Source organism: Oryctolagus cuniculus, chromosome 8 (assembly GCF_051225735.1).
Source record: "Oryctolagus cuniculus isolate XC-2025 breed Fujian yellow rabbit chromosome 8, ASM5122573v1, whole genome shotgun sequence".
Lineage (NCBI taxonomy): Eukaryota > Metazoa > Chordata > Mammalia > Lagomorpha > Leporidae > Oryctolagus > Oryctolagus cuniculus.
In genome coordinates, this window is record NC_142874.1 from 95,278,452 (window position 1) to 95,382,481 (window position 104,030).

General features: G+C 39.6%; 2 protein-coding genes across 14 annotated transcripts; one reads left to right on the top strand and one right to left on the bottom strand.

Moving 5' to 3' along the window:
• Positions 1–7,495: 7,495 nt before the first annotated feature.
• MTTP (microsomal triglyceride transfer protein) lies at positions 7,496–81,571 on the bottom strand. Of its 8 annotated transcripts, none has more exons than XM_089303025.1 (19): positions 81,437–81,571; positions 73,034–73,220; positions 63,175–63,362; positions 61,455–61,598; positions 54,654–54,761; positions 53,928–54,044; positions 53,137–53,276; positions 50,937–51,087; positions 49,698–49,855; positions 45,286–45,454; positions 44,007–44,114; positions 25,960–26,172; positions 23,174–23,385; positions 20,617–20,714; positions 20,390–20,511; positions 17,456–17,683; positions 12,936–13,060; positions 10,337–10,507; positions 7,496–8,805 (listed from the first exon to the last, which is right to left on the bottom strand). In XM_089303025.1, the coding sequence occupies exons 2-19, from the start codon at positions 73,080–73,082 to the stop codon at positions 8,634–8,636; spliced, it is 2,673 nt and encodes an 890-aa protein (XP_089159151.1). In that variant the 5' UTR covers positions 73,083–73,220; positions 81,437–81,571; the 3' UTR covers positions 7,496–8,633. The 8 variants fall into 8 exon arrangements, with proteins under 8 accessions (XP_089159151.1, XP_051676108.3, XP_089159149.1 ...); XM_051820148.3 differs by having other exon boundaries at positions 73,034–73,224; positions 81,437–81,568; XM_089303023.1 differs by lacking the exon at positions 81,437–81,571 and adding an exon at positions 81,258–81,363 and having other exon boundaries at positions 73,034–73,224.
• On the top strand, positions 81,440–101,177 carry TRMT10A (tRNA methyltransferase 10A). 6 transcript variants are annotated; one of them, XM_089303029.1, is made up of 10 exons: positions 81,457–81,594; positions 84,053–84,133; positions 86,907–87,097; positions 89,048–89,210; positions 90,510–90,581; positions 92,846–92,920; positions 95,086–95,235; positions 96,708–96,813; positions 99,140–99,384; positions 100,604–101,177. In XM_089303029.1, the coding sequence occupies exons 3-10, from the start codon at positions 86,916–86,918 to the stop codon at positions 100,700–100,702; spliced, it is 1,092 nt and encodes a 363-aa protein (XP_089159155.1). In that variant the 5' UTR covers positions 81,457–81,594; positions 84,053–84,133; positions 86,907–86,915; the 3' UTR covers positions 100,703–101,177. The 6 variants fall into 6 exon arrangements, with proteins under 6 accessions (XP_051676112.3, XP_051676115.3, XP_089159157.1 ...); XM_051820152.3 differs by lacking the exon at positions 84,053–84,133 and having other exon boundaries at positions 81,440–81,594; XM_089303030.1 differs by lacking the exons at positions 81,457–81,594; positions 84,053–84,133 and adding an exon at positions 82,393–82,525.
• The last annotated feature ends 2,853 nt before the right edge of the window (positions 101,178–104,030 follow it).

Here is a 104,030-nt window from a genome sequence, read left to right on the forward strand (position 1 = left end):
AGACACAGCTGTGCTGTTCCGCTCAAATCTTGAGGGAGGATAATGACGGAGCTGGAGTCTCGTCTTCTGGTGTTTTCTTCTCTTTCAAAAATGCTATCCATTGTACTCACGTAGTGCAGTCCTGTGACTGCTTCCTTCAAGAATGTTCCACTGGAATTTCTTATTTTGTGGCAGAATTTCAGATTCATTCGATGCTTCCTCATTAAAATACTTATTCTTTCTTAGTAATTATCTTATTCACAGAGGACAATGGCAAAGGAAAAGATAGTGAAATCTGAAGTTCATTTGAATGTGTAGAGAAATGGATAAAAGCCATGCTTCTTATAAAATGGAAGTATAATTTTAACATTGTGAAAGTATTAATTCCATGATAAACAAATAAGCCAACAAACTAGTGGCCTCTCCCAAACCCATGATGGTTATGGATGATAGTCCAGAAAATACTACTCTGTAGAGAATACAATGTTGCCTTACTTAGGAGTTCTGCGCAACAGCATATTAGAAGTAATATTAATGGATACACATCAAGTGCTTGTTATGTGTCACTTTCCCATTATCAGACTTCATCCTCACAATGACCTATGAGATGCTGCCCATCTTACAGATGCGGAAGTTAAGAGATTTGAGTATGTGTGTAATGGTGGTAGGAGGAAGAAGTCAAATTTCAGATGTATCACAGGAGTAATTCACCCCAAATTCTCCTCACTCTCCTGCCTTGCACCTGCCTGGATGCTGCATATGAAAGATTTTCATGCCTCCCCAAGCCCTGAGCATCAGAGAAGAAATGGCCACTGTGTAATCCAATGACTTGCTAGATGGAGGTAGAAATAAATTGGTAACAAACTTTTTCCAAAGCTAATCATTGGTAAAAAAAAATATTGTGTACCATATCTCTAATATTAAAAAAAATTATCAAACCCTACTGTGTGCTGGGCACTAAGATTTATCTTTATGATCTCTACAAATCGTTACAACAACACAGTGAAATAGGGATTCTCATATCTTTTTGAGAAGTGACAGCTTGAGTCACGTGTCCAGATCATTTAGCCAGTATGTAGGGAACTGGAATTCTAAGCCTCTCTGCTTACTCACCTTCTCTCCACTGCCTCTTAGAGGACAACTACATTAATAAGCAATGCTGATGCTTCAGCTAATCAGAATATCAGCCTCTTAACGTTGGGGTAGGCACTGTGAGTTGGATGTCCTCTCTGTGTGGGAAGGCATTTGGGCTATGATTTAAAATTCCCAGTATGACTTTATGGGTTTTCAAGTATTTTCCTTAGTGAAATAGAGCTGGAGGTATTACCAAAGGATTTGCGCCTTTCTTTCATGCTCTGTGGTTGTTAGCATCTGTTACTGCTGTCACCACCACCTCCATTTTTACCTGCACTATCATCCTTGCTACGTCCACCCTCACTACTGCTATCAAACATTGTCCTGGAGGTTCTCTATCCAGGACATTCATATTGGAAAGGAAGAAGTGGACCTGTTTCTACTCACAGTTGACATGATCTTTGATCTTCAGAAAATTCTAAGGAATATACCAAAAGCTACTGGGACTGATAAATGGGTTCGGAAGGGTTGCAGTACACATATACGATTAATATGCAAAATAAATCACACTTCTTTTTAAAAGATTTATTTAAAAGGCAGAAGAATGGCAGAGAAAGAGAGGGGAGAGAGAGAGAGTGAGAGTGAGAGAGGAGAGTCTTCCATTTGGTGGTTCCCTCCACAAATGTCTGCAAGGCCTAAGCCGGGGGCTGTGAACTCAATCTAGGTCCTTCATGTGGGTGGCAGGGACCCAAGTACTTAAGCCATCACCTGCTGCCTCCCAGAGCGTGCGTCAGCAGGAAGTTACAATGGAAGTAAAGGCAGGACTCAGTGCCAACTACTCTGAAATGGAATGCAGGTGTCTTAAGTGGTGGCTTAACCCACTATGCAACAATTCCCATCCCACATTATATGTCTATACACTTGCAATGAACAATTGAAAAACCACAATTCCATTCACTCTAGTATGAACAATAATAAGCCGGCGCCGTGGCTCAATAGGCTAATCCTCCACCTTGCGGCGCCGGCACACCGGGTTCTAGTCCCGGTTGGGGCGCCGGATTCTGTCCCGGTTGCCCCTCTTCCAGGCCAGCTCTCTGCTATGGCCAGGGAGTGCAGTGGAGGATGGCCCCGGTGCTTGGGCCCTGCACCCCATGGGAGACCAGGAAAAGCACCTGGATCCTGGCTCCTGCCATCGGATCAGCGCGGTGCGCCGGCTGCAGCGGCGGCCATTGGAGGGTGAACCAACGGCAAAGGAAGACCTTTCTCTCTCTGTCTCTCTCTCTCACTGTCCACTCTGCCTGTCAAAAAAAAAGTATGAACAATAATAAAATATTTGCAATACATTTAGCAAAAGAAGTGCAAAATTTATAGTACTCTGAAAATTGCAAAACATTGAAATAAAAAAAAGATTAAAGTAAATGGAAAGATGCTTCCTGTTCATGGATCAGGAGACAATATAATTAAGATGGGAATACTCTCCAAACTGATGTACAGGTTCTATACAAACCCTATCAGGAGCTCAACTGGCTTCTTAAGAAATTGACAAGGTGATCCTAAAATTCATTCAGAAACTCAACGAGCTTAAAATAGCCAAAACATCTTGAAAAACAACACAATACGTTGAGTCACACTTCCCCATTACAAGCAACAGTAATCAACACAGTATGGTACTGGCATAAACATGCATAGTTTAATGAGATAAAACTGACAATAAAAAAATGAATCTTCATACTTACGGTCAATTGAATTTCAATAAGAATGCCAAGACAGTTCCATGGAGAAAGAATAATCTTTCCAAGAATCACTGCTGGAACAAGTGGATATATATGGACAGAGGAATGATTTTGCCCCCTATCCACTATATACTATCTATAAAAATGAACTCAAAATGGATCAGATATCTGAATTTAAGAGCTAAAACTATATGAAGGTATTTCAAAAAGTTTATGGGGAAATGAGATTAAAAGATAAGACTATTTAGGTGCAAAAATTTTTGAGAGCATGTGCAGTTTTTCATAGCATTTTCTCTAAAACTTGAAGACCCTCTCATAAAACTCTTAGAAGAAAACATGGGGGTAAATCTTTGTGACCTTGGATTTGGCAATGATCTCTATAGTATGATACGAAAGGCACAAACAAAATGAAGGAAAATACATTGGATTTCATCAAAATTACAAACTCATGTGTTTTAAAGAATACGGTCAAGAAAGTGAAAAGGGGGCCAACTTTGTGGCATAATGGGTAAAGATGCCACCTGTCACACCAATATCCTACAAGGCCCTAGTTTGAGTCCTGGTTGCTCCACTTCTGATTCAGCTTCTTGCTATGGCCTGGGAAAGGCAGCAGAAGATGGCTCAAGTGTTTGTACCCATGCCACATACAAGGGAGATCCGGATGAAGCTCCTGGCTCTGGGCTTTGGCCTGGTTCAGCCCTGGCCATTGTAGCTATCTGGGGAGTGAGCCAGTAGATGGAATCTCTCTCTCTTTCTCTCCCTCTATGTCTGTAACTCTGATTTCCAAATGAATAAATAAATATTTTCAAAAAATAAAGTGAAAAGAACAACCCACAAAATGAGATAAAATATTTGCAAATCATGCATATCATAAAGGAATTATACTAAAATATATTGAGAATGTTTACAACTAAGTAATAACAATATAACTCAATTTTAAAAGGGCAAAGGATGTGAATAAAATTTTTTTTTCAAAAAACCTATACAAATGGCTAATAAGAACAATGAAAGATGCTTGACTCTCGTAGTCCTTAGGGAGGTGTAAATGAAAACTACTGTGAAAAACCACTTCATATTCACTGGGATGGCTATAGTTAAAAGAAAGATAATAACAAGTATTGGTGAGAATGTGGAGATACCAGAACCCACATAAGATGCTGGTAAGAATGCAAAATTGTTGTTCCTTTTGAAACAAGCTGTCAGTATGACTCAATAATTCCACTGTTAGTACATATTCAAGAGGGATGAAGACATATATCAGCTCAAAAATTGGAAGAGTTTAAGGCAGTTTTTTTAAACAGTGCTTTTAAATGTTTTTAAGTTTTAAGTGTTTTCAAGTGTTTAAGGCAGAATTATTCATAAAGACAAAGGGTGGAGACAACCCACAGATCCATTAACTAATCAATGGATAAACAAATGGCAACTAATATTACCATAAAAAATAACGAAATACTTTATATTGAGTTAATGAAAATATTATTGTAGTGCATTTCACCTCTTTCTGTTTAATTTTTTATTTATTTTTTAAAGTTTTTTTTTTAATTTTATTTATTTGAAAGATGAAATTAACAGAGAGAGGTAGGGACAGAAAGAGAGGTCTTCCATCTGCTGGTTTACTCCCCAGATGGCCGCAATGGCCAGAGCTGTGCCATCCGAAGCCAGGTGCCAGGAGCCAGGAGCCTCCTCTGGGTCTCCCACGTGGGTGCAGGTGCCCAAGGACTTGGGCCATCTTCTACTGCTTTCCCAGGCCATAGCAGAGAGCTGGATTGGAAGAGGAACAGCTGGGACTAGAACTGGCGCCCACATGGGGTGCCTGCGCTTTAGACCAGGGCTTTAACCTGCTGCGCCACAGCGCCAGCCCTGACTGTTTACTTTTTTTTTTTAAAAGATGTATTTGTTTATTTGAAAGGCAGAGTTACACAGAGGCAGAAAGAGAGAGAAGGAGAGAGAGACTGAGACAGAAGAGGTCAGTCTTTCATCTGCTAGTTCACTCCCTAAATGGCTGCAACAGCCAGAGCTGGGCCGATCTGAAGCCATGAGCCAGAAACTTCTTCCTGGTCTCCCACGAGAGTGCAGGGGCCAAAGGACTTGGGCCATCTTCTACTGCTTTCTCAGGCCATAGCAGAGAGTTGAATCGGAAGTGGAGCAGCTGGGACTCGAACTGGCACCCATATGGGATGCTGGCTTTGCAGGCAGTGGCTTTACCACTATGCCACAGTGCTGGCCCTTCTGTTTACTTTTTTACTATAGGTAGTAGACATCTAAAATCATTTACTTGGCTCACACACTTTCTCTTGGACAATGCTGGTTTATTATATAAAAATCATAATATTACCTGTTAAATATCCTTGCTGTGAGGATTAAACAAGTTAAAATTTGTATCACGCTCTAAAAAACCTGGTGCATAATAAGCACTAAAAAAAAAGTGAGCTTTCATACTTACATGGAAGTGATCAAGTTCAGAGAAGCAGGGAGCGGCTTGTCACTGGGCAGTACTGCAACAGGAGTGGGGAGGCACAGTGACACCTCCCAGAAGAAAAGAAACCAGGCTATCACCTACAGCTCCAGGCAGGAGTTGATGCCTCACATAAGAGAACTGAGTGGGTCCCAGAGACGTCTTTAGCCTGTCTGGGCCCTGGGATTGCTACCAGCGAAGTGGTCAGATTTGGAGGATTGCGGGTGAGGTTTAAAGTGGGTTTTGGGCGCAGTATCTTATTTCCAGATGTGGAATATCACTCCGTCCCTCCCAATGAGGGAGCTTCTGCCTCATTTATCTAGAAAGGTGTTACTGGGAGGGCACTTGGTGCAGCAGTTCAGATGGTATTTAGGACACTGACACTGCACATTGGAGGGCCTGGCTGGGAGTCCTGACTCCACTTCTGATAGTAGCTTCTTGTGAATGTACAACCCAGGAGGCAGCAGGTGATGGTTTATATTTGGGTCCTTGCCACCCACGTGGGAGACCTGGGCTGAAGTCCAGGCTCCTGGCTTCCTCCAAATGCAGTTGTGGCATTTGGGGAATAAGCCAACAGACGGGGGGTTTCTATCTGGCTGGCTGCTTATCTCCCTGCCTTTAAAATAAATAAAAAGTAAATAAGTAAAATTTTACAAATAAAATAAAAAGGAGTGACTGTCTTGGCTCCCGGTTTCTCATTTCTTTGCAGCATGCTAGCAATGCTGTCCATTCTCCAATAGGCAGCAGAAATTTGACTCAGCCAGCTAGGTAAGCATGTGGGAAGTGGTGAAGTACTAATGTTTGGGGCACTCCAGTTGTCACTTCTAAGGAAATTCTCATGCTGCGTTGTACAGGGGCAGCTGTGACTGGTTAAACACCCCAGAGCTGAGTTCCTCAGCTCACCATGTCTTCCGCTCATGCCTTAGACCTCCTTGCACATTGGTGTCTTTACAGAGCGCTTCCTCTAAGGCAGCTGCTGCCACCCACCATGCTCCACCCGCCCCTCAGCGTCTGATCCTTTCTCCTCTTTCAGTAGCACAGCACTCAGGAGCTATCAAAGTGTGGTGTTAGCTTGTTCTCAAAATCAAAGGTCTGTAAGAGGGCCTGGTTGCTGCTATTTTCAGTGGCCCATTTCCCGAGGGCTCTGGCCTCCCAGGTCTGCTCTGTGTTCCTACCGATGTTTTATTGTGTTATGTTTGTGCTCAGAAAGTGGCAGTGCTATGGTTTGAATGTGTCCTAGAAATGGAAATCCCCAAATTCATGTTAATCGTATTTGGAGGTGGGGCCTTAGGGAGGTCATTAGGATTCAGTGAGGTCATGAGGGTGCAGGCTTCAAGGTGGTATTAGCTTTTTTTTTTTAAGATTTATTTATTTATTTGAAAGGCAGAGTTACAGAGAGGCAGAGAGAGAGACAGAGAGAGAGAGAGAGAAGTCTTCCATTTGCTGGTTCACTCCCTTAAATGGCCACAATGGCTGAAGCTGGGCCAATCCAAAGCCTGGAGCCTGGAGCTTCTTCCAGGTCTCCCACTTAGGCCATCTTCCACTGCTTTTGCAGGTACATTAACAGGGAGCTGGATAGGAAGTGGAGCAGCCAAGACTAGAACTGGCACCCACATGGGATGCAGGCACTGCAGGCAGTGGCTTTACCTGCTAGGCCACAGCGCTGGCCCTATATGCTGACTTTTTTTTAAAAAAAGATTTTATTTATTTGAAAGATAGAGTTACATAGAGAGAAGTCTTCCATCTGCTGGTTCACTCTCCAGATGGCCACAATGACCAGAGCTGAGCCGATCCAAAGCCAGGAACCAGGAGCTTCTTCCGGGTCTCCTATGTGGTTGCAGGGGCCCAAGGACTTGGGCCATCTTCTACTGCTTTCCCAGGCCATAGCAGAGAGCTGGATCAGAAGTGGAGCAGCTAGGACTAGAACCGGCACCCATATGGGATGCCGGCACTTCAGGTCAGGGCTTTAACCCACTGCGCCACAGCACCCCCCCCCCCATATGCTGACTTTTCAGAAGAGGAAGACTCAATCTGCAATCTAGCAATCTGCCATGTTATAAAACAGCCAGGAGGCCCTCACTACATGCAGCGCCATGTTCTTGGACATTCACCTCCAGAACCACGAGCTAAATAAACTTGTCTTCTTTAAAATCACCAAGACTGTGGTCTTCACTGTAGCAACATAAGATAGACTAATATAGTAAGGAGCAGAGGAATGTGATGTTTGAAGTAATGAAAGACAAAAGGAATCCAGTAAGATTTCCACATTTTAATTTCATCACACTTCATTTTTCAATTTACAAACTATAGTTGAACTAGCAAAACCTTCGTTTCATGTCTGTGTTTAATGGTCAAATGGGCACCTGTTATTTGGGATTTATCACAATAAATGAACCTGTTTTATTAATAAATATCTGAAAATGTTCATTGTGGCTCTTATAATTCATGCAAATAGAGGCATTCTTCTCTTGAATTCACATTTTAGAAACCCAAACCCACCAATTTGTGGAAGCAATATTCTCTCACTCATTGTGGATATTGTGGATTGTGGACAAACAGACCAAACTTTCCAGCATAAAACAGCAGAGACAAAGCGCTGGATGAAAGAAGACACCCTTCCTTGATAAAGGACAGCGCACCACATTACAATCTCAACAAGACATAGTATAAGAGGTATCAAATGGAGTTTCTGAAATCAGTGTTTCTTATTCCCAAGTGCTAAGTCCAATGTTGTTGCAGGATGGAGGTAGAGGGCAAGTTCACTGTGGTCAGCGGCAGGGCGAGGGGTGGGGTGTCTTCTACCTTAACGCTAACAGTAAACTAAGAGTAACAGGAGACACAGATAGTAATTCCTGAACTCCCTACCAAACGTCTTGTGGAAGTCTTGTCCCTTCTCTCTCCTCTACCCTTGAAAAGAAGGAGGGGGAGAGGAAGGAAAAAACAATGGCTTCTTTTTTTCCCTGATTAGGCAACACATTTGGTAGAAAGGAAGCCATGCTTAAGGTTTTGTCAAGGGTTTCATATACATTTGATTGAGAATTACAGAACAAAATTGAGTTCTCCTGAGTGTCTGGGATTTAATTTCTGTTTTTAACAAATGCCAGTTTCCTCTTAGAACAGAACCAGTCCCACTGTGCCAAGTGGGATTTGAGAGAGGTACCAGAAAGCTAAGAACATTGCTCAAAGTGTCCCATGATGATGGACAGTGACACTGTGGGCGGTACGCTGAATGGACTGGGATTGGATCAATCGAAGCATCTGATAGCTTTCTACAAAACTCTTAAATACAGGTAAACATGTAAACACTGTGCTCTCAGAGAGCAAGGACGCAAGCATGTCACGTCGTATCTCTTCTGGGGAAACAGATTCAAGTGAAACGTCACTGGGCAGCTTCAAAACCATCCACCGGAAGTGGTCTCCGGCTGAGGAGCAAATACCGCCTTGCACATGTCCGAGTTCTCCTGGTGGAGCGGGAATTCGCATCCGGCCAGCACACTCTCTTTTCTTTTCCGGGAGACGTAACCTCTGCCAGTGGCCAGCCTTTCATACTTTGTCTCAAATCGCCTGCGTGACAACAGCAAGGATAACACAATTACACACATGAAAGTCACCGCCACACCTGTCCCAGCCAAGTTACTGCGCAGGCACTCACAGCCTCTGTTCCAGGGCAATCTGAGAAAGGACGTGAGGGCCAGAGACCACACGGCTGCTTCCTTCCCACCAGTGAGGTGATTTTCTCTCCCGTTTCTTTTTATACCACCTCTGTACTTCCACTGTTGGGATGTGGGAGCCCTGCCATACTGAATTCCTTTCAGTTCTTTGGAGATGCTGTTAAGCTTTGCAGGCCTCGCTTTGTCTCCCACCCCTCATTCCAGAAGCCCCACCCTGGGAGCACTCCCCTTTTGAATAAGTAGCAAGCCCAGCCAGCTTAGGCTGAGAATGCTGACAAGGAAACGTTCCCACAGCTCTGGTCCCAGCGAAATGTGGAATGGAACCAGTCAGCCATGTGGCTAGGTTGATGGCCACTTCGTTTTGACCACTGGGAAGTTGATTTTATTTCTTAATGCATTTATGGAAGTTTGTTCCAGACATAAACAAATCTAGATCAGTGATACTGACTACTGTAATTATATCCCACAACCTGTTATTCTGTTAAAATATAGCCTACTCATATGAGGGAACTTCAAAAATATGCATTATATTTTAATTCCAATTTTACATGAACTTTTTTAAGTATTCTTGTATTTGTATTGATATCACCGATGTATTTTATATGGATCATGAAATGTCAGTGGAGTAAAAAAAAAAGTTCTTAATTCTGGCTTATTTATCAAAAGAGATGATGAAGGTGTGGCTTGCTATTTTAAGTATATAAATTACCTTTATGGTTAGACAGCACTTGCCAAGGCGACATTAACTATTACTAAAAAGTATTTGCTACCTAAATCCAAAACATTCTAGTTGCCTAGTTGTTAAAAAGAACAATTACAAGATTCAAAGGACACATAGCAAATGAGAGCTGGGCTCTAGATGGAAGAGATGTTGGGAAGTTACATGCAGAATTACACATTTGGTTTCTAAGACACTAAGCATTCTGCTAAAGCATTGTTTCAAAAATTCAAGTTTGAGCCAAACCTTACTGTTATATAGAATGCCTGGGCACTGTGAATTCATTTGGCCCCTTAAACAATGGTAAACGGATTCCTGGGTGTTTAGACTCTTCTGTCCAGGAGGCAACCGTGAAGAGACCAGATAATTAATGTGCACCTGGTATTTTAGCTCAAACTATCTGGAAATTCCTACATTAATCAAATCCCTTTGTTTCCTTGATCAGTTCTTATTGGATTAGAATATGATACTATCTCCAGAAGCAAACGAACTAGTCATTAGATTTTCTTGGTATCCTTTGGGTAAATTCCTAAGAATTCATTTTTCTTAATGTCATCAATTATTTTTACTACTTTTAGGAAAAATCATCATTTACAAGGTTTCTTCTGTTTCATTTTAGTTCTGAAATTGAATGACCAAAACTGAATACAAGTTCCCAGGGAAGTGAGGATGACTCCGGAACACTCCATAAACCCCTACATCTTACCTGAAGGGAGCTTCATACTTGTCCATCTGCATGCAAACCAAGAATGGGTACTGAGAAAACTGCACTGTGGAGATGAACTCCAGGCCTGCCTCTGTTTCTGTGCTCATCTCCAGGCCAGCTTTCACAAATGAGGAGTCCACTGTGATGTCCCCAGTTATTACTACAGCCACCCTAAAGATTTGAGGTTAAAACAAAAACAAAAAACACCTGTAAACATCACACTCAACTGAGTCAGACTAACAAATATAACTTCATAATGTCTGAGCTCCTGATTCTGACAACAGCAAGGAAACATTTCAGGACCTCAGACACGACTCAAATGTACATAGAATTCTGCTGGACTGGTTAGTCCCAGCGACTGGGAGTGAAGTCAGCCAGTCCCCTGAACCCGCCAGACATGCAAATCTGTTTGCATCAGCTACTACACTGCTTGGTATGAGCACATCAAGGACTAAAATGAAATACAACCTGGAACCCAGTCCTCTCCTCAGTCAGAAATATCTGACTTCTGTTAAAAGGAAGTCTAAATTCACCAAAAAGACATCTGGTGATTATAAAAATTTTTTTGTTAACTATCTCTCTGTTGGCTTCAATGTAGATATTTCAATTACTTTCCTCAAAGGGTCTCTAGAGGCATAAGTATGTGGTTGTCAGATATTTAAAAAATATATTGTGCTCCAAAGAGCCATTCTTGCAGTGGCCAGATGTGGGCTCTCCAGAGAAGGAGATAGACAAGAGTGGCCAGGGGATGTGGCTTGGATGGTAATGAAGAGGATCAATGACCCCAGGATTGCTCTAACTTAATAATAAACTTGATATTTAACTGTGGAAAATCACTGCCACAATCAATCAGAGCCATGTAACCAAACTTTTTAAAGGGGGTACCAATTCTTCTGGGCAAATTAAAGCCCCTGCTGTGCTGCTGACAGTGTGAAAGTAGGTCAGAGGTTGTTTCAGGTGCAGAATCCCTTCCAGTACATTCTGATGTCTTGTACTCAGCAAAGGCTTAAGGAAAGCAAAACAGACAAGCAAATATAGATGTATACACACACATATAAATGAATGAATGAATGAGCATGTGAAAATGGGAAGATAAACTGGCAATAATGGTGATACTGGTAGGGATCTGGTGTCCTTTTCTAAAAATTAGATTTTTATTATTGTTGCTACTGCTGTTGGTTTTTCTCTGCAAATAATTCAATTGACTTTAATTTGAAGAAATTTCAGTTTATAAAACACTTCAGAAAGAGGGAAAAGATGACTGATACAAAGGGAAACCCTAAACTGTATTTCTAGGTTCTCTGACGGCCAGTGTTGTTTCTCATTCTTGATTCCTTTGGGTAACAATGTGTGGTGTTACTCTTCACAGTACATAGGTCAACTCTGGTTGCTCTCAGTTGCTACAGTCAGAGTTCAAATTACATTCAAAAATTTAATTTTATTTCTCTTATCTCACTCCTGCCCCACCACATTTTTAAATATCCAAAATGGTAAAAAATAAATTGCATTTCTGGCTCTTGAATTCTATAGAAAACAGAATGTTAACTACAACATTGATTCGTGGACATTGCTTTATGCTTGAAACACAACATTTTGATCGGGTCTCATAGGTAGATTAGAAAAACTAAAGGATTTGGGAAAAAAGAAAGTAGATGAAAACACAAGTGTTCTCATAGTTAATATTTAGATTTTGCACAAAAGGGACCATCTTGTAATTTTTATCCCTGAAGACAGCAAAAGAGGAGAAGTTTTAAACCCCAACAAGAGTGATATACTGAAAAGTTTGCATCAAAGTAAAATTCTTAGCAGCACTGTCAACTAAGTACAGCAGATTAAAGGATAAACCCCTCCTCCACAGGACACAGGGGGGTCTTTCTTTCTTTTACATTTTTAAGCTTTTATTCAGTTAGCAAAATGCATAGGAGAGTGAGGGCTTTATCTAAAAGACAGGGGTAAATCTGGATTCATACTGAGGACCAGGAACCAGCCACGTGGAGGAGCATGTAGGCCAGGAAGCATGGGGTGGGTGGCCTGAAGGTCACGTGCCCTGGAGGTGCAGGGCCGCAGCCAGCCCCATACTGGCAGAAGGCCAAGGAAAGGAGGGCGGTCTTTCTTTAAAGATTTGTTTTATTTACTTGAAAGACGGAGTTACAGAGAAGGAGGGGGGGTGGGGGGGAGAGAGGAACTGAGCTGATCCGAAACCAGGAGCTTCTTCCAGGTCTCCCACATGGGTACAGGGGCCCAAGGATTTGGGCCATCTTCCAATGCTTTCCCAGGTGCATTAGCAGGGAGCAGCAGGGATTCAAACTGGTGCCCATATGGGATGCCAGCGCAGCAGGCTTGGGTTTTAAATTGTTATGCCACAGCACCAGCCCCTATAGGGGTCTTTCAAAGCAGGAAGGTTCTTGACTGAATCTTAATGAACCTTAATACCGACCTGCTCAGAAGCAACTATGGAAAGGATGACTTCCCACAGCCACTCCCAACTCTATTATTTAGTGATGACAAGTAGCATTGATTTTGAAAAGTCAGAAGGTTAAACAATTCCCAAAACATATCTGCAATTCTTTGCGTAGAGCATTACACATACTGTGCTTACCGGTTTTTCACTCGAGTTTTAGACTCACGATACCACAGACTAAACTCCATTGCACCTGAAATATCGATAGCTAGACCACCCTGAACCTCTATATTGGCCTTTAGTCCGGATTGCAACTGAAGCTCCTAGAAGCAAAAAACAAACAAACAAACAAACAAATATATATATATATATATATATGAATAAGTACAATGTACTTAAACCCCTTTCCTAAGTAACATTCTACCCCAGCCTGGATGCCATTTGAGTCCTGTGTACATTGGAGTCTTTCTCTAAGCTTGGAAGCATGTTATTCTAATCTTGATCGCTAGAAGTAGTCTCTGCTGATTTGCTAATTTAATTAGTCACTTAAAAATACTAGAGAAGTGAAGTAGCAATTGAGAAGGGTGTTTTCTTTCAATCAGCGCCTCCTGTTGGGAGGGGCCCTGGTACTCAGAATGTGGTCCTGTAGGGAGCAGCTCCTGCATCACTGGGAACCTCGTTAAAATGCACTCTCAGGTCCCCTTTACCCACCAAATTAGCAACTGAGAGCAGGGCCTTTGTGTGATTCTGCTGCACCTAACTTTGAGAGCCACTGGACAAGGGAAAATGAAAGCAACTTCTTGAGAAATTCAGCTGTGGGTTTTTGGGGGTGGGAAAGGCACTGGACCAGGTGATCTCTTGAGGTGCGATAGCACTTCTCTAGTAATATGTTGTGTTAAATATAGACAGCTGCACCCTACTGGCAAATAAAAGGCAGGATTAAAAAAAAAAACAACAACAACAGCAGCAACTCAGGGTGCAGCATACAAGTTTCAGGAATTGCCTGAATCCAGCTAGGAAAGGAAAAGTGAGGCAACTAGCAGAGCCTAACACCCTGCTGTTTGACGTTTGAAATGACATTGAACTAACGGTCAACTCCAATATGAACTCAACAATATTTTCCGAGGGACAGTGATCATTTACAAACACGGGCCAGCCTGAGCAATTCTGTGGTTGTCTGAAATTCATTGTTTTGTGCTGTTGGCCTGCGTTCCACTTTAATCCTCCCATTTTGCATGTGCATTAGCTGGGATGGTATTGGCTGAAAAAATTTTCAGGTGGATTAGAATCAGATTGCCTGGGGACAGTGCTGGATGGAAGCGATAATAATTCTGGGGGAAAAGGCTCACTATCCTTACTTTTGATATTCTTCCAAAGATCTGGAATTCCTGGCAGCTGGCAGCATAACCACTTCTTTGTGTAACTGCCCTACTCAGACCAGAGAAACCATGGATGTGCTCAGCATAAATGCTATGATTATACTTTGTTGCAATGATTGTATTGATCTTTCTGAATGCTTTCTACTTTCCAAAAATGTGACAGGAAATCTCAAAGGACTTGGTTTATGACCAGGTGTGCTCAAAAGGTAGAATAGTGGCATGAAGCTACTGTTAGTCTGAAGGGCACTCTTGGCTGGAAACATGAGATTCTCTTTGCTGTGCTCAGGACATACTAGGAGATAGACCTTCAGATATTTAGAGTTTCATTTGGTCCACAGCAAAATACAGTTGCTATAGGATGCAGGGATTGTTTCATACATCATAACTAATGTGAAGGAGCACAACTTATCCTGAGAAAACGGTAATAGTCACACCTATGCCTATGAATTACAAAACCAAGATATCAGCGCCACCCCCATGTGCACTATAATTGTATTGCGACTGTTCCCAAACTTACTAACGTACTGTTTTCTGCCCTATCTCAGAAGTATTTGCTTCTTTGTATCTTTTCCTCTCTTCCAAACTTAAAGTCGTAATCTTCTTAAGGCCACCCAGCCCAGCAGAGTCCTGTGACGTGGGCTGTGGCTTTCTCATGGACCATATATTAGGTGCATGTGAAAACATGGCAAGGACCAGGGAAAAGAACATTTCATGGCTATTAGAGAGTGTGCCATTTGTGGTCAGAGAACATTTCCATTGCAAAGTGGATTTTGAGGACTCCCTTGGGTTTGTGGGAAGATTCCATTTTGTCCATCCAAAGGGGCCATGGAAGGAATCTTATGCGCGAAGAGGAATTTTCTTGGATATCCAGACAGACCACTGATCCCCTTCAGAAGGGTAAATCACTGGTTCTCCTATGAGAGGGTCTAAACCACAGAGTGTGGTAGTTCTATTTTTTTTCAGAATTTTAAAGTAGGTGGAACTAACAGTTTTTGAGCACTTACTATGTGCCAAAGTTCTACATTTGGCAATTTATTTAAGCTTCATACCACTTTTCCATGGTAGGCATTATATCTGACGACTGAAGGAAAAAAAAATCAGGCTGAGGAGTTACATGTGGAGTCAGAATAAAGACTAAGACTATCTCTAAGGTGGAGACTTTTCTATTACTATACGTGGCTATCACCAACTCAATTTTTTCTCCTGGTGTGCAAGGAATAATGTTCTCAGAAATATTGCACAATGGATAGAGCATAGGCTACATCCATCCTTGTTTGACCCAGAGGACATGTTTATTCAAATTCTTACCTGTGAATCAGAACTTTGCATTTGTAGCTAATATGACCTCTATGGTCTCAAAGGTGTTTTTTAATAGTATGTACATGTCATTTTGAAAATTCATCCCATTGCTTCCATTTAGGAGAATATATTCTTTACTGTCTAAAGAGAATCCCTTATTCAACTGACTTTATCAGACAGCCTTCTCTGAAGAGTAATCCAATTAGTAAAAGACAGAGAGAGAAAGAGAATAAGCACAGAGTAATTCCATCTGTCCTGGTGGCTGTGACACACTACTCACTGCCAACATTTCCTTCAATGTCAGCACTTGACCTAGAGTGGTATGTGCCTGTGAAGCTAGGATGGCATTACTGTTGTGCTCTGCAGAGCCAGGGGGCCTCACATGGGTTATCTGTATAATAATCTCAGATCTGCCAAACACTCCAACTTGACACATGTAGACACTGGGTTATCTTTAATAGCTAGGGGACAATATTTCTCATTGAATATGGCTTGTCTTAGGTGCACTAGCTTAATGTATAGAAAAACCATCAAAATAATCCAGATCAAGTGTTGGTAAATTATGGCCTGAAGGAAAGTCTGGCCCACTAGCTGTTTTTGTAAGTAATATTTCATTGGAACACAACTATACTCTTTTATTAGTATTTTGGTGGTGGTTGTTTTCACTGTATAAGAATAGAGTTGAGTGGCTGCAACAGGGAATATACAGCCCTAAAGTCTAAGAAATTTACTTTCTTCCCTTCATGGAACAAACTTGCCAACCCAGATATAGATTACTAGTTATGCTTGCATCAAGTTTTATAGCACAATCCAAAACATCAGGCATTGTTAATGGGTAGCTGGGCACTTAGAGGTGGTGTTGAGTTGTTAACCCCACGAACAGAGTGTGGACTACTTCAGCACTCTGTGGCTGCCTGTAGACATTTCCTTCACGAAAAATATGTTGGAGTTGTGCAGTGTAAATTTCTCAATAATTTAAGAACTGTTTTTCATGTGCGACTGGAGGATTAAGGGACATGAGATGCTGCTGGCTGTCCTTGTCATTCATATTCACATAAACACAGTTCTGATCACAATGTGCCTACACTTATTAAAAACCATAGTGCCAGCTTCCCTAGTAGCTACATGTTACAGTTTGGGTCAACATCATTCTAGAAAGGGCTTCTGAAAGCATTCTTAAAAAAAAAAAAGTCAAATTCTGTGACCCCCCCCACCCCCAACCTTCTTCTTTCCAGCAATGAAGATGCAGTGCTGGAAGTAGAGCAGCTATTTTGTAATTGTGAGGCGACACGAGTTTAAAAGTCACAAGAAAGGATGGCTGAACCAAAGAGTGGATTCTGATGATGTCTTAGGGTTTCTGTATCAAGAATGAACTACCCACTCCCAAATATTTATTATGTGATAAAAACCAAACTATTTTTGTAGAACCATTCTAAATTGCTTTTTATTCTCACTAGACACAATTATCCTGATACAAGGAATAATAAAGAATTAGCATTCTTCAATTCCAACGAACAGTATCTTGGAGCAGTTTTAATAAAATCTGATATCTAAAGTCTAACCCAGCTCTTAAAAGCTATGATTCTATAACTAGAACCTAATAAACCAGAATCCTCAAATAAAGGAGAAAAGAACAACAAAGTTTGTTAAAATGTTTGGATCATCTGTTCCAAATGCCTCACTTCATTAATAGGAAACCACGGTTTAAAGTTAATAAGTAACTGCCCAAGAGCCATGCCATCTCTGCTCTGATGTATCCTAGGCTGTCTCTATAATTTCCTGTTTCTGTTACCATTGGTATTTTCTATTTGATTCAAAGCAAATAGCTTAATCAGCTAATAAATGCAAAAAAAATTCTTGCTACTTATATACAGCAAAGGAGAAAAGGAGAACAGGCAAAATATCAAGAGGGTCAAATGCTTGGAATGTGAGCTTCAGGAATGGGCAGAACTTCTTACATCCTTTGAGTACAGAGCATAAGTAAGAGGTGCCTGGCACATGTGAGGCACTCAATAAATACTTGAAGACAGAACGAATTACCTGTGAATGATCTATTAGCAGAATCAGCCCCTTCACCACACTGACAGGGTCACCAGATGCTGACAACACTTTGGACATCAAATCACTGTATCCGTTGAAAAAAGTGACAGGTCTGAGCTGAATATCAAAGAGGATGGCTGACATGCCGGCATAGGAGTCAAGGTTTTCCTCCCCCTCATCAGGAGTGGCTGCAATTAAGGCCTCCAGCCCCTGGGCTTCAATGACCACCTGGAAGAAAAATCAACACACTGTTTAGGACACAAGCCCCCTGCTTGCTCTTTCTAAATGATAATGAGGCTTCTGAGCAAGAGCTTTGCAAGGGGTCAAAACCACAAAGATTTGCAGCTGCAGGGCAAAAGCAAAAACACCACCACCACCACCAATAATAATGATAAACGTCTATAACTCAGTAAAGGTGAGTTGGGTTTCTCCATTTAATCTTCACAACCACTCTTTTTGAGCTCATATAATATTACCTTTTTTTTTTTTGGACAGGCAGAGTTAGTGAGAGAGAGAGAGAGAGAGAGAGAGAGAGAGAGAGAGAGAGAAAGGTCTTCCTTTTTCCATTGGTTCACCCTCCAAATGGCCGCTACGGCTAGTGTGCTGTGGCCAGTGCGCTGCGGCCAGTGCACTGCGCCGATCCGAAGCCAGGAGCCAGGTGCCTCCTCTTGGTCTCCCATGCGGGCACAGGGCCCAAGCACCTGGGCCATCCTCCACTGCCTTCCCGGGCCACAGCAGAGAGCTGGACTGGAAGAGGAGCAACCGGGATAGAACCGGTGCCCCAACCAGGACTAGAACCTGGGGTGCAGCGCTGCAGGCAGAGGATTAGCCTAGTGAGCTGCGGTGCGGGCCAATATTACCCATTTTGTAGATGATGCGAAAAAAAGGCTCAAGATCGCAGAACTAGTAAATGACAGAGGCAGGATATAAACTCCTTCTGGCTGTCTACAAAAAGATAATGCACTTTCCATTTTGTGATATCACGCAGGGGTGGGGAGCATCCAGCTTGTGGGCTAAGGCCCCTGAAATCATTTGGTCTGGCTCTGCCAAGGCAACTGCATGCAGTACCTGAAATTCAATACATCAACAGCAGGCTGAATTTTTACTTGATCATTTTGTATGGCTTGTGAATGATGTTACAAATATCCAAATGACCCTTGACAGAAAAAGGGTTTCTTAGTCTTTTCAGGACTGTCCTATGTAATAGACCAGTGGTCTTGGAGAACCTCTATAAAAGAAGGTAGAGAGGTGTTGACCCCATCATCCAAAACCGGCTGCCATGCAAGGGCATGGAACTCTCCAAGCCATGACTCATGCCTCCCCATGTCAACCACCACGATGGAGATCACGCCCTGATCAGTACCATACAGAGGAATCCTACATATTTTCTGTACTCCTCACCCAGCTGCTGGGTGTCTGGCATTTCAGATGGCATATCAGAAAAACAGATGGTGATTCCTCATCACAGCAGGGCACAATATTTTGAGGACATTACTGTCAATGGGTGTGGTCATGTAATAACTGATAAGAACTCAAGGTTTTACAGCACCGGATCATTTTTAAAGTTTAAGTGACTTTATTTAGAAGGTTATAATTTGATATGAATAAAAAACTAAAAAATAAAAAAGTACATTTCATGATTAGGAGCCTTTATTGATCATCACCTAATTTTGGATAAAAGTAAAGGGATGGAAATCAGCCAATAGTCAAATGTATTCCTTATTCTTTTGTTTCCTAGAAATAATGAAAAAATGTAGACTGATTCTTTTTTTTTTTTTTTTTTTTTTTTTTGACAGGCAGAGTGGATAGTGAGAAAGAGAGACAGAGAGAAAGGTCTTCCTTTTTGCCATTGGTTCACTCTCCAATGGCCGCCGCGGCTGGCGCTCTGCGGCCAGCTCACCGCGCTGATCCGATGGCAGGAGCCAGGTGCTTCTCCTGGTCTCCCATGGGGTGCAGGGTCCAAGCACTTGGGCCATCCTCCACTGCCTTCCCGGGCCACAGCAGAGAGCTGGCCTGGAAGAGGGGCAACCGGGAAAGAATCCAGCGCCCCGACCGGGACTAGAACTTGGTGTGCCGGCGCCGCTAGGTGGAGGATTAGCCTAGTGAGCCACGGCGCTGGCCATACACTGACTCTTAAGAGAATTCTGTTCTTTTATGCAGGTTTTTATTTGGAGGAATCAATCACATTGTAACAACATTCAGAATAAGGAAATCTTCTAGAGTTAAACATATGGAAGGAGCAAGGTCTAGGGAATACCCTTGTGAATAAAAATAAAATACTATGAAAAAATTTTACATGAGAAATATGGATGGAAGTTGTGGCATAGCGGGTTAAGTCATTGCTTGAGACACCCACATCCCATTTCTGAGTGCCACTTTCTAGTCCTGGTTCCTCTGCCTCCAAATCAGCTTCTTGCTAATGTGCCTGGGAAGGCAGCAGTAGATAGCCATATTTCTTGGGAAACTATCACCCATGTGGGAGCTCACTGGATGGATTCCAGGCTCCTGGCTTCAGCCTGGCTCAGCCCTGGCTGTTGCAGGAATTTGGAGAATGAACCAGCAGATGGAAGATCTCCCTCTCACTCTGCCCATATCTTTGCCTTTCAGTTGGATGAAAATGAATAATTTTTTAACTTTATATGAGAATTAATGGTGCAATTTCAATGGTGTGAATATATGTTTCTTTGAAAAGTCAAATGGATGTTTGGCAAGTTCCATGAATAAAGTTTCTTAGGCCTCTAATTCATGTTAAAAACCTTCTCTGAGACAAACCATGGGGCGCCTTTCAGATGATGGAATTGTAGGCAAATGTGACAGCAGAGCCATCATTAGCTCACACATTCTAAAGGTTTACCACCCGCATATATATTTTATTTTACCTCCAGCTTATGTCTTATGTACTTTATTGAGCAAAATCCCTGGAAAATGAGTTACCTGGCTACCATGAAGATCAGCCTTCCCAATGTACTGAAAAATGTTCAGGTTACTTCTCCTTAGGATGCCAGAACCGGAGTACAGAATGTCAAGGCTGTAAGTAGATGCTGAGTGGGGACCACCTAATGACAAACAAAAACACAAAACCCCCTGTGATTTAACAACAATTCCAGCAAAGGCCAGTTGGTGAGGGGCATGGAGGAAGGGGCCCTCTGTGTGTTACATACGTTCTATGTAGCCAGTATAGGCAGACGAAGAGCCACTCTCGGAGAAGCGGTCATAATTGTGCGCGACCATTTCCTTCAGAACACGGCGGACCATTTTGCTGCAAGACATAGGAAGGAAAAGCTGCACATTCATTGTAGTGGCTGTTTCCCAAGTTGCGTCTGGACAAAACCCAAATCCCCAGTGGAAAAAAGAAGGGGCCAAATGTTCCTCATGCCACTGCAAGCCTGGGGGAGGCGCCAGCTGGAGCGAGAGCATCAGGATTAGGGCTTTCCCCTTCATTCCTCAGATATCTGAAATTCAGTTTGGTATCAAAGTGACAGCAAGGAGAGGCTGCCCAGCTATGAGATGGCTTCAGCAGAGTGGTGGCCATGCCTCAGGAGTGGAAAACACATGGCTTTGGAAGCTACACACTACTGGTGCTGAATAGTAAGTACATTCAAGGAAAGTGGTACCAAACTGGGAAGTGGCACAATATTTCTGCAAACATTTTTTTTTTTTTTACATCCTCCAATGTTGTCACTGGCTAATGATATAGATGAGTAAATTTTCAGAATTTCTCCTACATCTATGTAATTTTCAATTACAGAAGCAGCTCTGTAAAATCTAATACAGGAGGGCACAATGGTTTAGGCCACTGCCTGCAACCCTGGCATCTCATATTGGAGCACTGGTTCAAATCTCAGCCGCTCTGCTTCTGATCTAGCTCCCTGCTAATGCACTTGGGAAGCAGCAGACGATGGCCCAATTGTTAGGATCCCTTCCACCCATGTAGGAGACTCAGATGGAGTTCCTGGCTCCAGGGTTTAGCCTGGCTTAGCCCTAGTTGTTATGACTATTTGGGGAATGAACTAGTAGATAGAAGATTGATCGCTCTCTCTCTTTCTCTGAAATAATAAATATTTTTTTAAAATGCTGTTAAAAACATATAGAAAATATTGTTTCCTTTAAATCCTAATCTTTACCCCATGTCCTGTATCTTCTCTATGTGATTAATACTGAGATCTTTCCACTTCTGATTATATAAAACTAATAATATCATTAATAAGAAAATTATAACATTACAGCAAAACATAAAAATAATCAGCTCAATAAATCTAGACCTGGATCTGAGATAGAAATTTTTTGAGAGGAAAGAGTAATAACTTTATGGGTTCACTCCTCTCTAATATCACAAAATTGTACAATTTTAGTCTAGAGAAGAGAAGATGGAGATGGTCACAATGGCTGTCCCCAAGTATTGAGTCATGAACACATGACTAGAAATGTTCTGCTTTGTTCCACAGAGAAAATCTGGCCCAGTAGGAAGACTGGAGTCTGTACAGAGATGCAGTGGTGAGAGTCTCTGAGCAATGGCACAAATTCCATCAGAGCTGGTGAGCTTCCTGCCACCAGAGATGGATAAACAGTCTGAGTGTCACCCGCCAGGAGACTATGCTCCTACACTGGAGAGAGACACCACACAAGGAAGCCTTCCCTCTCCAACAAAAGTTTTTATTTCAGAGAACTTGCCCCACAATGTTCCCAGTTACTTCCTCACATTTCCTAGGTTGCTGTCTACTTATCCCATTGTCTTCTCTTTCCTGTCCTCTGAATTGCTAGGTTCTTAAGACAACGAGAGCAAATATGCTCAGGACATCCTCCACAGAATCTCATAAACAATAAAACAGAAGTTACATTTGCTCAACAAGAGTTAGGTATACGGTGTAGGCAAACCTGCCTTCTTCCCACCCTCACCTTTTCCCCTCTTTCATGTCTGTTCCACACACTCCTGTTTCTTGTTCCTTCAGTTGTCTTAGCCACTGTTTCTCTTTCTTTCAATATTTTGCTGCTCTCTTTCTCATTTTCTTTTTCTTTATTTTTCATCCACCCCTCTCCGTTTTCCTTTTCTATGGGGGAATGCTCAAATTTGCTTTCCCCTGGGGGTAATAACTCAGGGAAAATACATTTTCCTTCTGGCTTTGTCATCTCCAGTCCCAGTGAGGAGCAACTTTGGGGGAGCCACTTTGAAGACTGACATCAGTTAATCTGGGAGGAGAGACTGGAGAACTGGAAAGAAGTTAGTCTAGCAAGAGTAACTGAGAGAAATGGAGTCTGCTGGTCACACTCTTCAGGCTTGGAATAATGCTAAAATGTGAGCCTTGCCTATGGTTTTAAACTTAAATGGCAAATTCATTTGATCTGTGATAAATGAGGCTTCAAGGATCTCTGCCATTTGGAAAGTGAAGATGAAAGACCATTTGGTGAGAACTTACATCATTTTCTTGTGTTATTTATAAAAAGAGCCCTGTTGAAAACCCAGTCAGATTTTAAAACATTACTAAGGTTTGGCAACATATTTATCAAACTGAATAAGAATACCCCAAATAACAATCATAGCTAGAGTTCCAAACCATAGTGACAAAGTGAAGCTGTTTGTCTGTTTTACGCTTGGCTTGCTTTGGTTTCATGCAATACAAGCCAGCACAATAACCACACCATTATTATCAACCACATGTGCTCCGCATCAATATACAAAGAAGCTCGGGTAAGCAGAGAGACATGCGCAATATATCATACCTTGCAGGCATTTCAAAATGCAGGATGTCTTGAATAACAGCAAGCATGTATTTATTCATTTCCTTGGGAAGCTCCCCAATGGAAAGCAGGATGTTTTTTACTTCCATGTAGGAGGGATTGTTCTTTAAAATGACAGCAGCTGCCGTGGTGCGCACAGTCTTTTCATGGACTTTACGGTTCTGGTGGTAGATCCTGTTCAAGGTCTTCTTCACCTGTTCATCACATGTCCAGACTTAGTGCACATCTAGCTCTTTAAAACTGATACTGAAGCAGCAACAGTGAACATTCATGAAAATTCACATTTCCCAGATTCCTTTCCAATTAGGATGGGGCCCTGTGACTAGGTCTGGCTTGTAGACTATGAACAGAACCAGTGCAGACCACTTGCAGGTTGAGGCAGTTAAGAGCCAGTGTGCTTTCTCCATCTCTTTCTTCCATGATTGTCAGGTGAACGATAATGGGTCCACATATCTTTTACACACAAGAGACACAGCATGAGAGATGGGCACTTGGAATAGCAATTAAGACACCACTTGGGATGCCCATATCTCATCTCAGAGTGCTTGGGCTCAAATTCCACCTCCACTTCCTAGTCAGCTGACTGCTAATGTGTACTCTAGGAGACAGCAGGTGATGGTTCAAGCACTTGGGTCCCTGCTAACCATGCGGGAGATACAGATTGAGTTTCTTGGCTTCAGCCAGGCCCAGCCCCAACTGTTGTGGGCATTTGGGGAGAGAACCAGTGGAGAGATGATCTCTCTCTGTCTTGGTCTCTGCCTTTCAAATAAGTCAAAACAAATAAATAAAAAATTTAAAATATAACATAGCATGGGAAATAAACTTTTGATAAACTTCTGGGATTTTTTTTTTTTTTGACAGGCAGAGTGGACAGTGAGAGAGAGAGACAGAGAGAAAGGTCTTCCATTGCCATTGGTTCACCCTCCAATGGCCGCTGCGGCCGACGCACCGCGCTGATCCGATGGCAGGAGCCAGGTACTTATCCTGGTCTCCCATGGGGTGCAGGGCCCAAGCACTTGGGCCATCCTCCACTGCACTCCCTGGCCACAGCAGAGAGCTGGCCTGGAAGAGGGGCAACCGGGACAGAATCTGGTGCCCCGACCGGGACTAGAACCCGGTGTGCCAGCACCGCAAGGCGGAGGATTAGCCTAGTGAGCCGTGGCGCTGGCAACTTCTGGGATTTTAAGGTTCATTTGTTGTTGCAGCATAACCTTGTGATATCTAATATAAGAGCTTAAGAATACTAGATTCCAAAAAAAAAGAATACTAGCATAATGTGGTAATAGGATCTGAGGAGAGATGGTAATATGAACCAATATTTCTTTACAATGAAGCAACTTGGAGTCTTCCCCTATGTTTTATTTAATAGAATTTAAATTTTAAAAACATTTTATTTATTTGAGATGCAGAGAGACAGAACGAGAGAGAGAGAGAGATAGGCAGAGAGTTCCCATCTGCTGGCTTATTCTCCAAATGCCCACAACAACTTGGACTGGTCCAGACTGAAGCTGAGAGTTAGGAACTCAACCCAGGATACCCACATGGGCGGCAAGGACCTAAATATAGCAACAGAAAATAGACTAAGACAATAGTAGTACATCTGTTAGATTTGACAGCCCTGCTTAACACATTATTATCATCATAAACTCATAAGTAACAATATTTCCCCCTAAACAAGGTATTACAAAGAAACATGCTAAAATAATTGTGTTCTGTGGCAATACATAATTTTATTGGTTATTAATTTTGCCTAACAATATGCAATATGTGGGGTTTTATCCCAGGCATTTATAAGTACTTCTTATAATTCTATTCCCCTCTGCCTTTTTCTATCTCCCTGAAATCTTGGCCTTGCTTTTAGGTATGCAGGAGTTAAATAACTCACCAAGAATAAACAACCGGGAAGGACAGAGCCAGTATTTATATATAGGTCTGTCTGTCTCAAAAGCCCTGTACTGCAATGATCTTGCTTTGTAGCTGACCAACTTTGACACTAAACCAGTATGAAGGTGTTTAGTGACAATACCATTCACAGTGTTAAACTCGATTCAAAGACAGTTTATCTGGATGTTCATAAACATTCTCCTAACAAACACTTCCTGTAAGTGGTTTCCAGAAAATGTAGTTAAACAAGTTCATACTCAAATCAAGATATTTTGGCACTGAAAATTTAACAGCAAAGATACTTCTGGGTGCCATTGTTATGGTACAGTGGGTTAAGTTGCCACTTGCAATGCCAGCATCCCATATTGGAGTGCCAGTTAGAGTCCTGGCTGCTCCGTTTCTGAACCAGCTCCCTGTTATTGGACCTGGGAAGACAATGGAGGATGGTTCAAATGCTTGTGTCTCTGCCACCCACATGGGAGACCCAGATGGAGTTCTAGGCTCCTGGCTTTGGCCTGGCCCAGCCCTGGCTGTAGCAGCCATCTGGAAAGTGAACTAGCAGATGGAAGATCTCCCTCTGTCTCTCCCTTTCTGTCTCTTTGTTGCTCCGCCTTTCAAGTAAATAAATATATAAAGATATTTTAAGAAGATACTTCTGAAAATAATTTGCTTCTTATAATAAGAGATATGCTGCAGAATATAGGATAGTATCTATTCAAAATGTGAAGCTGCTTTCAAAGAGCAATTTAAGATTTATTGCTAACCAGGGGAGAGACTGAAAAAAGAAAAAAAACCCAGAGTGACTTGAGAGAAATCTGCATTTGACTTATGTTTAGACATGCTTCTCCCTTCTGCTACTGTTGCGGCATTCATGGAGACTTTACCTCATCAGTTATGAAAGGGACATCATATCTCTGCAGGGTGGTGGTCGCCAGGTGGCTGAGGGGCCCTTCCCCTGCCTCTGCATACTTGAGCAGGAGTGGGATGCCTTCGGGAAGCAGGGCATTCTTCAGGGCCAGCAGGTACATCATGGTGTCCTCCTTCTTCTCTGCTTTTTCCAGTCCTCCCAGGATTAACTTCTTGGCTTCAACTACTGCCTAAAAAATAACAAGTCTTAGACATATGCATAGCTATACATAAAACAAAACCTGGGCAAGAAAGCAGTCTAAAGGTTTAGAAAGTTTCACATTGGTAGCCTGAGTCATACAAGCAAACTAATAAACTTGAAAAAATGTTATATTTCTTTACTGAAATAAATACATATATTAACATATTATATGGGAAACTTTCTTTAGGCATCTACCTTGCAGTCATGATTTAGCTCCTTCTGGCTTCTTTTGGTTTCCTAATATTAAGAAAAAATTTTAAAAGGTATCCATTTTTTTCTTTTTTCTTTTTGTATTTTTATCACATTTTTAAACTTTTATTTAATAAATATAAATTTCGAAAGTACAACTTTTGGATTATAGCGGCTTTTTCCCCCCATAACCTCCCTCCCACGCACAACCATCCCATCTCCCACTTCCTTTCCCATCCCATTCACATCAAGATTCATTTTTAATTATCTTTATATACAGAAGATCAATTTAGTATATACTAAGTAAAGATTTCAACAGTTTGCACCCACACAGAAACACAAAGTGTAAAGTACTCTTTGAGTACTAGTTATATCATTAATTCACATAGTACAACACATTAAGGACAGAGATCCTACATGGGGAGTAAGTGCACAGTGACTCCTGTTGTTGATTTAACAATTGACACTCTTATTTATGGTGTCAGTAATCACCCGGGGCTCTTGTCATGAGTTGCCAAGGCTATGGAAGCCTCTTGAGTTTGCTATCTCTGATCTTATTTAGACAAGGTCATAGTCAAAGTGGAAGTTCTCTCCTCCCTTCAGAGAAAGGTACCTCCTTTTTTGATGGCCCATTCTTTCCACTGGGATCTCACTCATGGAAATCTTTCATTTAGGTCTTTTTTTTTTTTTTTGCCAGAGTGTCTTGGCTTTGCATGTCTGAAATACTCTTCCGGGCTTTTTAGCAGGATCCGAATGCCTTAAGGGCTGATTCTGAGGCCTGAGTGCTGTTTAGGACATCTGCCATTCTATGAGTCTGCTGTGTATCCCGCTTCCCATGTTGGATCGTTCTTTCCTTTATAATTATATCAGTTAGTATTAGCAGACACTAGTCTTGTTTATGTGATCCCTTTGACTCTTAATCCTATCATTATGATCAATGATCAATCATGAACTGAAACTGATCACTTTGACTAGTGAGATGGCATTGGTACATGCCACCTTGATGGGATTGAATTGGAATCCCCTGGCATGTTTCTAACTCTGCCGTTAGGAGTAAGTCTGATTGAGCATGTGCCGAACTGTACATCTCCTCCCTCTCTTATTCCTACTCTTATATTTAACAGAGTTCACTTTTCAGTTAAATTTAAACACCTAGGAATAATTGTGTGTTAATTACAGAGTTCAACCAATAGTATTAAGTAGAACAAAAAAATACTAAAAGGAATAAAGTAGTAAGTTGTTCCTCAACAGCCAGGACAAGGGCTGATCAAGTCATTGTTTCTCATAGTGTCCATTTCACTTCAACAGGTTTCCTTTTAGGTGCTCAGTTAGTTGTCACCAATCAGGGAGAACATATGATATTTGTCTCTTTGGGACTGGCTTAATTCAATCAGCATGATGTTTTCCAGATTCCTCCATTTTGTTGCAAATGACCAGATTTCTTTTTTTTACTGCTGTATAGTATTCTATAGAGTACATATCCCATAATTTCTTTATCCAGTCTACTGCTGATGGGCATTTAGGTTGATTCCATGTCTTAGCTATTGTGAGATCAAGAAACTCCACAACATCAAAACAAACAACCCACTTAAGAGATGGGCCAAGGACCTCAATAGACATTTTTCAAAAGAGGAAATCCAAATGGCCAAGAGACACACGAAAAAATGTTCAGTGTCACTAGCAATCAGGGAAATGCAAATCAAAACCACAATGAGGTTTCACCTCACCTCGGTTAGAATGGTTCACATAAAGAAATCTACCAACAACAGACGCTGGCGAGGATGTGGGGAAAAAGGGACACTAACCCACTGTTGGTGGGAATGCAAACTAGTAAAGCCACTCTGGAAGTCAGTTTGAAGATTCCTCAGAAACCTGACTATAACCCTACCATACAACCCAGCCATCCCATTCCTTGAAATTTACCCAAAGGAAATTAAATTGGCAAATAAAAGAGCTGTCTGCACCTCAATGTTTATTGCAGCTCAATTCACAATAGCTAAGACATTTTTTCTTTAGTTAATAATGTCAAAGGGACTGTGCTACCACAGTTGAAGTCTGAGAACCCTCAGTTCTTTACAGATTGACAAAATGGTGGTTGCAAAAGGAACTACAGGATTAGGAAATAAAAACTGATGATATTGTTTATCTAAGAAGGTAAGTGAAAGTGGTTACAAGGATTAAAGAAGGAAATGAGACAGTTTTGAGAATACTTTAAAATATAGCTTTAACTTTTGTGTCAAACTAATGTCAAATACTGGAAAATATAATTAAATCATCAGGATGAGAAATTTTAAATTTAAATCCAAACATAAGCAAATAAACCTAAATGTATGTCAAGTTGATCATATAACTCTACAGAGGACTGGGCCAAATGTTTGTGTTGCTGTTAAGACTCCACTTAGAATGCCTGCATTTCTTATGAGAGTAGTTGGGTTTGAGGCCTGGTTTCACTCTGGACTTGCTAATGTATATCTTGAGAGGCAACAGGTGATGGATCAAATAGTTGGATCTCTGCTACCAATGAGGGAGACCCAGACTGAATTGCCAGCGCCTGGCTTTGGCCTGGCCCAGTCCCAGTCATTGTAGGCATTTGGGGAGTGAACCATTGAATGCAAGATCTCTCATTCCCCCTTTCAAATAACTAAAATAAATAAATAACACATATCTAAACAGAACAGAACAAAAAGAGTTAATCAAAGCAACTTTTGAGCATAAAACTCCAATGTATATCTTCAATGACAAATATGCTAAGGACAAAAAGAACTGTAATGAAGTCCTGAATTTTGCTTAGTCAGTTTGTTTTTGTAGTGATATTCTTGAAAATCAGAGTTCTCTCTGTGAGAGAAGGAAGATACAATTATAGAATGAGGAAAGGAGAGAAATAACTAGTGTTGGATAAGAATTAGAGCAGTATGAACTCACAATTATATATATATTTATGTATATGTATAGTGTGTATATTGTAGTAGCTTAGAAAAAATGGCACTCAGTTAATAGAAACTAAAAGTATTTAAGAGTAAAATGCCAGATGTCTACAACTCAGTTTCAAATGTTTCAACCATAGTAAAATAAGACAATGAGATGGCAATAACTTAGATTAACTTGGTTAATAACTAGATTAACTTGGTTAATCTAGATGAAGAATATATAAATGTTCATGGAATTATACTATTCTTTTTCTTTTATTAGACAGGTAGAGTTACAGACAGTGAGAGAGAGACAGAGAGAAAGGTCTTCCTTCCGTTGGTTCACTCCCCAAATGGCCGCTACGGCCGGCGCTGCTCCAATCCGAAGCCAGGAGCCAGGTGCTTCCTCCTGGTCTCCCACGCAGATCACTTGAGCGCCAATCACTTGAGCCATCCTCCACTGCCCTCCTGGGCCACACCAGAGAGCTAGACTGGAAGAGGAGCAACTGAGACTAGAACCCGGCACCCATATGGGATGCCGGCACAACAGGCGGAGGATTAGCCATATGAGCCACAGCGCCGGCCCCTGGAATTGTACTATTCTTACAACTTTACGTTGGTTTGAATTTTTTGCAAATACAAATTCAGGAAAAAATATATTAGGATACAGGGAAGTTACAAAGCAAACAAAAAATAAATAGGAAAAGAAATATGGGGTTTAGTACTTGGGAAACAAAAACGGAATGGGACTGTGAACTTGTGTAGCTGCCAATCAGATGGTGAGGAGGCAGTATTGCCTGCTAGTAAACTTTGAAAAACTGTAGCACCAGATAGCATGGTGTCTAGTATTTGTACAGTATAAGTCCTGTGTGCCCATTATGTGCCTCAAATTTGGATTCATGATACGTGATTTTCTTTGAACTTGTATATCTTTGATTTCAGCAAATGGTAGGCATGTGTTACACAGCAGAAAATGGAAAGAAAAATTTCAGTATTCACTGTAGTGTTATGGATGGAACAGGACTCTGCTTCCCAAACTGAAGGAGACATTTAAATCCAAAAGGCTTAGGTTAATGGTTGGTGGGCTAAGAGTGGAGACAATATGATTATGGCATCTCAGAGGAGGGTTTAGTATTTGGGCCATCATTTGCTGCCCATTAGAAGGAAGCTGAGTCAAAAGAGAAGTAGCCAAGAATAGAACCAGCACTGCAATATGGTATTTCAACATTGAAGGTGGCAGCTTAACCTACTGTGACATGGTGTTGGCCTCATCCACATTGTTTTTAATAGCCAAAACTTGATAAGTAAAATTTTCTATTGGTATCTTTCTGAGGTAGAACAAAATTTATTACTGGGTGCTGGCTATATAATAAATGTGGACAGAGGTATTGTGCAGCTCAGTGACTAAGTCTCCACTTGGGATGTCTACATCCCATATCAGAGGGAATGGTTCAAATCCCAGTTACTCTGCTTTCAACCCAGATTCCTGCTTATGTACACCCTGGGAGGTAGCAAGTGGTGATTCAAGTCTTGGGTCCCTGCCACCCATGTGAGAGACCCAGAAAGACTTCCAGGTTCCTGGTTTCAGCCTGTCCAAGCTCTGGCTATTATGGCGATTTGGGGAATGAACCAGTGGATGTAAGATCTCTCTCTCTCTCTCTCTCTCTTTCTCTCTTTCTCTCTCTCTCTTTCTCTCTTTCTCTCTTTCTCTCTCTCTCTTTCTCTCTGCCTTTCAAATAAAATGAGAAAGAAAGAAAAGAAGAAAGAGAAAGAAAGAAAGAGAAAGAAAGAAAGAAAGAAAGAAAGAAAGAAAGAAATTAAGAAATTAAGAAAGAATTAATCTATCCACTATCCCCAATGGGAAAAAATGTTGACAGAAAAAAGACTGTTTTTGTATATTAAGCATCTTTAATCTATTTGCATTATAGAAAGATAGGCTTTTTGACATTAATACATTTGGATATTTCACATTTAGTTAATCTTACAAAGTGAGTTTTTGCTTCTTTCAATGAAAAAGATGTGAAAAACATATAAACCACTCAGAAAAATAGACAAGCTTTGAGAAAATGAAATTTAAAATAAAATACAAAGTTTAAAGTTAACAGAAATAACTAAAGTCCCACCATCAAAATTTAAAACTTCAAAGTGCACTTATTATAGACAAAATGCTGCTCTAAGGGGAACCACGGCTTCTAATATTTTTCTGAAAGCAAGAAACATACCATACACACCATTCAAAGCTGATACAAAGAGATAAAGGAGATTATTCTACTGTGATAAAAGGATCAATTCATCAAGATGATGTCACAATTATAAATATAATGCACTCAACATTGGAGCACTTAGGAGGATAAAGCAAACTTTAAGTGCTCTGAAGGGACATGCAGACCAGAATACAGGAATAGTGGGAGATTTCAGGGCTGGTGTTGTGGTGCAGCAGACTAAGTAGCTGCTTGGGACACCTGCATCCCATTTTCAGACTTGGCTCTTTCATTTCTGATCAACTTCCTGCTAATACATCCAGGGAGACAGAGGATGATGGCTCAAATATTCTAGCCCCTGCCAGCCATGTGGTAGTCTCAAATGGGTTCAGGCTTCCTGACTTCAGGCTGGCCCAGCCCTGACTGTTGTGGGCACTTGAATGAAATAATGGATAGAAACACACTCTCTCACACATCTCTGCCTTTCGAGCAAAAACATTAAAAACAATAGTGAGATAGTTTAATACATCATTTTCAACAATAGACAGACCATCTAAACAGAAAAGCAATAGGGAAACAACGGACTTGAACTATACTTTAGACCAAATGGATCACACAGACATAAATAGAATATTCTATCCAATAGTAACAGAACACATATTCTTCTCAAGTGTACATGGAACATTCTTCAAGATAGATTGTATATTATGCCATAAAACAAGTCTTAACAAATTTAAGAAGATCAAAATCATATCCAGTATCTTTTTTAACCATAATGGTATGATATTAGAAATCAATAAAAGGAGGAATTAATGAAAATTAACAAATATGTGGAAATTAAACAACTATTAGATCAAAGAAGACACCACAAGGAAGCTTAAAATAGCTCCAGAGATAGAGCAACATGGCAAGTGAGTAAGATGCTTCAATGGTCATTTCCTCACAGAGACATCAATTTGAATAGCTATTCGTGAACCAAGTCACATTCCTAGTCATTATGGAAGCCAGGTGAGAGACCTAAGTTCCTGGTTTTAGTATAATAATAAGAAAATTGCACTGAAGAAAGTAGGAAGGGATGAGTGACACATATCACCCCTCCCACAGTTCTATGCAGTACAGTGTAGAAAGAATCACCTCACCTCCTTCTTAGGAGATGGAGAGGGAATTAAGTACAGATACAGACTTGAAATCCAATGTCATACCAGCAACAGTAAGAACCAATACTGGTGAGGACTCCATGACTCCTGCCTCCAGGACCATACTTGTAGACTGAGTCTTTAGGCCCCTTAGGCAACCAAATGCCCACCTCTACTACCTTTTACTCAACCTCTGGCAGAAAACAGATCAAAACTCCAGCTGCTATAGAGTAGAAAATGAAATGAAGCTTTGGACCTTGCCTTGAAGCTGAGAGCTGGATCCACTGCTGTAAGATGTAGCAGCTAATAAAGCCCACAGACCTTAATTCCATGCCAGTCATAGCAGACAGCGCCTATAGAGTTGTCATAGTATTAGGAGGAGATCGGCATCCTTGTTGGATGGACTTGTTTCTAAGTGTATCACCACAACATATGGAGCTGGTGTGCACCCCTGAGGTTGAAAAGGGACAGTGACTATGAGATGTGTGACCTCACTTAGTGCCAGCCTGGATAACCAGATGCCTACCTTTATCATCCCTCCCTCAACCTTTGGAAGACAGAAAGAAAACACAGGATTGTATCTTAGAACTCAATGACAGTCAGGTGAAACCTAACAATGGATGGATCTTAATGGTCCCCATCTTTAGACCAATGCCAGTGCACAGAGACTCTAGACCTGCACTGGTATAAAGTAGAGTCCTGTGGCCCAAAGTAACTGGACATATACCCCAACCAGCACCACCAGCAGATGGTGGCTGGGGGGTTCAGGGTATGAGTCCACCTTAGGATCAAACATCACATAGAAGTATGGGCTTTGGCACTAACCCTATGCTGTGGCAGTCCTGGTGGACCATGTGCGCCAGATGTAATCTAGAATTGCAACATTGGTTTGCCACAGGACTAGGCATCTTGGCATATCTTGTCACACACAAAAAATCCTTGTAAGGGTGGACTATTCCTTTAAAAAATTTTTTATTTATTTATTTATTTGAAAGGTAGAGTTATAGAAAGGCAAAGAGAGAGAGAGAGAGAGAGGAGAGGGAGAGAGAGAGAGGTCTTCCATCTGTTGGTTCACTCCCCAGATGGCCACAATGGCTGGAGCTATGCTGATCCAAACCACTTTCCCAGTTCATCTTGAGCAACTCACCAAACGCAGATCTGCAATCAGTAAGAGCTTGGGGTGTCCTCTAGGACTAAAATAGTGATGACCCACCCACAAGGACCTTGCAGCAAAACTCAATTAAGGATGCCATCTAGTGCTGAAATAGCAGAATTATCCATAGGCTCAAAGAAATCAAACACTGCTTAGAATTTTGGAAGGATAAACATAAATGAAACCAGTATATGAAGACCAGAAAAGAAAACTAGTCTCTCAATGTACAGATGACATCATATGTCAACCATCCTCAAAGCTTTCACAGAAAAATAATTCAATTAATGAACAAAACAAGGTGCTAGAAAACAGTTATAAATTCATATCTTCAAATGTTCAGATGAAAAATTCAAAATAGCTGTTTCAGGAAAGTCAATGAATTTTAAGAGAACACAGAGAAAAAATTTAATGCACTAACAAAAAGATGTACAGAGAGATAGATGTGATTTTTAAAAATAAAGCAGTAATCTTCCAACTGAAAAGTACACATGGAGAAAGAAAAAACACAATGGAAGGCATCCATAACAGAATAGATGGAGTAGAAGAATCAATGAGCTGGAAGATAAACTATTTCAAAACATACAGTGGGAAGAGATAAAAGTAAAAAGAACCAAGAGGAATGAAGAAAGCTTACAGAAATTCTGGGACAGCATGAAAAGAGCAAATATCCAAGTTATCAAGATTCAAGAGAGATTTGAGAAGGCAAAAAAGCTAGAAAGGATATGTAAGCAAACAATAACATAAAACTTCATAAATACAGAAAAAGATTTGATTATCTTGGTACATGTTGAAGGTCACTAGTTGGATTCAGTCAACTTAGTCTACACAAGACATACTATAATCAAGCTCTGCAACGTCAAAGAGAGGACTCTCAAAGCTCCAAGAGAAGGGAAACAAATAGCACATAAAGGGGTCCTAATTTCCCTGACTGAATTCTCAGCAGAAATCTTACAAACCAGGGGGAAGTAGGATCAGACTTTCATAATACTGGAGGAAAAAACTACCAAAAATATTGTACCCCACAAAATTATCTTAGATATGAAGGAGAGATAAAGATATTCCCAGATAAACAAAAGCAGACAGAATTTATAACTATCAAACATTTCTTTCAAGGAATGCTAAAGAGAATTCTTCAAACTGAAACAATGAGACAACAATGAGCAAGAACAAAATATCAGAAGGTAGAAAGCTCATTGGGAAGGGTACATACACAGACAAATTCAGAATGTTCTAGTATATAAATATTCTGTGTAAACTGTTCACATTATTAGTATGAATAGTAAAAGCAATTCTGAAAAGTAATAATTACGTTTACAGATAGCCAATACAGAAAGACTTAACAAGGAACATTAAAAACTCAAAATGTGGGAAAGAAAGGAGTGCATATGTAGATTACTTTATTAAATTTTAATGTCTTTCTTCATTTCACTACTATCCTCATAATTAACATCAAGCTGTTATAATTTCAAAGTAGCTTGTGATAACCAAAAGATGTTTTTGGTAAGCCTCCCAAAAGAAAAATATCTATAATAGGTTTACCAAAAATATAAGCAAGAATCCAAACACATTATTATTTATTCATAAAGGAAGATTGTTAAGGGAGGGAGGAAGGAACTACAACAAAATTAGAAAACAAGTGTTAAAATGGAAGCAGCAAAACTTTACCTATCAATAATTACCTAAAATGTAAAAAGATTAAATTTTCGAATTAAGAGACAGAGTGACTGAATGGATTTAAAAACAAGACCCAGGCCAGCGCCGCGGCTCAATAAGCTAATCCTCCACCTTGCGGCGCCGGCACACGGGATTCTAGTCCCGGTCGGGGCGCCGGATTCTGTTCTGGTTGTCCCTCTTCCAGGCCAGCTCTCTGCTGTGGCCCGGGAGTGCAGTGGAGGATGGCCCAAGTCTTTGGACCCTGCACCCACATGGGAGACCAGGGGAAGCACCTGGCTCCTGGCTTCAGATCACCGCGATGTGCTGGTCACAGCGCGCTGGCTGCGGTGGCCATTGGAGGGTGAACCAACGGCAAAGGAAGACCATTCTCTCTGTCTCTCTCTCTCTCACTATCCACTCTACCTGTCAAAAAACAAAAACAAAAAACAAACAAAAAACAAACAAACAAAAACAAGACCCAACATATGCTGCTTATAAGAAACTCTCTTCATCTCTAAGGACATGCATAGACTGAGAGTGAAAGGATTGAATAAGATATTTCATGTAATAAAACCCAAAAGAAAGCAACAGTATCCATGCTCATATAAAATAAAGTATATTTTAAATCAAAAGCCATAAAAAGAGATAAGATCATTATGCGATGATAAAGATTTCAATCCAGCAAGAAAAAAATAAGTTATAAATACATATGCACCCAACATTGGAGCATGCAACTGTACAAAGCAATATTAATAAACCTAATGGAAGAGATAGACTTCAATGCAAAATACAGTAGTGTAACTTAACACCCTACCTTCAGAAATGGAAAGATCATCTCAACAGAAAATCAATAAAGAAACAACAGAATTTAACTGCACCCCAGATCAATTGGACTTAACAAAAATTTACAGAATATTCCATCCACCTAGTACAGAAAACATTATTTTCAACAGGACATGGAACATTCTTCAGGGTAGCCAATAAGGTAAGTCATAAAATAAACCTCAGTAGGTTTAACAAAATTGAAATCATATTGAATATCTTTCACGGCTACAATACAATCAAAATAGAAATCAATAACAAGGAAACCTCTAAGGAAGAAATTAAGAGAGAAATTTACAATATTCTTGAAACAAATGAAAATGGAAATATCACATACCAAACCCATGGCAGACAGCAAAAGAAGTAAAAATGAGGGAAATTTACAGCAATCAATACCTACAGCCAATAAAGAAGAAAGGTCTCAAATAAAACAACACAATGAACTAGAAAACCGAGAAAAAAGTCAAAAACAAACTTAGTAGAAGGAAATAAATAATAAAACTCAGAAATAGACTTTAAAACTACCCCTAAAAATCAATGAAACAAAGAATTGTTTCTTTGGAAATATAAACAAAATTGACACTTAGCCAGACTAAGAGAAAAGGAAAAAAGACTTAAATAAATGAAATCAGAGTTGAAAAAAAAAGACATTACAAATATCACCCCTGAAATACAAAAGATAGAAATTATTATATACAATTACATGGCAACAAATTTGACCTTGAAGAAAGAGACAAATCCTTGGATACACACAACTTTCCTAGGTTGAATCATGAAGAAATACAATATTGAAACAGAATAAGAAGTAGTAAGTCTAAATTAGTAACAAAACTTTCTCATCAAAGTAAAGCTTGGGATTCTATGCTGTCACTGCTGAATTCTTTTTTTTTTTTAATTTGACAGGTAGAGTTATAGACAGTGAGAGAGAGAGAGAGACAGAGAGAAAGGTCTTCCTTCCGTTGGTTCACCCCCCAAATGGCCACAACGGCCGGAACTGCGCTAATCCGAAGCCAGGAGCCAGGTGCTTCCTCCCGGTCTCCCACATGAGTGCAGACACCCAAGCACTTGGGCCATCCTCCACTGCCCTCCTGGGCCACAGCAGAGAGCTGGACTGGAAGAGGAGCAACTGGGACTAGAACCTGGCGCCAATATGGGATGCCAGTGCTGCAGGCAGAGGATTAACCAAGTGAGCCACGGCGCCGGCCCCATTGCTGAATTCCATAAATCATTTTTTTTAAAAAAGATTTATTTATTTACTTGAAAATTAGAGTTACAGAGAAGGAGCGACACAGAGATCTTCCATCTACTGGTTCACTCCCCAGATGGCCACAATGGTCAGGGCTGAGACAGGCTGAAGCCAGGAGCCAGGAGCCAGGAGCTTCATCCTGATCTTCCACATGGATGGAAGAGGCCCAAGCACTTGGGCAATGTTCTTCTGCTTTTCCCAGGCCATTAGTAGGGAGTTGGATGGGAAGTGGAGCAGCCATGACATGAACCAGTGCCCATAGGGGCGTCTGCATTGTAGGTGGTGGCTTTACCCACTACGCCACAATGGAAGTCCCCCTACAAATCATTTAAAGAAGAATTAACAAAAATCCTTTTAAAATTATTCCCAAAAAATGGAAGAGAAAGGAATCATTCAAAACTCATTCTATAAGGCCAACATTACCTTGATGCCAAATCCAGATAAGAGACAACACAACAGAAAAGAAAGCTATGTGCCAATACCCTGGATAGCTCTAAATGTAAAAATCCCCAACAAAATTCTAGAAAACCGAATCCAATAGAAATATTGCTCATTAAAAATATTTCTCACCATAATCAAGTGGAATTTATCCCAGGAATGCAAGGATGGTTCAATATGTACAAATCCATAAATGTGACATACCACATCAAAGGAATAAAGTACCAAAATAGTATGATCTTTTCAACATTTTGATAACATCTAACATCACTTAATGATAAGAACTGAAATTAAGTATAGAAAGAATTTACATCAACATAACAGAGCCCAAATATAGCAAGTCAACAGCTAACATCATACTGAATGGTAAAAGATGAAGACTTTCTCTCAAAGAATTGAACAAGGAAAGGATGCCTACTTTACTACGTTTCTCAAAACACAGTATTACAAGTCTTAAAGCAATTTAGGAAGGAGAAAGAAATAAAGTACACCAAGATTGGAATTGAAGAAGTAAAACATTCATTGTTTACAGATGACATGATCTTACATAGAAAATCTCAAATATCCCACCAAAAAAAAAACAAAAAACCCACATTAGAACTAATAAATAAATTCAGCAAAATTGCAGGATACAAAGTCAACCTACAAAAATTGGTAGTGTTTAACAATACACCAATAGCAAATTATCTGTATAAGAAATCAAGAAGGCAATCTCATTTTCAATACCTACAAAAAATAAAATATCTAGAAATAAATTTATTGAAGAGGTAACAGATCTCTAAAACAAAAACTATAAAACATTAATGAAAGAAACCAAGGAGGGGGGTCGGTGCTGTGGCACAGCAGGTTGAAGCCTCAGTCTGCAGCGGCAACATCCCATATGGGCTCTGGTTTAAATCCAATCCAACTCCCTACTAATGTGGCTGGGAAAGCAGTGGAAGATAGCCTAAATGCTTGGGCCCCTGCACCTGCTTGGGAGACCCAGAAAGAAGCTCCTGGCTCCTGGATTTGGATCAGCTCATCTCTGGCCATTGCAGCCATTTGGGGAGTGAACCAGCAGATGGAAGACCTTTGAGGTGGTATGTCACATTTATTGATTTGTGTATATTGAATCATCCTTGCATTCCTGGGATAAATGGTGCTGGGAAAACTTGATATTCATAAGCAGAAGAATGAAGCTCAATTCTCTATCTCTCATAATGCACACAAACCAAATAAAAACTTACTGAAGACCCAAATGTTAGATTTGAAACTTGAAACCACTAGAAGAAAACATAAGAGGGATGCTTCAGGATATTGGAATAGGCAAGGATTTTTCTGGTATTATATTCCAGAAACACAGGAAACAAACGGAAAAATAGACTAATGAAATTGCATCAAACCAATGAGCTTGTTGAAAGCAAAGAAACAAGCAATATAATGAAGAGAAAAACTAAAGAATGGGAGAGAATACTTGTAGACTATATATCTCACAAGGCGTTAATATCCAGGGTATTTAAGGAATCCAATGGCAAACAAACAAATAATCCAATTTAAAAAAATGGGAGGTTGATCTAAACAGACCTTTCTCAAAAGAAGACACATAAATGGCCATCAGGTATATGAACATATGCTCAGTATCACTAATCATCAGGAAAACGCAATCAAAACCACAATGGTGTATCACTTCACTGCAGTTAGATTGACTGTAACACAAAAGACAAAAAGTAACAAGTGCTGATGAGGCTGTGGAAAAATGGGAACTCTTGCACATTGTTGGAGCTGATAATATAAATGTGTAAATCCATTGTAGAAAAAATGAATTCCCTCAAAAAACTAAACATAGAGCTATCATATGATCCAAGAATTCCATTACTGCGTATATATCCAAAAGAAATTCAATCAATATGTCAAAGAAATATCTAATTGCCGCACTATTCAGAACAGCTTCAAAATGGAGAAAACTTAAGTGCCCATCTATTAATGAGTGGATAAAGAAAGCATGGTACATGTTCCCAATGGAATACTATTTAGTCATTAAAAGGATGAAATCTTGGAACTAATGTTGTGATGCAGTGGCTTAAGCTGCCACTTACAACACTGGCATCCCATATCAGAGTGCAAGTTCAAGTCCCAGCTACTCCATTTCCAATACAGATTACTGCTAATGTCTGGAAATAAAGCAGAAGATGGCCCAAATACTTGTGCCCCTGCCACCAACCTGGGCCACTAGGATGGAGTTCCTGGCTCCTGGCTTTGACCTGGCCCAGACCTGGCTTGTGTGACCATTTGGGCTGTGAACCAGTGCATGGGTGATCTCTCTTTTTCTGTCTTGCCCCAATCCTCCACTCTCACTCTGCCTTTCAAATAAGTAAATAATCTTAAAAAAAAAAATAAACAGAAAAAAGGATGAAATCTTGTCATTTGTAACAATGTGGATGGAACTGCAGGTCATTATGTTAACTGAAATCAGACACAGAAAGAAAAGTACTGTCTGACCTTTTTTTTTTCTTATGGTGAATCTAAAAAAGTTGATCTCATATAAGTTGACAGTGGCATGGGAATTGGCAGGGACTGTGAAGAGTAGAGGGGAAGCAAGAATGGAAAAGGTTATTTTACAGATTCTAAGTTGTGGCTAGATAAGAATAAGAAGTTCTAGTGTTCTGTTGCACACTAAAGTACTATAAATAATGATAATATATGTATATTTCTTCTCAAAACACTGTAAGAAAGGACTTTTAACGTTTCCACCATAAAAAATGTTTGAGGGGATGGCTCTGTTCACCCTGATTGGATATTATGCAATGTTTAGATATATCCAAACATCACATAGTGCCCCATAAGTATGTACAATTTTTAATATGTCAGTCAAAATGTTTAAAAATTATTAAAAGATGATATTGAAACAAATGAAAATGGAAACAATATATCATAACTTATGTGATGCAGAAAAAGCAGTTCTAAGAAGACAGTTCAATGCATTAAATGTCCATGTCAAAAAAAGAAGGGGGTAGGTGCTTTGTTGTAGCAGTTAAGATGCCACTTGGGATGCCTGTATCACATATCAGAGTGCCCCGGTTCAAGCTCCAACTCTGCTTCCAGAGCTTCCTGCTAGTGTGCATTCTGGGCAGCAGCAGAGATGGTTGAAATATGGGGCCCTGCCACCCATATGAGAGACCTGGATTGCATACTGGGTTTCTGGCTTCAGCATTGCCCAGCCCCAGTTGTTGCAGGCATTTGGAATGTGAACCAGGGGATGAAAGATCTCTCTCTCTCTCTTTTAAAAAATTAAATTAAAATAAGTAAAAGAATTTTAAACAGAAAAAAATCTCAAATAAATAAATAACATTACATATTAAGGAACTAGTAAAAGCAGATCAAACTAAGTCCAAAGTTAATAGAAGGAAGTAAATAATAAAGATCATAGCAGAAATAAACAAAATAGATGATTCACCATCTTAACAGCATGGAGGACAAAACCCATATGATCATATCCATAGATGCTGAAAAAGCATTTGACAAAATTCTACATCCTTTGTGATAGTCTTAACAAATCAGACATAGAAGGAATGTTCCTCAACACAAAATTCCATATATAATAAATCCACAGTTAACATCATACTCAACAGTTAAAGGTTGAAAGTTTCACTATAAAATTGGGAAAAATATAAGGATGCCCACTTTCACCACTTATGCTCAACATGATACTAGAAGTCCTATACAGAGAATGAGGTACAAAAAAGGCAACCAAATAGAAAATGAGGGGCCAGCGCTGTGGCATAGTGCCAGCATCCCATAAGGGAGCTGGTTCTAGTCCCGGCTGCTCCACTTCCTATCCAGCTCTCTGTTATGGCCTGCGAAAGAAATACTAGATGGCCCAAGCCCTTGGGCCCCTGCATCTGCATGGGGGACCCAGAAGAAGCTCCTGGCTCCTGACTTCAGATCGATACAGCTCTGGCCATTGCGGCCATCAGGGGAGTGAACCAGCAGCTGGAGGACCTCTCTCTCTCTCTGCCTCTGCGTTAATTACATAAATCTTAAAAAAATAAATAAATAAAAGGAACAAGTAAAATTGTCTCTCTGCTTTCTGACAACTTGATCTTATATACAGAATACCCTAAAGACACAATCAAACAATTGTTAGAGCTGATAAACACATTCAGCACAGTTGTAGAATACAAAATCAATTAATAAAAATCAGCAGAATTCCTTACCATCAAATTAATAAGCTTTTATCTTTAAACACCAAAATAAATTTACCTTTTTAATTCAATTTTTCATGACATTTTGGAAGTGCTTCTGTACTACAAAGCCATAGTAATCAAAGCAATAAAATAGATACATTGACCAATAGAATAGGATACAGAGCCCAGAAATAGACCTGTGCACTTACGATCATTTAATTTTGCACGAAGGTGCCTAGGCCACAATGGGGGAAAGGCAGACTCTTCAATAAGTTGTGATGGGAAAACTGGATATCCACAAGAAGAAGGATAAAAATGAACCTTTATCCATCCTTATGGAAGAACCAATTCAAAGTGTATTAAATATTAAATATCAGACCTGAAACTAAAACTACCAGAAGAAAACAAAGGGGAAAGCTCTATGCCATTGGTATGGGCAGACATTTCTTGGATAGGACTCCAAAAACATAGGCAATGAAAACAAAGGATAGACAATGGAGTTGCATGAAACTAAAATCTTCTTCATGGCAAAGGAAATAATTGAGTGAAGAGACAACCCACAACCTGAGAGAGAATATTTGCCAATCAGACATAGGATAAGGGGCCAATGTCTAAGATATAAACAACTCAAATAACAAAAACAAAAAAATCCAAAATAATCCAATTTAAAAATGGGCAAAGGACCTGAACAGACATTTCTAAAAGAAAACACACAAATTCAACAAATATTTGAAAAAAACTCTACATCTTTAATCATTAGAGAAATGCAAATAACACTTGTTAGTCTACTCAAAAAGATAAAAGATAACAATGATGGGTGAGGATGTGGAAGAAAGAGGACTCTGGTGCACTGTTGTTGGCATTATAAATTAGTATAGCCATTTCAGAAAGAAATATGGAGGCTCCTCAGAAAAGTAAAAACAGAACTGACATACAGTCCAGCAATCCCACTTCTGGATAAGCTTGTATACCGAAAAGAAATGAAATCACATTGTCAAACAGATATCTGCACTCCCATGTAACTGCAAAACTATTCACAAGAGCCAAGCCAAGATTTTTAAAATGTGACATATATACACAGTGGAATACTATTTAATCTTTGAAAAGAAGGATATTTTGTTACTTGTGATAACATGGACAAACCTAGAATATGTTATGCTAAGTAAAATAAGTCAGGCATAGAATGATAAATACTGCACAATCTCACATAGAGAATCTTAAAAAGTTGAACTCAAGAAGTATAGCAGTTGTAGCAGAACAGCAGTTACCATAGGTTTGGATAGAGCTGGGGGTGGGAGGGGACACAGGGAAAGGGGAGGCAGTCAATGGGTACAAATTTCAGTTAACAGAAATAGGTTCTGATGATCTATTATATAATATGGTGACTTTAGTTAGTAATAATGTATTGTATGTTTAAAAATATCTAAAAGAGCAGATCATAAAGTGTCACCACAAGAATCACTAAGTATTTGAGGTGGTAGATATGTTAATTAGCTTGATTTGCTCATTGCACAGTATATACATATATCAAAACTTCACAGTGTACCTTATAAATATATGTAATTATTATTTGAAATGAAAAATAATACAAAAAAGATGAATATGTCATAGGCACTCAATAAATTGGTAGGGAGTTTAAAAGACTATTCACTCTTTATCAAGTATGTATTGAACATTATCTATTTTAAGCAGTTGGTGTTCAACAAAACAAGATCCATTTCTGCATGGAGTTTATACTCTAGTGGGAGACAGAAAGAAATCATGAACAACCAATTTGTGAGTTATGTTAGTAATAATTGCTATGCAAATAGGAAAGTAGAGTGAGGGGATTAGGCAAGCCAATAGAGGGCAGCAGGGTCAGTATTAAACAGGATGATCTGCAACAGTGGAGTACATGAGACTGGATTTGCACTTACTTGGAGTTTGCAGCCTTCGTTCTGACACAGCTTCCTGACGAGGGCTCCAATGATGATCATAACAGTTTCTCTGATGTCATTGCTCCCAAAGGAACCTTTGAACGTCCTCTATTACGCAAACAGGAATAAAACAGATTACAATGACATTAAAAAAATTTCCAAGGGACACTTTTAGTTAAGGAGTAAGTATACCATACCTGAGGAAAATGTTTTTATGTTATTAGATTGTAAACTCGGAATTTTGCTTTTGAGACACTTGCAAATTCACAATCCAGCTTTTAATGAAGTTAATAGAATGACACCTTCCCAGGCAGTCTCAGCCTGATTCCTTAAACTCCCTAATGGTTTAACAGATTAAATTCATTGAGCCAGTGAGCCAAAATAAAGTTCATAAATTTTCATTTATGGGTGAAAAAATGACTTTATTGCTTTTATCAAATTCTCAAACAGGCCCATTTTCTCCTAGATCATAAGTGGGTAAGTACACTTTTAAAAAAAATCTTGAACCCAAGAGAAGTCCAGTTTTTGTTTCCAATCTAAATGCTTTAATATTGGAAGAATTTTATCTCTTTAATATATGTGTAATAAAAACACAAAGATTTGGCCAGCGCTGTGGCTCAGTAGGCTAATCCTCCACCTGCAGTGCCAGCACCCTGGGTTCTAGTCCCAGTCGGGGTGCCGGATTCTGTCCCGGTTGCCCCTCTTCCAGGCCAGCTCTCTGCTGTGGCCCAGGAAGGCAGTGGAGGATGGCCCAAGTGCTTGGGCCCTGCACCTGCATGGGAGACCAGGAGGAAGCACCTGGCTCCTGGCTTTGGATCAGCGCAGCACGCCGGCCGTTTGGGGGGTGAACCAACGGAAGGAAGACCTTTCTCTCATTGTCTAACTCTGCCTGTCAAAAAATAAAAAATAAAAAAAAACACAAAGATTTTTAAATTCAAGATAAATCTTTTAAAATTAATTATTGAAGCATAATCCACACTTCTATTTGAAATTTTGTCCTGAATCACATGATATGTCCAGTGAATACCATCTAAAAATTTTCATATAGTTTACGCTATTTAATTGCATCAACTAAGAATTGCAGACAATAAGTGAAATAATTTACAGTACAATTAATGACTAATGGATAGAAATTAGTACAATAGGGTTTTAACATAAATATTCAGAAGGTTCTTGTTTGTTGCTTTCATGCTGATGTAAGTAGGTTTTAACAACTGCTTACAATCTGAAGAATTTTGTTAGCTGAGAGCATCTATTTTTCATTTGTTCTTGGACTTACAATGAGGGTTCTCAGGAGTTCTTCATTGGGATGGGAGGCAAATCCACAGGCATAAAGAAACCTCTCCTGGAGGATAATGCTGCTATCACTTTTGAAATCCAGAAAGTCCAAAATGGCGTCCAGTGAGTCTGGGGTCTGGGCAGAGGTCACAGCATCCACCAGCTGAGGTCTGTAAAGAAGGTATAGTTATGGGGCCGGCACTGTGGCACAGTGGGTTAAAGCCCTGGCATACATGCTGGTATCCCATACGGGTGCTGCTTCAAGTCTGGATGCTCCACTTTCAATCCAGCTCCCTGCTAATGTGCTTGGGAAAGCAGTGGAGGATGGCCCAAGTGCTTGTGCCCCTGTACACATGTGGGAGGCCCAGAAAAAGCTCCTGGCTCCTGGTTTTGGATCAGCTCAGCTCTAACCATTGTGGCCATTTAGGGAGTGAACCAGCGGATAGAAGACTTCACTCTGTCTCTACCTCTCTCTGTAACTCTTTCAAATAAATAAAATATATCTAAAAAAAAAAAAAAAAGGAAGGCACAGTCATGGGTATCAACATCTAAGATGCTCAAGGAATTATAAAAATCTGACATCCATATATTCTCCATTGGTCTCAGTTTCCTAAGAAGTGATCTTTTTATGTGAACAAACAAAATAAATAAGATTTTTCTAAAGAACCCCCAATTATATCTACATCTCTGTCACATTCAAACAAGGTATGTCAGAATATATAACTAACTTCACAGTATTAACCTGAGCCAAATATAACTTGGATATTTGTCAATAAAGCCATATAAATAAAATTATAAATAAAGTAAAAATTCTTTTTTTGTATGAGTAATACATAAGAGCTTTGATCCCGGCCGGCGCCACGGCTCAATAGGCTAGTCCTCTGCCTGCGGCGCCGGCACACCAGGTTCTAGTCCCAGTCGGGGCACTGGATTCTGTCCCGGTTGTCCCTCTTCCAGGCTAGCTCTCTGCTGTGGCCCAGGAGTGCAGTGGAGGATGGCCCAGGTCCTTGGGCCCTGCACCCCATGGGAGACCAGGAAAAGCACCTGGCTCCTGGCTTCGGATCAGTGCAACGGGCTGGCTGCAGCGTGCAGGCCGCAGCGGCCATTGGAGGGTGAACCAATGGCAAAGGAAGACCTTTCTCTCTGTCTCTCTCTCTTACTGTCCACTCTGCCTGGTGGTAGCTTAACCTGCTGTGCCATAGCCTGGGCCTCTGTACTATATGCTTTTAAGAAATTATATGTTGTACAATATCATTCTGATCCTAATGAAATCCTAGTGAATGAAGCACAGACAGAGAGCCATAATACTTATTATCTTTTGTACAACACATGGAAATCTTAGGTATACAATCTCCCTAATTTCTTCTTCTGTAAATGGAGCTAAAATATTATTTATCTCAGGATTATTGGAAGTATTAGATTACAAAACCTATATAAAACACTTAAAAGAGTGCTTGACATATAGTGATTAATAAATATAACCCTTAATAATACTATTACCTGATTTAATCCATTGAACATTTTTGTCTATTTATTTATTTTTAAATTTATATGACAGGTAGAGTTTACAGACAGTGAGAGAGACACAGAGAGAAAGGTCTTGCTTCCGTTGGTTCACTTTCCAAATGGCCACAACAGCCACAGCTAAACCGATCCGAACAGGAGCCAGGAGTTTCTTCCTGATCTCCCATGTGGGTGCAGAGGTCCAAGGACTTGAGCCATCTTCTACTGCTATCCCAAGCCATAGCAGAGAGCTGGACTGGAAGAGGAGCAACTGGGACTGGAACCCAGTGCCCATATGGGATGCCGATGCCGTAGGCGGAGGATTAACCTAGTGTACCACAGCGCCAGCACCATTTTTGTTAGTTTAAGATTAATATTTTCCCTTACATACAAAGAAATAGACTCAGAAATAATGAATCATTTGTTCAGGATCACATAGTGAGTAAATGGTGCAGCTGGGATTAGAATTAGGTGTTTCTGACTCTGGTGTCTATGGTCTTTTAATTACACTGCTGTTTCCCAATGTTTTCCATGAAATACCTGTCCAATGAAATGCTTTAAGAAAAGGGACTTTCTGCTAATACACCCAGGAAGGAAGTCAAGGAAGGCCCAAATGCTTGGGCCCTTGCCACTCATGCAGGAGACCTGGAGTTCTAGGCTCCTGGCATAGACCTGGCTCAGCCTTGGCTGTTGTGGTCATTTGGGCACTGAACCAGCAGATGAAAGGTATCTCTCTCTCTCTCTCTCTCTTTCTCTCTCTCTCTTTCTTTCTTCTTTACAAATAAATAAGTAAATCTTTTTTGTAAAAAAAAATGACAAGGTATTTTCAAGGTCATGTAAATTAAGAAAATATTTGAAAAATTTTTAAAGACTATTATCAGATTAAGGACACTAAAAATTCCTGCAACAAAGAAAATATTTGAATTGGTTTGATCCAGTATTTTCCAACCTCAGTTGCTCACAGCATCTTTTCCTCTTGGTGTACCTGTTAATATCCTGTGAATTACAGGATACACAATACAGACACTTTGGGAAATGCTATGTTCCACTACCATGCCTTTCATTACCCTACAATAAACAAAAGGAATTGGTAGCCCTATTGTAAATATGTTCAAAGTGATTCTTAGAAAGGCTAAATAAAAACAAGTTGCTTAAAGATTATATATTGTTATATACTGAAGGTCATAATTTAGGACTATACCTTTTTATTTTAATCCATTCTAGACTCCTTTCTATTATACTATACTACATATGATATAGTAAAATACAAGGGATCTTCAAATGCATTTTATGAAAAAACTTTCAAATTTTTTACACAAAATAAACATTGCTCTATTTTTTCACAAACTACTTGAATGCCAAATATATTGTATAAACAGTCTTATTTAAAAGATACACTGTATGGTTGCATAAATTATTGTCATCTTTAAGACTTTTAGGAATCCAGATAAGGGTACAGTTTACTGTAATCTCTATTTTAAATTAATATATAATTTTTGCATTTTTCTTTTCTGCATTTTTGGCTTTGATATTAAGACAAGTCGCTTTATCAATATATTTGAAAGCTCTGTGATTAAAACAGAGGCCCCTTGTTTATAATTTTTGCACATCTTTCAACTTTCGGTTTAAATTTTTCTTTTCTTTTCTTTTCTTTTCTTTTTTTTTTTTTTGACAGGCAGAGTGGACAGTGAGAGAGAGAGACAGAGAGAAAGGTCTTCCTTTGCCGTTGGTTCACCCTCCAATGGCCGCTGCGGCTGGCGCGCTGCAGCCAGTGCATCGTGCTGATCCGAAGCCAGGAGCCAGGTGCTTCTCCTGGTCTCCCATGCGGGTGCAGGGCCCAAGGACTTGGGCCATCCTCCACTGCACTCCCAGGCCATAGCAGAGAGCTGGCCTGGAAGAGGGGCAACTGGGACAGAATCTGGCGCCCCGACTGGGACTAGAACCTGGTGTGTCGGCGCCGCAAGGCGGAGGATTAGCCTATTGAGCCATGGCGCCGGCCTAAATATTTATTTTTCAAGACAGCGATCAATTTGTGGTTACCCATATGGAATTCTACCAATATTTTAATGCTTTAAGTCCAGTTAATAAGAAATACAATCAAGAATAAATAGACTTTTCAGAGAAAAAAAACTACATTCTCCGCTTCTAGGGGAACTGAGTCCTTTAAACTCAGTGACTGCTGTTACTCCTGTATGTTCCTCTTGGCTAGTTTCCACTTGTGAGTATATCAATGGATAGTTTCCACCGTTGGATTCAGGAAAGCTTTTCCTTTATCATTAACTAGGATAATTGGTACTAACTGTGTATTTACAAACAAATTCTGTATTATAAACCAAAAGCAATGTATTTACAAAGTGAATTTGAGAACTGAATCAAGTGTCTTCATTACACATGATAATGAATCAGAGTTACATCAAATATGAGATAATGCATCCATTCCCTTTTTCCAGATTCTTTAGGCTAGTTACCTCCATTCTCAAATGTCTACGTAAACATTTCTTCAGTTGGATCATTAATAAAGTCACATTATTCAATTGAAGAAGTCAAAACTGTTGCTTTAATCAACTCTGAAATCTTTTCAAGTGTAAATGAATAGGCTGGGATCACAATTTCAAAAACAGTGAGGTAGCACACACATCAGGGTGTCACAATGAAGCCCTGGCCTCACCTCCCTGGATGCCATCCACAAAAGGAATGTTCATTGTGAGTCACTGTTGAACCTTGTTACCGCACACTTGGTAAAGGGAGCATTAAGCTGTTGCATGTGGCATAACCGCTTGATGAAAATGCAGAACAACATATAGATGAACTGGAAGTGGGACAGTTGGTGTCAAAGGGGGGTCTTTCTTGCTTCTAACAACCCAAAACTGTTTTCCTGAAAGACAATCCCACACAGTTCGAGAAACTTACAATACTTCCTTCTTTTCGGCCTTTAGGATTTGGAGGATCTCTTCTTTCTTCGCAGTCCTGAGGTGCTGAATGAAGGCCAGGAAGTGACTGACAGACTCGGCTTTGGAGAGGCTGTCGGGCTGCAGGTGGCTCCTGATGGACTGCCAGTGCTCTGAGAGCTGCAAAACACGGCTGCAGGCTCAAACTCCAGTCATCATTCTGCACACCTACATTCATAAAGGGTGTTCTCCCCAGAAGGCAAATTTTCCTTGCATGTGATAAGCAAAAGAAACTTCCATATCTTACCTCAATATACAGGATCACTCCCTGCCCACATCACACCCCCATGACTCCCAGTGGCAAATATAGAACCCTGACAACCCTACGCACAAGTCATCTGTAGGAGGACTGCTTTAGTCCATTAGTGTTTAGCTTGAAGGAACACAGGCAATGATTAATTGGTTTCTGGGAATGTAGATCATCCCATGGCTACACCGAAAGGATGACATCTGAGGACAAGATTTGACTAACCATAGTGAAAAGTGTGCAGAATTTTAATTAACAGCAGGATATTTCAGAGGAGAAAAAAAATCAGAACTGCCACAGAATTGAATCAGCTTTGTAATTTAACTGCACTGCACTGAAAATCAATCTGTGCAGTAGTTTGAGCGCCTTATTCTATCTCTTACTTTGTTTGTATGAAATTCAATGTTTTTCTGTTCCTGAGGTCTGAATTGCTCATTGCTTCTATGAAGCAGAATGGCAGTTAGATAAAAGGAATTCCTACATACACACTACTATTAGTCAATTGTAGTTTTAAAAGTAGTAAATAATTATAGTTGTAATTAATGACATCTTTTGGCTCTGGAAGAAGCTAAAGAACTTCGTCTTCGCATCAATACTCAGAACACTGAGAATGCAACATATTACCCCTGAGACAAATTACGATCAAGTGACAGAACTTTCAAGAATCAGATCCATTTTCTTGACTCTGCACTTCCCCAAATTCATTAGGCTCTTTTCCTCCCCTGAATCCTAGGCATAACTTTTAGAAGGCTGCCCTAAATCATAACTTTTTTTTTCCAGTAAGTGTTGTGTTAACACATCATTCAGGTACATATTGCTTGGCTACTGTCATCATAACTCAGTGGTGACTGGTAGTTCTTTAGAAACTCTTCATAGAATTCATTGATCCTGCTATTGAGAATAAAAGGCAAACAGTTTTAAGCCATGATTAATCCCACATTTGTTCAAACTTACAGAAAGGCATCCTTTACACTCGCTCTGGAAGACCTGACCCACAATGGGAATGGCTGTATACTTTGAATCAACAGCTTTAATTACAGCCTCAACCTTCTTGCCAGGCCTCAGTCTTGGGCCTGCTTCAGTGGTCTTCAGCTCTAATTTCTGCCTGCATAACACCAAAGAAACATAGCACATTATAAACATTCTTTTGAGTGAAAAGGATACTAATTGCTATTATTTTGGCAATAAGATTATTCCAGTTGGATACAGCCATGTCTTTCAAACTCAAATATCTGAAGATGTAACTGAAACCCCAAGATAATCACCAAGGTTTTCTGGGAGCAGAAATTTTATTCAAAGATTTGAAATTTAAGTCTGTATTCTCTTAGAGAAAATAAAGGGAGAATAAGAGAATACAGGGAGATCAAGAGAATACAGGAGAGAAGCTTTGCCTGGAAGCTGAACATGGTATGTGATGTCAGTTCTTTTGAATTTAGCCTAACTTTCTAAAAGTGATTTTTCAGTCCCTTGCATGTTATTTATTAGACAAGATAATTAAGAAAGCTTATCTTCCAAAAGTGATATTAACAATATTTTTGTCTGCCATGCTCTTCCAATCCCTGTGTCTCTGCCATCAAAAGTAGGTTCTCTATCCTTCTCCTTGAACCTGGGTAGGACCCTGATTGTCCCAGCTAACAGAGGACAGTAGGGAGTGATGCTCTGTGGCTTCTAGAGCTATTTTATAAAAGGAATTAATTCTTCGTGTGGCATGCTATCTGTATATATGCCTTTGGGACATTGAGCTGCCATGGAAGAGGTGCAGCCACTTGAAACTGTCATGCTGAGGGACTCATGGAGATACAGAGTTACATGAGGAGCCTTGGCTGTTTGAGTCTTCTCAGACCATGCACCAGATATGAGGGAGCAACATTAAGACAACTGCAGCTCCAGCCAATGAGGCCTGCAGCTGCAGAGCAGACCCTGAGTGCGGCATGCCTAGCTAGGTCAAGCCAAGCTCCCAATTACAAGAGAGAATAATACAATGATTTTTGCTTTTTTAAAATACTGCTAAGTTTGGGTTGCTTTGTTATATAGAAATGGAAATCTGATAGACTTGAAAAGTGATTTAAATTTATTTTATATGAAAACAATATAGATATAATATGAAGTTAGGATGCAAAATGTTGCTTCAGATATGGCTTCCACACAATTTTTTAAAGCATTTGTAGTTTGAGGCACTTCTCCCAATATTTTGCATTACAACTGTTTCTAAGAAATTTTTTAAATTATTTATTTATTTGAAAGGCAGAGACAGAGGGAGACAGAGCAAGAGCGAGAGATCTCCCATCTATTAGTTCGCTCCCCAAATGCCTGCAACAGCCAAGCCTGGGCCAGACTGAAGCTAGCAAACAGGAACTCAATCTGGGCCTCCCCTATGGGTGGCAGGCACCTGTGTACTTGAGCCATCACTGCTGCCCCCCAGAGTGTGCATCAGCAGGAAACTGCAGAGCCAGGAGCAGAGCCAGGACTTGAACCCAGGCCCTCTGGTATGGAATACAGGTAGCTCAAGAAACAGCTTAATCACTACAGCAGATACCTCCCCGCAGAGGGAATTTCTGAGGTATAGTGCATATAATTTAAAAAAACTATTCTTTTACAAATAAAAAACTAAAAATAACACAAACTCTTATATTTGAAATTCCAGGTAATCCAGATAGAAATATTTTGATCAGAAAAAAAAAGTTCTAAAATAGATAAAACAGACTTTAATACTAAAATGTTATAAATCTTATCACAAATTCTGTTACATCTCCTTGCTACTTTTATGATTTTTAACAATAATTTTTTAAAATTCTCAAGGAGAGAAAATATGAATGTCACCACATTTTAGCCTTAATATTGAAAACATCTGAAAGTGAAATTAGAAAATGAATGTGAATGGATCAAGTAGTTTGTCTTTTTAAAATTTAAATTCTATTCAATGAATAATTCATTTTTAATGAAATGCTATTTTAAAAACAGTATATATATATATGAGATATACTACTGTAGATAAAGTGAAAAGTTAAAAAGTGAACAAGATTTTAATTACTGTTTTCAAGCAGCTAACAAAGTGAGATAGCACTACACACACACATATACATACACCTATTTACAAAGTACAATAATATGTCAAAGAATAATAAAGAAAATAAAAATTTCAGCATTATCTTACTTTGACACTATTTTCCCTGTAATTGTTTGTAGGAAATTCAGTCGAAAAGCATGTGTCTCTTCTGCAAGCACAGCTGTGACAAAGCTGTCTTCTATCTTATACGTACTGACAGATGTGGCTTTCGAACTGACACCCAAGACCTAAATAAAGAAATGTCTCTCTTTGTAACAAGGAATCACCATTTTAATCTTCAAACCAAGGCAAATATAAAACTATTTTTTAATCTCCAAAAGAGTTCATCTTTCACCCTTCCTCCATTACCCACATCTACAACCTACTTAAATAAGTCTATTCATTAAATACGTATATACGTTGGGACCAGTGCTATGGCATAGAGGGTAAAGCTGCCACCTGCAGTGCTGGCATCCCACATGGGTGCCGGTTCAAGTCCCTGGCTGCTCCTCTTCCAATCTAGCTCTCTGCTATGGCCTGGGAAAGCAGTCGAAGATGGCCCAAGTGCTTGGGACCCTGCACCCACATGGGAGATCCAGAAGAAGCTCCTGGCTCCTGGCTCTAGATCGGCCCAGCTCAGGTTTTTGTGGCCATTTGGGGAGTTAACCAGCAGATGGAACACCTTTCTGTCTCTCTCTCTGCCTCTCTGTAACTACCTTTCAAATAAATAGATAAATCTTTGAAAAATATATAAATATATATATATTGAAACCATAACCCAAATTAAACATTATAAAAGTCTCCCAATTATATCATTACTTTGTTTTTCTATTATTTTAAATTAATCTCCACAAGATGAAATAATTTGAATATGTCAAAGAAAGTGATATTGATCATACCTGATTGGGAGTTGAAAATCCAGATCTTGCTATTTTGCATGAATCCAAAGCCTTAATTTTGATCACACTGTCTTGACTAGCCTGGTAAGTCACTTTACAGTTCCCAGAGATATCTACCTAAAAAAAAAAGCAAGAACATAGCACTTGGGATCCTGTATGAACCATATGAATTCCAATGGGAAGTGCTTTACAATTTGAAGTAATGTGTCACTGGGGAATTTTTTTTTATAGGATGACAAGATAAAAAAGACAGGAAGTACTCAAAGTTTCCTATAGAGTGTTGACTCTTTTCCATCTTCTTTAAACGACTCTTACTAGCACCTTCTCATTGTCCCAGGAAGAACTTCCAGGGTAACTGGAATCCAGGGTAACCTGGAATCCAGGTTAACTGTTTGTTTTTAAGATACACCCTGCCATAGTGGTGTACAGCAATATCTTGGAACCAATGGAATGACCTCAGTGGCTTTCTGAATATCTAATATTTACTTATTCTATAAGTCCCCTTAGTATAATTCATTCTAATCCCTTTACTCTGTATTTAAGTAATAAAACATTCAGCTAAATGGCATAAATGAGACTTGTTCAATGAATCCCCTCTCCCTTTTTCTGAGCAATACCATGCTTGTAACTCTTCTACTGAATGTGTACAACTAGAAACCCTAAAAAAAACCTATGGCAAAATTATTGACAAATAATATACTTGACCCTTATAAAATTAATAAATACCTCATTGCTGGTTCCAGAACTTAATTGCATCTGAAATAGGCTAGCCAATCCTCTTTTCAGATTTTGAATGGCCACTGGCTCATTTTGATATGAGTAGAACTCTTTGACCTAACAGAAAAAAAAAGGACAAACACCAATAAAACAAAAATGCATCATTTACCAGTTCTATTTAAATAAGTGGCAGGAAAGGTCAGATTCTCACCCCTATTAAATCTGGGAGAAATAGATCTGTTACTCCAAAGCTGTGACTTCTTTTTTGTGAAAAGAAGCTATTTAAATTTCTAAGAAGCTAGATTATCAGGATATGAAATTTAGGGAGGCCAATAATGAAGGTTCTGAACACGATGGACATTACCCAGGGAAGGAAAGAATGCTGGAATAAGCTGGGACTTCTGTGAAAACAAAGATGACCCAAGGAAGAAAAATCAGGAACACTGTCTTTGAATATGGTCATGGTCATCAAGTTCTCTACTTGTAACCTGCTTGAAACAAACACTAACCAAGTTTTAAAATAACAGCAAAAATGGTTATTAAAAGACATTGATTACTCCTGGAGTGGCGCAGCCTCTGTAGACTGTGACAAGACCCAGGTAAAACCACATGGTCAACATTTCACAAGAGCAATGTTTTCTTGCTGTTTAGCGCATTCATGTCGGCCTTGGGTAAAAGAAAATACACAAGATTGGAAGATCTAAGGTTGAGGTTCTACTGATATATCATCTGCCCAGGCTTTGCTTTGATGTTCCCTTTAGAAGGCAGGGAAAAGAGGTTGAGATGAGGGTGACTGATTTGGCAGCAATAGCAAGTGACCTAATTTTATTTGGTCATGGTATTTATAGGCATGCAGATGATAACAGTGTGTTTTACCATTTTGATAATTTAGCCCATATATAATAAACAGGCTAAAAATGCAGTGAATTTTCTGGAAAGCAACCTGTTGTTTTTCACCCTGTATTGACTCCAAATGCATCACATGATTTAGAAATAGAAGATAGATACATCTTCCCTGTTAAAATTCCCAAGATCTATGATAATTATGGCTGAGTATTTTTACCAGAAATATCCTGAATACCTTTCCTATTTATCTTTAAAAACAACCATGACTTATCAAATAAAGCAGAAAGTTCAATAATCATGCAATAAATTCAATTAATACCAGTCTGAATAACTCAGCCTACATGAGAACTGATGTTTTACCATAAGAGAATATTTTGCTTGACTTAGTTAAATAGGAAATATCAAATCTCATGATAGATATATTAGATACTTTATCTGGCAATCAATTTTAGTTACCATACTGGATGGACCTATAAATGTTGGAATATTGTTTGTTCCTATAAATGTTGGAATAGTAGTGTTTGTCCTGGTTAAAAAGGAACTGGAAAAATTACCTCAGTGTCTGAAAATCTATGGTATCATATTCCCAAGCAAATCATGGGCAATTTCTCAGACCCAAGTATGAGTTTCTGATGTTCCACTTTGTAAATTGGGCCTTCTTTCCTTTAGTAATGACAATTTAATTCCCCTTCCAAATATTTGCAGGGATGATATCTCAGGAGGGCATGACTATCAGAGGTTTCTAAGTGGGTTGCTTAAGCTCAGGAGCAGCTAGGAGTACTCACTCAGTGGCAACTGACACATGCTTAGGGCCTATGACTCACAAAAGTTAGAAAGCATTCCATTTGGGGACAGCACTGTGGTGTCGCGGATCAAGCTACTGCCTACAATGCTGGCATCCCCTGCGGGCACTGGTTGGATTCCCAGCTGCTCCACTTCCAATCCAGCTCCCTGCTAATATGCTTGTGAAAGCAGTGGAGGATGACCCAAATGCTTGGTCCCTGGCACCCATATGGGAGGTCTGGAAGAAGCTCTGGCTTCTGGTTTCAGCCTGGCTCAGCTTGGGCCATTGTGGTCATTTGGGGATTGAACCAATGGATGGAAGATCTGTCTGTGTTTCTCCCTATCTCTCTCTATGTAAGTCTGCCTTTCAAATACATAAAAAAAAAAATCTTTAAAAAGGGCACTGTGGTGTAGCTGGTTAAGTTACCACCTGCAGTGCAAGCATTGCATATGACCACTGGTTGGAGACCTGGCTATTCCATGTCCAATCCAGCTCTCTGCTAATGCACCCAGGAAAGCAGCCAAAGATGGCCCAAGTCCATGGGCCCCTGCACCCACATGGGAGACCTGGGGGAAGCTCTTGGCTCCTGGCTTCAGCCTGGTACAGCTTTGGCTATTGTGGACACTTAAGGAGTGAACTAGTAGTGGACAAAAGATCTCTCTTTCTCTCTTTGTCTGTCTTCTGTCTGTCTCTCTTTCTCTGTAACTCTTTCAAATAAATAAAAATAATAATTAAAAAAGAAAGGATTCCATTTCCATTAAGAAGGAAAAATAGCTGCACTACCATTGTTATCTTCACTTCCTTCCCAGGCTACAAAATGTGCCTAAACTGTAAAGTTTAACCTAAAATCTTGGGAAATCAGTTCCTAAATTCCATCATTGGTCTATGCATAATGATAATCTATTATTGATCCATGTTTGTGGATCAAGTTTTGATCTAGACCTCTAAATCTCTAAGTAGTGTTGGTACCCTTCTGTTCCCTGGCAGGCTAACCATTGGAACTGTGAGAAACATACAAAACAAAACAAAACAAAAAACCATTTTTCATTCTTTGTCTTGTTTGCATTATTTCCCTAGAACTAAAAAGGTGGACAGATCTTTTTGCTTTGTATGACTGCTACTTCTGAGGCATTTCTTTAATGTAGACCAATGTTATCCAAGCATTGGTATCATTCTATGCTAAGTGTCAAGTCTGTTAAAAAAAAATAATGAAGAGTCAGAACTTTGCAGTTCAATCCACGTGGCTGTTACAGCAATAATCTTAAATTCATTATTTCACAACAGGAACTAAGTAAATTTTATTATATTCAGGCCATAAAACTGATTACTTCATTCAGTACTGAAATGAGTTCTGCACATCTGAGAGCACAGGGCTCTTATCAAAATTCGCAGTCCCCAGAGTTTCCAGGGGAACAGCAGCAGGCACAACCTGGTTACAAACTAAGCTTTTAACCCAAGGAAACCAAGTCTAGAAGGAAACTGGGGAGGATTGTTGGGATGGAGTTGCAGGGACTCTTTTTTTTTTTTTTTTTTTTTTTTTTTAAGATTTATTTTGTTTATTTGAAAGACAGAGTTACAGAGAGAGGTAGAGCCAAGAGAGGGCTTCCATCTGCTGGTTCACTCCCCAAATGGCTGCAACGGCCAGAGTTGAACTGATCTGAAGCCAGGAGCCAGGAGCTTCTTTCAGGTCTCCCACATGGGTGCAGGGGCCCAAGGATTGGGCCATCTTCTACTATTTTCCCAGGCTATAGCAGAGAGCTAGATCATAAGTAGAGTAATTGGGTCTTGAACTGGCACCCATATGGGATTCTGGTGCTGCAGGCCAGTGCTTTAACCCGCTGTGCCACAGTGCCAGCCTCTGCAGGGACTTTTACAGAAAAATTAGGGGGAACAGTTTTCCCTTAGAATCAGAAGGCATCATTCTCTTGGTTTATCTATTCTTTAAGGATAAGAGAAGAACTATATTAACTATCCAGACAGCAAAAGTAAATGAAGGGGAATGGTGCTGTGGTATAGAGGATAAAGCAGCTGCCTGCAGTGCCGGCATATGGGTGCCAGTTCGAGTCCTGGCTGCTCCATTTCTGATCTAGCTCTCTGTGATGGCCTGGGAAAGCAATAGAAGATGGCTCAAGTCCTTGGGCCTCTGCACCCACATGGAAGACGCGGAAGAATCTCCCAGCTCCTGGCTTTAGATCAGCTCAGCTCTAGCCATTGCAGCCATCTGGGGAGTGAACCAGCAAATGGAAGACCTCTCTCTCCCTCTGCCTCTGCCTGTCTGTAACTCTGCCTTTCAAATAAATAAATCAATCTTTGAAAAAAAAAAGTAAATGAAAAGGATCCCAGCAAATAGCTTCAATATGTATCTAAGACACAGCAGAGCACAATGGCACATTGGAAAATAAAGAAATAAATATGAGTATATGCAAAACTTGAGAGCTTTCAAGCTGTCACATTTCTTTTGAGGGGCAGTGTAAATACAGAAGCCACACTACCAGACTCAGAGAGCAAATCAATGACTGGAAATGAGACAAGAGGCCAACTCAGCGGTCATTTAGTTCATTTAATCAGTAAAGACAGCCAAAACCAAAAATGGAAATCTATTAATTATCCTGTTAATTGGACTAACATTTCAGGCTAAAAAAGATTCTGTGCTATAACTTGAGGCATCTTTAACTTGTCAGTGTTAATCATTAACCAGATGAACATAAGATTTCCAATTACATTTGTAGGCAAAACTACAAACACTTATGTAGAGGAAATGGGTGGGCATGGGAAAAAAAGATGTGCAATGAATATGAATCTAAGCATTTGGATGGATTTTTATTATAATGTACAAGTGAGAGCTTCAAACAAAAGACAGAGAAGAGGGCAAATATACATGCTGATGAGCATCCTTGAAATCACAGAAATTTCAGGAAGTAAAGCTTAGTTTGAACCTGGGGTAGCACATGCTGTCTAAGTCATTGCTCATCCACAGTTTAATCTGCCTTTGTATAATTTATCTCAGACTAAGCCAAAATGATAGTTTAATGAACTTTCTACCAGTGATGTGGCTGAACAATAATTCCACTTGACTTCTTAGTCTCCAGGGTCAAATTTTCTCCAACGCATACTTTATTGTATGATTGAGAGATATTGTGATGTACTTTACCCTATGGCTACAGGAAACCATCAAAAGTCACAGCTGCTCTAGAATGGGACATGAGCGTCACTAAAATAATGATGTGGCAGTTCTATCCGAGCCTTTGAACAGTGAGGACACTGAGTGTGTGTGTGTCACAAAAGACTTTGTACTCAGCTGCCACCCTAGTGGCTATAAAATGTTTGGCTGTGATTAAGATTATAAATGCAATTAATATTTTATAAATTCAGATGTCTTGACACACTGGAAACAGAGAAGAAAGTAACAGTAATTCATGCTAACTGGGGTCGGCACTGTGGTGCAGTGGCTTGACGCCCTGGCCTGAAGCTCCGGTATCCCATATGGGTGCCGGTTCTAGTCCTGGCTGCTCGTCTGTCGATCCAGCTCTCTGCTATGGTCTGGGAAAGCGATAAGAAGATGGCCCAAGTCCTTGCATTCCTACACCCACGTGGGAGACCCAGAAGAAGCTCCTGGCTCCTAGCTTCGGATTGGCGTAGCTCTGGGCTTTGCAGCCAACTGGGGAGTGAATCATCGCATGGAAGACCTCTCCCTCTCTCTCTGCCTCTCCTCTCTCTGTATAACTCTGACTTTCAAATAAATAAATAAATCTTTTAAAAAAATAAAGCTAACAAAGGTAAGCCGTATGCAAATCAAGTCAGTTAACAGATACTGTGAGGAATGAAGTAGGGAATAATACTATAAGTCAACCAAAGAGATGGGCATTTTCCCAAATACTCCCCAGCCAGAAGACAGTTGAAGATTAAAAATTTGAGCATAGACCCTGTTTCAAGTTTCAGCTCCATCACTTGCCAGTTGTGTGACCTTGGAAATGTTTCTTAACTTCAGTTCCTCATCTATCACAAGAGGATGAAAGAGCAGCACCTGCTCTCTGGTGTTGTCTTGAGAATAAAAGTGATAATTCATGCAATACCTCTGTCAGTGCCTGGTGCACAGTAAGTACTCAGTACATTTTAGCCATTTCTAAGTGATCAATTAGGAAACCCTTTCTCAAAGACTGACTTATTTTATTTCCATATAACCTTACTTTTTTATTTTTTGCAAACATTTTGAGTTCCCTCCACGAGCAAGGTGCTGAACATATAGAGATCAAAACACAACTTCTGCCCAAAAGAAACTGACTCTGAAATGTGGACAGCAGACAAATAGAGATGATTATAATACATTGTGATACATTCTTAAGTAGAAATAAGCCCAGGGAGCATGGGATTTGGGAGGATTTTGGGACAGGCTTCAAGGAACACTCCTTCAGTCAATGCAAGGCACAGGGAAGAGTGGAAAGGCATAGAGGTGAGAGGGAGGGACTGCAAGTAAGAAAGGAACGGGAAATTTCTCTACTGAATTCCATAATCTGAGTGAACACAAATGACCAAAAGGAAAGTGGTAAGAGCCATGAGTGAACTATAAAGTGCAAAGAGTGTTGTAAAGAGGCATGGCTATTTCTATCTGGTGAACTCTATGAAACTTAGGGCCAATGAGTAAAGACTGCAACATGGTAAGTACAAAGCATTCCTGAAGATGGTGATTTGTATTGGGTTGTAGGAGAGGCCATGATACAATAATCGTTATAAACATTTACTAAAAAAATCAACTCTACTGCAGACATGCCATCCCTTTTAAAAAGCTTTAACTTTACACAGATATTGACATCTTCATTACAGTTAATATCATTCATTGACTTATTTCATTCTCATAATTGTTCTTTCCTTAATTTACTAAATTATGCTGTGGTGATTTTATATTATCTTTATAATCCTTTCTGATATTTTAAGGAATATACTTTTTAACAATGCCTTTCATCAATACTTTACTACACAGATTTTCACAAAAATATGAAGCATAAACTGGCTAGAAAATACAGAATTCCAGGCATTGAATTAAACATTTAATTTTCAATCTGTTTATTACTCCTTGAAATAATTCCATTTTCCACAACAATAGTAACAACATGATCATCTTAAATAACATCTACTATGTAAACTTGGAGAAAAACGATGCAGGATCCCCCAAGTCCCCTTACCTTTCCATGGATGAGATGAAGGAGCACAGGTCTTTGTAGAGCTTCCAAGTTTTCCTTTCCTATGACCTTAGGGGCACTTTTTCCTTTGAATATGCTCTTCTCTCCTCTTTGCGGATTCACATTTTCCACGTTTACATCTGTTATCTGGAGTCATGGAAAGAAATTTATCAGAAAAACTTCCCATGTCTGTCTCCATCAGAATCCCTTAGAGGATAAAATGGTAAAGGGATGAACAAATTAGCCCTAATTTCTTCTGTCATTTTTCAATCCATGATTCATAGAACCCTGCTGCTCACTTTAAGAGAATGGAGAAGGTATTAAAAATGAGGTTTGGGGGAGCAGACATTTAGTCTAGTGCTTAAGACACCTGTATCCCACATGGAAGTGGCTGGGCTCAATTCTAGCTCCTGCCTCCAGCTTCCAGGTAATGCAGACCCTGAGAGTCCACTGGCTTGCTGCCACCCACATGCGAGACCTGGATCAAGTTCCCAGCTCCTGACTCCAGCCCATCCCAGCCATACCATTACACCCAGCCATGCCATTATAGGTATTTGGAGAGTGAATCAGCAGACAGGCACTCTTTCTCTCGCTCTCGCTCTCTCTTTCTATCTCCATCACTTCATCTCTCAAATAAAAAATGTTTTTGAACTAAACAAAAATGTGGATACTTAAAGGATTCTGTCATTTCAGGCTTACAATAACTGTGACTTGAATATAGTTCTTTAATGTTACTCTTTCTCTTCATTTGTTTTGGACAGTTGCTGTCTGCCTGATTACTTCCTTTTCTATATCACTTGTCTGAAATGACTCTTGCTCCTCTTGCCCCATTCTACCACAGTTGTATATAAAACATAAAGATGAAGAGACTAATTACCTAACAGGGATATGTATAATTTTATACATATATAAGAGTAGTTTACTGTTCTATTGAAAAATGATTCATTTTGTTCCAACTTGGAAAGTGTGACATCTAATAGAGACATGCAAAGAAACAAAAATCACTTGGTAAGTATACTGCAATCACATCCAATTACAGCAACTACTGGCTCCAGGTATTTGGTTCTGCAAACCTATTTCACACTAACAGGCAGAAGAACGGCTGACTTTCCTAAAGGAACCTATTGCCATTAGGTTTTTGTAAAGAAAAAGTAGAATCACCATGTAATAAAACTGGAAAAGATCACAGAGATCATCTAATTTGATCTCCCTTCTCAATACATTAATCTAAGCCACATAATCTGAGAAAATACTTACATGCAGTGTTTTTCTCCTCAGGATGAATACAAAATATGGTTACTCCTTCATTAGGGGTCCCATCTGTTACATCAAGGAACTCAGGCACCCCCTAATGTACCTCTTTTTTTTCAGCTGGAATGATTTCATTTGTTTCTCACATGACATGGATTCTAGACCCCTTACTCCATAACATTTTGAATGAATCCTAGTTTAATGTCACTACTAATATGACACACAGGATTAGACATCATACTTCTGTTACTGACCTTCTAATTTCCTGCTTCAACCATGTGGAAGATCAGATTGCTTTTGATCAGCCAACACTTAAAAACTGGGGATCTACTTGTTTTAGTTACAGATAACAAACATGCTATCAAATGTTACATCTCTGAAACACACTGCTGGCATCTAATGTTTGTGTTTTGGTTTTTTTTGAGAAGGTTTTTTTTTTTTTTTTTTTTTTTTTTTGGTAGAAAATACCTACCGTGATTTGGATCAATTGGTCATCATCTCCATCAGGATTCCTCCACAGTAAGACAACATTCACATTGGATGAAATTCGGAAGCCCACACTGTCTTGGAGTTTTCCTTTGCTTCGATCAACAAAGACTTCAGTGGCGTAGGTGAGCCTGTACAGCTGGTCATTATTTAATGAGAGACCAGTTGTGTGACCTGCATAAAGACAGTGGCACAAGTCAAGTTTTGACCATAAGGCACCTGTTAGGCCAGAGAATGTGCTGTCTTACCATCAGCGCATTCCTCTAGCTCAGTGGTGTTCAGTGACAGCTTAGTAAATACCTGCTGAATCAAAGATGGCTCTACTTGTCTATCTGCTTAAGTTGGTGACTTGAGAACATAAAGAAATAAACTAACTACTAAATAGGCTTCCTTGTTAGAAAGTCTTTTTATCTCAAATCAATTATCAGATTATCTAAAATTGCCTTGATTAAATTAACACATGTTGATAGAATGATATTATTCTGCTTTTAATAAGGTGATTTTGATTTCAAGTAGAGGTCCTGCCAAAGATTGCTTTAAAAATCTAATAAGTACACCCACAACCTTTGAGTCCTGGCTCTACTCCTGATTCCAGTTTCCCACTAATATACACCTTGGGAAACTGCAAGTGATAGCTCAAGTACTTGGGTTCCTCCCACTCATGCATATTGGAGACCTGCAATGAGTTATGGGCTCCTGGTTTTGGCCTGCTCCACCTGGCTATGTGGGTGTTTAGGGGAGTGAACCAGTAGATGAGGAATATCTCTCTCTCTCTCTCTCTCTCTCTCAGGCCTTCAAATAAATAAAATATTAAAAAAAAAACACACTAACCATCACCATTTGTATTTAACGTATTATTTGAATTCAAAAAGACGAATGGTAAATTAGTTTTAGGGGTTAGAAAAAGGTAGGTCTTAATTTGGATTTTTTTATATTTAAGGACTATTCCTCCAGTGCAATTTACTCTATTAATTAGCAAATTTTACATTCAAGGCTACATTTCAGGGCTAACTATATGAAATTTAAGTTAGCTGTGCCTCCATAAAATGTTTTACTGTATAAAAGCTTAGCATGAACTTAAACTTGGCAGTGGCAATTTAATATCAAATAACAGGCAAATCAATGTTGTGAGTCAAAAAAACTGATGCATGTATGAGTTCACACACTCTGAAATTCAGTTTAACTTACCCTAAAGAAATGTAAAGAGTATGATCATGTCTTTCCCAGAGATGACTTAAAGTTTATGCACATATAAACCCCTTTTGCAAATTTTATATCTATGGCTCTCAAGAGAGTGTCAAGAAAGTTATCAGTGCTAATGGGATTGTATTGCCTGGCCAACTAGCATAGACAACCATAACTTTTTTCCTTCAAGAAATATATATATATGCATGGAGAGAAGGGCAGGAAAGGGGTCTGGATGACTAGACCAGAAGTAAGGCAGCCAAGAAAGGATGTAAAATTATTTTGGAGAATTAAAAGCATTAATAAAACTTCTGGGATGTGGCATGGTGGGTAAATCCGACACCTGCAACACCAACATCCCATATGCACAATAGTTGGAGTCCTAGTTGCACCACTTCTGATCCAGCTTCCCACTTATGTGCCTAGGAAAAAAAGCAGAGGATTACCCAAGAACTTGGGCCCCTGCACCCACATGGGAGACCAGGAAAAGGAGCTCCAGGCTCCTGGCTCCTGGCTTTGGCCTGGTCCAGCCCAATTTGGGGAATAAACTAACAGATGGGAGCCCCTCTCCCTCCCGTTCCCCCTCTTCTTCTTCCTCTCCCTGTAACTCCCCCTCTCCCTGTAACTCTGCCTTTCACATAATTTTTTTAAAAATCTGTGAAAAAAAGAAAACTTCTGAAAAGCCTTGCCATCTACACAGCAACAAACTTCTCTGTTCTCCACCACTTACTGCACAGAGGGGACAAATGGCCAAAATATATAGCCTCTATGTTTTCTGCATTAATCCCCACAAGAAGTAGCCTTTGTTATTACTCACTTTATAGATGAGGACTCTGAGCAACCCAGAGACCAAATCATTTACTTGGGTCCCCTGGGAATCAGCGGTGGAAACATGATTTGAACCCAGGCAACCGGCTCTAGAGACCATGCTGTGACATATACTATACTCCTCTAAAACTTTAAGTTGCAGCCTTTTTCTTTCCTAGGGAGTAAGCTAGGAATTCACTCAATCACTCATTCAACGAGGATGTCTGAGTACCCACTTGGTGGTAGGCTCTTTTCAAGCCTCCAGGGCTTTACCAGTTAACAAGGGAGATAAAATGTCTATCCTAATGGAGCTTATACTTACTTGAGGGGAGAAAGGCAATTAAAAAAAAAACCCAAGTAATAAGCAACTTATGTAGTATGATAGAAGTGCTAGTGAAGGAAGCTGGAATAAGCAAGCGAACACTGAAGCAAGGTCCTCAGTAAGGAGACATTCTGGGCAAAGGCTGTATGCTGGCCCTGTGCATTCCTGTGGAAATAATATCCTCCCCTATTCTTCCTGCCCTACCATCCCCTCAGAGAGGGAACAGCAGATGCAAAGGTCCTGAGCAGGGCTCATGCAGGTGCAAGATAGGAGCAACAGGGAGGTCAAGGAGACTGGATTTCAGTATGTGCGTGACACAACAAAGGGAGATGAGGTCGAACAGATGCCCATGGATGGCAGGGAGGCCTGGAAAGACACTTGCATAGATGTGTAGCCTGGCTCTGGGGCAGGAAGCTGCCAAAGAGCTTTGAGTGGTGACATGACATGATCTAACAAACTTTCAAACAAAGGGGACAAGGATTTTAATAAGCATCAAGAGGAGCCCAGAGAAGGAGGCAGGAGAGCTGGTACCCAAGTGTGTAACCACAAAAACAAACTATGTCCAAGCATCAAGTCTGGAAAACTCTGAGGTTTCAGATAGAAAAAGACAAAGTCAAGAAAAACCTTGAAGAACATGACATTTGTGACTCCCTCGCCTCTAATATCTTTTTTGCATGTAAAACATTAATTAATTAATTAGAAAGGTAGAAAGAGAGAAACAGAGACAAAGAGACATATATCTCCTATACTTTGCTTCATTCCCCAAATGCTTGCCAAAACCAGGGCTGGGCTAGGCCAAAGCTGGGAACCAGGAACTCCATCCAGGTCTCCCATGTGGGTGGCAAGGACCCAAATACTTGAGCTGTCACCTGCTGCCTCCCAGTATGCGTGTTAGGAACCTAGAATCTAGAGCAGAATGGGACTTGGTCCAGGGCACTCTAGTATGTGGTGTGGGTGCCCCAAAAGGCATATTAATCACTGCACTAGACAGCTGTGCCACCTTCTGCCTTTTAACTGGGGACTCTGCAGCAGGTTCAAAAATGGGCTTTCTGGTTAGCAAAGGTATTTTAGACACAGAGGCCACCATTTTATGACACCTATGAAATTCCACATAGGGCAATAGGCAACACATGTTGTCTTATCTGATCCTTATAGGAATTCTGAAAGATAAACATTACATGGCAGCGTACAGAAACTGACTCCAAGTTCAACCCAACAGAACAGATAGCATGCAGGATTTGATGTCTACATTTACTGAAAGTCTTGGGGACTACCTGAAATTGTGTCAAAAATAACTATGAAAAATTTGGAGGAAGGTAGCCTTTCTTAAATTTCAAAGCTTTTCAAAGTGTCATGTTCATCTTTTGTTCTGTTTTGTTTTTATTAGTCCATAGAATATGAAAAGGGTCATACCACAGATGAGCTCTTGACTATGACTTGGAAGTGATAAAGCACAGGAAAGAATGGATCTTGTTCTCCCAAAGCATTTTCCCCAGCCCTTTCAACAGTCTAAAATGCCCATTCATCTGCCTAATGCCTAAAAAGCCTAAAATGGCTCAAGTGAGTAGAGGGTGCTTAGTATTGGCTTTGTGATACCTTGTTCTTTTGTAAGTACTTTTCTGTTTATGTTAGTTGGAGATTTGGCCACACTGGGCACTGGAACATGATCTATTTATATTATTAACTTAATTGTTCAGAGTATGCATAAATTAATTTAGCCCAAAAGGAGTTCTATAACTCTTCTGTTTGCCCCTTCAAATGAATTTAGAGCTTGTAAGTGGCTTAAGAGACACAAAACTCTTAAACTTTTTAAAAAATATTTTGGAAAACCTATTTATAAAGCATAGATAGAACAGTGATTATTGGGTTAAGTAAGAAAACGAAGCACAGGTAAATTAAAAGTGAGATTTGAAGAAATGTACAATGGTGATAGGAAATGGAGTTAAACTAGAAAATTATAAGGAGACAAAATTACAAAGTCAGAAGTAAAAGTAGGATGAAGGGTTAAAAAAAGGAATATGATTAATGCAAACGGACTGAAAAGTAAAAGTAGGGCCAGGGACTGAAAAAAAGACTGGAAATAAAGAAACCATTCAGGCTTACAGGGAACAAAGTTAAATAGAAAGTAAAAGTGCTATGTAAAGAGAACTTGCAGAAGGCATAGAGAATAGACTCATCATTACAAAGTATAATTAAGAAAAAGCAGGGAAAGCTTGAGTTTTTAGAAAGTTCACTCTCAGCAAACCATTTAGACTTTCTTCTACTCATCCTAACCTCCTCTATTTACTTTGCATTTCAACCTGCTCTCAACAGCCATATAGATCTGAAGGTTTACCAGATAGTCACACTGGTAATTTAAGTTAGAGGCAAATCTTGAGATGATAGATGGGATCCCAAAATTTAGAATAGCCTGAATTTAAGATACTCTTTACAAGTGGTTTGCTAGCTAACCGCCAAAAGGTAAAGAATGTATAATCAACTCCTGGTACTATAATACAAATAATTGTGCCCTCTAGGTAGTAAAAGCTGAGGACTGTACTTTTTATCTGCATTTGAAATAAGTAATTCCACCATGAAACTAATAAAGCTTAAACTTTAGGGGCCCCTAACTTGCCCTGTTTCCTTCCAGGACTTTGGAAGGGGACCCTAGCAACATGTACACATACCATATCTTTCCTCAGTAATCTTTGCAAAAGTAAGATAATTTTGTAATCTTTTCTGAAAGACATCCTGGAAATTGCATACACTTCAAGTTATAAAAATCTGGGCTTGCCACTCAGATTGTACAAAGCAAACTGTGGCTGTCACGTCCTAAACTACATTTTCCCAAATGACTTTAAGGTGTGTGTATGTGTGTGCGCACATTTAAATCCTTTACAAGAGCATTTGGCAACATCAAATTATCAATGTTTCCAGTTTATAGATTGGGGAAAAAAGAGAAGTCCATAATAACTGCTATATCTCTATTGTTATTCTCAAAGTAATCTATGATATAAGGTCTGACATTAAGAAGTTAAAATCATTCATATTTCAAATAGTCGACAATTTATTGGACAGATAATAAAATGGTAAACTTTTAACAGTTCTTAGTCAGACGTGATTTACAAATCCTTATTTTTTTCATCCAAGAAAGGGATGTACCTTTAAATATTAAACATTTTAGAAATTAGTGAAAATATTATGCTTAATTCAAGAATACAATGTGTGATATGCTTAAGTGAAATCAGTAAAATTTAGCTATTTATTGTCCCAATAACAGAGATTGTCCTTTTTCTTCTTGTGGAAATTCTTCACACAAAGAATCTTAAGATAAACTTTATTTAGTGATCAAAATCCATATCTATCCCAAACAGATTTTAAAAGTTTCTAAGTGAGGCATTTTATACCAACTACTTAAAATTCAGAGTTTTTAAAAATTGGACCCTATCATGCACATTTATGTATTAGATCAATTGGTTTTAACAGTCTGTCGTAGGAGACGCTAAAAAGTGATAATTTTACACAGTGCAACATTCAGAAGATCAAAGTTTACAATTCAATCCATCTTAAAACAAGATTCCACATTGACACATCTCATACAGCCTTTTGAAATTATTTCTCATAAAATGTGTCTTTAGCTCATGCTTTCTCATGTGTGCATGCTTTAAAATCAGTTTCATTTTTAAAGCAAAAATTGTAACTAGCAACACTAGTTTTCCAATAATGATAAGCCCTATTTCTTAAATCCATAGCTTGCAGTTTTACTTTCTTTTTTTTTTTTTTTTTAGTTTTACTTTCTTTAATGCACCAACTATGATTATTCTATCACTTTTGAATGGTAATGGAATTAAATACATGCTTTATCACTTCATTCATAATTCTTTGGTAAATCAGATGCTTTTTCCATTGGGTCTAATTCTTCTTGAAGTAACATTGCTAAGCAACCAGAATGAAATTTAAGAACTGAAGTTTTTTTTTTTTTAATTCTCTTTTACAATTCAAATGAAGGAGCAGCATTCTCTGTGACAACCACAGCAGGTAACAATAGCTGGCATCTTTCTCCTCCTTTGAAAAATAGGCCATGAGTGAGAAATTGAAGAAATACACTGGTCTGAAGGGACTGAAACTCAAAGGAGCTTCTATTCTCTTAATGTATGGAGGCATTTGAATTTGTTTTCCATTTCAGCCCAGTCTTGCTTTCACAAATATTCCAAAGTTACATAGTTTTGGGGATGATTTAGTTAGGAACTCTTTCAACTGTCACACTCACTCACACACACACACACACCCTCCTCAAAGATTGAAATTAAAGTTAAGCAAAAGCAACACAAACTTACCTTTAACAGAAGCTGAATATGAGGAAATGAAGCAGAGAAAAAGCACAGCAAGCAGAATCATATTGACCAGCTACCCCCTACTGCATCCAGTTCCCAGTGGGAGTCACTGAGAAGTGGACTCTTCTGAAGGCAGCCAGTGAGAGAGTGACCCTCCCCAGAACCTGCAACAATAATGTTTATCTTTGGCGAAAGGTCAGATTCCAAACTCCAAAATCAGGACCTAAGTTCACTAAAGGGCTCCCTATTAATGATTAAACATAGGTGGGCTACAGTTTTTAGTCTCTTACTCTAAAAAAATGTTTTTCACTCACTAAGGAAAATCAAGAAAGTTTTCATTTTTGAGAGCTAAACCAAACCAGTCTACCTTCCTTCCTATCAATGTAGAAATAATGCAGGGACATCCCAAGTGGTGGGGCAATTCTCTGTTCAATACATAATCATTGTCATGCCTATATTAACTGCCTGTCTTTACTTTTTAACACTTTATGTGGGAGAGCTGTAAGGTTTCTCAAACTCAACTAAATTGAATTTTCATGTCTTGTATAGTCATCCTTCAATGGGTTGTACTAGTTGTGTGCTGTTTTTTAAAAATTGTTCTGATTTTTGGAATTTAAACTTAAACTGCTAAGTCCCACCATCACTTCAATATTATGTTAAAGTACACAGAACTCTCTTTCCTGAAACATAGATGATTCTCCTTAGGTGTGAAACTGTAAAAGGCTGGAACAAATCAGCGCTGTCTATTATTAACGTACTAGTAAGTCAATTGAACATACACTGTAGATATCAATCTGTATCAATAACAAGAAACATAGAGTCCCCAAACTGACTTTTGAAGTTCTGTGCTTTCTGAATTTCATTTTCAGGAGAAGAATCAGAGGTATATTACAGCTCTCTCTTTTTTGCTACTGAATATTAATCAGAAACTTCTCTAGAATTAAAGAGAATACTTTAGTGTGGCTAAGGCCATGCTCCTTTGCAATGTTGTTTCCATCTGGAAACTTCCATTAAAGAGAACTGATATGAACAAAATCTACTAAAATGAGGTGGCTTGGAGAACACAGGGAATGTTTTGGCAAGGAAAGGGGGCAAGCGCTGGGGAAGGACTATTTGAATGTATTTGAAAACACTATGGCCATACTTCAGTATAAGATGGGTTCCTAAATCTACCCTGGTCCCTGTATTGATCCTTTTCTAGAACCTTAGCTTTCAGCTTAAATCCTCTCGAAAAACTGGGTACAGGAGAGCAGACTTGAGCAACAGGGCCACAAAGTGAAATATAAAACTAAAAAATCTCCAAAGTTAAATATTTTCTGCTTGAATTGTATTTTTATATAAACTAAAAGATGAAAATTATTTGTTCTTATCTTCTACTGAGACTATAGCTTGATGTGCTATCATAAATCTTACATATGAATCAAAACTAAACTACTTAACAAAAATAAATTATTTAGCTGGGCATATAAACTTAGATATAAATACTAACTAATTTTTGCTGCAGTTAAACAGCAAAAGTCATTCTGAGAAAATAACCTCTGTTAAAAAATGTTTTTATAAATAACAGGGATAATGAATATGAGGGAACATGAAAGTGCTTTATTGTTTTCCATTTGAATAGACTTCTAAGTGTTCCCACAATTTCTGTAATACATGCATATGGATATGAAATCCTAGTCACTTAAACTTTGCCTATACATTTATTTAAGCCAAGGACTAGTTTGCATCTCACACAATACTCTAAGAACTGCCTTTTGTATTTCCAGGCTCACAGCTGCATAAATCTGTAATATCTGTGGTTACAGTATATGGTTCCTGATACGTGTCTCTTCGGGTAAAGTACTGTTCTTTGTCAGGTGTTTACCAGAGTCCAACCAATAAAAGGCATATCACTATTGCCTAACAAAATAAACGCTTCTTCATTTGAACACTTGATTTCCACTAGAAAGCTCCTATGAGTCACTGAATTAAGTAGTCATTTCAACATACGATGTTCAACTAGGGCCATTGCTGTGGTTTTAAACAACACCACTCTTTTATATTTTGCTTATAACTTTCTCTTTTTACAAAGACCTCTGAGAAAAGACTTCTTGATACTGTTTTACCGGAGATGAAATAAGAATGCTAAAGCTTTTCTATATTTAATGAACTCGGTATTCCAAAAAGATGCACTCTCCCTGTAGCTCTGTTGACCAAGTAGAGCAAATACTGAACGATATATGTGGGAGGAATCTCCTAAAACTCACCAGCTATTTTATATGTCACACAAAGCAGGGCAAAAGCACAGCACAGTATAAAAATAAGGAGAGGAGCCACCCAAAGAAGAATTACTATGTACAATACACTATGTTAAGCATTTACATTTTTAACAGTTTATCCTTATAACAATCATTTTATGTATTTAAAACAATAGTTCCTGGATTAATTTAAGGAATGCTTTATGGAATATAGGAAAATAAACCTTGAAACCTGAAGCTGATATTCTTCTTTGCTTAAAAAACATTACAGGTGGAATGTAGCTGAGGGGAGGAGAATCAGTTTTTTACAGATGACATGAAATTGCTAATAAGGACTGTCTTTTAATAAGCCAATCACAATGCTTTATGGGAGCTAACAGAGCACTTGATCTTTGTAGTTAGATGTCCATTGGGGAAAAGTTGAGCACACCAGTCAGGTCAGAATCAAGTTGAACATTCTAAAACACTGCTATTGCTACCCTTTGGTAGTACATGATGTGGTGAAATATTTGCTGTACTACCATTTTGCTGTGATAAATAATGACACTATGAAATAAAGATGAATGACTAATTTAAAAGTACAGACGTATTTCTGTTGAGTGTCATAGGTTGTTAGGAGTTAACTTTTTTTTCCTGGACTAGATGATAAATGACCTTCACCCCACTTACAGTTGGAAGGAAACATATCACCTTAATAGACACTCACATGTTAAGTCAGGATTATGATAGCTGTATGAAAAAAAAAAAACACAGACTGCTTATAATATCAGAACACTACTCTGTTCCTAGAAAGAAGCATGACAGTGGGGGAAAAAAAACCTTTAGAAGGAAACTTCAAGTTATTGCTGAACAGTCATAATACTTCAACATTTTCATTTCTACAAAGGAATTGTTATTTAAAAACAGTCATGAAAGAAAACTAGGGGGAGATGGCTGTTCGGCACAGCAGTTGAGACACTGCTTGGGACGCTCATATCTCACCCATATCAGAGGGCCTGTGTTCAAGTCTCAGCTCTGCTCCTGATTCCATCTTCCTGCTAATGTGCAGGTGATGGCTTCAATACTTGGGGTCTTTGACATCCACTAAGACCTGGATTCCTGGCTTCAGACTGATCCAGCTCCAGCTGTTGTTAAGCGTCTGAGGAGTAAGCTGCCAGATGGAAGATCTCTGCCTTTCAGAGGAAAAAAAATTATAAAAAAGAATATCATATAGCAATTTTTTAAAAAATTTTTTTGCTTGTTAGGCAATAATAATTCTTACTGATGACTCCCTTAATACCAAGGCAAAATTATAAAAACATTACTTTAAAAGGTATGGTTCAAGAATTATCTTTCAGAAAAATTTAGATTCATTAAATCCCTTCACTGAACAAAAAGTAAGCTTGACACTTACATTTAAGTGATTCGGAACCTAAGACTATAATAAAGACAATAATTTTCCAAAGCAGCGTCATCAGCCAAACTGTATCTCTTCATGTGTACATGCATGTATAGAATTGACAACAACCAAACATGCTCATGCATCATGAAGTTACCTGAGAGGACTGTGAATTGGCCACACAAAAATGAGTTGCCAGCATTTAAACAAGAGAATTAGTAGAGCTCTTTCAGTAGCTTACTATAAAGAGAAGAAAATTTTGAAGTTTGTTCTAAATACATTTACTGGATAAAAAGGAAATTCCAGGCCAGTGCCGTGGCTCACTTGGCTAATCCCCCGCCTGCAGCGCCAGCACCCCAGGTTTCTAGTCCTGGTAGGGGCGCCGGATTCTGTCCCGGTTGCTCCTCTTCCAGTCCAGCTCTCTGCTGTGGCCCGGGAGGACAGTGGAGGATGGCCCAAGTACTTAGATCCCTGCACCCCATGGGAGACCAGGAGGAAGCACCCGGCTCCTGGCTTTGGATCGGCACAGCGCTGGCTAAAGGGGAGTGAAGCAACGGAAGACCTTTCTCTCTGTCTCTCACTGTCTATAACTCTCTCTCTCTCACTGTCTAACTCTGCCTGTCCAAAACAAACAAACAAACAAACAAAAAATCCAGGTCCTAAAATAAAGTATCTGAATATAAAAAATAAAGATTTCTTTTAAAATTATATTTAATAAAACACAATTATATTTGTGAAATAATTCTTAAAACATAAACATTTTATTTGAGGTAGTGATATGATGTGAATAGGCAGGCAGCTAAGTTTAGCCCAAGTGCCCTAGAACACTTGCAGTCCTGCATGTTACCTCTTTATCTGTTTAACATGTCACCAACCCAAGAAATGTCATGATAATATTAAATTCCATCAACAGAAGTGCCATTAAATTCCCAGATGGTTTCATACATGCTAAAGCACCACTCCTTACCCAACAAAAGAGACTGAGAATGGGGAGAGCCCTCTTCACCACAGACCATGGTTGGAGGGGCTGGAGGTGCTATTCAGGCTCCCCATGCACAAACCCTCCCCTCCGACAACCCTCTTGCCTAACTATGATGGGCATTCTCTGTGTGGGGCAGCCACCCACATTTGAATGCTTTCTCTCTTAAATTAATCCTGTTCTTAAGATGTCTCTGCTTGGATTTATCTCTGGGAGAGGCAAGAACCTAGAGTGGAAAATTCAAATGCTCATGCCCACGTCAGTAGAAAGGAAAAGCAGTTGGTTTAAGAAGTCACCAAAATAAGAAGATAGAGAATACTAATGACAGGTCAAGAAATATGGAAGATAGAGTGTGAGTGGAGCCATGGTGTTTGGAGAGAATACTTGAGCAGTTTCCCAGAAATATTGAAAGGCACTAAATTCGTTCTCTGTAGCTGCCATAACAAAATGACCACAAAATTAGTGGTTTATAACACCAGATGTGTCATCTTATGGTCCTGAAAATCGAAATATCTACATTGATCAAGCGAGGCTAAAATCAAAGTGTTGGCAGGGTGCAGCCATTTCTGCAGGCTCCAAGGGGGAATCAGTTTCCTTGCCTTTTCCAGCTTCTACAAGCTGCCTGCTTTCCTTGGCTCACCGCACCTCTATCTTCAAAGGTGGGTTGAGTCCTTCTCATATTACATCACTCTGACCAACTTCTCTGTTTCCTATTCCACTTTATGGACCCTTGTGATTAAATGGGGCCCATATTTTTTCTATCTTAGGGTCAGCTGACTAGCAATCTTAATATCAGGTGCAATCTTAACAGATATTTATAGATTCTGGGAATTAAGGCATGGACATATTTGAGGAGCCATTTTTTTGCTCACCACCATCATGTATCCACAGGTTCAAGAGGCTCAATAAACCTAAAGCAGGCAGCTGTCTTTGTAGCATAGTGGTAAAGCTGTTGCTTGCCATGTCAGCATCCCTTGTCAGAGTGACAGGGTTCATGTTCCAGCTGCTCCACTTCCAAGCAGCTTCGTACTAATACACCTGGGAAGGCAGTGGAAGATGGCCCATATACTTTCCCAGCCTCCCACATAGGAGAACAGGACGGAGTTCTTGCCTTCTGGCTTTGTGTGGCATAGACCTGGCTGTTACGGCCACCTAAGAATTGAACCAGCATGGCCAGTGCCGTGGCTCACTTGGCTAATCCTCCACCTGCGGCGCCGGCACCTTGGTTCTAGTTCCACTTGGGGCACCGGATTCTGTCCCGGTTGCTCCTCTTCCAGTCCAGCTCTCTGCTGTGGCCCGGGAAGGCAGTGGAGGATGGCCCAAGTGCTTGGGCCCTGCACCTGCATGGGAGACCAGGAGGAATTACCTGGCTCCTGGCTTTGGATCAGCACAGCACACCAGCCACAGCGGCCATTTGGGAGGCGAACCAACAGAAGGAAGACCTTTCTGTCTGTCTGTCTCTCTCTAACTCTGCCTGTTAAAAAAAAAAAAAAAAAAAGAAGTGAACCAGTGAACCAGCAGATGGAAAGTCAGTCTCTCTTTCTGCCTTTCAAATAAATAAATATTTTAAAAAAATTCTTGTGGGTTTGGGCATAACTTAAAGTTTATATGACTAATGTATTTTTAAAAATTTATTTATTTAAAAGGCATAGTGACAGAGAGAGCGAAAGATAACCTCCATCTGCTGGTTCATTCCCCAAATGGTCACAACAGCCAGGGCTGAGCCAGGGTGAAGTCAGCAGCCAGGAATTCCAGCTGCATTTCCCAAGTGGGTGGCAGGAACTCAAGTACTTGAGCCATCACCAACTACTTCACAGCACCTTAGCAGGGTACTGATCCAGAGCACAGTAACCAGGAGTAGAACCAGCACTCCAATAAGGAATGTAGGCATCTCAAGAGGTGGCTTAACCATTGTACAATGTCTGTTCCAAGACTAAAATATCTTTTAAAATGATGTCACAAGGACCTTCTTTGTGGTATACTGAAAAGCTGGACAGCATAATAATGTTCCTTCAACGAGAAGAATTAGTTCAATAAATTATGGTACCTCAGTTGAACATGAAGCCACTGAATACTATACCTGTATGTTTAAACATATGCTTACCATAGCTTGGTAAGTAAAAGAAAGTAGTCTATCAAACAGCAGATACAGACACAGTTTAAGATTTTTTTTGTTTAAACATACATGCTCGTGTGAGCACAGAAATAGGATTAAAAGAATATTCAGTGAAAACACTATTATCCCTAGAGAATTTCAGCATATTTATATTTTGTTGCATTCCATGTTAATTTTGTTTTTTTTTAAAGACTTATTTATCTGAAAGGCAGAGTTAGAGCAAGAGCGAGAGAGAGAGAGATCTTCCATTTGATGGTTCACTCCCCAAATGACTGCCACAGACAGCACTGGACCAGGCCAAAGCCAGTAGCCAGGAGCTTCATTTGTGTCTCCCATGTGGGTGCAGGGGCACAAGCTCATTAGCAGGGAGCTAGACAGGAAGTAAAGCAGCTCAGACTCAAATTGGCACCAATGGGATGCCAGGATTGCAGAGGACAGCTGTACCCACTACATCACAACGTCAGCCCCTGCATTCCATGTTATTTTAAAAATATTTTCATTGTGTCTAACAATTTCAGATTTACCAAAAACTGTTAAGATAGCATGGATTTCTCATATAATCTGCACCAAGGTAGCCCTATTATTAGGGATCGTAATCTCTAATATTAACCAGTAGTAATACATTAACTAAAATTCACATCTTATTTAGGTTACTTTTTTTTTTTTTTTTGCCTAATCATTTTCTTTTGTGTCCATCTAGGATACATTAGACTTAGTTCTTGGGTATCCTCAGACTCCTCTTGGTTGTGACAACTCTGAAAAGCACCGGGCAGGAGTTTTGTAAGATGCTCCTCTATAGGAATTCTTGTGCTGTATTTCTCAGGTTTGATTGGGGTAACAAGTTTGGAGGAGGAAGAACAGAGAAGTTAAGTGCCATTTTCATCATATCAGATGTCTGTATTACCAATCAGTGCCAGTCATAACCCCGAAGTACACAACCCTGAATGCTATGATCTTCAATGTTGAAATTCCCAAAAGTCAAAATCGCTAATGAGTAAAATCCCTTAAGTTTAAAAATCCCTAAAGATCAAAAATCCCCAAATAACAATCCCCAAAGATTAAAAGTGCCGGAGCCAGCACTGTAGCGCAACAGGTTAACGCCCTGCCCTGAAGCACCAGTATCCCATATGGATGCCGGTTCTAGTCCTGGCTGCTCCTCTTCCGATCCAGCTCTCTGCTGTGGCCTGGGATAGCAGTAGAAGATGGCGCAAGTCCTTGGGACCCTGCACCCACGTGGGAGACCCGGAGGAAGCTCCTGGCTCCTGGCTTCGGATCGGTGCAGCTCCGGCCACTGCACCATCTGGGGACTGAACCAGTGGATGGAAGACCTCTCTCTGTCTCTACCTCTCTCTGTAACTTTGTCTTTCAAATAAATAAAATAAATCTTTTTAAAAAAGAAATGAAAAGAAAAAAAGTGCCAAAGGCTGAGATCCTGAAAACTGCAATTCCCATACAGAAAGGGCTACATAAAAGGGCTGGAAAGCTGAATTCCGGGAGAGGGAGCAGTGTGATTTCCATTGTATGCAGGATAGTTCCGAATTATTCAATCAAGTACTACTTCTGCCCCTACACATATACTGTCATACTTGTCTTTTTTTTTTTTCTTTTTTTTTGACAGGCAGAGTGGACAGTGAAAGAGGCAGAGAGAAAGGTCTTCCTTTTGCCGTTGGTTCACCCTCCAATGGCCGCCGCGGCCAGCGCGATGTGGCCGGTGCACTGCGCTGATCCAATGGCAGGAGCCAGGTACTTATCCTGGTCCCTCTGGGGGCCAGCACTGTGGCACAGTAGGTTAACACCCTGGCCTAAAGCACTGGCATCCCATATGGGCACCTGTTCAAGACCCGGCTGCTCCACTTCCAATCCAGCTTTCTTTTATGGCCTGGGAAAGCAGTAGAAGATGGCTCAAGTCCTTGGGCCCCTGCACCCACGTGGAAGACCCGGAAGACGCTCCTGGCTCCTGGCTTTGCATTGGTGCAGCTCTGGCCATTGCAGCCAACTGGGGAGTAAAGCAGTGGATGGAAGACTTCTCTCTCTCTCTCTTTCTCTCTCTCTCTGCCTTTCCTTCTCTCTCTGCGTAACTCTTTCAAATAAATAAATAAGCCTTTAAAAAAAGAAAAACATCCTCTGTCAGAAAACAAAAAGAATTCAACACTCAGTGGCCCTGTAAACCAGAGAATAATTTTATGACCTACAGCCCTCAGGTTATACACTGTATCTCTGGACTTGTTCATCCTACGGATCTGCTATTTTGTATCCTTTGACTTACATATCCACATTATCTCCCCTCACTTTCCCATCTCCAATCCTGATATTTGCTAGTTTGTTCTTCATCTCTGTATATTTCAATTTTTTAAAAAAAGATTCCATATACAACTGAGATCATACAGTATTTTTTCTTTCTGTGCCTGGCTTATCTTAGCAGAATGTCCTCTATGCGCACCCATATTGTGGAACATAGCAAAACCTTGTTCTTTTTAGGGCTGAATCCTATTCAGTTATATACAGTTTCTTTATCTATTTATTAATCTGTCAGTGGACACTCAGGCTGTCTCCACATCTTGGCTATTGTGAAGAACGCTGCAGTGAGCCTGGGAGTGCAGATATCTTTCCAAGGTGGTGACTGCATTGCCTTTGGGTATGTGCCCAGAAGGGAGACTGCTGGGTCAGACGATAGTTCTATTTTTAATTTCTTTAGAACCTCCATATGGTTTTCTATAATGACTGCTCAGTATTTTAAAAGACAAACAAAATAGTTTGCAACATTTAAAAGACAGATTTCACATATAAATTCAGATTTCTGGCTGTTTTTTTTAAAGATTAGGATCTTATGCCATTAGGTTCACCTCCTTTCTTGGAATTTATATTGATTAAAGAGGACCTGCACTATCAGGTTTGTGGCACTTGCTTCCCACATAGCTTTTCTAACTTGTTACCACCCAGTCCTTACAGACAATACAGGTTTGCAATCCACACACGACCTCTTATGTTGGCTTAAGCTACAAACATTCTTAAATATTTCTATTTAAATGTCCTGAAGACTTCCCCAGAATCCACATATTCAAAACCAAACTTACTAGTTTTTTCTAAAACTGATGTTTTTTCTGTATTCCCTAAGTAATCCAAATAATGGAATTACACCTTCTTCCTCCTGCCCACAGCTTTTCCAGTCATGTGCAGAAACTCTGACATGCTCAGTTCTTTGCTTTCATTGTTCCCAACACTTTAAAGTCCGTTGCCTTCCTGACATCTGGAAACCTCTACCCACTTTCCAAAATGAAGTAAAATCATTTAGTTTCTGAAATTAAATCCTCTGCCTCAAGGAAGCCTTAGTTTCTCCTTTTCATGTTCAGGCACCTCAATGACATTGTATGCTGTCTGGCTTATACTTCCAGCTCTCCTGCTAGGCTAGGGATGCCTCAAGGGCAGGGATCATGCTTAGTCATCTTTATATCACCTAAGACAAAATGCATGGACTTTAATAAATGTGTCAAATACATTAAATTATACAAATCAATGAAAAGATTGTTTCATATTTCCCCTGCTTAAATTTTCTGTATGCCTTCAGTCTTTGGTAAAAAAAAATTTTTTTTTGGTGTTTACTTTGGATTGATTCTAGAATCTTTAAATTTTGTACCATATGACTACAAAATTAAATGGCTATGTCAAAAGAAAATGAATTGACTCCACAGTTAAAATGAGGATTTAAAAAAATTACCTTGTTTTAAATATCTAAGGATGCCTGGTATTAATTCTGGAAAAAATGTATAATTATTTATAAAAAAGATCCCATAGGGGCAGCTGAACAGCTGTCGAAAGATCTGGCACATCACGATGCCAGCCTGAATTTAATGACCTACATGTGAAGGGCTACATATCCAATTACTAATCCTCACTCTGCTACTCTTTGCCCTGATATGGAGGCAGCTGAAAAAAGATGCCCTACTAACGGATCAGAAATGGATCCAGACTTCACTGCCAATGCTCAGCTAACAGAGAACTTTTAGATTTGAGATGAGAGAAAAAGAGAGGTACCACAACAATGTGACAGCTGGCAGTTCTTAAAATAAAATTTGAGGGTTTAATGCAAGAATGAATTCAGTTTTTGTTTTTGTTTTACTAAATTCAGGAAAGTTCCAATTCTTTTAGAGAACCTCAAATTTTCAATTTAACTTTGTGTTCATGGAAGTCTTTAAACATATTCAAGTATGCCTTCAGACACACTATACTTCAGATTTCTTTCCATACTCAGAAGGTAGTCTTCTCCTAAAAGATTCAAATCTCATTCTTAACCTTCAGTGCCTACAATAACTACTTATTAGAAGTGGGCCAAGAAAAATAAATAATAAAGTAAATAGAAAAGGACAAGATGACTCAGTCTATATATAGCAAAAAGATTATATAAGGCCAAGCACTGTAAACAATGAAATGTCACCTGATATTTTGCAAAACAGCAGAGGAAAAATAGCTCAAGAAATGAATGGTGAGTAAAGTATATGGCTATCTTACTTAAGCCACTTTTTCAAAGAAGGTTTGGAGGAATTCTACATTTAAGCCCACTGTACCGTGAATTTGACTCATTTTTTAAATTTAAATTTCCACCTCAGTTATGTAAAAACACGGGATACTGGTAACACTTCCAATACTTTAGAAATAATTTAGTTAAGAGACACTTTCCTCTTTACCACAGAAGTGCCTTTCCTGTTTCCCATTTTCAATTTTTATAAGGGGTTACCTTAGTCCCCTTTCAACGGGTATGCAAATGAATATACGCCCACAGGTACACAGTTACCTCCTGAAGCTGGAACTACACACACACACCGTAACCACCCCCCACTCCTAATCTCTTTACTCCAGACCCGCCCCCTTTAAACCCCTCCTCTTTCTCCCATTGCAGGCCCGAAGTTGGCGCACTTCGATGACGTAGGACGTAACCACCGCGGTAGCCGCCACCACGCCCCTGCCTCTGGGAGTTGAAGTTTCCGACGGAGGATTCCTGAGCGGTGTCGAGGAACACTCCAGAAAGGCTTATCTCTGCGAGCGTTCCTGCTCCCCATCAACACCTCAGCAAGGTAACTCTCCGGGAACTGTGGCTGGTTTTCGCCTGCTCTTTGATAGCTTTGGACGCACAATAAGCGCATGCCATGCTGTCCTCGACTGGCAGCAAGGGCTTCCGGGGGAAAGGGGAGTGGGGCCGAGAAACTGCTAGTAGCGCGGCTGTTGCGGAAGGAAGTGACGTCAGATTGTATGCGCCCCCGCGGCCTGTGTGGCCGCTCTCTGACTCGCTGGTTGCAGCTTAGTCCCGCCTCTCGAACGCGTCCGCTGGCGCGCAAGTCCGAGGCGTGGACTGCAGAGTGGGCGAGGCTCTGCCTCCCGGCTTGGCGGGGTTACGTTAGTTGTGTATTGTGAGAGTGGGGAGCCAGCCCGTAGTGTGTAAGGGCGTGATTTTGTAAAGGATGACTAGAGTAGGAGACCTGGGCCCTGGAGGGTCGGAAAACTACTTGGGATTCTGCCACTTTGTGGCCAGTGACGGGGGCAAGTCGCCCACTCCTTTAATCCTGCTTTAGCTTAGTTTTCCCCTGAGGAAACGTGGCGGAGTCCTGGGAGAAGTCGTCGCAGGTGCTGCTAACCCCGCTGTGGTGCCCCAAGGACGATTTTTAAGGAAATAGAGGTGTTAGCTTTATTCCATTGAAAGCCTCTAAGTTTAAACATTGAGAGTTTTAAAAATATTTTAGTATTTATTGCAGAGCTGCCAAGAGGGTAAAAACATCTCTTAGTCAAAACAAAACAAAAAACTTTACCCCTTTTGTCCCAATCCTTCGTCCAAATTAAACATCAGCTTTCGCTGCTGCAGATTTGCCTAACTCGCTTTGTAAAGGGTGATTCCGCCGCTCTCGCTGTCAAGTCTTTGATCCCATTCTGCAATCATTCTTGATTTGTTTGGATCTTTGTGGAAGAGACTTACCGAGACGGTTTATATCATGCACTTCAACTCATGCAAAGGTTTTTAACCTTTTCACTTTTATTGATTTGTGATGTGTCTATCCAGCCTTAAGCTTTGCTAAGAAACAGGAAACCCAGGGAATGGTGAGCTAAGATTTTTTACATATTCATCGTATCCACAGCAAATGGCCTGAGTCATCTATTGGGTTCTTAGCCTTATAAACCCTATCTTTTATGAATGCACCACGGGATTTTAGAAAAATTGTTTGCTAAAGTAGAATTTCTCACCTATTTAATTGTTTTAAAATGCCATTCTTAAATAGACGTGAAACTTGGTTTAATGAGTGAAAATACGTTATGAGCATCAGTGCATGTGAGGGAAGAACACAGAACACTTTGCATGGAGATTTTGTAAATTATGGCCCACACGAAAATAATCAGAAAGCAAGTGTACTTAGTAAAATACCAAACTGCTTATTAGTTAATCCAAACAAGCTAGTACGTAATGAAATGTTTTAGTGTAGACAGTTGGAGTTGGTAAGAAAGTATACTGTGAGCAATAATTTATAATCAAGCTAGCTAACAAAACGCTTTTGCTGTATTCCACTTAGGTCTTAGTGGGTCTGGCTTGTTAAATAAAGCTTAAAATTCACTTGGTATGGTGTGTCTTATTAATTGGAAATAGTTTTAGAATATTCATGGTGGTGATGTTGACTAGCTCATGAACTTTCCTTGTATTTGATACACTGTTTAAAAGCATTACTGTGGTAGATCAAATTAAATGTAATGAGACTTCTTAGGAAAGGCTAAAGCTCCCCCTGGTGTACATAGCTATAACAACACATTTCTTAGCTTTAATTTTTTTTTTCACTCTATAGAGCTTATCAACACTTGGAGTATTTGAATATCGCCAGGGAACTAGCTGACAATGATGCCTCTGATAAACAGAAATGTGCTCTCCTGGAATATTATTTCGTGAAGAGAGTACTTTGTTTCCCATGGATATTAATTGTGTTTTTAAGTTTACAAACATCAGTAAATCTTAGGTTTTCTCTAGTCTTATTCTTTGAATACATGCAATGCTGAAATTTTTTTAAGGTACTGTGTATGGAAAGTAAGTAAAATAAAAATCCTGGGAAATCACAATATATGTTTAAAAATGTTCTTCCTTCTAATTGTTTTAGCTTACTGAATTAACCCTGTTTCCATTTTCTTTAATACCTATCTATTTTTAGACTTAATAAAAAGGGTACATTCAAAGGTATACATTTGTGCTAATTAGTTTCTTGCTTGTATCTCTCATTCTGTATCCAAGTCTTAGCTGCCTCGCCATTATTTTTCTGTTCTTTCTCTATCTGCATCCTGGGTGAGATTGTCAGGGTATCTTCTAACTAATCAATTATCTCTTGGGCTCCAGGTAATCTGGAGTTTTTCTCATCTATTGAAATTTTTATGTCTTCATTTACTAGTTTTCTTATGGTTTCTTTTTCATGGATTCTTGTTTTGCTTCCTCACCCCCCCCCCCCCCCCCGCCAGGTTTTATGTCACAATTTCCTGTTTTTACTTTTACGGTTCTTATTTCTTTAGATTTCTTTGAAACATTCCAGCCAAAAATTTTAAAATCATTTTAAGATTGTACGATTAGAGACTGGTGCTGCGGTGTAGCAGGTAAAACGTGGACTTGTTTCCTGATTTTATTTTCTTAGTGCTTTTTGTAATTTTAGTTTGAAGATGCATCTTGAATGAAATTATCACCTCCCCTCTCCTATCTATGTCTCTGCAACTGATTCATATCCACAAGATTTTGTGATGGTTCCCACCCAGGATCCTGTTCCATGTTTCAGTATGCTGAAGATGTAATGTGGATAGTTCAGATTCTAGTCATGCAGTTTTAGAGGTTGATGTGTCACTTCATGGTTGCATAAGGTTGTGACAGAAAGGCTGTATCTGCTTCCTTCAGGCTTACCTATGTGCTCAGTGTCTTGGGAGCCATAGTGTTTCAGTCTTTTTCATGGAACAAGGAGGCCCACCCCATGCTGGTCTGTTTACTTCTCTCTCATCCCCTGCCTGTTATTACTAACATTATTATTATTGTTAGTCTCCTCCCTTTGTTAAAGTTAGGGAGACTTAAAAGCTGCCTTTGCCCAGCAGGTCCAACAGGAATGCTATCCACCCACTGTGCTCTTTTTATTTCTCCTTTTATATTTCATCTACAATTTCATGTATTTTGAGTCAGGATGCTTCAAAGCATGAACTTTTGGCAACCACCTCTAGAAAGTCTGAGTTTTTTAATGTAATGGCATAGCTATAAAAGTGGACAATTTTTTCTTGTCTTGTTACTAAAGAAAGCAAAAACCATCCAATAAAACTACAGCTTAAATTATGCTCATTAAGGTTTTGTCCTATAGCTAAATTGTGGAGTTTTCTTTTAGATGTTAGCTGCTTTGCGTAGACTTGCTGGCTATCTCTGTAAGAAAGAAGAGTTGGAATTTTTCTTAACGCCAGTAGAACATTTGGTGGCATCATGTTTAGGGATAAATAACAACTTTGTTTTTAAGCTTTAGTGTTAAGTCTGTTAAAGAGAAAACAAAGCAGTGTCTCTAGCCTTTGCCTTATCTGAAATCAAATCTATTTCTAGTCAGTAGGTATAAAGACATTTGTGGTGAAGTCTAAATAAAGATATTTGAGATAACCTTGAACAGTCCACAAAACCAACTGATTACAGACTCTTTTGTGTCCCTGTTTTGTTTTTTTAGTCATGACTGATTGTGGACTATTTACAGTTGCATGTTTACAATGAAATATATTGGAGAACACAGCCAAATTCGTAGTCTGCATTGTCCAAAGTTTGTAAATCTTAAAACTTTTGTCAAAACCTATTCTAAATGTATAACCACATAATGAATTACACTCTTACTTCCCTTGTTCTGCAGCGTTACAGAAGATGATAGAAAAGATGCTTTCCAGCTCTGTAAAAATCTTTCTCCTATAAAAACTGTATTTTCATTATATGAAATTTGAAAAATCAGAAAACCATGAATAACAATTGAACATGGCCGGTGCTGCGGCTCACTTGGCTAATCCTCTGCCTTGTGGCGCCGCACACTGGGTTCTAGTCCCGGTCGGGGCACCGGATTCTGTCCCGGTTGCCCCTCTTCCAGGCCAGCTCTCTGCTGTGGCCCGGGAGTGCAGTGGAGGATGGCCCAAGTACTTGGGCCCTGCACCCCATGGGAGACCAGGATAAGCATCTGGCTCCTGCCATCAGATCAGCGCGGTGCGCCGGCCGCAGTGCGCTGGCCACGGCAGCCATTGGAGGGTGAACCAACGAAAAAAGGAAGACCTTTCTCTCTGTCTCTCTCTCTCACTGTCCACTCTGCCTGTCAAAAAAAAAAAAAAAAACAATTGAACATGTTTGTGTGTTTGCTTTTTAAAATAAGTGGATGTAATCTGTATAATATATATTTATATATTATTTATAATATTATATATTATTCTATATTATATATATTATTGTATAATAATAATGTATGTATAACATACATATTAATCCACTTATTTGGTTTTCTTATTTGTATAAACATTTTCCGTTATGATAAAATAGTTTTGGAAGCGTGATTTTTCCTGACTGCTTAGTATTCCTGGCCCATGTTAGATGAACCATAATTTATATGCTCCCCTTTTGATGACATTCAAGTCATTTCTAACATTTCATTATTAAAAAAATAACACCCCAGGGTCCAGCGTTGTGGTGTAGTGGGTTAAACTGCTGCCTGTGATGCTGGTATCCCATGTGAGTGCTGTTTCAGGTCCGAGCTGCTCCACTTCTCATCCAGCTCCCTGCTAATGTGCCTGAGAAGGCAGCAGAAGGTTGCCCAAATACTTGGACACCTGCCACTTGCATGGGAGACTTGGATAGAATCTCAGGCGTCTAGCTTTGGCCTGGTTCAGCCTTGGATGTTGCAGCCATTTGAGGAGTGAACCAGTTGGTGGAAGATCTCTCTCTTTCTCTAACTATGCCTTTCAAATAAATAAATAAACCATTTTTAAAAAGGCACTGAAGTGTATATACTTGTACATATTTGTTTACATTTGTGATTAATTTATGGGACTAAAAGGAATTAAATTACTGGACCAAAGGGTCTTAATGTTTTAAAGCTATTGAAACATGTATGTGTGTTGCCTTCTGGAAAAATTGTACCATTATCTCCAGTGGTATATGAAAATACCCCATTTCTTCAGGCTTTACCAACATTGTCAGTGAATGGTCTTAAATGATATTTAAACAGTCTTTGCCAGTACATAGATTGAATTGTCTAAATTTGCATTTCTATTCATTATTGATATGGCTGAACTTTAATCATCTCTGTTAATCATTTGGGTTTGTTTACTTTTTTGTGTATCTTAAATTGTTCATGTCAGAAGTTGGTTTTCCATTTTTCAGAGGCACCAAATGTCATCTGAAATGTCACCAGCATTTATCGAGACTTCTAATGTTGAAAGAAAGGAAGACTTAGGTGAAGGTCAAGAGGAGAGCCAGAAGCCAGAAGGTGAAGGGGTTGAACCAATATCTAAACGACAAATGAAGAAGCTAATAAAACAGAAACAGTGGGAGGAACAACGAGAACTCCGCAAGTATGTGTGCCAAAATGTTTTTGTTCAATCCCTGTTCGGAAATATGGGATGTTTGATTTGGCACAGTCTTTTTTTCTTTCTTTTTTTTTTTTTGACAGGCAGAGTTAGAGACAGACAGACAGACAGAAAGATCTTCTTTTTTCCGTTGGTTCACCCCCTAAGTGGCCGCTATGGCCAGTGTGTTGCGGCCGGCGCGCTGCGCCGATCCGAAGCCAGGAGCCAGGTGCTTCTTCCTGGTCTCCCATGCGGGTGCAGGGCCCAAGGACCTGGGCCATCCTCCACTGCCTTCCCGGGCCACAGCAGAGAGCTGGGCTGGAAGAGGAACATCCGGGACAGGACCGGTGCCCCAACTGGGACTAGAACCCGGTGTGCCGGCGCCTTAGGTGGAGGATTAACCTAGTGAGCTGTGGCGCCGGGACAGGACCGGTGCCCCAACTGGGACAAAAACCCAGGGTGCCGGCGCCTTAGGTGGAGGATTAACCTAGTGAGCCGTGGCGCCGGCCTGCCACAGTCTTCTGACATACTAAGTGTAGCTGTATTAATTAAGCTGGGGGCCAGGCACATCATTAGCTAACTCTGTCAATTGGCTACTAACCTTGTGTGTAAGTTGAATTATTATTTTTAGCAATGTTGATAAACTGGCACTCAACACTTTTTCTCACCCAGAACCTGTTTTGAGTAGTGGCATCATTTTTCAACTAACTCAGATTATATTAGTCAGTTTTTTTGTTACTATAATAATACCTAAGGTAAGCTAATTTTATAAAGGGAAAAAGTTTATTTAGCACATAGTTTTGGAGGCTGAAAGTCCAGACAGCATGGTGCAAGCTCTGGTGAGGGCCCTCCTTGGCTGTATAATGTCATTGATAGGGATGCACATGGGAAGACATGTCTCATCACAGAGTAGGAAGCTTGAACAAGACTAGAGTCCTGTAATCCCTCCAAGCACCTGCTCCCAGTGACCTAAGGACCACCCACTAGGCCCTCACTCTTCAAAGTCCATCATACCTCCCAAAACCTCCACCCTGAGAATCAAGTTCCCAACATGTGACCCTTGGGTTATAAACCATATCCAAACCATAGCAGGATTATAGTTAGTATTCATGTCCTAGATATAGACTAAAAATAACCAACTCAGATCAAGTTTTGGCCTACTGTTTATTTTTCTGGAACAGATTTTGGTAAAAGTAGTTAGGCTGGGGCCAGCACTGTGGCGCAGTGGATTAAAGCTGCTGCCTGCAGTGCTGGCATCCCATATGGGTGCCAGTTCAAGTCCTGGCTGCTGCATTTTTGATCCAGCTCTCTGCTATGGCCTAGGAAGCAATAGAAGATGACCCAAGTCCTTGGGCCCCTGCACCCACATGGGAGACCCAGAAGAAACTCCTGGCTCCTGGCTTCAGATTGGTGCAGCTCTGGCTGTTGCAGCCATCTGGGGAGTGAATCAGCAGATGGAAAACCTCTCTCTGTCTCTGCTCTCTTTGTGTAACTCTTTCAAATCTTTTTTTTTTTTTAAGTAGTTAGGCTAAAGTTGTTACTACATAATGACAATTTACTGAGAGAACAAACTATAGTTAATGTAGATTAGAGAAAATGTATGTGTGTTTTGCTTTTTTGAATTTTTGCACTATAAGAATGTTGCTTGAAAATCATGTAGGGAATAAATAATGACTATCAAATTTAGTATTTATATGATTTTATTAGGGTTAGTGTGGTACCAATAATAAATGAAAATTCTTTAAATAGCTTTAGATTGTGTTTGCAAACTGATTTCCTTCCTGTTAAATGGACTATATAAAATTGCTAATATTTGACCATTTTGACCCATTGAAGTAGCAATTTCATACGATTCAACCTGATGATTTTAAAAATAATTATTTTTTGTCTTTTTAGGAGAATATTGTGAATAACTGAATTATAAATAACAAAAAACATTTCAATTACTAATTTTAGACAAAAGCGGAAAGAAAAACGCAAGAGAAAAAAATTAGAGCGACAATGTCAACTGGACTCAAACTCAGATGGAAATGACAGAAAACGTGTGCGAAGACATGCTGTTCACAGCACACTCCGCCTTGTCATTGACTGCAGTTTTGATGACTTGATGGTATTAAAGGTATGGTGAATCAGTCAGAAGCATCCTGTAGGAGCACTAGGCTGAGTCATTTTTGTTTTAGTATGTATTAACACTATGATAGAAATTTGTGTAGTGAAATGCATCTTTAATCAAGTTTTTCAGTCTGCCCCCTAAATTAAATTAGCTAATAAATTTTATGCATATATATGTACTGATGTGTATGTATGTATATGTATTAACAGGGGAGTGAGAGAGACATGCACTTTGTAATTAAATGATAAAACCCAGTAACTGCATATTAATCATAAAATATGTGGGGTTTTTACCATGCTATTGTTAAGGTGTGAAAATAGTAATAGTATGACTCTACAAGAGGTTTTTTTTTTTTTTTTAAGATTTATTTATTTATTTGAAAGGCAGACTTAGAGAGAGAGGCAGAGGCTGAGGCAGAGATGTACCATCTGCTGGTTCACTCCCCAAATGGCTGTGATGGCCGGGTCTGGGCCAGGCTGAAGCCACGAGCCAGTAACTTCTGGGTCTCCCATGTGGGTGCAGGGGCTCAGGGACTTTGGGCCATCTGCTGCTGCTTTCCCAGGCACATTAGCAGGGAACTGGGTTGGAAGTGGAGCAGCTGGGACTCAAACCAGTGCCCATATGGGATTCCAGCATTGCAGGTGGCACATTAACCCTCTGTGCCACAGCACCAGCCCCTGTTGGTTCTTAAGAAATGTTCTTATGGGCCGGCGCCGTGGCTCACTAGGCTAATCCTCCGCCTAGCGGCGCCGGCACACCGGGTTCTAGTCCCGGTTGGGGCGCCGGATTCTGTCCCGGTTGCCCCTCTTCCAGGCCAGCTCTCTGCTGTGGCCAGGGAGTGCAGTGGAGGATGGCCCAGGTGCTTGGGCCCTGCACCCCATGGGAGACCAGGAAAAGCACCTGGCTCCTGGCTCCTGCCATCGGATCAGCGCGGTGCGCCGGCCGCAGCGCACCGGCTGCGGCAGCCATTGGAGGGTGAACCAACGGCAAAAGGAAGACCTTTTTCTCTGTCTCTCTCTCTCACTGTCCACTCTGCCTGTCAAAAAATTTAAAAAAATAAAAAAAAAAGAAATGTTTTTATGATCTCACATTTTAAATGGATAGAAACCGTGAAGTAGTGGCTCACTTGTAGAATTTTAACATAGTAATTTTATTAGGATATAAGGAATTCAAATGAAAATTATCCAGATGGACTTGTATTGTACTTATCTAGTGATCTCTTCTGCTTATTCTGTTCCTTTAAGATCATGGAATGGCCATAGATGATTTTATTAACTTTGCTTTAAAAATTGCACTCTATCATAGGATATTAAAAAACTTCATAAGCAGATTCAACGATGTTATGCAGAAAACCGACGTGCACTGCATCCTGTGCAGGTATGTCTGAAGAGTTTAAAATAGTTTTGGGTCCCCTTTTATATCTTTTTTTTTTTTTTTTTGCCAGGCAGTTAGACAGTGAGAGAGAGAGAGAAGTTCACTCCCCTAATGGCTGCTATGGCCGGCGCTATGCCTGTCCAAAGCCAGGAGCCGGGTATTTCCTCCTGGTCTCCCATGCGGGTGCAGGGCCCAAGGACCTGGGCCATCCTCCACTGTCTTCCTGGGCCACAGCAGAGAGCTGGACTGGAAGAGGAGCAACTGGGACTAGTACCTGGCACCCCAACCGGGACTAGAATCCAGGTGCCAGTGCCACAGGTGGAGGATTAGCCAAGTGAGCCACAGTGCTGGCCCCCTTTTAGATCTTAATTACAACTGTCTGCAAGGTTATCACAGATAAACTTAATTGATGACTACTTGAAAAATGTTTTAATAGAGGAAATGGGGAAAGGGGTATATTACTACCTCATTGTATTACTATCTCACAGTTTTTGTTTTGTGAATTTGCAACTATTGTGAAATAAGATTTTAAAAAATAGTAGTCATATAAAAAAGAAGGTACAATGACACCTCTTTTCACATATGTCATGCAGAGACACGCTTTTCAGTCTTCTACACATTGGTCTTCCACAAATGGCCAATTCTCTGCTGTGCAGTCTTCATTATAGGACACCACAGATTTTGGTATCAGTTCCTCAGCTTTTGTTTTGTTTTGTTTTGTTTTTTGGACAGGCAGAGTGGACAGTGAGAGAGAGAAACAGAGAGAAAGGTCTTCCTTTTCCGTTGGTTCACCCCCCAATGGCCGCTGCGGCCGGCACACCACGCTGATCCGAAGCCAGGAGCCAGGTGCTTCCTCCTGGTCTACAGCGCAGGTGCAGGGCCCAAGCACTTGGGCCATCCTCCACTGCACTCCCGATCCACAGCAGAGAGCTGGGCTGGAAGAGGGGCAACCAGGACAGAATCCTGCGCCCCAACCAGGACTAGAACCCCGTGTGCCAGCGCCACAGGTGGAGGATTAGCCTATTGAGCCGTGGCACCAGCCCAGTTCCTCAGCTTTTTATTCCTTCCAGTCCTGGCGCAAAGTGGGAGAGAAAAGTTAGGGCAGGCACAGGCTGCTGCCAACCACAGGTGACCTGTGGTACTTCTGTATAGGTTTTGTCTATTTAAAGGATTTTGTTTTCTTTTGAGTCACTTAAGCTTAAGCTGGGTAAAGGAGTGATTTGTGAAACTGATAGGTTGCTGTTAAGATCTTTTTGTGTGAATTCTCAGTGACCTAAAAATTAACACCAATGTTAACAACCAGGAACTCTTTTCTTTTTTTAAAAGATTTATTTTTTTGAAAGAGTTACACAGAAAGGTCTTCCATCTGCTAGTTCACTCCCCAGTTGGCTGCAGTGGCCAGAGCTGTGCCAATTCGAAGCCAGGAGCCAGGAGCTTCCTCCAGGTCTTCCCACATGGGCGCAGGGACCCAAGGACTTGGACTATCTTCCACTGCTTTCCCAGGCCATAGCAGAGAGCTGGATTGGAAGTGGAACAGCCAGGACTTGAACTGGTGCCCATATGAGATACCGGCACTGAAGGCAGCGGCTTTACCTGTTACGCCACAGCGCCAGCCCCCTAGAACCGGGAACTCTTAATAAATACTTTAGTTAGATATTTTGTTTTTACCAAGTGATAGTGATTTGGTATTTTTACATTTTGTATTATATTTAAAAATTTCATATCACAGTTCTATGACAGTTCTTAAATCTTCATTTTCATATGTAATAGACTCCTTATGACCCTAGATTCAGACTTAAAATTGGTGTCAGAGTTTAGAATCAACAAAAATTATGAAGATTTTGGACCGATAAGAAAATAACAATGGTGGCAAAAAAAAAAAAAAAAAAAAGGAATGGGTATCGAAACATCACGTGATACCCAGTGCCATAAATAAGTGTAGTTTCTATGTGTCAGCTAAAAAAAAAAAAAGAAAAAAAGGTATCAGGAACTTGACATGGAAGCAGGAACTTTGCAGAGATGTAGCCATTCTAGAAAATTGGATAAAAACATAAACAGAACATTGAAATTAGTATGTTATGAGGTACATGCCAAAAAACACTTCTAATCTACCACAAATTTTATATATGTTCAGTGCATGTCAGAAGTTTTTCTAGATTGAGAATGTTTTATATTTCATTAATGATCAGATGAGTGTGTGAGAGAAATAAAATATTGAATTTAAATGGTCACTTGCTGTCTTTCTCTACCTGCTGATCTCTTACCAGTTTTACTTGACAAGCCATGGAGGCCAGCTGAAAAAGAATATGGATGAAAGTGACAAAGGATGGGTCAACTGGAAGGTGATTAAGATAATTTCTCATGTAATTCCAAGTAGTTTTACACTTCTAAAAGTCTATATTTTTAACCTAAATTCTCTAAAGCGGTCTTCAAATCCTGTGTGTTGCTGAACCAAAGTGTAAGGTTACAACTGGGAAAAATGAAAGAAGAGAGTAAGGTGTTTTAGTTTGTTCTTGCTTCCCTTGAATCTTAACCTTCTGTCTTATGCCAACTTTTTTTTTTAAAGATTTATTTATTTATTGGAAAGGCAAAGGTACAGAGAGGCAGAGGCAGAGAAAGAGGAAGAGAGAGAATTCTTCCGTCCTCTAATTCACCACCCAGATAGCTGCAACAGCCAGAGCTGGGCCGATCCGAAGCCAGGAGCCAGGAGCTTTTTCTGGGTCTCCCTTGCGGATGCAGGGGCCCAATGACTTGGGACATCCTCTACTGCCTTCCTAGGCCATAGCAGAGAGCTAGATAGGAAGTAGAGCAGCTGGTGCTTGAACCGGCATCCATATGGGATGCTGACACGGCAGGCAGTGGCTTTACCTGCTGCACTGTAGTACCGGCCCCCTATTGGCAAATTTATATTGTGTTTTTTAAAAAATAAAACAATTTTAAAGGTCTTTATGTAATTTCTACCTAGCAAACTAACTATGCGTTATCTGTAAAAGGGAAGTTAATGCTAAAATTCAAAAGTGTGCCTATATTCTGTATCTTCTAAATCTGTACTGTTTAGTATTGGACTCCTTTAATGTGATAGCCTGAATTGTGAGTTTAGATGTGCTGTGAATATGAAATACATGCTGAATTCAAAAAGTTAGTACCTAAAACAAAAAAGAGAGAGAGAGAGAATATAAAGTATCTCCTTGGGGTTGGTGTTGGCTGCAGTAGGTTAAGCTGTGACTTGCAACACTAGCATGCCATTCCATAGTGCCAACTCAAGTTCCAGCTGCTCTTCTTCTCATCTCGATTCCTGCTATTACTTCTGGGAAAGCAGCAGATGATGGTCCATGTGCTTGGGCCCCTGCTACCTTTATGGGAGACCTAGAAGGAGTTCTTAGTTCCTGGCTTTGGTCTGGCCAGTCCCTGGCTGTTGTAGCCATTTGGGGAATGAACTAGCAGATGGAAGATCTCTCTCTCTCTCTGTCTCTCTCCATCTCTGATGCTCTTCCTTCCAAGTATCTAGGAGAGTTTTAAAAACGCTCCTAGATAATTTTTTAAATGCTATATTTGAGATGATACCATTTGTGACATATTGTGTTAATGTATTTTTTTTTTGACTGAGAGAGACAGAGAGAAAGGTCTTCCTTCCGTTGGTTCACCCCGCAAATGGCCACTCTTTTTGTGGCTTGTTAAATTTATGTATTGTTCCATCAGCTTTCCAGAGAGATATGTTCACCGGTTTCTTAATTATTCACATCCTTCTTGGAACCTTTATTAAGAATATGTATAGTGTATGGCCTTTTATTACTAAGTTACACATTTTTAGTGAGCATTCTGCTTCATTCTTGTTTCATTAAAAATTATTGGATAAATGTCATTGCAGCCTGGTGATATATCTCCTTTTATAAAATTAGTGTGGCTTGCAAAATCCTCATTGCAAACTAGTTTTTGTATGTGTATCTTGGTAGATACAAATGAAAATAATTGGAAAATGGGAATAATCAATTTTGTAAGCAGTTTATGTTTGATGATTCATGTTAATGGAGAGAAAGTAATTGGAGAAGACACATTTGGCTGAGAAATGTGAACAAAGATGTGACAGTAACAGTGCTCTGGTTTTGTTGGAACAGAGATAAGATTAGAAAGATAGATTAGTGTCCCAGTCAGGGGAGAGTTATGAAGTTAAGAGTTTGAATTTTATCCTGCAAAAAAAAAAAAAAAAAAAAAAAAAATTAGTGTTTTTCGAAAATGAGTCCACAGTCAGGGTGTGAGGGTAGTAAGCTGGAGGGGGCTGAGGCCAGAGACAGGAAATAAAATTAGGAAGCTGTTTAAATAATTGAGGTAGTAGGTGATAGTGAATTGAAGTAATAGGTTCTCAACAATGTGAATACATATTAACAATCTTTTTTCAAACTTCATTTCAGATTTTTCTTTTGGATGGGCTTGTTTTAGGAAAAGAGAATAATCATTTTTAGCCAACTTTCACAAAATCTATTAATTATTAACATCTTGTATCTTAAAGGATATCAACATCAAATCAGAGCACTATACTGAACTCATTAAAAAAGAAGACTTGATTTATCTGACATCAGACTCACCTAATGTACTGGAGGAATTAGATGAATCAAAGGCTTATGTGATTGGAGGATTAGTAGATCACAACCATCACAAGGTACTAAATTTTACTTTTGTGTTTTTTGAACTTAAAATCTATACTCCAATTTCCTGATAGTAAAATACTAACACTAGCCCATCATTACTGAGTGCCTACTATATTTCAGTCACCTGTTGATAGAGAATTATGCTACTAATCGGTTGCTAAGCCATCAAAGTTTATACAACTTTTTAAATTTAGGATTTCTGTAGGATTTTTCTTTTAATTTGTACTTCTTTCTCTTCCCCTCGCATACTCTCATTTGGATGAAAAATTACACAAGTGTGCTTGCTTTTTCTAAAAGAAAACGTCATTTTGTACCGAGCCAGCTACTTCACAGCGAACTAAATTTAACACAGCTGAGGAACCTGTCTACTAAGTGTCTGAGGAATTACCCGTCAGCAGAACAATGGGAAGCAATTCCTTATTCTTGTAAAGCAGCACTATTCAAATAGGGCATTCTGTAGTCTTGCCTCCCCAGTGTGGTCTCTCAGTGATTACTGAGCCTGTGGAATGTGCACAGTATGACTGGAGAACTACATTTCTAAATATTTCAAAAATTCTAATCAATTTAAAGTTAAGTAGTAAGACATGGCTGCCAATTGAACAGTGCAGCTTGGGAGCATCATAGGGAATTCATCAGAATGATCTCTAGCCTTTTTATTTGTTTAGTGAAAAATTGTATTTTTTTAATTTATGTAGAATGAAATTTTTTTCATGTTGTTTGTTTCCCTAAATTAAAACAATTTGTTTACAAAGGCATCTGCTAAAATCTATTTTTAATTGTCACTTGAATGTATAAACTACTGGTTGGGAAATTTAGTTTCCCTTTCTCCTATAGTCTATCTTTTTTCCATTCCAGTCTTGGTTAGACATAGGCTTCAAGGATTTTCATTTTAGGAAGAGCTGAAATTCGTATTCAACATTTTTTTTAGTTGATGAAAACAGAAAAATAAAAATAATGGGTCGTTTTTAAAAATTTTTCATTTGCCATTTGTGCTTCTTAATGTTGTGTAATTGAAACTTAGCTTTCTTTATGTTTCTTACATCCATGGAAAGAGCAATGGTATTTCTCTAGAAATTTGTTTTGACTGTTTTAAACTGAGAGAATAGCAAGGTAGAAAGGTAAAAAGAGTCAGGAGGAAGGTGAGCCAGGTTTTTCTCGAGGTTCTGCCACTTAGTTTTGTAGCAGGGCAGGGAATATAATTTCTTTGACTTCCTTATTTGTAAACTGAGGAGGTTAAAACAAGACTTCTAAGCACTCTGACTATACTTACTGTCAGGAGAATGTTTCCATAAATTAGCAGTTAAATTCTCTCTCTCTCTTTCTCTTTCTGTCTTTCTCTCCTCCCTCCTCTTTTTTTTTTTTTTTTTTTTTTTTTTTTGGATAATATTCTCTGAACTAAAGTCTTTTCTAAAAACTACTTGTACTATCATAGACTTTAAAATAATTTGATATTCTCATCCAAGTCACCATGTCTTTGTTTTAGGGAATCACATATAAACAAGCATCAGATTATGGAATTGACCATGCACAGCTCCCCCTTGGAAATTTTGTGAAGATGAATAGTAGAAAAGTTTTGGCTGTTAATCATGGTAAGCTGGATGGTGGTAAACTGAAAATAGCCTTAGTGAGCATTATGAAAAAGAACATTTCATTTCAGATTTGGAGAAATGAAAACAATACACCTTGCCAGAGACAAAACTGTAAAAAGAATAATTTATAATGTATAAATAATAGAAACTATGATGCATATTTTAGAAAATTTTTGTAAATGTACAAAAGTAGTTAATAATTCTAACTACAGCCTCACTAGTCAGAGATACTTGGCATTAATTTTTTGGTATATTTCCATCCTGTACTTGTTCTTTTTCTCTTTTTGACAGGCAGAGTTAGAGAGAGAGAGAGAGAGAGGGACAGAGAGAAAGGTCTTCCTTCCGTTGGTTCACCACCCAAATGGCTGCTACGGCTGGCGCGCTGTGCCAGTCCAAAGCCAGAAGCCAGATGCTTCCTCCTGGTGTCCCATGCGGGTGCAGGGCCCAAGCACTTGGGCCATCCTCCACTGCCTTCCCAGGCCACAGCAGAGAGCTGGATTGGAAGAGGAGCAAGCGGGACTAGAACCCAGGGTACTGGTGCTGCAAGTAGAGGATTAGCCAAGTGAGCCGTGGCCATCCTGTACTTTTTCTATACATGCAAGGATGCTTCAAAAAGGTTGTGGAAAGAATGCAATATAGAGCTTACTTTGGGGGAAAATATTTTGAAATGTATATATAGTTTTCTATACTATGTATTTTCATTAATTTTTTGAAGATGCTTTATGTAATATTATTTATTATATAATTAAATGCTTTGTTACATAGAATAATATAAATCTAGGGTATTTTCCCCTTCACTTATCATATTTTCTGTCATTGAATGGTTACTAGTTATAACATTCCATCACCTAAGTATGTAATAGTTTAACCATTCTCTTATTGTTGAATTTTTTTTCTTTTTACTGTTGTAAATAACCCTGAAATAGGAATTCTTGGACCTCAGTCTTTGCCTAAATTTTTGCTGTTTTAAATTTTTTAAGGAGGGGTGGATGTTGTGACATAGCAAGTTAAGCCTCTGCTTGGGACACCTGCACCCCATATCGGAGGGTTTTGTTTGAGGCCCAGCTATTCTGTGCTTCCAGTCCAGCTTCCTACTTAGGCATCTCTGAAGTCACTGGATGATGGCTCGGATTCTAGGGTTCCTGCCACCCACATAGGACACCCAGATGGAGTTCCTGACTCCTGGATGTGGCATGGCCTTCCACTGGCAGTTATAGGCATTTGGGGAGTGACCCAGCAGATAGAAAACCATCTCTCTCCGCCTCTGTCACTCTGCCTTTCAAATAACTCTTACTAAAAAATCAAATTTTAAGGTAATATTTTAGTCAGTACAACCAGTTGTTAAGCTGTAATATGTGTTAAAAATTTTCTAAAGAACAGATTCTAGGAAGTATGAAATTATTGATTCAAAGTATAAATGTCTTCTAAAGCTTTGATACATAATGGAAATTGCTTTGCCACAAAGTAAATGCAAACTATTCCTTCAGCAGTGTGTTGAAGTGAAAGTACCTTGGAGACATGATTAATATTCTTTACTCAATATTGAATAAAATAAAAACAATAAACAAAATAAAACAGGCTAGAAGCTCCTCAGAGTGATTCTTTTGTAGGAAAGGTAGAAGAAATTTAGATGAATGCTAACCATTTTTTTTCTTGAATATTATCACATAAAGGATACAGAAATAAAAGCCATAAGAATAGAAAGGGAGGGGCCAGTGCCATGGCACACTAGGTTAATCCTCTGCCTGTGGCACCGGCATCCCATTTGGGCACCGGTTCTAGTCCTGGTTGCTCCTCTTCCAGTCCAGCTCTCTGCTGTGGCCTGGAAGGGCCATGGAGGATGGCCCAAGTGCCTGGGCCCCTGCACCTGCATGGGAGACCAGGAGGAAGCACCTGGCTCCTGGCTTCGGATCGGCGCAGCTCCAGCCATTACGGCCACTTGGGGAGTGAACCAACGGAAGGAAGACCTTTCTCTGTCTCTCTCACTGTCTGTGACTCTGCCTATCAAATAAATAAATTAAAAAATTAAAAAAAGAATAGGAAGGGACATAAAAACATGGTCAGTGTAGACTATAGTTGACAAGGGCGGCTGATGTTTTCTTTCTCTATGTTTAAAATGAATTGAGGAGAAGCTGGGAAGGAGGTAGCAGGCTTGAGAACCTAGGGGCAGACTGACCCTTACAGTCAATAGAAGGAAGCAGTAAGAACAAAGTAGCTATTAAGGCAAACTCGCACTGTTAACCTGAAGGCACTGTATTGTAAAAGTCAGTCTGCAACACTGGGATGCACTTTCCTAAGAAATGAATGACGTTTGTCTTTATTACAGTGTTTGAGATTATTCTGGAATACCTAGAAAGAAGAGATTGGCAAGAAGCATTTTGCACCATTTTACCCCAACGGAAAGGAGCTGTTCCTACAGACAGAACCTGTGAAAGTTCTCGGGAAGAGCAGTCTGCCCAGGCTGAAGATGGATCAGACAGTGATTCCAGTGAGGGGGAGGACAGCAGGAATGAAGCAGATTCACCACATGCAGAAGAAAAGCAGGATAAGGAAAACAGCACTGAATCTACAGTGAGTGCGATATCACACTAATGTTACCTGTTCTTTTAGGTCAGGGAAAAATTAGGAGAAAGTAAAGTGCTTCCTATCCTAGGATATTCAGATTGGAAGAAAATTTATTTTCTCATTTCTGTTGCAAATTTCAAAATTATTTTAGGGTTAAAGGATAGTAAAATGTTCTTTAAACTCTGTAAGAAAGACATTTTTGTTTTTGCAAAAGAAGAATACACAGGTTTTTCTTTTTTATAATTTTTTTTAAAGCTTCCCAAGTTTCTAGAGAATCGTATGTGGTTAGCATGCCTTAATTCTCTTTCATTTACTGGATTGCAGTCTTCCGAATGTTCCTTCTGACCTTTGAGTTTTCCTAGTTCATGTTCATATCTTTTTCTGATCTGTTGCAGGTACTCACACATATCCTGCAAGTTTACCAGGATCTTGTGTAGGGGAGGTTACCCTCCACGTGCGGGTTTTTTATTTACTTTAGTCTTGAAAAAGAAAGTGTTTTAAGAAGTATCAGCTTGATAGACTCAACAATTCATTTCGTTTGGACTATAGAACCCATATGTGTTTCTTCTTTGTGATGCCTTCTCTTGGTTTTGAAGTAATCATTGAAGAGTTGAGAATCTCTTTAATACCTCTTTTGCATTTCTATTATGGTGATAAATTATTTTAATTACAAAATTGAATTTTTGCAAGCTAGATTATTTTATAAGGCTGCTACTTTTGAGGGATCAATTTTGTCTTTACCTGAATTTAAAATGAAATAGCTCTTAGCAGCTAACATTTCTTTTTATAGATTTTTTTTTTACAACAAAGTATTTGTTGGCTCTTAAAGTGAATAAAGCTTAAGTGTGCTTCAGCCTCTTGTATAATAATATTTAAATTAATGTACATGTATATTTCTTAAATAATGACACACATGAAAATATGCATATTATTGTATTCACATCTTTCCATATCATGTATGGTTCTTAGTTATTGGTGGATAATAGGATTGATTTGTATCATTTATGTGAGCAGTTGTGTTGAAAGCACTGAGACCAATTTGAATTTTATTAAGTCCAAAAATTCCTAAATAAGCATTTGCATGGAAAGATTGTGCTGGAGGATGTAGCAAAAGGGTGCTGTTTCGGGGCCAGCATTGTGGCACAGAGGGTAAAACCGCCTCCTGTGAGGCTGGCATCCCATATGGGCACCAGTTCATATCCTAGCTGCTCCACTTCTGATACAGGTCCCTGCTAATGGCCTGGGAAAAGCAGTGGAAGATGGCCCGAGTATTTGGGCCCCTGCCACCCATGTGGGAAACCCAGATGAAACTCCTAGCTCCTGACTTCAGCCTGCCCAGGGCTGACTGTTATGGCCATCTGAGGAGTGAACATGTGAATGGAAGACCTCTCTCTCTATTTCATTGTAACTCCGACTTTCAAAAAACAAAATAAATAAATTAAAAAAAAAAAGGTGGAGTGCCGTTTCACTTTCTAAACAGGGATTAAAGAAGTTACCTTTCAGATGAAGTGCTTATTCTTGCTCGCAGCAACAGTAGCATTTCAGGAGATGCTGAGTTTGGGTAAAATAAGTCTCTGTTCCTATTTGTTTCTTAATGTACGAATACTGCATTTTAGAAAGTATATAACTAGCAATATATATAAATTCTATATTAACTTACGTATGCATTGAGTAAAAAGATTTTTGGATTTAATATTGTAGTTAATTATCTTTTATTTTTGTTCTTTTATTTTTACTAATTGTTATGCATTTTAATGAAAGATATGTAAATAAATAAAGATGAGCCTTGCAATCCTAAAGAACAGAGCTTATGTCTTAAGATATATATTTCAAAGGTTCAGATTTTTTGGAGTAAGTGTGATTTATCAACATGGAATATTATACCTTTTATTTTGTATGAAAAAGGCCACTGTTTAATCAAGAAAGATGAGGAAACATCATTACAGATGTTGCATAGCTTTCCACTAATTATAAAAATACCTGGATTAATTTCTTAATGGCTCTGTAACAAATCACCACAAACTGGGTGGCTTAAAGCAACAGAAATTTATTCCCTAACAGTTTTCAAAGTGCCACAGGGCTATGCACCGTCTGAGTGCTTGGGGAGTAATCCTTCCTAGTCTCTCCCTAGCTGTTGGTGGTTACCATCACACCCCAGGGTTCCCTTACTTGCAGCTGCAACTCTGTTGTCTCCGTTGTTGCCAGTGGTCTTCTGTCCTCTGTCTTCAGTATCTGTATCTGTGTCCAAATTCCCCTCTCCTTGTAAGAAAATCAGCGTTGGATGAAGGTTGACCATAATCCATTGTGACTTCATCTTAACTTATGATTACATCTACACAGCCCCTATTTGTAAATAAGTAGCAGTCAAAGATACTGGATGTTAGGAATTGCATTGTTTGGGGTAACATGATGCTACACACTGCAGGCCCAGATCTAGGCTGTGGCAAAAGAACATGACTACCTCTTTTGATCTAACTGATTTATAAAGTATTTAAAGCATTGGTTTAAAAGATAAGGGTTTTTTTTTTTTTTTCTCACTTCTGTGTGTCTTTTCCTCTCAGCATTGTTTTGGTTTATTTAGGTACTTTAGGAAGTATTAAAGTAACTTGTGTTGATAAATTTAGTACTTAAGTAAATGCAGCAAAAGGGACATGTGCCTACTGAAATAATAGGATTTCTCCTCATTTACTTTCTTTAATAATCCTGTGGTTTTCATTAAGCAAACTCATTTTTAAGGGAAGGAGCATTGTTCAGTTGGATGCACCAGATGCCATTGTGTTCATATCTTGTAGCATTTGAAAATGATCAGAACAGCAATACAGCAACAACAACAAAACAAAAAGTATGCAATTCTTAGGAAGAAATGTCTTTTAGGAGACTAGATAACAATGATGAAACCAACCAATTACTGGCAATTACAACGCAAAGTGATACTTCACTGCATAGCTGGAGAGTCCTTGAGATGATACAGATAAAAAGCAAGAATTGTCCATAGAGCACCAAGAATGTGTACAGACAACAGGTGTTAAATGAGATTGGTAATAAAAAGAGAAAAGTGATTAGAATTAATGGCAGCAAAGGCCTATAGTAGTTAAACTTGGATCTCAATTTGCATGTAGCTGTTTATCTGTTTTCCTAGCTCATTGCCAGATACATTGAAAATTTTTTTAAGATTTTTTTTTTGAAACAACAGGGAGAGAGAGATTTATCTTCTATCTGCTGATTCTCTCCCCAAATGTACACACACCTGGACACAGATCTGTTCAACCACCCACACCAGTGTGCACACACCCAAGAAATTTATAGTACTGGCTGAGCATCCCTGATCCTAAAATCTGAAATCCATAATGCTCTAAAATCTGCCACATTTTAGCACCAACATACTACAAGTGGAAAATCCCACAGCAGATCTCATGTGACAGGCCATAGGCAAAATGCAGGCATACAACCAATACAGCATATTCAGCATTCCTAAGGGGAAAAACTCCCATTCCTCAACTGTGATTTATCTTCTGTGTACATGCCCAGATTCCCCTATGCAGCATGTGAACAAAGGTAATAAAATGGCATATGTTCAGGCCAGACATTCCCTAAATCCACATGCATTACTCACTGTGCTTTTGTTTACTCTCTGTTCTGTGATAGAAACATGTTGAAAATGTCAGAGAAAGGCATGTGGTACAACAGTAAAGTCGCTGTGATGCCCACACCTTTATCTGAATACATGGTTTTGATCCTGGCTGATGTGCTCTGTTTCAATTTTCTGCCAAGGCATACCCTGGGAGGCAGCAGATGATGGCTCAAGTACTTGGATCCCTGCCACCCAAGTGGGTGATGCAGATTTAGTTCCAGACTAGTGGGTGATGCAGATTTAGTTCCTGCCTAGCCCTGGATTTTGTGGGCATTTGAGGAGTGAGCCAGTAGTTGGAAGATTTTCTCTCCCTCTCTCCCTCCCTCTCTCGCCCTCTCCCTCTCCCTCTCCCCACCCCCGTGTGTGTGTGTGTGTGTGTGTGTGTCTTCCTTTCAAATGAAAGATTTTCTTCCAAGTAAAATTAAAAAAAAATATATTGTAAAGGCCTGAAGGTACTTCTGTGGTTAACAAGTGATAAGAAAAGGAGGAAGCATTTATCTATGCACAAAATATCAAGTTGTTAGAGAATTGGACAGCAGTGTGAGTGTGAAATTTCTTATGGAAGAGTATGGTATTAGAATGAACACTGTATATGACCTAAAGAAACAGGATAAACTGTTGAAATGCTTTGCAGAAACCAACAAGCCAAAGTTAATGAAAATTAGTAAAATGCTGCATAGAACTATAAATCAAGATCTTATCCAAGTATTCAAAGGCTGAATCCATTAGTATCTCAGTGAACACATGCTCCTTAATGGTATGCTGGTCAGGAAAGAATAAAAATCTGTCGTGATGAATTGAAAATTGAACGGGACTGGATATTCAACAGGCTGGTTGTGGCATTTAAGAAAAGACATACTGTTAAATTGTTAAGGATGTATGGTGATAAAGCATCTGATGATCACAAAACAGCAGAAAAAATTCATTTCTAAGTTTGCCAAGGTTATTGCTTATGGAAATACAGTGCCAGAACAAGTGTATAATGCCAATGAAACATCACTGTTTTGGCATTATTACCCCA

What these genes read in the sequence shown, in the direction of transcription:
- MTTP (XM_002716956.6), bottom strand. Translation starts at nt 69,879, where the DNA reads ATGATTCTGCTTGCTGTGCTTTTTCTCTGCTTCATTTCCTCATATTCA. An exon ending in ATATTCAGCTTCTGTTAAAG is followed by an intron (nt 63,363 to 69,818) that starts GTAAGTTTGTGT and finishes GTCTTTATGCAG; the next exon opens with GTCACACAACTGGTCTCTCA. An exon ending in TTCATCTCATCCATGGAAAG is followed by an intron (nt 54,762 to 61,454) that starts GTAAGGGGACTT and finishes TTTTTCTGTTAG; the next exon opens with GTCAAAGAGTTCTACTCATA.
- TRMT10A (XM_051820152.3), top strand. Translation starts at nt 86,916, where the DNA reads ATGTCATCTGAAATGTCACCAGCATTTATCGAGACTTCTAATGTTGAA. An exon ending in ATGACTTGATGGTATTAAAG is followed by an intron (nt 89,211 to 90,509) that starts GTATGGTGAATC and finishes ACTCTATCATAG; the next exon opens with GATATTAAAAAACTTCATAA. An exon ending in TAGATCACAACCATCACAAG is followed by an intron (nt 95,236 to 96,707) that starts GTACTAAATTTT and finishes TCTTTGTTTTAG; the next exon opens with GGAATCACATATAAACAAGC.